Raw genomic sequence first — 144,179 nt, forward strand, 5'->3', positions numbered from 1 at the left:
TTAAATTGCTCCACTTGCCCCACTGAGGAAAGAACAGAAACACCAACTTCGCCCGTGTTTCTCTCCTTGTTTTGATTCATAAAAAACACTCAAAATTATTTAGCACTTATTGAAAGGAGGAAACTCGGAACCGATATACACATGCCGTGCTAAGCTTTGCTGACGTTTGCGTGTAGCCACTTGAAATGTAGTTTGTTTGACACAGCTATTCCTAAGTAGGTTGTAAAAATCGAAACAAGAGAGCGCAGGCACCGAACAAGTTCCTTAAAAGACATCAAGTTTCAACATTTGTTTGTCTTAACAGAAATATCACAATTTTCCTAGCTCTTCGAGTACTAACGTGCTAGCATCAAGGACAAAGGATAGAATTCTTCCTGTCATCGTCGCTGGGCCATTCAGATCTGAGGCACTGTTAAACCTACCGTAATATGAACACATGGGGCAATGAGCGCGTTGTGAGGACATACTGAGGGATTTTAAAAGTGCTTCCGATATTCCTAAGGTGTGGTACTAAAGTTCTGCTAATTTCAAAAGGCTCCTGAGCGCCTTTTCCTAGTCGGCAACTTCGGTACTGACCCTGTCAGAGGGGCACTTTCTATCCGGATTGAAGGGAAGCGCGTTTGAATTTACGAGCGCACTCGACGCAACGCCAAAGCTACACGGCACGTTTCAATCACGATAAAGTTGTACCAGCAGACTGAAAGTGGCGCAGCGCGCGCACCTGCTTTTATACAGCTGGAGGAGAGGAGAAGGGAGGAGAGACGCGCATGCGTAGAGGTGGTGTGGACGGCGCAGTAAGAAGAGAAGGACATCACTGTGATGTCTCTTTAAGGGCTTCCCCTTTAAGGGTTCCTGGAGCGATAGTGTTACCGGTGTCTTCCTGAGCCGGCACGAGACGAGCCGAGCGGCGAGGAGGAAAGCGGCTTTATCACAGCTGCTTAGGGCTCCTGGAGCGACAGTGTGGCCTGTGTCTTCTTGAGCTGGCACGGGACGGGCCGAGCGGCAAGGAGGACAGTGGCGTTATCACAGGTGGCATGGAGAGGGGGACGAGCAGGAGAGGTGTCGACGGACGACGGAGGGTCGAATAACGGATGCCTTGCAAAAATATCTCCAATTGCCCAACCGTAGCTTGTTCGGTGTAGGCTCTATTGTGTTGCCGTTATGTGGTTTCATTTATCAGAGCACGAATGGGAACATAGTGTAAAGCCCCATGTAGAGACAGAGAAATGTCTCTAAGCGAGGAGAAGACAGCGAAGAGACCGACACCTGCGTTACCTGATCGAACACCTACTGGTTCTTGTCTTTCTTTTAAATGCGAATGCATTTCTTAGTCGGGGGTTGTCGTGCTCCGTCGGCGTGCGCCTGCATTCCTCCAGCGCGAGCGCACGTGAGCGCGCGCCTCGTAGTTCTGCCTTCGTCGTCGTCGTCGTCGTAAATGCGAATGCATTTCTTAGTCGGGGGTTGTCGTACTCCGTCGGCGTGCGCCCACAGGTATTATCCCTCCGCGCTCCTTCTCGCCCCTAGCAACAGCTGTGGCGCGCCTAGCAACCGGAGCAGGTGGTAGCTCGGGCGGGAGTAGCGGAGGGCAAGGGCAGTGGAGGAGCGCTCTCGGGCGTGTGAGGGCGCTCGCATCGCGGAGCTCGGGCGGAGTAGCGGAGAGTGAGTGGAGAGGAGGAGCGCGCTCGGGCGTGTGAGGGCGCTCGCATCGCGGAGCTCGGCGGGGGAGAGAGCTCGCGCGCGGGGCGGGCGTGTTGCGCGGGTCTCTCTCTCCTCTCCGCGTACCCTCTCTCCGCTCGCTGCGCTCGGAAAATGTATATAAATGCAGTGGAGCGCACGCCTCTCTCCATTACTGCTTGCCGCAGCACACTCATGGGCGCACCCAATGCATTCGCATTTCCGCACGATCCCCTTCGGGGAGCAGGGGGAGTTTTTTTTATGACGCCTTCATTTCTGCTTTGTACAGGTTATAAACCTTGCGACAGAAATGGGGGACTTTACGGTGAAGGGGGAGGAGGGCCGCTGTCCACGCCTTCGAGGTGGGGTGGCCCCGACGTCGGCTCTGGATAGAAACGGCCGGATCCTCTCTCGTCCTTACAATATTGAAGAGAAGCACGCCTGAGCCGGAGTGCGTCCGATGGTGCAACGTGAGATGGTGGATCCATCCACTCCTTGAGGGTTCCAGGTTGACGCACGCCGAAAGACTGAAGGGCACGACTGAACATATTTCGTGGCTTTGCTCTCGTCTGTCTTTATGGGGTGCTCACGCTCCTACCCCGCTGCCCGCCCTCTTAATCCTCTTCTCTGGTTGAGCTGCAAGGCGCGTGGAACTTCGCGCCACAGCTTTGCCACGGTAAATTCAACATCCTCGTCTAAGGTTTTCAGTTCGTCGTTTCCGTTTCCCTTTACGTTTAGCTTCGCGTGCCTTCGTTGTATCAGTAGCATCTTGACGTAGTTTGAATGAGTCAAGGACATAAGGCGCGTTCGCAGCACTTGCTCCAGTCTCGGTTTTGTAGCGCAGTTGGAAGAGTGCCGCGCATGTCCCGTTGCGGCCAGAGAGTCGTGGGATCGAAACCGGGCACCGCTAACTATTTTATTTTTTTATAGTGTAGGGGGAGAGGTGCGGACGCCGGACATAGCCCGAGCAAGAGATGCTTTGCATCTAAAACTCCTGCCCAGAGTTAGCGCCCTAATATTTTGTCATCAAATATTAGGTCTTTCACTTTGTAAGAATAAGGAATGATGACACGTTTGTTGCTAAAAACGTATGAGTAAAGTGCTTGTACAAGGAATGTCACTGTGCGCGGGTGAGAATCTGCTTGTTCGCGTGGAGCCGACAGAAATCTCTTTCGTATATCAACCAACCGGTTAGCAACATGATTTTGTATGGGTAGGAATAATAATGCCATTTTAGCACAAGGTTTGTTCCAGGGGATGACAATGCGGCATGACGTACGTAACCACAGTTGGCTTTATTTTTACATGCAGGCCAGCATATACACATATACACAGTCAAGCACCGAACTACGCTCGTTTGGTACAGCCCTATTTCCGCTTAGCGTTCGAGAAGAAAGAGAAGAAAATATTTCGAGAAAATTCATTATGGCCTACGGGGACGGCAGAAGCGCCTGTTGCGCTTTATCAATTCAGTTGCGCTTGACCAGTTGTGCCCTCGTATCTTGGAAAGCAAGTGCATAGTCACGGGACTTCAGCCTGGATGATAAGTCCAGCCTCACTCCCGCGTGAACCTTTTGGTCCAAGAGCACGAAAGACCAGTAGAAGCGAGCGTCCAGGGTCCGCACGTCTTCTTCAATGACCTTCTCGCCTGTATCGACCAGCCAGTGCATGAAGATGCAATCGGTGACGAGAAGGCAGCTGGCGTTTGGTTCTTCAAAAAGGTACAAGTGGGTAATGTCGACGTGACCGATTCCCTGGAGGAGTGCGAGGTCGCCGGACACGTACGCGTCGTCCTGCGTTGGCCCGTAAAAAGAAACAAGTAATTGTTGAAACGTTAGCACGTTTCCGGAATTGCAGCTTCAACTCTTTGTATGGATGAAAATACGTTTATTAGGGTGCAAATGAAAGTGGGGAATGGAAAGCGGAGCAATAAGAAAGCAGTTCTACTAACGTGGAAGCTGCCGAAGTGCGGAGTAGTGGTTCGCCAGAGGGGCTGTGGCGCGATCTTGTGACTAGTTTCAGTATCAGCCTGGTGTTGATAGCGAAAGCCGTCAAGAGAGGGCGGCGGAGCCCCATTAAAAGTCCCATGAAGAGGCCGTCTAATTGACTTTTCATTAAGGGCAATAGTGCATTATTTCATGCTGGCTTTCGTGTTTTACATTACCTTGTACTTTTTGACGCAGAGCAACAGCAGCCTCCGTGGCAGTAACGCAGCGCAGAGTCCACCCCCCACACGTAGCATGTGAGTAACGTGAGGTTCGTCGGCCCGATGGGGCAGACAGAAGCTTTGTAACTCGAGACGCCGATTCTGTCCTGACTAGCGCAAACGGTTATCTTTTCGAAGCCCCTGTATTGGCACATGACGCCATCATCCTGGAGTAATTACGACGATAATCCGGACCCTTAAAGTGTTCTGCACTTAAAATAGAATGCCTAGGTCGAACCAGAGGACCAGGGCTAGAGATGCAACGACTACTGCCTTAGCCCTTTGGATCAGTGAGCGCTGATTATGAAGGGCTAAGCTGACCAGGTTGTCAGCTGTGCGTCGTTTTAACTTTTTATGTTTCCATACACACTCAACCGTGTCGTGACACAGTAAACTATAAAATAGTGGCTGGTATGGGCTGCCAGAGAGGGTCCTATTTACACCTCACATTCCTCCCTCCTCCATGAGGACCATGCCCCTTGGGCCAATATGAAGGAACGTTTAGTCCATGCAAAAGCAGGAAAACTGGGCCCACGACGGCTGCAGGCAGCTCCAGTCTTCACATCGACGATGTTCGTAAAGGGAAGAGGAGCTTAGTGCCCAAGCGGTGCCTGTTGCAGAAGCCGAATGCGCCCGGAGACTCTTTTTCGAAAGCGCGTCCTTCACTTTTCCTGCCATTTCGAAGCTCCCCCTTCTTTCTTATTTATGTTTTTTTGTGGCCTAAAGCCACGAAAGTGTCAGTCAGCTCGGCATCAGTTCGCGCCAACCGTTTTCGTAGAAGTCGTGCCATCAAGGCAGGGTCTTTTAAAGACGATACTCTTCGGGGAACTACCTAAACTATCCAATGTCGGTCTGTAAGACTGAGTGTCTAACCTTCAATTCAGCCACGCGGCCGAAACGGTAAAACAAATTTTGCAACGGGAAGTTTATACAACCAAAACCTTTCGAAATCGCAAACCTGGAAAACGCATTCGTACAGCAAAAAGAAAACATCCGGTACATTGAAGGCTAACCATCAATTCATAGATGGCCCTGGCAGTGTGCTTTTAACAGAGGCTCAAATGCGCTTTAGCTTTCCGGGATCAAATGAAAATACGTGTTAAACACAGTATTTGGGCCTAAAAATGCGAAAAAAGCGTGAAACCCAAGACTAGACCTCGAGGTGGTATTCCAAGCCCACCAAAATCGAATGGGCCCAATTGATGGGGCTTGAACAGTGGAAGCCCGGAAAACTGAACTGATTAAAACAAAGCCCCAGTGTATTTATCCTGGTAGGAACGACATGGGAAGGGATGAGTTGACAGGATAGCGGAGGAGAGTAGAGGCTTTACGGGGAAGTTTTGTGAAGACATGTGCATCGAAGTGAACAGAATATTTTCTTGCAAATGGAGAAATGTTTGCGTAAAATTGTCTGAGCGAATAGTTGTTTGTACTCGTGTTTTTCCGTAAGTAATGGCGTTTACGTACGTTTTAAATAGCATTACGTGATGTGCAAGCCATGATCGTCTTTCATTCATGCTTTGCGTACTGCAAGAAGATCATTTTTTTCTTTACTGTATAGGAAATATAAAGTAGCCGCAGTGTAAACTCCGCAGGCTGTATAACACAAACGATGGATGGCTCAACGCCGCCAGGCGCCCTCCCCCAATAATGTCTACCTAATAAATACATCGAAACGCTGAACAAAAAACCATTTTTCCCGTCAGTGCGGGTCTCGATCTGTGGTAAAACGTGGGTGCGACGACGAGTACTCCCATTTGAAGAGAAGGCTTCCCACAAATTAGACACACTCTACGTAGCTGTAATGGTAATAACTGACACTTGGTGGTTTTAAACAGGACTGTTGCTAGTGAGACGCGCTCCAATATTCCATAAATGATACGCTATGCACGGCCCTCCGCCACTCACAAACCGAACTTTGGCGCCCAGATATTAACGTAAACATATAGCTCCTTTCTTTCCACTATATTCATCAGGTAGTTGTAGCAGAAGAGGAATTTTTATGATGATTGGACTGTACTTATTAAAAGCTCAACGTGACAATTTGCCTGCCCTGATATGTACCAGCTTTGTCAGTAAAAATAGCCTTTCCTGCAGAAAAATCAGAGAGTGAAATTGATTCTTTTATCTAGCGGAATACCCACTGTCTGGTGGTGCTAGAAGCATGAAATTATTGCAGATCAGCGCAAGTAAGCACATCTACTTCGTGACAACTTATTCGAGCGTACATTTTCGAGCGTACACACAAAAAAAGGTGAATTTTGAGCACGTATTTTCGCGATAGAAGTGTCGCTTTTGCAGGAAGTGCACGCAAAGGGGACAAGAGGCCTTACCGTGGGGTGAGGATACACCTTGGGTGACGCTCTAAGGAGCGTTCGCATGACGTTGAAGGTCATTATGACGGCCCGGCCTTGACAGTAGGTGAAGTACTCCTCCATTGGGGCGTCTTCCGTTCTCACAAAATAGCGGATGCCCGGTTCCCTCTCCACTGGCTGGCCACCCAAAACGTAGCAGTGCAGGCGTGCGGGCTCCCGGGATAACTCCGTCTGCAGGTACTGGCTAAGCTGAGACGTAGGAATGAGAAAACGGAGTAAGTCGTCAGGCGTTAGCTGCACCAATACGCGGGTATGACACTGAGAACCCGGAAACAGCTCTTCGGTCATTAGCAGTACTGATATGTCGGTATAAAAAAAGAATAAAAAACCGTAGCCAAATTGTAAGGTGTTAGCATAGGCAGAATCTTAGCTTGTTCGATAATAATTGATTAAATACTGGGCAGCCTAAAATTAAATCAGGGCACAAAGACGAAAGACGAAGCGCAAACCTTGACACTACCTAATTATTTTTTTTCGCCTCGCCTTGTATATTTATACTCTCCTCTAGCTACCTGGTACGAGTACAATCGTGCGCAGAAATAGTTTATCCGTTAGCGCAACCGACACTGTGCTGACACAATCGTTGATGTTTCCTTCGATTTCCATTGCTTCGATGATTTCCCGTGCTAGCGTATCACTGTTTTTATGGATGGTAATGAAGCCATGGAAGTTCACTTCAAACTTCCATGGCGTCATTACTTGGGGCAATCTCGGCAGTGCTTGGCCAAGTGACCTGGCGGAACGTTCTTTGTTGCGACCTTGTGCTCTCGAATTCTATTGTTGATACAAAGGCAGGTTTGGCCAATGTAGCTTTTCCTGCACGATAACGGTAGCTTGTATACAACCCCCTGCACACATGCTCTCACGAAGTACGGTGGTTAGTTGTGCAATGGCCCTCTATAATTGGAAGATTGACATGGCGGCGCCTGGCATACCCTTTGTTTGGGGGTGAGCACACAACTGTCTCCCCCTCTCTGGCTGCTATCTTCTTAATGTTGTGTGTGATTCTGTGCAGCTAAGGCACAACCGTTATCTTGCTCCATTGAGTAGCCTCTCTAGGACCCCTGCCTACTTTTCCTTTTATTTTTTGAAGCAACGTCTCGCAGATAGACACAGATAGATAGGCAGATGAGATTTGGTCTGTGAAGCTCCTCTCCAACTCCCCGCGGTGGCTGAGGCGTTGCGCAGCTGAGCACGAGGACGGGGGCTCCATTCCCGACCGCGGCGGCCGCTTTTCCGATGGAGGTGAAAAGCACAAACATCCGTCTGTACGACATTGCGGCGACCGTTAAAGATACACAGGTGGTCAAAATTAACCTGGAACCCTCTACCACGGTGCGCCTCCTCACCCTTGTTGCGTCGGCGCGTTAAACCCTGCAATCAATCAATCGAAGCTTCGCTATATCTCAGGGTAACATTATCCTCTTTATGCCGAGTCCAGGGCAGTGTTCGCAATCTGCACTTGACATTCTCAGAATGCGCAGAGTCAAAGGGCAGAAAACCCTTCCCTACCTGCGGTGCATATCTCCAACACGTGGTATCAGGTCTGAAGTGCAGTTTTTGGTATACAAAACTTATTATTTGTGGGCTGCAATGTCGACCCCTAAATGGCAGTCGTAATATGAAATATTACAAAAGGCGTAATGAAAGCCTTAATATGAAATAAGAAACCAGAAGTGACTCATCAGGAATTAGCACGGCTAATATTTGGTTTGGGACATAGAAACCGGAAGTTACTCGATGCGTTAGCAGTACTGATATTTGGTGCACGTGCTTATAAGCACACTCAACTTTCGAAGGGGCTCTGCCCACGTGCGGGCATCGTTCAGCCTACCTTCCCATTTTTGGGTTTTGCAATGCGATTCACACTTTTTGAAACGCTCTGTAGTGACGTGTGTTTAGTGGATTGCCTGTGACTCCGACTCCATTTGCAGTTTTACGCATTCTGGACAAATTAATGCCTTCTCATTAAAATTTAAGCAAGAACTTGACACACGTACCACCCATGTCTGCCCACAACACGGCAACGGACGTATTTCTTGAGGTCACGCTTTGGCGTGACCTCAATGTTAAAGAGTTAAAGAAGGTTAAAGAGTATGCCTAAGCATATTCCCACGAGATGAGCAGGCGAAAGCGCTTCTCTTGGTTAAATAGTTGATACACAGTGGTTTCCCTGTTTGTACGCCCTGACTGGAGGCGAGTGCAGTGACGGAGTTTTGCGCACTGAGTTTAGGCCGATCTACAAAAGATGGAAGGCAGCGTTTGTTTGATTGGTACGTAACGAGGCAAACCCGGGTGGTGATAGCGGTTTCAAAATAATTGACTACGAATGTTATTTTCTGGGGAAGTTTCAGCTAGACGATCATTGCCTTCGGTAAAACATTAGAACACATGATGCGGCCCATTTGATGGACTGCCAAGAACACTGCGACACGAAGGCTTCTGATCAGAAAACGCTTCAAGTAAAAACGTTACCCAAACCTGTTTGCATACATATTTCATTTATGTATTTTAGGTTTTATTTGAATTGAACTAGCTCCTCATTTACCAGCTCCAAATAAACGCGTTCGTAGCCGAAATTTCATTAGCTTGGTACAGTGTGCCAGTCGTACAAACTCTTGACTAGACATCAACTACGGCCCCAGTAACTGAGCCCTTAACATTCGGTTAACAGCGTGGCTTTCATTGAAGGCTATAGCGTCGATGTTCGCAGGCATATTGCCATTCACCTTGAACGGGTGAACGGTGACATCGTCGTCCAGCTTGACGATCACCGGCACGTTGGGACAGCGGTCGGCCACCCATTGCATGCCGTTCACCCACTTGGGAGTCACGGTCCTGTAGCCGTCTTCGAACGGGAACACCACCAGGTCGCCAAGGGCGTCCGCCTCAAGGTTGAGCCATGCGTCGAGGAGTGGGTCCTTGGCACGGCGACCCACGAAGAACACGGCGGCCCAGTTGAAGCGTCTTGCGGCCGCCTCCTCGACGAGGGTGTCGCGCAGGACCGCCCGCCGTCTCCATTCTCGTGAGCAGGCGTGCACGAAGAACAGGACATCGATGCCCTCACGACAGCGCGCTTCCACGGCCCAGCCTCCGCGGTGCGGAAGCCGCGTCGCTTCATACTGCTCGCCCTCACGTAGAGCAGCCTGACCGACTTCGTGGCTCCAGTATTCGATGTGCTTCAGGTTCTCGTCCTGAAGCAAGTCCTTCAGCGCTGAAAAATTCCCTAACTGGGAGAATGCGAATACGCTCACTGTCGTGACGAGGATTAACACGGTATTCCGCATGCAGGACAAATTTGTGCCGGCTTTTTCCATGTTGAAGTCTCAAAATGCGCAAACCATGCGACTGAGCGCCGTTTGGGCGATGTTGACCACAATCATGATGATGACGACGACGACGACGACGACGATCATGATGATTATGATAACCTTCTTCGGCGAATAATCAATACCCTGCAACTGATAAGAAATCAAGGATATCTCAGAATTTCTCAGGACATAGGAGTGCGAACGCTTTATATGCAAACTACATGCCGCTGAGGGTAATTTTATTTTTTTTTGATGCATGATATTTTTTAAGTGTTCGTGCCGGGTGTGCTTCCAAGTTATTCGGTTAATTTCTCACGCGCCCTATGTTGCTGTTTGGTGTATACAGTAGGGAATTCGAATGTGTTGCTTGGAATCGCTTAATACTAGTGTAGTGTGATGATGGGTTTGGCGGCGTGCTATTTTGCCATGTTGCGCCTCTGTTGCGAGCGTTAGGAGTGCTGATTTTGTTTCGAAATACTCCTGATATTTTTTTCTTGGGTATTCTCTTTGCTCTGCTATATTTATTGCATTTGTAAACGAAGGTAATTTGATGCTTTTGGGTAAGATTAATGTGCGCCTAGCATACGAAGCGCCGGATTTCTGCCCATGCTGGAACAATATTGTTACGTGGCGGCAGGACAAAAATGAGACGAACCGTGTGATGGGGTGAAGAGATCCATTTACATTATGCAAATAGCGGCCATGCCAGAGCTCGCGCAAGGTTCGCGCCAGGCACTAAGTCGTCGTCGTCGTCATCGTACTCGGTTGAAGGAGCTGTCAGGCATTGCCCACCTTAGTCCCGTAACATCACCCCCGGGTCGAAGACGACGGTCCCGGTCGAGGCCGAGGCGACGTTAGTTGGGATGCGGATGAGAATTGCGATGAAAACCTTCATTGACGATGTGCCTGCCACCACAGATGATGACGATGATGTCCTTGATGATGCCTGGCCGCGTATTCCCTAACAAATATCGCGTAGGGGCCCAGGCCGACCACACCCCCTTCAAACAGCGACGTCACAGCGTTACGTCACTTTCTCCTTGTGCGCGACTTCATGTGACGTTTTTTTTTCTCTCGTTTTGGGCGGCGGCCGATGGTATCGCTCCGTGCGCGAGGCTGCGGCTGTAGCCCTGTGGAGCTGACGTACGTTTAGTAAAAGTTAAAGGCCCAACCACATGCAGCGTACTTTCGGCGTTTTCTCGCGTGGCGACGCGAGCTAACGCGCAAGCAACGCTGATGTCTACGCTCGCCAAATATCGGCATCGACGCAGCGCGAGAAAGCAGCGGAAAGCTGGCAGCAACGGTCGGGTTTCACATCCTTCTCGTGATTTGGGGTCATTCGTTTAAGCAGAAGAGAATCAATTTCTTCATTCCTTGCGGTTATCGGCTGCCTTCAGACAAATTGCAAGCTATTTCTGTTCAAAAGCGCTGATTCATTTGCGGCTTGTTTGTTTTTCATCAAGGAGATCGGGTATTTGCGATAGCTTTTTTCGAGTTAAATAGGGTAGCTCTGGCTACGTCGATTGTAGTATTAGCATGATTGGGCTTGGCTGCAAGATTGGTGCGTAACGACCAAGCTTTATCAACGCCAGAATGCTAGCGACGCATGCCATTATATTCGTTGCTACCACGGCTTATGCGATGCCTTATCTGCGATGCCTTATCTTGACTCAAATAAGGGGGCCGGGGCCACATCGCTTGTGGTAATAGCATAACTGCCCTCGGATCCAAGAGGGGGCCGTAAGAAACAAGCATTAGCACGGCTCAAAGCTCAAACATGACCAAAGCAAATCACTCGACAATATTCGTTGGAAGCCTCTGTTACGGTACCAAATTCTTGGGGCCCGCGTCTTCCCCTGGCGTGGTCGAGCGGTTGCGCGCTTGTGTGCTGGCGTTTTGTTTTGAGAGTCCGTGGTTCGAATCTCGGCGAAACCTCGTTTTTTCTGCTATGAGGGTTTCACCGGCTTTTCTTTTCTTTTTCATGCTAAACAAAGGGTTCCAGAGTGCCTTGCCGTTTCGACGTTCGACGGTACCCTCAGTATCAAGGCAGCCCCGAAATTTGGTCTGCTCACACTTTGAATACCTAGAAGCTGCAGTCGGTACATAACATCAAGGGTAAATAAAGTTGCAAGTAAGGTTGTGCTAAGTGCGTCTTCGTTCATCATCCTATCTTACTTTGTTCAGATTTGACGGTAATGACACAATTATAAAAACGGATCAATACGCTCGCTGATGTCAACCGCAGATGAGCGACCGACGTACGCGTGTGCTTTCGACCGATTGGAAGCAAACGTTCTGCGCTCCGGTACGGAATCCAAAAGACCACCCAAGAACAAAAAAACATTTTCGTCTTCACTGAAACGATCGAGAGTGTTCGCTTTCAGGAACGTAAACAATGACCACATGTCGGTAAAAAAGCGTCCGCCTGCGCGCGCACTTAAGGCACCACGCCCAGCGCTAGATTAACTAGGAACAGGATGGAAGACGAGCGTCTGCAGGCTCGCAAGAAAGTGCGGAGAGTGAGAAGTGAGAACAAGTATGCAAAGCTATACTTAGTCTTTGATGCACCCCTTCGGTACGTCATGCTCGCGCGCGGAGCGAAACCATCGACCGCCGGGACGCAGCGCGACCACAAAAGACCAAAACAAATTTTGTCTTTACTTTAATGAGAGTGCTTTCCGGGACGTATAGGTATGAAAAGGTTAAAGTATTAACCACATGGACGCGAAATCACGCGTCGCGCGAGTGTCAGCGTCGTTCGGCGGCAACGCGCAGACACGGGCACTTTCAATCGCGATTGAAGTGAATCGCGATCGAGGTTTCGAACGCGCTCGACGCACTGCCTCTGCTACACGGCACGTTTCAATTGCGATCGAAAAGTTGCACCGGTTGCTTTCGTGTACGCCAGATGGCGTCAGATGGCCCGCTTTCCGCTGCTTTCTCGCGCTACGTCGACGCCCATATCTGGCGAGCGTAGACATTCGGCGTTGCTCGTGTGTCAGCTCGAGTCGCCACACGAGAAAACAGAGAAAGTACGCTGCATGTGGTTGGGCGTTTAACTTCTACTAAATGTGCGTCAGCTCCCCAGCGCCGCAGCCCCTGCTTCGCGCACGGAGCGAAGCCATCGGCCGCCGCCCAAAACGAGAGAAAAAATTATGCCCACCTCCCCTCGCGGGAACCCTGGTGTGATGCGACGCTGAGGGGGGTTCAAGTGCAATCGGAGAGCAACCGTCGACCGAAAGGCCGTCGGAGAGCGCCACAACGGTTATATGCGCAGCGCGCCCGAAGGAGAGGAGACCGCGGAAGAGAGAGTACTGCACATGCGCCGGCGCCAGTGCGTCTGCCGCGGCTATGACCCAACACCATCCAACACAATCCACTTTAGTCCAATCCAATCCAATCCAAATCCAATCCAAATCCAATCCAAATCCAATCCAATCCAATCCAAGCCAGGCCAAGCCAAGCCCAAGCCAAGCCCAAGCCAATCCATTCGAATCCAATGCAAAGCCCCTCGCGAGAGAAGGCCATCGGAGAGGAGAGGGGGTGAGCGACGGAGTGGAGAGCGCAGCTCGCGCGGCGAGGAGAATTGGGGAGGGGCGGACGACAACGCCCACGACGCTGCATGGACAAGGCGAGTGAATGAGATGCAGTCGCATATAAAAAAAATCCAGGGCGCATGAAGTCGCGCTCGAAGAGAAAGTGACGTCACGCTGTGACGTCGCTGTTTGAAGGGGCTGTGGTCGGCCTGGGCCCCTACGGGATATGGTTTGGGTATACGCTTTCTGGCCCCACAACAGCGATGACTTGACGGCAGATGCGAACCGAAGGAGGAACTCGAACCCGACGGACGAGAGGGCTGACGACGCGGCATTTTCTGTTCGTCTCGTCTCGGCTTGTAACGGCAGGTCTTGATCGGCTGCTCACGGGCTGGGGACACGGGGTGGTGAACGTGGTCGAATGCTCGTCACAGTGGGTGAGGCGGCCCGACACGGCCCACATTCCCTCGATGATTTCACCCAGGCCGAGACGATGCGATGTGGAGGACAGGATGGGGATGATCCCTCACAATTCACCAAGATGTTACGTGGCAGCAGAACGAAGATGAGATGAACGATGAGATTGGGTGATGCGATCTATTTACATTATGTGCATAGCGGCCATGACAGAGCTCGCGCAAGGTTTGCGCCAGCCAGTAAGTCCTCGTCGTCATCGTGTTTGGTTGAAGGACCTGTGAGGCATTGCCCACCTTAGTCCCGTAACAATATATCACCCGAGGTGGTGTCCACCGACTGTGGTGATGGTTTAGACTTCCGAGGAATACGTGAGGCTATGGAGGCTCAATGATACCACCGTAAAATACGCATCGCCGTGCACAGAGGCTTGGCTTGCTGCAGAATATGGCCTAGTATGACGAACGGGATATGGAAAATGCCGCTGCCAATGCGCATGCCTAGGTTTCATCCTGTCAGTGCGCGGCTCCGCTGTGCACTAAGCACTTCTCATGAGTTGGGAATAAAATGCGATTCACGTCCAATGAACCGCGTCGCATCAAGTTTCAAATCCCAGTAAATCCACCTCAGTGGGTATATTTCAGGCTTATGTTCAGCCCTAATGTCTGCCTAACTTAACGTGAAACCTTACGACAAGTGAATTAACGTAATACTTGTTGCACGTCAAGTGTGTGTGCCTACTGCAAACGTCTTTTAAGTAGAAAGCCCCAAGGCCATCACTGTACGAGGGCAGCATCAAAAAAGAACGCCAAAAAACAGCACGTGAAAACTCAGCAAGGTATAACTTCACAGCGTCAAAACAGCCCGCGAAGGCACTGTAGTGGAAGGAAGAGGTGTGTCATTCTGGGGAAAAACCAATGGAGATTGCGGGTTCTTTTGCGATAAAAAAATGGTATGGAGCATAGGCGTTTGCCATGGAACTCCTTTTACAGCCATCGCCACCTATAGGTTTTATAATCAAACTAAACAATTATTTGACGGATTTGATAAAACTTTCTGCCATAAAATGAAGAAATAAGACTACTTATTGCGATCAATGGGGATTAATTTAACGAACAAAACTTCTCAAACCAACTGGTAAGCAGCGGCCGCAAGGGGGGCTGCTTACAAGAGGAGTTCCTCAGCAGAAATTTTCATCGTGATATTGAGCCCCTAATCGGCTCCTAACGTCACACTTGTCTTCTAGTACACTGTAACGCCGCAAAACCGCATCAACAAACAGTTAGCGAAGAAAGTGCCTAGCCACAAATCATCACGTGGTGCAGTGTTGTACCTATAAACATCCCTGTTATGCCGTAAGACAGTCTATCGCATTAAAAAATCATCACGCGACAACAAATAAAATATACAAAACGTATGTGCTAACAGTGATGAACAGTGGCTATGGCTAGAAGCGGTTTGACCGATTAGGTAAAATCAAATCAGACTGCACCTTGGCAAGGTAAGGCAGTTTGATGGTAACCAAGTGGCTAAATTGCAATAGCTCACTGTCAGGCCAGAGTAACTGTCAATTAATAATAGTGACTCTGCCTAGTCAGTGATCGCAGAGTGTTTCACCGGATCGTTAAAACCTAGCAGACTGGTCCCTTCCATGTGGAACGACGCCAGCGAGTACAGCCATCTTGCCGCAATACGAGCCTTGCACTTAGGGCATGCTGTTTTGTCTTTGCAGAGTTGTGGCGTTTCGCTATTTGCGCTCTGATGTTTTGACATTTCTGTTGTGTCGCAGTGCTGTTTTGTCCCATGTTATTGGATGCCTTGGTGTTTTGTTCATACAGCAGAAAGGGAAGGAAAGACGCGTGTTGTTTTGACCACACATGTTTTTTTTTGATAAACTTTTCACAAACCGCGCATCGATATACATTGAGATCCTTTGTAGATGCGTTTAACTAGTGCGCGAAAAATCAGCGCATGGTTTCGTTGTTTGTAATTCGGCTTTTAAAAAGTTTAACAATGGATTTACCACACTTTCGGCGAAGGTCGGGCTCACTTTACCGCAGGTTTTAGGTAAGAACTTTTTCACGCTTTTCTCAGTTCTCTTGAGTTGTTCAAGTTCGTTTTTCTCAAGTCAATTCATTTCTTGAAAATGTGCTTCGAGTACTTTCTACGCATTTTTTGTATACAGGGGTGATTGCGTATTTTGTAAATCGTTTTTCATAATTACTTCTCAATTATTGGGTAGTATCCCAAGAAAAAAAATGAACATTAACTTGTGATCAGGTACACCCAATTATAGTGCACATCGTCCTGTGGCCTGGCCCACAGAATATGCACAGTTCTCCCCAATACTGTCCCGCCATGGCAAGTGCCATACTGTCTGCGTATGTTTTAGTTTGCCAGGCTAATGGCAGCAACAGTTGGGTATGTTGCAGTTTAGGCCTAGTGCTTTGCTTTGAGGCTGACGTTTTTCACTGGTGCCCATCGCTTTACCTACAATTACGCCCTGAAAGATCCCGATTGGTGGCCAATCCTTTAAGTGGGTATGCTCTCCGTAAAAAGGAACAATAGCCGCAACAACCACTCCTGCTGCACTGATTGCAGCGTGGGGAGCAGTAGTGCATTCTGCGGCTATTCGGAAAACCGAGGTTCAAATTCCATCGTTTACATTCCCATTATGTGCCCATCACAGCGTTGGCCATTTCCTTGAATCGACAGCCGCAACGACGGTTTTTCGCAAATTAGGGCACTTAAGAAGGCTTTCGGCTTTACCTACTTTTTTAACCCACTGCGCCTAAGCAAATACGATGAGAGCAATAAAAAGTTTTTGCTCAGCAGCTAGCGGACGCGAACGCTAGGGTAGCAGGTTACCATGACACAAATGCGCATGTGGACGCGGAGATTGCGCGAAGGACGCCTCTCAGCAGAAACGAATGCTCGACGAGGCACAGGCGACCATCCTGCAGAACGAATGCCCACCCAACCCGCTGGGTCCGGGCACCCAGCTTTGTTTCTCTCTAGTTACGAAGGCGACGCCATATCCCTGGCACACGATATTTTCTGCGACAATATAATGCATGCCAAGAAAAGCGGTATAGAGCAGGATATTTAGCCCTGGTCAACATAATTTTTAAATGATATGTCTCTTAAGAAGACCTCCATCAGTGATGAACCCAAGCTTTCCTCATACGAAAGAACTTGCAACTACGAAATTGCAACTACGGAATTGCAACCAGCAAAATTGAACGGACTTTTGCATACTATCAGAGATGTGGCTGCGAAAGATGCCGGATGCCTTGCAAAAATGTTTGTTGAGAAATTTGTTTTTTATTCTTAGTTACTGTAAGCCTTAGTTATGAAACATTTGCTTGATTATAATTATCCCTTTTTTGAAATTGTGCGTCGACTCAATCAATTTTACCTGTGTGTAAATGTTAGCATGTGTACTAAAATAAGGCTCGAAACAAATTTTTGTGTTCCATGGTAGTGATTTGATGAGTTATTGTACCTGAGTAATCTATTGCACTACTCCTATTATTACTGCTAGAAGTGGTACTGCTACTACCACTACTACGACTATGTCTACTACCATGTTTTTAGGGGCAAAGCCCCTTAGGGGCTCGGCCTGTCGGCGTAGCGCGTTGTCGTAGTCTCATGTCGTCGTAGTATTATGTAGCCGCGGCACTAATACATCGGGTCATTCTTTTTCCTACGCTTCGCGCTAGAGGGTAACGCATAGTAAAAGAACACTCCGGGACACTCGTTTTCCAATGCCGCGCGTGAGAAGGATTCGCGCTTTCAAGACATGAGACTTACAGCAAAGCTGTATACTCCTACTCCCACGGCTCCTTCTCCGTGGACAAAAACGCCAAGGCCCCAAGAATACACTTGTACACTGCATGCTTCACCCGGAATAGAACCTGAACGTTCCGGGCACCAGATTAGTTGACACCGTCGAGTACGGCGACCGTCGGTGCTTCGCGGTGGTGGTGATAGACGGGAAGACGGTAGTCACGGGGTTCGCCGCCAGGCTCGTCACGAGAGACGCGCAGCGTGCGGAACAGCTGGCCATCGCCCTCGCCATCGCGCACCGAGAGACAACGACGGTGCTTAGCGAGGCAAAGAGTGCGGTGCACAATTTCGCCAAGGGTTGGCTGTGCTGGGAAGCAGTGCGTGTGCTCGAGCGGATGAGCATCCACGGACGCGAGGTGACAATCAAGTGGTTCCCCTCCCAAGCGGGGAACAAGGTATCAGAACTCGCCACCAACCAGAACGAGACGGAAACAGAGTCGCGCGAGGATTAGCTGGCCGCGCGGCAGCAGTGGAACCGTGTGCACAGTGGTGCACCGGGACGAAGTACAGGTACGATACCTTTCAGGGTATCACCAAATACTACAGAAACAGCATGAGGGTGCTGGTACCACCGCAGACCCAACCTAACAAGGGAGGAAGCGTCCTTGTTCAGACAGCTGCAGGTGGATCCCCTGATTATCCCGGTCGTCATGAAACGCATACAGCGAGAACTCTATACGGACGACACGTGCTTGTTGTGTGACAATGCTAGGGCCTCTTCCGCCCACTTGCTGAGGGACTGTGAAGTGCGACGTAACGATGCGGCAACTAGGACAGACGTACTACCCTGGATCCGAGAAGCAGTTCGCAGTTACGACAAGGACACCCAACTATCAGCCGCCGAGCAGGTCCTGGCGGCCCTAAAAAAAAAGCACCGGAGCGAAAGCTGCGGGGTGAGGCCCGCCCTTATGGGTCAGCGGCGTCCAACCCCATAGCGAGTAGCGAAGATGTGGTCCGAGTAGGGGTGACGTCGGGATCGACGAGTGTCTAGGTCCGGGCGCACTGTACACATTGTCTCTGTTACAAGTATTCAACAGTCTTCCTTCCTTCCTACCTCCCTAGGTTTCACGTTAGGGGAGATGGCCCGGGGTTTGTACTTAGTCACGTGTCATGTACAGGCTTAGAAAATAAAATCCCATTAGAAATACTACTAATGCTAATCCCATACGACTACAACTACTGCTACTACTACTATACTACTACGACTACTACTACAAATAATAATAACGTTTGGCCTATAGGCTGTCAGAGTTGTGTCCGAGTAAGAGATTGGCTCCATGAAGCCATTGGTACTCCAGCAGAAGAAAGATTGAATTGTTTTTTCACGCTGAATTTCCTCGAAAGCATTTTTAAAAGGGACAATGCAAAACCTGGGTTTCGTCGATTATTTAATGATGTCTGAATACCGACTGCGTTATTTTTCACATACGCTATTGTCGGCTTGTCGGCAAGAAAATACCGCGCAAACACAATATTCCGAGATTCATTTTTCCCCCTGCTCGTTTTCAAAGTGGGAGATGCTTTTGTAGCAGGCACACATACACAGAAGGTTTGCTTACTTAGATGCACCGAACTTTCTACGTGAAAAATCCCGCGCTCTTATCTTCAAGAAGTTCATTTATTGATTAAAAACCGTCGAAGCTTGCCACGAAGCTTGTCCAAGTCGCGAAAGGCTTGAGCGGTAGCAAAGCTGCAGGATTTCTTTATACGTTAGCTCTGAAGGACACATCCCAATGGAGTCGGACAGGTTTGAAATTCCCTATTTACATGTTTCGTCGTAGCTTAGCACTGCGCTTGCAAAAATGTTCTAAAAAATCAAATCTCCTTATTAGAAGATAGAAGTTTAAAATGCGAAGCTCTCTCTGAGAAAATTAAAACGAATCAAGGACCGAAATCCACGCTTGCAGGGTCCAAAATCTAAACTTTTCAAAATTGAAAATCAGCGCGGAAAAACAAAGCCCAAAAACGAAACGAGAAGTAGACAGGACTCCTCGTTCCTTTTTTGTGTTTTTTTTTTTTCGCGTTGATATTCAATTATGAATGTTCAACAACTCGCCCAAACAATAGTGCTCTTAAACTTCTCAAGTCCGCATCAACTTTCTCAAGTACGCACAATTACCCCAAAAGAAATGCTGTGCGATCTGAATGCGAGGACGGCGCAATCACATGGATGTCGCTTTCATAACGCGAGGGGTCCAGGATCGACTCCGACCACAAGAATGGCTTTTTCTCGTTTCATCATTATCATCATTAAATAAAGTTGTATTTCATGCAGCGCGTTTTCCTGATCAAACCGGCATCCGTGAGACCCGGAAATCTTTGCTTTTATGTACCTCTCTCCACCGGTTAATATGGTAAGACATTCTGACATGGCCAGGTACTACCACTCGTCCCAATAGAATCGCATCATTACCACAGTGTCGAACCATCAAATATTACCGATGGCATCGTCATTTTATTCTTCAAGCCCCATCACATCCCAAACACCTTACCAGTGTCAGGCCATCATTGCATCGCCCTATTGTAAAATAGTATGATGACAACGCTGTCGCAGTATCCGCCCAGCCACGCTCTTATTTCGAATTATTGTTAGAGATGTTTTTACCAGCATTGCAGGATACAGCACCGCGCGTGTGTACATGTCTGAAAAAGTTTATTACGTGTTCCGTCGTCCCTTTGCACTAGGCTAGTAGTAGTTATCGCCATATGCATCGGAATCATCGTGTTCCTCATTCCGAGCATTACACGCGCGGCAGAGCTCGAACGCTGCTAGGGCGCAGCGACGGGGCATACTTGCACGACGGATGTGCGCCGTTTCTGGAGTCGCGTCGAGGTTCCGTTGAGCAGGTGTTACGCTAGCTGTGGTGGTGTTTGTTTCTAAGCAACGCGAGGCACCCCTAGAAGTTTCCGCCAGTAATTTTGTTGTTTTCTAAAGCGATTGCGCCAGCCAGGGACGCTCGGCCATTGCCGTGAGAACCGCGCTCACGAGCGCTCGGTATTGTCTTGGTATTTTTAACGCGTTACGCGCACGAAATTAAGACCAGGTGCAACAGCTCCACTGTTAGAACGTTTATTCTACGAAAAAAAAATCCAGTGCCATTCCCTCTGAAGGATGGCCAGCGAACCCCATGGCAACCAAAGGAGTGGCCCGAACAAGATACGTTTGTTCGACATTTGCAATCTCTCACATGTGAAAGGTAATTGTTTGCTTGGTAGCTGTTTGTTTCGCTTTTGCGTCGTAGGCATCTCGTGGGTCGGTGAAACACACTAGCCTTAATCATTCCACCACGGAGAGCATCAGAAAGGTCTAATCGGATCCTGAGACGTGCTGTGTTTAAATCTCCCACAAGCACGACGATACGTCATCGGTGAACACGTGAAGCCTGCCTGCGCGTGCACGTATAACGATCGACAGGCGATGTGCACGTGCTTAGACGTGGAAGACACCGCGGGCCAAGTGTCGCTCCGGAAACCCTTCAAGCTGAAGGAAAAATTGTCACACCGGGAAAAATTTTATACTAAAAGCCCTTCAAGACGAGAACACAACACACTAGCTCTTCTTGAGTGTGAATGATTCCTCGTTTGCGCTGATTTATCCACGCAGGATATATGTAAAAAATGAAGGCATACAGAGCTCCGTAGTAAAATGCGCTCGCATTTTTAGACGCGTTTTTTTCGTACAGGATTACTTTCGAAGTCATTTAATTTCAAGAAATCATGTTCCCACCCCTTCCTGCGATGCCATGGTCAAATGCGAAGCTTTTTCGTGACGGATTCCTTGGTTGTCATCTGAGTGTTGACTTTGACACGCAGACATTTTTTACTTGACTCGTTGTGCTATACAACTGAACTCTCCAGGCCACGAAGTGACCACTTACTACGTAGACCGAGGAGTCCCTCAAGGCTCCATACTCGGACCATTGCTGTTCAATCTTGCTATGAACCTTGTCGCCCGACAGCTTGAAAAGGACACCTCAGCTCTATTCGCCCAGTACGCCGACGATGTCGTCGTCAGGACCGAAGCGGGAGACTACGATGGCAAGGAAGTCATGCAGTCAGAACTTCAGGCTGCCGTTCTTAGCCTAGAACGCTCTTTGTCTGCCTTCAACCTGGAACTCTCACTATACAAGACGGCAGTTGTCAGCATCAACGGCTAACGCAAAACTGATCTTTCTTGTATAATTACCCTTCATTTTGGCGGTACATCAATCTCATCCCAAAACGGAACCGTCCGACTTCTCGATCTCCAACTTTCTAGTTACAATAGCCCACAAGCATGGATTCGAAGCCTTCGTACCACTTGGCGTGCTACGATGCATCTTATTACTCACATCTCAAGCAAGTACGGTGGTTCACACCAAGCCTCATGCCAAACTCTCGCCAGAGCAGTGGCCCATGGATGGCTAACATACGGTTTTCCAATATACAACTGCATCCCTCGACTTGTGCGGGATTGGGAAATACTAAAACGTTCTTTGATCCGCACCATCACGGGTCTCCCTCGACACAACAGAAATGATATTCTAGAGTTGGCAGTTACTCTTCCCCCGCTACGACAACTCATGGAGGAAACTCGGCAACGTTTTTAAACGCGCTTGGAATGCTCACCGCAAGAACGAGCAATCTTAAAATGGGACACGTTGAGCAGCGTCTTTCAAGGGGCACCCTTTCAAGGTACCATACCCCCATGGGAACGTCCACCACTTGGACTCATCAGCCGACGGCCTATACGGCGCTCCAACCCGGCGGCTAGGGAGCATCTCGTTAGGCGTATACAACAAGACAAAGCCACTGACAAACTAGATGTTTTCAAATACGCAGCAGGGGCCAACAATGCCGTAGCCGTAGCTTGGACTTGCCCTGAATTTCCACCCCTGGATGGGTCCTCAATATGTCAAAAATCCATGGCCTAGTAGCAGAAGCCGGACTTTTTTAGAATTCTAGGTGCCCTTCAAAGCATCCAAGAGAACCGCCCGTCACTTCCTCAAACCAAACTACGCGTAATGACAGAATCTCACGTGGCACTTTGTGAATTAAATCGTTCTTTCACCATAAACGCAACTGCCACTACAATACTGAGAAAGATTCGCGAGCTACGACAAGAATTCGTATCCGTTCGTTCAGTTTGGACCCCGCTGCACACCGAGGAAGACACAGGGAACCAGTTGGCCCACATGGCTGCCCGGGAGAGTGTCTCAACCCTTCCATGGTTTCCTCGGACTCACACCCACAGGACGCGACCTGGCCTGAAAAATACCGCAAGTCAAAGATCCTCAGTCGCAAGCGCCTCCAGGAATCCTCCCCTGTGGGTTTCCTCACAGCTCTAAAACGTCTCCCCAGAAAAAGAGCAGTTATTGCAAAAAAACCTACGCAAACTCTGCATATACTCCTGACATTCTTTTAAATGGAACCATCCTCATACAGCATATAATCCAAAGTGCTTATTTTGTGGGGAATTAGCCGTCTCCAATCTTTATCATCTTGTCTGGACGTGGTATGCCTTTTCACAAGACCGATCGGAACTTTTAAGACTACGCTCCATCCCGTGTGATGAACAGTACCATATTCGTCAAATGCGCACTAATCCCTCTTTATTAGACACACTTGTAGAATTCTCCCTCAAGAATGGTCTAGATAAAGCACTTTGATTCGTGATTGACTAAGCCCTGTATGGGTCAGTGATTCTTTGACAAGACCGAACGATTTTTCTAATATGACAAGAACAAATGTGTATTTAAAGACTCTTATTTTGATAACTTTTCCCCTTTTCCCACTCTCCCCCATCCCCTTCAGGGTCTTATGAGCTCCTCCAATAAACAGCCAATCAATCAATCAATCAATTCCTGCGGCCCGATTTTCTGCGTCAAGATGCAGTGCCTAGTTCTTTTCTCTTGCTTCGAAGTAGTTCTGCTGTTGAGGCTTTCATTGCTCGTAATGCTATTTGTTACGGGTAAAGTAAATGTTTCGGCTAGTAGGGAAAATTTTAATGCATATGGTGCCCACGAACATTTTGTACTTATTGTATACGTACTGATTTTGTACAGTGTGGTAAAGTTGTTTGAATGTTTATGCTGGAATAAAATTCAAATGTCTTGATTGTAGCATGACTGTGCGTTATTTCGTCTCTTATAACTGAAGCACAAAAACCGAGCAAGCATTATATAACCTTGATCTATACTTTAGGCACGCACGCAACCTGCGTATGTGCGACGCAATTAAACAGCCCAGTAGTGGCGTTGATAGAAATTTGTGTCTGGGGGAGTACTGCGCACGCTTTTGATAAGAAGGTGGGGTCGGGGAGAGTGGTCGAGTGTCATTTTGTGCTCTGCATCCCATGGCACAAAACAAATTTCGGTCGGGGGGGGGGGGGGGGGAGTAAGTGCCCGGTTCCCAGTTTGCCACCCACTGCACTCAAAAGAAACTACTGATTGCTTTTGTACAGCAGTGGAAGGCATGAATGAAAATAAAGTTTCAGGGAAAATGAAATATGTTTTTCTAAACACCGAGTCGAATCATACGACAGTATGCTCAAACACGTTTCTGTAGTCACGAGTCTGTACTAGTTAGGCTGGCATTGGCTTAAAGAACACACGCCAAGGGCTCGCCAACTTGTGTCAGATGGCAATGACATGAGCGATCAGTGATCAGAGGTGTGTTGAAGATATTTTATGTCAAATTTTTGCGCTAATGCTACCAAAATGACGTCACTTTTTGACCGGGACTTGCGTCACATACGGTTTATTTTTTGTTCCGCCGGAAGTGTTCCCTCCTCACACAGATGGTGCTAAGCCCCATGAGCATCTTGAGAGCCGCTATTTTCTGAACCTATGGGCTTCTATAGAAGCTTCACTACCTGTTACATTTACCTTGATGGACTCTTCACCAACTGCCCACCGACCTAGCCTGCAACATTTTGCGAAACGTTATCGACAACATCCTGCAGCCTTGCACAACGAACTAGGAGCTCTGTGCAGCCTGTCATACCTAGACGAATAGGCTCACAGAATGCTTTCAAGTGGCCATAAAAACAAAATGCAAGTTTGGTTTATCAAAAAACTGCTTTGTCCCGATAACAGTGATACCAAATTTATCGCAATTTTCGGAAAAAGAATGGTGATATGAAAGAGAACACTTGAAGCAATGGTGACTCCCTATCCCCTTTCGGGCAACTTTTTTTATGACGTCACAAAATCTTATTTGTACGAATGGCGACCGTCACACCTGAACACTCAGTAAGACACATGACTGGGCGTAATTGGTGGGACCTCTAGTTCTATTTCATTGCATGACTTCAGTGCTACGTGCAGTTAACAAGCTAAGAATTATGTTTTTGTGCTGGCCAATTTGACATCCATCCTGCGCATATTACACCACGCCGTGCATTCTGAAAAAAATTTTAATTCTTTCGCGCTTTACTGTGAAGGAGTACACCGATTCGAGTGTGGGGTTTAACGCGCTGACGCAATGCAAGCAATGAGGGTAGCCGTAGTGGAGGGCTATGAATAATTTTCACCACCCCGGGATCTTTAATGTGCGCCGAAATCTCGTACACACAGGAGTTTTTGCTTTTCGCCTCCATCAGAAATGCGGCCGCCACGGCCGGGAGTCGAACATCCAACCAATCTTTGCAGCGCAATGCCTTAGCCACTGAGCCACCACGGCGGGTGCGAAGCAGTATACCTCTAACTAACCAAGGGGATTTTCGTGTCTGCGTGAGCAGATAACTACAAGGCTACCACTGGCTACCCAAACAATCATGCCAGGCGGTCACTGGCTTCTGGCTACACCCCTCGCTGCATAAACAAACTGCTGGCCCCACCAGGGTTCGAGCCTGGGTCCTCATAAAGAAGCGGAGCAAGAGCCCGCCGTCTTTCTGACCAAGCTACGCCCACATGTGGCGACCGAGGGGGTAGACGGTGGTTTGCGTTCAGCGTTTGGAGATCGCGAGGGCGCTCTTTTCCAGCTACGCATTCAATAAGAGTGAGGGGGGAGCGTTGGAAGAGTTTACACCGAAGACTCTCTTATCGCCATCCTCCTCACTCTTGCAAAGACGCTAAAAGTGGCCCCCAGAAAGAGCGCGTTCCACACTGCAGCGGTGTAGCTGCGTATGCAAAAATGCATCGAGCCATGAACGGATATCATATTTTTCTAGTGTTAACCCCAACAGCTTAAGGTGTCAAAGAAAAGGACCAATTACAGCAGACAACATTTAGAATACGAAATTCCCTTCCTTTAAATATGGTAGTGATGGAAGTTCATTCTAAAAAGAAGAAATCGAATCACACATTTAAAACTCTAATATTGGAAGGTAACTTTCAGTGTTCCTAATTTGTTTCTGTGCATTGTATTTACTTGACATTGGCAGACTAGGTTCTCTGCTCACAAGTACAACTGGTATTTTGTTGCCATTTTATCCTGTGCTTATCCTGATATGACTTAATTTAAATGATCTGTTAACTTTCAATGCACAGCGGTGTACTTTTATTTTGTTAAGACGGCTTGTATAAAATAGATTTCCTTTAAAACATTTTCTTGGCATGTTCTGCTTTGTGATTTAATAACCATGTTTTGTTTTTTGTATAAAAATGTACCCGTGTGTAAAGTGTGCTCCGAGGAGAGGCTTCTGTCAGGGTAGTCGCCTTTTGCCTTCTCTCCGTTTCTCTGCACACAGCAAACAAACTTCCATTACACTGAATTCAATTCAATTCAAAAAGCGCCTTCGCAGGAATAGCAAAGCTACGCTGTTATTTCGAATTATTGTTCGGGATGTTTTTAATATTCATAAAAAAATGTTGTGGAGTATACAGTTCTTTTAGCCTGTAGCTTCAGTGGCGCAAGCGCGATTATGAAGCGTGACTGTAGAAGTTTTTTTGCGTATAATTATATTAAACAAAACCAAAGGAAGGAGTACTGCCATGGATTACATTACGAACGTTTGGGCCCCGAACGAAGATTCAGTCTTAATGGGGAGAGAGAAAGGTGACAAACAAGATTTCCCTTCAAGTTTGAAGCAAGCAAACAAAGAAAAAAGGAGAAAGGGTGCGCATTGAATAAAATTGATTTGGAGATTTTTCGTTCTCCAGTGCTATGGGAAATAACACAGGCAACACAGGTTTGTTATTCCTACCGTAAAAAAGAAAGAGACTTGCACGTGCGACAGTTTTGCTTGCTACCAAGTTTACCAAATGAAAGGGAAGCGCAACCGTTACCTGCGAACTTGAGCGTGATTGGAATTGGCAGGTCTGGTCAGTGTTACCCGAGTCTGAACTATAGAGCATGTGTCGCGCGCTACTTTTAAAGCCTAATATTAGCATCCGAAAGAAAATCTTTATTTTTCGCCTTCTCATTCGATAACAAAGAGAACTTACGAATCAGAGAACTTAGAAAAAAAATCACACCAAAAACTCAGAAAAAAGAAGTAAATGCCGACTCACATTTAAGCAGACTGTTCACAATGATTGCTACACAGTACAGAGAGAGAAAAAAAACTTTCGTTTGTTTATTTGTTCCCGTTCCAAGTAGAAGCAAACTTGCGTCGTACACTTTGTTTCCCATCTACTTCAGTAATTAACATGAGGCTCCCTGATACCAAAATGGAGTTTTATTTTTCTTTAGGCTTCAAACCAGGTTCCGGCACCATCGACATTAGAGAACACTTCATTCTCTTTAAGTGCTAAGAACAAGAAACAGTGCCGAAATCATACGATGCCTAGAGAAACGACCAGTAGGGCACCGAGACCCGGATTTCAGCCTTCAGTCAAATTTGTTGTTCGATTAGTTGGTGCACTATGAATTACGAAAATTGCGCTAAATTGACCAACAGAGGAAGGAAGACAGACAACACGCATACTGTCGGTCTTTCTTCCTCTGTTTGTCTTCCTTCCTCTGTTTGTCAGTTTAGCGCAATTGTCATAATTCATAAATCAGCCTTCGCCTAATTTCTTCACTTCTTCCAGGCAACGGAGGGGAATGGGCGCTTTCTGTTAGCTTTCATCCTATCTCTTCTCCCCGCTTGAGTGAATGGCTTTGTCCGTCATTATGCCACTACCAAGATTTCAGTAGCATTTGTTCTTCTCGACATTCTCTTTTTTAAATTGCCCCACTTGCCCCAGTGAGATAAGAACAGAAACACCAACTGCACCCGTGTTTCTCTCCTTGTTTTGATTCATAAAAAACACTCAAAGTTATTTACCACTTATTAAAAGGAGGAAACTCGGAATCGATATACGCATGCGGTGCTAAGCTTTGCTGACGTTTGGATGTAGCCACTTGAAATTTAGTTTGTTTGACACAGCTATTCTTAAGTAGGTTGTAAAAACCGAAACAAGAGAGCGCAGGCACCGAAAAAATTCCTTAAAAGACATCAAGTTTCAACATTTGTTTGTCTTAACAGAAATATCACAATTTTCCTAGCTCTTCGAGTTCTAACGTTCTAGCATCAAGGACAAATTATATAATTCTTCCTGTCATCGCCGCTGGGCCATTCACACCGGACGCACTTTTAAACCTATGGTTAATCTCAACACATTGGGCAATGAGCGCGTTGTGAGGACATACTGAGGGATTTTAAAAATGCTTCTGATATTCCTAAGGTGTGGTACTAAAGTTCTGCTAATTTCAAAAGGCTCCTGAGCACCTTTTCCTAGTCGGCTACTTCGGTACTAACCCTGTCACAATGGCACTTTTTATCCGGATTTAAGGGAAGCGCGATTTAATTTTCGGGCGCGCTAGACGCACCGCCAATTATACTCAGCACATTTCAATCACGATGAAGTTTTACCAGTTAAACTCTCGTACTCCATGTGGCGCCGAATAATGGGCTTTGCATCCGGCGTCTAGGAGCTTTCCGTAGTCGTAGGCATACGTAACTATATAAATGTTGCCTCAAGGTTATTTGGATCAAGTTATTAGATACAATTTGTGGCATTAGTTTGAAGTTGTCAACTTCTGTGCCATTACTCAGCGGGAACAAGAGTATCCCCGCTTACGCCTGTTCGCGCTTGGAAACCTTAATCGCATTTTGGAAACCAGGATTTGGCTCGAGCGGGATCGGGCTCGATCGCGATTGAACCTGCCGTGTAGCAGCGCCCGACGCGGACCGACTCAATCGCTATTCCAAGTGCTCATATGACAGGGGTATTACTTATCAAGACAAAAAAAAGTGCCCCCGTCGCATGCCCCCGCGCGAGGGATACGAGCAATTGCAGAGCATTGGGGGTGGTCACGTGGCGTAGGTTGTGGTAATTGGCGGTGGTAGTTGTTGTTGTCGTACGGGTGCGTCGTCGGCGCTTGAAGGCCAAGTACGACGAAATGCACGAGGCGTTGGAGCACGGCGAGTTTGCGAGCTTGGACGAGTTCCTGCGCGCTTTTGACGTGCGGTCCGGGGATGAGTACTCGGAGATTCTGCGGGCTGGCGCGTCGCGTCCGTGCGTGCTTCACGCGAGGACCCCCGCCGAGAAGCGCGTGAACGCGTTCAACCCGCGGATCGGAAGGATTCTCGACTCCAACATGGACCTGCAGATCATCCTCGACCACTACGCGTGCGCGGCGTACGTCGTGGACTACGTCAACAAGGCCGACGGCGGCATCTCGTTCTCGTAACGCGGGGTCCGCCGCTAGCCACTGACGTTTCGAAGCCGTGTCTCGCTCTCGATTCGATGGATCCGCAGCGCGACGCTGACGACTGACGGCGGCCTCTCGTTCCCGACGCTCGGGATCAGCCGCTGGACGCTGATGCTTCGCCGCTGCCTTAGCGCGCGCAGTAGAGGGAGAGGAGGTAGCACCTGCTGCTGCAACGCCTCTTTCAGCGCCGGAGCACGCGCATGCGTGCCCGCACCTGTTGTTGAGAGCGGACAACGCCGAGGGACGACGGGTGACAGTGCGAGTTAAAGAAAAGCTCTGCATTTAAAAATTTCCCCATCTCCCCGAAGGGAACTATGTGGTGATGCAAAGCACGGGGGTTCCGTGTTGGTTCCACACCGGAGCAGAACCAGCGCAGGTGGTGTCTGGGAGCAGACTGAAAGTGGCGCAGCGCGCGCACCTGCGTTTAAACAGCTGGAGGAGAGGAGAAGGGAGGAGAGACGCTCATGCGTAGAGGGGGTCTGGACAGCGCAGTAAGAAGGGAGGGACATCACTGTGATGTTTATTTTAGGGCTTCCCCTTTAAGGGCTCCTGGAGCGACAGTGTTACCGGTGTCTTCCTGAGCCGGCACGAGACGAGCCGAGCGGCGAGGAGGAAAGCGGAGTTATCACAGCTGGGTAGGGCTCCTGGAGCGACAGTGTGGCCTGTGTCTTCCTGAGCCGGCACGGGACGGGCCGAGCGGCGAGGAGGACAGTGACGTTATCACAGCTTGCATGGAGAGGAGGACGAGCAGGAGAGGTGTCGACGGACGATGGAGGGTGGAATAAGGGAGGCCTTGCATCTAAAAAAATCTCCAATTTCCCGACGGTAGCTTGTTCCGTGTAGGTTCCATTGTGTTGCCGTTATGTTGTTTCATTCATCAGAGCACGAATGGGAATGTAGTGTGAACCCCCATGGGGTTCACACTACGTAGAGACACACTACATAGAAATGTAGACAGCACAGAGACCGACACCGGCGTTACCTGATCGAACACCTACTGGTTCTCGTCTTTCTTTTTTTTATGACGCCTTTATTTCTGCTTTGTACAGGTTATAAACCTTGCGACAGAAATGGGGGACTTTATGGTGAAGGGGGAGGAGGGCCGCTGTCCACGTCTTCGAGGTGGGGTGGCCCCGACGTCGGCTCTGGATAGAAACGACCGGATCCTCTCTCGTTCTTACAATATTGAAGAAAAGCACGCCAGAACTGGAGTGCGTCCGATGGTCCGAAGTGGGATGGTGGATCTATCCACTCCTTGAGGGTTCCAGGTCGGCGTACGCCGAGAGACTGAAGGGCGTAACTGAACATATTTTGTGGCTTTGCTCTCGTCTTTCTTGATGGCGTGCTCACGCTCCTACTCCGCTGCCCGCCCTCTTCGTCCTCTTCTCTGGTTGAGCTACAAGGCGCGTAGCACTTCCCGCCACAGCTTTCCCACGTGAATTTCAACATCCTGCTCTAAAGTTTTCAGTTCGTCGTTTCCGTTTCCGTTTCCGTTTCCGTTTAGCTTCGCGTGCCTTCGTTGTATCAGTAGCTTCTTGACGTAGTTTGAATGAGTCAAGGACATAAGGCGCGTTCGTAGCACTTGCTCCAGTCTCGGTTTTGTAGCGCAGTGGGGAGAGCGCCGCGCAAGTATCTTTACGGCCAGAGAGTCGTGGGATCGAAACCGGGCACGGCTAACTATTTCATTTTTATATAGTGTAGGGGGAGAGGTACGGACGCCGGACATACATTGAGCAAGAGATGCTTTGCATCTCAAACTCCTGCCCAGAGTTAGCGCCCTAATATTTTGCCATCAAATAGTAGGTCTCTCACTTTGTAAGAATAAGAAACGATGATACGTTTGTTGCTGAAAACGTATTAGTAAAGTGCTTGTACAAGGAATGTCACCGTGCGCGGGTGAGAATCTGCTTGTTCGCGTGGAGCAGACAGAAATCTCTTTCGTATATCAACCAACCGGTTAGCAACAGGAGTTTGTATGGGTGGGAATAATAATGCCATTTTCCCACAAGGTTTGCTCCAAGGGATGACAATGCGGCAGGACGTACGTAACCACAGTCGGATTTATTTTTACATGCAGGCCAGCATACTATACACATATGCACTGTCAAGCACCGAACTACGCTCGTTTGTTAGAGCACTATTTCCGCTTAGCGTTCGAGAAAAAAATCTTTCGAGAAAATTCAATGTGGTCTAGGGAGACGGCAGAAGCGCTTGTTGCGCTTTGTCAATTCCGTTGCGCTTGACCAGCAGTGCCCTCGTCTCTTGGAAAGCAAGTGCATAGTCGCGGGATTTCAGCCTGGATGATAAGTCCAGCCTCACTCCCGCGTGCACCTTTTGGTCCGAGAGTACGAAAGACCAGTAGAAGCGAGCGTCCAGGGTCCGCAAGTCTTCTTCAATTACCTTCTCGCTTGTATAGTCCGGCCAGTGCATGAAGATGCAATCGCCGACGAGAAGGCAGCTTGCGTTTGGTTCTTCAAAAATGTACAAGTGATTAATGTCGATGTGGCCGACTCCCTGGAGCAGCGCGAGGTCGCCGGTCACGTACGCGTCGTCCTGCGTTGGCCCATAAAAAGAAACAAGTAATTGTTGAAACGTTAGCACGTTTGCGGAATTGCAGCTTCAACTGTTTGTATGGATGGAAAGACGTTTCTTAGGGTGCAAATGAAAGTGGGGAATGGAAAGCGGAGCAATAAGAAACAGTTCTACTAACGTGGAAGCTGCCGAAGTGTGGTGTAGTCGTTCGCCAGAGGGGCTGTGGCACCATCTTGTGACTAGTTTCAGTATCAGCCTGGCATTGATAGCGAAAGCCGTCAAGAGAGGGCGGCGGAGCCCCAGAAAAAGGCCCATGAAGAGGCCGTCTCATTGACTTTTCATTAAGGGCAATATTGCAATATTTCATGGCGTTTTTCCTTTTTTATATTGCCGTGTACTTTTTGCCGCCAAGCAAACGCAGCCTCCGTGGCAGTGGCGCAGCGCAGACTCCACCCCCCACACGTAGCATGTAACATCAGGTTCGACGGCCCAATGGGGCAGACACGAGCTTTGTAACTCGACACGCCGGTTCTATCCCGACTAGCGCAAACGGTTATCTTTTCGAAGCCCCTGTATTAGCACGTGACGCCATCATCCTGGAGTAATTACGACGATAATCCGGACACTTAAAGTGTTCTGCACTTGAAATATAATGCCTAGGTCGAACCAGAGGACCAGGGCTAGAGATACAACGACTGCTGCCTTAGTCCTCTGGATCAGTGAGCGCAGATTATGAAGGGCTAAGCTGACCATGTTGTCAGCTGTGCGTCGTTTTAACTTTTTATGTCTCCACACACACTCAACCTTGTCGTGACACAGTAGAGTATAAAAAGGTGGTTGGTAAGAACGGCCAGAGAGGGTGCTATGTACACCTCACATTCCTCCCTCCTCCATGAGGACCAGGCCCCTTGGGCCAATATAAAGGAACGTTTCGTCCATGCCAAAGCAGGAAAACTGGGCCCACGACGACTGCAGCTCCAGTCTTTACATCGACGACGTTCGTACAGAGAGGAGATGCTTAGTGCCCAAGCGGTGCCTGTTGCAGAAGCCGAATGCGACCGGAGACTCTTTTTCGAAAGCGCGTCCTTCACTTTTCCTGACATTTTGAAGCTCCCCCTTCTTTCTTATTTATCTTTTTTTGTGGGTAAAACCACGAAAGTGGAAGTCAGCTCGGCATCAATTCGCGCCAACTGTTTTCATAGAAGTCGTACCATCAAGGCAGGGTCTTTTAAAGACTGGACTCTTCGAGAGGCAACCTAAGCCATCCAATGTCGGTCTATACGTCTGTGTGTCTAACCTTCACTTCAGCCACGCGGCCGAGACGGTAAAACTAAATTTTGGAACTGGAAGTTTACACATCCAAAACCTTTGGAAATCGCTAACATGGAAAACGCATTCGTACATCTAAAAGAAAACATCAGGTACATTGAAGGAAAACCATCAATTCATAGATGGCCCTGGCAGCGTGCTTTTAACAGAGACTCAAATGTGCTTTATCCTTGCGGGATCAAATGAAAATACGCGTTAAACACAATATTTGGGCCAAAAAAATGCTAAAAGAGCTTGAAACCCAAGACTAGAGTTCGAGGCGGTATTCCAAGCCTACCAAAATTGAATGGTTCCAATTGATCGCGCATGAACAGTGGAAGCCCGGAAAACTAAACTGAATAAAACAAAGCCCCATTGTATTTATCCTGGTCGGAACGACACGGGAGAGGATGAGTTGACAGGATAGCGGGGGAGAGTAGATGATTTACGGGGAAGTTCTGTGAAGACATGTACATCGAAGTGAAGAGAATACTTTCTTGCAAATGGAGAAATGTTTGCGTAAAATGGTCTGAGCGAATAGTTGTTTGTACTCGTGTTTTTCCGTAAGTAATGGCGTTTACGTACGTTTTAAATAGCGTTACGTGATGTGCAACCTATGATCGTCTTTCATTCATGCTTTGCGTACTCCAAGAAGTTCATTTTTTTCTGTACTGTATAGGAAATATAAAGTAGCCGCAGTGTAAACTCCGCAGGCTGTATAACACAAACGATGGATAGCTCAAACCACCAGGCGCCCTCCCCCAACAATGTCTACAGAATAAATACTTCGAAAGCTGAACAAAAAACCATTTTTCCCGTCAGTGCGGGTCTCGAAGTGTGCTAAAACGTGGGTGCGACGACGAGTACTCCCATTTGAAGAGAAGGCTTCCCACAAATTGGACACACTCTACGTAGCTGTAATGGTAATAACTGACACTTGGTGGTTTTTAAGAGGACTGTTGCTAGTGAGACGCGCTCCAATATTCCATAAATGATACGCTATGCATCGCCCTCTGCCACTCCCAAACCGAACTTTGGCGCCCAGATATTAACTCAAAGATATAGCTCCTTTCTTTCCACTATATTCATCAGGTAGTTGTAGCAGAAAAGAGGCCTTTTTTGATGATTGGACTGTACTTATTAAAAGCTCAACATGGCAATCTGCCTGCCCTGCCATGTACCAGCTCTGTCAGTAAAAATAGCCTTTCCTGCAGAAAAAGCAGAGTGAAATTAATTCTTTTATCTAGCGGAATACCCATTTCTGGTGCTGCTAGAAGCATGAAATAATTGCAGATCAGCGCAAGTAAGCACATCTACTTTTGACAACTTATTCGTGCGTACATATTCGAGCGTACACAGGAAAAAAAGCTGAATTTTGAGCGCGTATGTTCGCGATAGAAGTGTCGCTTTTGCAGGAAGTGCACGCAAAGGGGACAAGAGGCCTTACCGTGGGGTGGGGATACACCTTGGGTGACGCTCTAAGGAGCGTTCGCATGACGTTGAAGGTCATTATGACGGCCCGGCCTTGACAGTAGGTGAAGTACTCCTCCATTGGGGCGTCGTCCGTTCTCACAAAATAGCGGCTGCCCGGTTCCCTCTCCACTGGCTGGCCACCCAAAACGTAGCAGTGCAGGCGTGCGGGCTCCCTGGCGAACTCCTTCTGCAGGTACTGGCTAAGCTGAGACGCAGGAATGAGAAACCGGAGTAAGTCGTCAGGCGTTAGCTGCACCAATATGCGGGTATGACAATAAGAACGCGGAAACAGCTCTTCCGTCGTTAGCAGTACTGATATGTGGATATAAAAAAAAGAATAAAAAACCGTAGCCGAATTGTAAGGTGTTAGCATAGGCGTAATCTTAGCTTGTTCGATAATAATTGAATAAATACTGGGCAGCCTAAAATTAAATCAGGGCACAAAGACGAAAGACGAAGCACAAACCTTGAAACTACCTAATTAATTTTTTTTCTCCTTGCCTTGTATATTTATACTCCCCTCTAGCTACGAATGTTATTTTCTGGGTAAGTGTCAGCTAGACGACCATTGCCTTCGGTAAAACATTAGAACACATGATGAGGCCCATTTCATGGACTGCCAAGAACACTGCGACACGAAGGCTTCTGATCAGAAAACGTTTTAAGTAGAAACGTTAAACATACCTGTTTGCATACATATTTCATTTATGTATTTTAGGTTTTATTCTAATTGAACTAGCTCCTGATTTACCAGCTCCAAACAAACGCGTTCGTAACCGAAATTTTATTAGCTTGGTACAGTGTGCCAGTCGTTCAAACTCTTAACTAGACATCAACTACGGCCCCAGTAACTGAGCCCATAACTTTCGGTTAACAGCGTGGCTTTCATTGAAGGCTATAGCGTCGATGTTCGCAGGCATATTGCCATTCACCTTGAACGGGTGAACGATGACATCGTCGTCCAGCTTGACGATCACCGGCACGTTGGGACAGCGGTCGGCCACCCATTGCATACCGTTCACCCACTTGGGAGTTATGGTCCTGTAGCTGTCTTCTAACGGGAACACCACCAGGTCGCCAAGGGCGTCCGCCTCAAAGTTGAGCCAGGCGTCGAGGAGTGGGTCCTTGGCACGGCGACCCACAAAGAACACGGCGGCCCAGTTGAAGCGTCTCGCGGCCGCCTCCTCGACGAGGGTGTCGCGCAGGACCGCCCGCCGTCTCCATTCTCGTGAGCAGGCGTGCACGAAGAACAGGACATCGATGCCCTCACGACAGCGCGCTTCCACGGCCCAGCCTCCGCGGTGCGGAAGCCGCGTCGCTTCATACTGCTCGCCCTCACGTAAAGCAGCCTGACCGACTTCGTGGCTCCACTATTCGATGTGCTTCAGATTCTCGTCCTGAAGCAAGTCCTTCAGCGCTGTAAAATTCCCCAGCTGGAAGAACGCGAACACGCTCACGATCGTGACAAGGATGAAGACGGTATTTCGCCTGCGGGACAACTTTCTGCAGGCTTTTTTCATGGTGAAGTCTCGGAATGCGAAAACCAAGCAACCGACCGCCATTTGGGTGATGATGACCACAATGATGATGATGATGATGGCCTTCTTTGGCAAATAACCACTAATTGCTTGAGGAATGCCCAAAAACTTATAACAAATCCAAGGAAACCTCAGAATCGATAAGGAGAGAGGAATGCGAACTTTGTATATGCAAACTAAATGCCATTGAGGGTCATTTTAATTTTTTAGATGCATGGAATTTTTCGAGTATTGCTGCAGGGTATGTTTCCGTGTTGTTCGGGTAATTCCTCAGGGGCCCTCTATTGATCTTTGGTGCATACGGGCGCGATTTTGAATGTGTTGCTTGGAATCGCATTTATAATTGTGTAGTGCGACGGTGGTTTTGGCTGCGTCGGATTTTGCCATGTTCCGCCTGTGTTTGGAGTACCAGCAGTGCTGTGCTTGTGTCGAAATACTTCTAATATTTGTACATGGACTGTTCTTTTTCTTCATTATAAGCATTTTATTTGCAAGCAAAGGTATTCTCGTACTTTTAGATCCCTTTTACGTGCACGCAGCATAAAAACGCGCTTAGAGTTTGACATCACACCTGAAATGGCGGACTTGTGGCCATGTTTGAACGAAGTATCACCCAAGGAGGTGGCCGCGTACTATGTTGATGGTTTAGACTTCCGAGGTATACTTTACGCTATGGAGTCAAAAGAATACCACAGTACGATACACATCGCCGGGCACAGAGGCCTGGCTTGCTGAAGAATATTGCTGAATGTGACACACAGGCTATCGATAATGTCGCCGCCAATGCACATGCGCAGGGGTTGTCCTGCCATTTCGCGCCACGCTGTCTTAGGACCACTGAGCACTCCTCATGAGTTCAGAATTTAATGCGACTCACGCCCTATGAACCGCGTCGGTTTGAGTTGCAAATCCCAGTAAATGCCCTTCGTGGGTATTTTAACACGAGGGTTTTGTGTTCGGGTACACCGAGATCTCACTCTTATCATATTCGTCACGGAAGTGACGTCGCAAGGAGGAGGAGGAGGAATCAACGTTTCTTGAGCCCAAAACGAAATCGGTGGTGCACGCTGGCACCAGACGGGGTGGTTCCCTCCCATCGCTCAAGGGGTTGGGGATTGCGGGGGTTGTGGGGAAAGGGAGGAGGGGGGGTCTTAAGTTCTGTACACTCTGCCAAAATGTGCGGCTGGGTGCCCCTCTCTCTTTTGCAAAACGGACAGAGCGTATAGTGTTCCGCGGGGTACATGCGGTTCATCAGTACGGGATGCGCAAGCATCCCGTACAGATGAACCGCATGTACCCCGCGGTACACTATACGCTCTACCACAACATATGACTAGCACAACATATGAGCAAGCCGTAAAGACAGCACGCCGCAAAACAGCACCAACATAACATTTTGTAATGGAAGAGCGCAGGCAAAAAACATCACGCGACAACACAGAAAAGCGACAAAACGTGTGTGATAACAATGATGCAGATTGACTGTGTCCAGAAGCGGTTTGGCTGGTTAGGTTAAAATTAGTTTGTTTGGTTTTAACCAACCAGTAAATCTCTGTCGCTTACTGACAATTCACCGTCACTGTTAATCGATAATAGTAACTCTGGCTAGTTGGTGAGGGGAAACTGTGTCACCGGTTGGGTCAAATCTAGGGGTACTGCTCTTTCACACCGGAACAACGCCAGCGAGGGCAGCTATCCTGCATGGGCTGATTCTGTAATGTTCTTTGTCCAAACAGCCGAACCGCGTCTGCTCATTGTATTGTCTGAGAGACCCTAGCTAGTCACTGAGGGGAAACGGCTTGGCTGGTTGGGCGAAAACTAAGACTGACTAATAGCATGCAAGTTCTCGGCGACGAGTGGACTCCATTTTAACCGTCACACTTCCGGCGTGCTGTTTTGTGCTTGTGCAGTTTTGACACTTTACTATTCTGCCGGTTCTGTTTTGACGTTTTGCTTTTGGGTCGCAGTGCTGTTTTGTCACGCTTAACAGAACACCATGCTGTTTTGTCACATACAAAAGAAAGGTAAGGAAAGACGCGCTTTGCTTTGAACACACATGCCTTTATCTCATAAACCGCATATCGGAATACATTCAGATCGTTTGTAGATGCGTTTGCTTAGTGCGCAAAAAATCGTCGCATGGGTTGGTTGTTTGTTTGCGATTAGACTTTTGAATGTTCGACGATCTATTTGACGCACTTTCGGCAATCATGATGAAAATTTTTCCGAAGATGAAAGACTTCGTGCATGGTTGGCACATTTAGGTATTTTTGTCGCGTTAGGAACATTGCTTTTCGAACTATTTTTTGTGCGGTCTTCATATTTAGGGGGTGACGTATGACACGCATATTTTTTTATTTCGTCAGATCGTTTTTTTTAGTTTTTATTAACAGCAGAGCTGTTAGGGCCGACGTACATCTGTTTGCTGTACACAAAAACACCAAATCCCAACGAAAAATTGGGCCCATCTCCCCGCGAGGGGGACTCGAGTAAATGCGTCGCATAGGGGGTGGGTGTAGTGCGTTAACGTTTAGTGTTTGGGGAGTTGGTGGTAGTGAATGCGTTGTATCAGCAGCTTCTTGACGTAGTTTGAATGAGTCAAGGATATAAGGCGCGTTCGAAGCCTCCCACTCTGTGTCGGCTTTGTGGCGCAGTGTGTAGAGCACCATGTACATTGCGTTCCTCCCGCAGGGTCGAGGGATCGAAATCAGGCGCCGGATAGTATTTTTTTTTATACAGTGTAGGGGCAGGGGTGCGGACTACAACTACGGACGTAAAGGCGGGTGACATCGTGAGTTACTGAAATGCCCCGCGTTTAAAACAACGAGCCCACGCCTTGCACAAGAAGTATAAAAAACATCCCCCTCGCGAGGGGCACGATCGAATGCATAGCATTTCCGAGGGGGTGCGCCGGCAAGTCGTGTCTCTTGATCGCGGGACCCGTGTCGCCATCTTTCGGAGGCGCGGCACAACTTGTGGCGCTTTCGAAACAAACCAGAAATGAGTGAAGGATATAACGCGCGTTCGGTGCATCGAAATCTGGGTCGGTGATGTAGACGCGCGGCCGACGCGACAATATTTCCGCGAAACTGTTTCCAAGTTCATTGAAATTCAGAGAGCGAAGTTTTCGGTTCCTGAGTGGTTGCCAAGGGTGGAACCCCTCGCCATGCTTAGGGAATTTTAAATGACAACGCCAATCCATCATGGCATGGCGGCCTTTTTGTAGATTGTGTGTTTTCTGTAGTACCTTTATGTTGTGTTGCACTGTCGAAGACCGGCAATAAAGAAAGAAAAAAAAGGTTTCGTGGCTCAGTCGGTAGTGCGCCGGGCACCTTGCGCTCCGCCCGCGGCGTCATGGGTTCGAAACCGGGCGCCGGAAACTGTTATTTCTTTTATAGTGTAGTGGCCTGGCTGCGGACTACGACAAGGCGCGCCTGCGGACTAAGACAAGGCACGCCAACGCCGCGTGACATTGTGAGTTACTAAAATGCTATGCATTTAAAACAACCAGCGCAAGAACGACGAGCACGAGGAAGGCTACAAACACAGCGCTGCACTCACAAATTGAATTTTTTAATTAAAAAGTAAACATACCTACACAAAACAGCGCGAATTTTAAAACAGTTCAATTGAGAAGGGATCATTACGCAAGCCTGCATTTCGTCAAGTCACAAGTTCTGCAAGATAACAGACTTCGCTTTTGTACAAGGTCACAGAAGGTTGGCTTAGACAAGTTTCAAACTTTTTAGACATATAAAAAGCAATAGCCGCCAGGTTGAGCAATATCAGCCCAGCAAATGTAAATGTAAAAGCAATTTTACATATCTAAAAATTCTGAAGCTTGTATAAGCCAACCATCTGCGACATTGCACAAAAGCGAAGTCTGAAATCTTGAAGAACGCGTTGGTTGACGAGTTGTAAGCTTGCATTCTGATCCCTTCTTGAATTGAACTATTTTGACATGCGTGGTGTTTTTTGTATATACGTTTACTGTTTTCAATAAAACATTCAGTTGTGAGCGCTGCACTGTGTTTGTAGCGTTCCTCGTCCTCGTCTTTCTTGCGCTGGTTTTTTTTTCATGAACCCGCACCAAATCGGAAAAGTCGCCATCAAGGTACTTTCGGCGAAGTTTGGCTTCACTTTAACGCAGTTTTGAGGCCCGAAAGCTTCCACGCTTCGCTCAGGGGCCTTTAGTAAGATATGTAGAAGTTCATTTTTCTTAAGTCATATTGTTTACTGCAAAATGTTCTTCGGGTCCATTCTCCGCATTATGTTTGTAAACAAGGGTGACTTCGTATTTTTTTAGGTGATTACGTTTCAATTTTCCAAGGTATGAAGGTAAATCCAAGGTATAAAGGTAAACATAATCCAAGGTAAAGGTAAACATATTCCAAGTAGATCCAAGGTATAAAGGTAAACATATCCCTGTGGTCTGGTCCTCCGAATTATGGTAGGCATTGTCCTGGCGTCTGGCCCACAAAATATGCACTGTTCTTCCCAATAATCCCCGATAGCATGTGCTATACTGTCTCCGTATATTGCAGTTTACCTGGTAAAGGCAGCGACAGTTGGGTATGGGGCAGTTTTGGCTTAATATTTCACTTTGAGGCTTGCATCTTTAGCTGGTGCCGACTGCTTTACGCGCAATTACACCTCAAAACTACTGATTCCTGGCGCATCCTTGAAGTAGGCATGTGCTACGTAAAAAATAACAGCCGCCACAACAACCGCTCGTGCTCCAGTGCTTGCAGTGTGCGGAGGCACTAGTGAATTCCGCAGCTATTCTGAAAACCAAGGTTTAAATCGCATCGTTTACCTTCTCATTATGCACCCTTCACAGCGGCGGCGATTTCCTTGACCTGAGAACCGCAGCAACGATGGTTTTTCGCAAAATGGGGCCCTTAAGAAGGCTTTCCAGTTAACCTACTTTTTTAAAGCAAAGTTGTCTACCTTCACCAGCCGACGGCTCTTTCGCGGCGTGCGGGACAATAAACCTCCAACGCGGCGGAGGCGGTTGTGGAGGTGGAGCGGGGGGGATGTTTCACTTAAAGAGCACGCTCTGATGACACGGCGAATTTACCCAGCGTTCCCGGCGCGGAGGTGCCAGCTCGCTGGCGGGCGCGCCGGCATGCAGCTTTTTCGTCTGCTTTAGCGACGGTTGTTTTGGGCCTGTTTTGTCGCAGCGTCGTATCCATCGCGCGCTTGATTCGCACGGCTTGAATAACTTCTTTGGCAGCACCTGCAGGGTTATCCGGACCCGACGGATTTAAGTGATAGTACGGCAGAGATACGTGAAGGATTGGTTTGCAGTGCGGGAATACAAAATGTAGAGGCAACATAAAGAGATCTGACCGATAGAGGAAAGCTGCTTTTGAGCACTGCTTGCCACGATGGGACTCCGTTTTCTAAATTGATGAAAATCAATTCGGTTGTGCTTTAAGAGGTAATACAAAAGGCGGGAGGAGCAATTGGTCCTGAAAAATAGCGATTATAAAAGTTCTCTCTGCTTTCTCCCAATTCTCAAACTTACTAAACCAACTAGTTTAGATAGGTATAAATGCGAATCATTAAGCTCACATGTCGAATTATTTCCGTGGCTGCGCTTGTGTCCGGTGGTGGTGTATCCCCGAGCTAGCACATCAGGATGGCTAGGTTCTACTGTCCGACCATTAAAAGAACGCTCCTCTCCGTTTTCTCTCACTTCCGACTCATGACATGGCTACGGCGGCGGCTTCCACCGTTCCAGCCCGGCCGTGTCCGACTCTGCTGCTTTCGGGACGCCGCCCCAGCAAATTCCAAGTAACGGCTGGCAGAGTCTCTCGTTTCACACTTTGTAGAGCCACGTGTGTGAATTCAAGTGACCTTGCTTATGCAATTGTTGTGGGTGTCGTTTAAAGCTTCGCTTTCCAACAACCTTCACAGCGTGCGTTGGAGACAATTTTTTACGCACTCCGCATCAGCAAAGATGATGAGCAGAGAGAGAGAATAAACGTTTAATAGAACAAACGGCGGTGGTGGAGTCATCGCCCGGTGGGTTGAGTTCGCCTCGTCCAGGTACCCTTGGGCTTTGGCTACAGCCCTCGCACAGGTGACCACAGAGATCTGGTGCGGGGGGCCATCCAAGAGAGAGTTTTAGCAAAGCGTCGAGCGGACGCTAACCCTGCCGCGGCAGATTACGGGAACACGAATGCGGATGTGCGGGCGGTGAATGCTATGAGGTTGCCTCTCAGCAGGAGCAAATGCGAGGGCTCTGCGAGGCATAGGCGACCGTCCCGCCGAACAAATGCGCATTCGCCTCGGTGGGTCGCGTCACCCGCCACCATTGCGTTAGCGCCCGCTATTTGCTATGCTAAAACTCGCTAATGGCTAAGGTGACGCCCCATCACAGTCACACCATACGTACTTTTACATAATTAGGCAGGGCACAAAAAGCGGCATACTGCGGGATCTATATGATTTACATGTAGCCGTGGTCTACATGATTGGTAAAGAGATGGCCTCTTCAGATGGCCTCCATTAGGGCTGAGCCCAAGTTTTCAGCCTTCCCGCTGTTTTGCCGTAGGTTAAACGCTTCCCCTTCCATTAAAGCTTGCAACAACCGCTTTACCTTCATGGCTAGCGACATGCCGGCAAAGGTAAGCAAATACACAGGAGGACAAGTATATGGCCCCATGGTGCCTTGTAAGAAGATCTGTTTGGCTCCCTAATAGGTTTTTCCTCTTTTTCGTCCTTGAATAATGCAATATAAATTTGATCATGGACATACCCAACATTTCAATCGTAGATTTGCCCATTACAAAAGAAAAACGAGAGGAAGGCGAGAAAGAAGGACTAGCCCGTCGGCGACATTGATACCACAAGACGCCAGCTGCTAAGACAGCCGAAGTCACATCTTCTGCCAGAGAAGCAACCACTTGCGAATACCTACCTAGTCACGCACGTAAGTCTGCTCATGGTGCTTTTGTACGTGACGCAGGCAGCACGTCGAGTGCCGGTGCTCGCCCCAATGGCTCGCCAGGCGAGAGTCATCCAAGAGTACTCCGCGCCGAGGAGTAATACTACGACCCCAGGGAAGAAACGATGGAACCAGACTTCGGCAAAGAGGTCACCATTGGGGAGACCGCAGACGCCGGGGAGAAGAGGGAGCCCAAGCAACAGCGCGGAGCCATCGCGGCCGGACAGGGTTGAGTTCCCGCACACGTCACCAAGCAGGAACTGCGCCTTCTCCAGAATGAACGGGCAGAACGAACGAAAGCTGCGTCCACGACAAGCTGCGAGGCGTCGGAGGTAACCAGGACTACCAATTTATGCAGCTGCAGCCTCGAGAACGCGAAAGGCGATGGATGGTTTCTCAACGACATCGCCGCGCGCAGCTCCAACCTCGGATGGCAGCTCGTCTACAGGCTGTTGAGCAAGTGCGCCTTTTGCATCTCCCAAATGCTGTCCCACTGCCGCGACATCAGGGACAGCCTCAGGCGTGCAGTCACCGTCAACGCGGGAGCTGAAGCGCTGGGCGTCTACCTCAACACCAGAGGCGACGGTAGCGCTGGGTCCATTCAACTCTTCGAGAACGCCCGGCTAATACGAGGGGTGGCGGCACCGTGGTTCGGGTGCTCGAGTCTCGCCCTAGTGCAATCTGGACAGGCGGTGTGTGATGAGTCCTTCCCTGACCTTTCGCGAAAACGGCATGATAGTGCCGCAGAACTACGGTTATTGCTTCAAACTTGAAGAATCATACATATAGCCGGAGAGGAACATTGCAATACGAAAGATTACGCTATCTTAAAAAAATTTAATCTGTCTGGGTAACAACGCATTATTTTGGAGTGTATTCTCAAGCCAGAAAAAATAACTTCAGCACCAAATGTCTCACCCGAGTCTGATGAGCGCTAACAATTAAATCTTTGTGTTAATCTTCGGGTTTCTTTCAAAGCCGCTCGCGACGTAATGAATATAAGCGTACAGCCAAGTTGAAGTAGCACCTCAGATTTGAACCACACAGACAACAGCTGGTACTGAAAGAATGGTCCAAAAATGAAATCATTAAAGCATCAACTGCCGGAGTGAAGAAACCTGTACGGAATTTCAAAATCGGAAGAACGGCTCTCATTAAGTTGTTGTCACCGCAGTAGGGAACACATCCAGAGAACACGGTGTAGAGCGTCAATGTACATAATGAACTTGGAACAGTTATATAAGTAACGTACAAGACGATAGACGAGTGTCCATAGGAAGAATGGGAAGTCTATATTACGAAGGGTGTCGACAAGGGAAACAATCTCCCTGTAGGTATTGCACATTTTTAGACAAAATGTAACGACAGGTAATTCGACAGAAGTGGGGCGAGAGCAAATGAGAATGATTCAACAACTTGAGATTTGTGGGTAGCATCGTCTTGGTGAGTGATTGTCGAAACGAACTGCAAAAATAGTTGAGGACATCTGCTCAGGAAGAGTTCAGGAATTAAAGGGAAACAGTATCAAGTCGATAGTACGCAGAGAGCATCTCCTTCAGCCGTAGCAATTAATGACAATAAAACGGGAGGAAATATGCCTTGTCCAAGTTCGGTGCTCCTATCGAAACCACGGAAAAAATATTAGCTGTAGAACTTCTAAAGTATGGGGAGCAGGTTACGAAAATTTTGAAGTAGAAACAGTGCGCTACTTTTATAACTGAAACGAAAAAGCATACCGCCGGCTCGTACTACCGGGGAAGATTTGCGGGGAGGTTGTGAGTATGGGCCAAGCCCCTCGAAAGGGCTCTGATATTTTCTTAGAGAGCCATGGAAGCACGAATGATGTCTATTACGCTTAACGATATGCATCGAGGTATGCGTTTTGCTTTTATGTCTTCATCAAGGACATTGGCGGTTCAGAGGTGGCGGTGCTTGGCGCGTCATTGGTACTTTTACAAGGCCTTGCTGTCAAGAGATCGATGAGCTGTCTAAGCAGGCACTATGGCGACTTTCGACAGTGCCCTGTAGGCCATCGCAAAACCTTAATTTTGATTGGCGTCGGAGAGCGGCGTACTCCGCCGCATGCTTGTGGATTGCGCTTGGTGCGTACTGAGTCGAACATTAGGCTTGCCTTTATTTTCAATCCTATGCCTAGCTATGCCTAGCTGTGTGGGATAACATTTGGTGCCTGGTGTGCCATGGCGACCGCTTTTTTGTCGGAGTTAATTCTCGTAGACAGGTTCCACCCAGTAATGGTATTGCTTGACCTGCGAGGAGTCACCATCCTTTATTGGGCCTGTTCAGTGGATACTGCCGCGCCAAGTTGGGACCTTGATTCCGATTTGTGTGATGCCATGAACATATCCCAAATCCTACGTGATACTGGCCCACGTGATGTCGAGTGACACTCAGAGAAAGGACAAACCTTGAAATGCGGCCCTGTGCTGTCACCGGTGCGAGTTGGGATGGCTGGGTCATTTAGGAGTGCGAGGTTTGCATTGGTTTATGATGTTGCGTGAGTCTTAGCATCTGCTGCTGTTGTGCGTGCACGGACAGATTTGGTGGGTCATATTAGGTTTCACCAGCACAAGGAGTTGGAAATTCTAGCTTCATGGAAAGCTCCCTGTAGGTTTTTCTCTATGCTGAATACACTGATTCACAAATATGCGGAGAAAAATAGAAACATGAAGGATGTCTACAAACTTTCTTCTTATTTTGAGAGAGGAAATATAAAAGGAAAACATAAAACGTTGTACAATTGGCGTCATGAAACAGGAAATAAACGCAAAAAGCAAAACAAGAAATTATGCTTTCGTCGCGAAAAAACACCAGCCCTTTGAACTAGCTACTAAGGCTATTGTCTGTGAGGAAAATGTATCTGATTACCATGAACGGCCCCAGGTCTATTTTAAGGGTGAAACCCCTTAGGGGTCGTCGGCGTCGCATGTCGTCGTCGTAAGCGTCGTCTCATGTAGTCACAGCAGTGAAACACCGGGAAACTCGCTTACGCCTCGCCCTAGAACGTAACGCGGACTAACAGAACGCCATGACCCTTGTTTACGCCTCGTGCAGGAGCGCTTCTTACGCGTACTAATGAAACACCGAGAGCCTCGTTTACGCCTCGTGCTAGGGAGCTTCGTGCTTCAAAGAAAAAAGACTTTGGCACCAAAGCTCTGTACCTCTACACCGAACGGTATTATCTCCATTGGCAAAAACGCCAAGGCGCCAAGAATACACTTGTGCACTGCATGCATCGCCCCAGGTTTCACGTTAGTGGAGATTCCGGAACTTCTCTTATCGCAATAATGGGGAAGTCGAGTGCATTGTTGGGAAGTCAACCAGGGCAGTGCTTTGTGTCAGAACACCTGCTGTGTCAAGAGAATGAATCAGCAAGCCACCAAACGAAGTTACGCATTCCTTTCAACGAAATAAAAACACGAGAAAGGCTTATAACGAATACAGATAGCGCCACATTTCTCCTTTCTCTAACCTTAATTTCCGGTAGTACCGGTCGATGCCCGGGTGGGTCCCTTCACTACAGGCACCATTAGGTATAACACCTGCTCAGGTATTTTTTACTCTCCATCAATAGCTAGTTCACCATGAAATTGTACACAAACAGAAACTTCTGCCGGCTGTCAATACATTGGCTCCTTCCGAAAGCATGTGGTAATGAGAAACGGTTGGAACTCGTGTTTTATTGATATGATACCAGTAGGAATTGTGCCAAGCTGGTGCGTTCAAACGAGTGGACATTTGTATAGGTAACATTCATCCAGTCGCATTTGTCAATCAGTAATGCAGATATCGACTATTCCCTAGGTTCACCAAATACACATATCTGCAGAATGCAGTTGAATATCTGCACCGTTCAGCGAGATAACCAGAAATTACGGAAACACAATTTACTAGTTTACGTCTGTCACGGTTCGAGCTTCGGGTAATTCCGCCTTATCGTGTGCTCCCGACGTTGCAAGTCCCCAGAGATAGCAGTTTTTGCTGGGCTTACGAGTCAGTCGACGAGTGTATCGCTCACTTGAGTTTACAGGTGCAGATAATATGGAATCCCACGACAGGCGCGTGGGCCAGATATTCCCAACAGATGCCCAGTGCAGGAATATTCAAGGAAATTCCACGTCCGTAGGTGTGTCAGTAAAACTCCCACTCGCCTTTTGATGCGCGTGTGAGGACAGTATCGTTAAATTGGTTTTTGGAGAACTGTACGGGCGGCATTTGGACATTTAAAAAAATGGATATATCAAAGGGCAATATAAGAGGAATCTGTAAAATCACGAAATTTTCCCGAAATTCTGATCCTCCCCATTTGGTAGTTATTACAGAAAAATATTTTAAAACACTGTTTAGGTACGTGCATAAGTTACATGTAACAAGAAAACCAAATTAAATATCTCAGCTGGCCTGCGGTAAACAAGAAATATTTGAAAGAAATTTGAGTGTTTTTACTCTCTCCCAGGTATAATTAAAAAATAATCAGCACGTTCGAGTTCCAAGACATCAAAATTTGCTCACAAAATATGAAGTAGTTTGAACCATCAGTTTGGCGAGGCGTTGCCATCCGCTGTTAGGCCTTTTCGGCTCGTCAGACGTGTCATTAAAAAAAATAATTTTGTGGAGTAACATCCGTAAATTTAGCTTTTCGGATTTATATTTGTAACCATTGTCAACAAAAACCAGCGAGATATCTATATCTCTAACGCGGATATTGAGGAATATCCCAAAACACAAAATATGCTCCAAAATGCCGATTTGCACCATTGGTGGTGGTTAGGAGAAAACCAAAAAAGCACTTTTTAGAGATTCGTAAGACCTACATATATCCACAAAAGCACTGGGAACTTTACCAGGTTGAGTGGGGTTATCACAAATTTCTGTGCACTACCACTTTTCGCTGTTACTTCTGGAATTTTCAAAAAATTGTCCTTATGTAGTTCCTATGCGATGACTTAAATGTGCTCACAATGCTGCTTCGCTGCTTCTACGAGGGGCAGCAACGTACTTTGCTGCTTCTACGACTGGCATGCTAATTTTACTAAAGAAGTCCTCAGTGTGCGTCTTTAACGCAGGTTTTTAAGCCGAAAATTGCAACGCGTTTACTAGCCCACATACATTCCCTTCCGAGTCAGCAAAACAGCTCCTGGTGCAAATGAAAATACTTACAAATGTAATATCTGATTGTAACACGGCCATTCAAAAGTTTCCGTAGGCCAATTATCGCGGGCAGGGAACAAAAATTATGATTGATTGATTGTAGCGTTTAACCCGCCGATGCAACGTAGGCCTTTAGGCGCGGCCTAGTGGAGCGCTGCGGATTAATTGTGACCTCCTGGAAATTTTACGCGCGCTGAAATCTCGTACACGCGGGCAATTTTTCTCTTTTCGCCTCCATCAGAAAAGTGTCCACTGTGGGCGCGTATCGAACCCGCGACCTTGTGCTCAGTAGCCCAACACCTTAGCCAATGGGCTACCGTGGCGGGTAACCTAAATTGTCCACCTGCACACACCAAAATCCCCGGTAGAACCCGCATGGAATTCGGCGCACGCTGCCCGGGAGGGTAACGAGGCCGTCCTCATATGTCGAGGGTTTATATCCGAGCCGGGGCAACCGCGTTCCCCTACCATAGTACCAAATCCGCGAGAGACGGAATGGTCTCACATCGAGAAATAAGCATGCTCTAGCGCCTCTTCCACAGAAAACTCCCGTCAGCAAACGTGCTGATCACAATCGCACAAGAGCACTTGTGACGACTCCTCCAAACCCAACTGCTTTGCACACCGAGCCACACTCAACCTCATTAACCATCGCTCTTACCCTTCACCGAACAGCAAAGCCTGCGGAGCCCTTGCGACTGTTCACGACATTATATGGGGATGCTTCGAAGACCCTTTCCCACATTTCCTCCAATGAGCACTGGCAAAAGGCACTGGCGAGCTCAGAGCAGGAGATCCAAGTCTGCCGAAACACTAGATCCGCCAACGTCCCCGCCGGTAGAAACTGGCAGCCACGACAGCCTTCTAACTGCGCAAAGCTCACATAAAGTGATTTACGTCTCTTTTAAGGGCGCAGACCTTTGTCTCGCGTTCGTAGACTGAGCCGCGTGGCCTTCGTCGTACCCGAGCGAACGATGATTGGACCAAAGAGTGTAACAAAAAGCGAACGATGAAGGAGAGTAAAGGAGGAGAGTGCCACGAAATCGAATGTGAAAGGCGGTTCTCCGTAGGGGCGCGAGCCAACGGTCTCCGATTGTGTGCGGTCGGGGAGAAGAGGGGACAGAATGCTGTCCGCGCACGAGGCGCTCGACCGTGCTACACTTCGCGAAAACGATGAATGGGGCGTGCGCGTGACTATTATGTGCGTTCGCTTAAGACACATTTCGCGGTCCCTTCCCGAGACGAGACACTCTTCGCGCCGCCGACAGAGAGGCTCATCATCACTGCCGTATACAGAACCTTGGAGTGAGTGCTGCCTCAGCGCACTGCTGCTGCGCCGAAATATCGCTTTAGGGAGTATCTTAATTGCCAGCCATTTTTTAATCGTCAGCAGGAATTATGCATCAATCAGATGCGCACAATGCCGGGTATTCTCTATAAGATATATACAGTTAAGTATGGGTATAACGAACTTGCAAGAAATTGCCGAATTTAACGAAGTTTTTCACTTCCCAATTCCTACCGCCATAAAATCCCATTCGTGTGCGACCTCTATGTAACGAAGGCGTTGCGGCGGTTAACCTCGATATAACGAACTCGCTAAGCTGCTCATAATTGTTTTTGCAATTTATTGAAAAATAGGCCGGAGGAATGCACTAATTTACTGAATACTAGCACTACTTTAGAGAGCCAGCAGCTATGAAAACGTCCAGAATTGCCAAGAACAATATTCGTCCATTCGATGACGATGAAAGGAGCGGCTAGTGCCATCTCAAGTCACTTGTTTGAATGGGAAATGAGGGGTTAATCGAATTAGGATGGAACTAAAGGTAGGCCGTCAAGAAAGCCAGGGAAAGCAAAGGGAAGAACGTGGTAGGTCATTTATTATCCTTGAAACAAATCGTTTTTTGAAAGAAAGGAAGTGGAGAAAAACATGGCCGTGGCTCGAGTCGAGAGTGGTCGAAAGTGGTCGACACATGTCGAGAGTGGTCGACCAGTGTTGAACCCTCTTAAGCTCCCCATGGCACCAAGACTGCCAGAACAGAAGCCCTCGCTATGCATGTAGCGAATCAGAGTAGGAAAATAGGGGCTCGTTGAATTGAGACAGAAATAAGGGTTGGCAGTAAAGAATACCTCGGAAAGCAAAGGGGAGTATGCGGTAGGTCATAGAAACGGATGGAGAATTTTTTTAGACCAAAAGAAGGTGGAAAAAAAATGCCCGCCGGGTGGGATCGGAACCCGCGACCTCCAGACTACCGTTCTGGTGCTATGACCACTAGGCTACCGGCTGGGCTGTTTCTCCACCACTTTCTCGGGTATTTATGTGAAGGTATTTTTTTGTTTCCTGCAATTGGGGGTGGTCATCATCGGCGTCATACCGTTTGTCTCAATCAGGGAGGCACAATGTGATATATATATGTGATATATAAATATACATATATATATATATATATATATATATATATATATATATATATATATATATATATATATATATATATATATATATATATATATATATATATATATATATAGGCATTCGACATGTAATCGAAAGGCGTGGGTTCGGTCCCCACTCTGGGCGCGTGTTTTTCTTTCTTTCTTCTGTATATTAAAAAAAAATGTTCACTTCATTAACCGTAGTAAAAAAGAAAAGAGCCTAACCACACCCCTATGCCTCCTTTCGCATCGTAGACTGCTGATTTATCTTTCTGTATTTCCTCAACGAGCCCCTCATTTCCTTACTATATATATATATATATATATATATATATATATATATATATATATACAAGTTTGATGTCCTAAGAGTCATTATACATAGACAAATAGTAACAGTCTAACGGGGGACTGAAAACGTACCGCCCAGGCGGGGACACCGCAGAGCACCTAAAGGAGGCGAGGCGAAGGAAATCGAAAGGTACTGTCCGAGACAAATTCATTTAGCCTTTTGTGCATGAAACCCAGGGTGAAACGGTCTCCTGGTAGGAAAGGGGGACATCAAAGAAAAATACTGCAATGTTCATAGCGGCAGATTGCTTTTTACAACTCCAGACCGTGTATTGTTTGAGATTCATCGATTGCTTGTCCTCTAGCTTGGGAAGCTCGTTTGAGACCGATCCCCTTCTGACATGAACGCAAGGCTCTTGTTGTGTAAGTACAATAATCTTGAAAGAGGGTAATGGCCTGAAAGAGGGTAATGGTCGAAAACCCGGAGAGGGGAAAAGGTATCCACATGTCCATGTAAAGAGACCAGCAGGGGAGCTGTGGCATACCAAATACAAAAGAAATCTTTCTAAAAAACTAAGGTAATGTAGGTTTATTTTATTATTCCAGACGTTCTTGCTGTGGGCGGCCCATGATTATTACACATCTACTTGGACCACTCAAAACAGACTTTTTATAATAATTAGGGGTGGAACGAGGAAGGTTGAGATCAACATCACCTGCTGCTGCCACATACGTGATATGATCGCTGTGATTGGTTCGTTTGTAGCACGAAAATTAACTGGCGGCGCTACCACGTAAGATAATTTTAAGACAGTTGGATAAAGTTGAGGTGCTCTTGTGATAATTCACCTGCGCACGCTCGAGCATGTGCTCCACCCAGTGCAATCTTGGTAGACACAAAGAGCGCAATTCAGGTGTTTACTCCGGGTGATATTTCTGCATGGAGGAGAAGGAGCAAGATTTTATTGTGGCAGGAGGGCTCTACGCCAAGTGAGGGAATTGGAAGCAGAAGGTGGGGTGTTTGTAGATTTGGATATCTTAAATGCAGACAGTTCGACCCAAAACAGCTGGGCTCCTTGAGAAGGCTGGAGTGGCCGCGTGGGGTGCAGGGTGTTTACATGTTGAGCACGGATGGCGTGGGCCAAGAGAAGCTTAGCTAAAGGTGATGTATTATCCGTGTTACGATACAGCCATCCTGTGCAACAGCTCGAAGTACAGCCGCAGCTATCGGAGTCTGGTAACCCCACATTGAATCATACGGTCGCGGGCCCTAGTCCTTTCGCTGTACACTGCGCGAGTACACTTGGTGGAAGAACGCAGTCCTGTGAGAGGCACAGGCAATTTCTTCGCGTTTGTGGTGCTTTTTACTGTTTTTTTCATTTCGGCTACTCTTCAGATGACCTCGTCGCGTACAGCTACCCAGTCTCAGGCCACCCGTGCCCCCGCCTGTTATAAAGCTATTTCGGTAATTGTGCGCGACAGACTATCCGTCCGGTCAGTGCTGGCTTCGCCATCATAGCTGTTACAGGGCAAAAGGGGGAGGGGGTCACTAGCGGGAGGTCACCGAGGGCGCTGACGACCAGACTTCCTGCGGCATTGCCTTCCTCTCGGCCAACCGGTCGCCGCCGCATCGATGAGGTGCAGCCTGGTCCATAAACAGTCAGGGCGAGGACTGGGGAGGAAGAGACAGCGATGAAGAGACGGTCGCTGTGTTGCAGTTACACTCAATCACTCAATAATTATTTCTGCGCTCCAGTTGTGTGGATGCAACGTGAATACGGGCAAGGTATAGCAATCAAGCTGGTGGGGTTGCTCTTACATCGTCTTTTTTTTGTGACGTACTCTATGGCTAATAACATGGGGTTCAGTGGGTTCAGTCACCCTCGCTCCTCGTATTGCAAACTTTTCTTCCTGGTTCCTAAACCTACAAGTTCCATTGAATGTTTGTTTCATAATACCAAAACACATAAAAGCTACAGTGGTGAGTGGCGCCACAACGCCCAAAGCATGACAAAAAAATTAGCTGCTGTTGTAGCAGATATCATCAGAGTGTTTTACCCACGTCAATTTACATGGTATTGTAGCAGTGAGAGCCGCTGATTAGGTGGCTTGTTTTGTCAATCGACACGTTGCCCCTTTTTGAAAGATGAGGGCACAAAAAAAACCGCCCGAGGATTGTAAGACAACGTACGTGTAACGTATTCAGGGAATCGCACAGATGACTACTGTTGGGACAGGTGCATCCCACCGCAGCCACCACTGTTGTGACGACTGGCCATCGGAGCGCAGTCACCGGTGTAGCGACGTTGCCTCGCTCCGTCCGCTATCGACGTGGCGCAGAGAAGAGCAAGGCAGTTCTTGAGCCGACGAAAAGTTGCAGACACAACATTTATATACTGTAGATACAAGGCTAACAACAGCGTTACATGGCTCGCATTAGGGCGACAGCACGTCTTAACTCGGCGCCTCCAAAAAGGGCGAACATCGCTGTTCTTCCGGGAGGGCTTTATACCCCCAGAAGTCCGTTGTAGCCGCGAGCAGTTTGAATCGCTCCAATCAGGGCTCTCGAGAGCCGAAGTTTGAATCCGTCGAATGGAGACGAAGTGGTGGCGTTCGCTGAGCCGCCACGACGGGGAAAGGGAAGGCGATACAGCGGCACCCTCTCTAGGCATGTCGCTGCGCGTTTGCCGCTGGCAGTTTCTCCGAGTCATGATTTCGGCTAGCCGTTGAGAAGTTAAAAGTAGAGGCGATTCTGCGGCGCCAGCAAGTTGTGGCCCGTCTGCCGTGGGCGGTCTGACAGAGCCGCGAATCGGCCCCGCCGTCGTGCGTCGCCAGATGAAGCGAATTTGCTCTGAGCCCTCTTGCACAACACTACTTGTTGTAGTTCAAGATTAATATTTCATGGCTTGCCGACCCCTCACCACCTGGTTTTCTTGCTCCTCTGCAGTCCCTGCCAAGAACAGGAGAAATTTTAGCTAATAAAGTCTACGCTGACTCGGCCTACACTCCGGACGTCATCTCCAAATGGACAACGCATAGGCACCTTGCTAGTCCTCGGTGCCCCTACTGTGGCAGCAACAATACACCGAATCTTTTCCACCTCATCTGGGCTTGTTCAGCTTACTCGATTGACCGCGATCAGTTCCTTACGACGCACGTACGCCCGACGACTTCTGAAGAACATGTCCAACACGTCAGAAACAACCCCCAAATTGTACAGAAGATTACAGAATTCGGTCTCAAAACAGGTCTCTAAAGTAGTATGATGGCGGATCGGTCACCCTCTCTCTAGATGTACCCCCAAACACACCCCTTGTGGCTCCTGAACGGGTCTATTTGGATACCCCAATCATGGTCGTAGTAGAGTGCCCTCGTCACAACTTCACCTGTGCATATCGTGCTTAGTGAACGCTCACAGTGCAGTGCAGACTTTATATGAACAATCTTCCCCTCCCCTTTTCCCCGTGCCCCACACCAGGGCCTATTGTCCTCCTCCTGTAATAAAGTCATCCATTCCATATCCATGATGGCAACTGTCCTCCTCTTCTTCCTCGAGAATTCACCATTGCCAGTAGTCCTGAAAAATTATATCCACATTACGTGAGATCCAAACTAAAACTGTTCATTTAGAACCGTTTTTATGAATGGCCCCTGCAATGTGCAAATTCTGGACAGAACCAGCCACATTGGCGCGGACCATCTGGACGTGCAGAAAAGCCCCGTATTTTTTTTTAATTGCGCCATTTGACCACAGGGCATAGGTAGCAGGAGAGCAATATACAAAACAGAACAGGGGTACGACACAGAAGGCAAGGAAACAAAAGAAAAAGAAGAACACACAATGTGAGGCGGGCACACTACAGGAAACTATAGAGTCAAGTTTCGGAAACAAATTCCAAGAGTCTCTTGTAAAGTGGGCCGTGCGTCCACCGATGAATATCGGGAGGTCGGCCTGGACGATGCCCTGTGGGCCCCATGTGTCGAGCTCGGGTTGATTAAAGCCCTGCGCACGTCTTTAGCAAGTGTTCCAATGTCACCGCAGCAATAGGAGCAGGGCAGTAGGGGAGGTTGAGCAGAGATCTGCAAGACTAGAAGTCTACGTTGCTCGCACAGCAGACGTCAGAGCGACGCCCAGGCGGATTTTTCGAAGCACGACCTTTTCACGGCGGGTTAAGCCGCCTGGAAGGGCAGACCCACGCGGAGGGAGAAGGGCACGCGTGGAGCGTCGAAGATCTTTCTTGATGAGTAGGGTGTCTTCCAGCGAGAGCTGCAGCAGTTATTCTTACTCCGAATTCCTTCCGCGAGCAGTGGCCAGGACACGAGCCAGGCCCTCGACCTGTAAACCACCCGGGGCCTGTAGACCGGGCTCGAGGTCCTTCCCAAACCCGCGGACACCAAAACACGACGAATGAGGCCCGCCAGGTCGTCATCCCTAACACAAAGTGTGCGGAACAACGACATACCTGTCCGACAATTCAACACTGGGACTCCTACATTATGAGTCCCGGGAGGCCCATGGACTGCCTGTGGTGCTATCCCGCACTCGATTTTCTTGTGTATTTAAATGGGGCCCCTAGACCGAGGGCAGTCCTTGGACTGCGCACAGACTATCTAGGTCTAGTTAATGAAAAACGCCTACTAATGCTGTTGATTTTCTCTGGTGTATTTAAATGGGGCCCCTAGACCGAGGGCAGTCCTTTTACTGTGCAAACACTATCTAGGGCTAGTTAATGAAAAACGCCTACTAATGCTGTTGAATTTCACTGCATCCTTAGGAATGATGTGATGCTATAGAAATTTTTCCGCAAGTTAGGTCCGTTTATTTACTAGAGATTTCTTAAGAAATTCGGGGCTATTGCAATCATTCATTGCCTTCTTTAAGCATACATCCTTTTTTTGGATCATGTTTAGCCTATTTTTCTGTACCTTTAGCGAAATATTTTCTGATTTATAAGGTACATGTTGGGGTTAAACTTTTTTTCTGAAAGCGTTTGGGTGCCCCAACAGCTGTGGCCATTTCGCCAGAAAAAGACGACGCAAAGTAGCGCAATGGGAAAGCTGGGGCCTGTATTTATCTTCCATTCCAATATCGAGGCATAAATGTGCTTCGTAAGCAGAGTGTGGAGTGGGCATATTGCCGCGAGCCGTGCATTGGGTTTGTTTATTTGTGTTTTGCTTTTACCGCCCGGCTGCGCTGGTCTGTGTTATCTCTGTGCCAAGGGAAGCACGTGTTCCATTCTTTATTTCTGTGCCGCATGTGTTATCTGTTCTGATAGGAGAGCATTCCGATCTAACGTGAACAGCCCGGAATAATCTTCTTGGATCTACAATGTTCTCGATGCGAATCGACGGTTCGAGAACCACGCGCGCCGAAAGATAAAAAGCCGGCAGAGCAGACGCCGGGGTATTCGATTCTGCGACGCTCGCCGACGCAAGTCACTTTGTTGACCGCTTCTTCGCCACCTCTGTATTTATTGGAGTTGTTAGGGGAGCACAAGTTCACTCCAATAAACTTGTTTATCCTTCAAGACAACTGCGTCGTCCTTGGCTTCGTGACATCTGGTGGAGGTGCCGGGTACTCACCCTTTATGCTCTCTACGACATCTGGAAGCCGCCAAGCCAGCCCAACCAAAGAAAGCCGCCGACTGCAAGGATTGCTACCCGAGTTCGGTCTCATGCCAGAAGGGCCCAAGAGAAGGAACGCTGCAACCAACACCATGGTGCAAGAAACAACGTCGCCAATCGTCCTGCAGCATCCCCGGGAACCGCCATCGTTCCGGGGAGCCCCAGCTGAAGACCCCGAAGAATGGTTGGAGAAGCTGGAGCGCTTCCGCATCTTCAACAGGTGGGACGACGAAGAAACTTTCCGGCATGTCTTTTTTTACTTAGAAGATGCTGCTCGAACTTGGTTCGAGAACCATGAGAGTTCTTTGACCGACTGCACTCAATTCAAAAGGGAGTTCCTTAAGACCTTCACTACCGTTGTGAGACAAGAGCGAGCTGCACTTTTGCTTGAAACTCGAACGCAGCACCCCAACGAAGGTGTCGTGATCTTCTTTGAGGAGATGAAGCGACTTTTTCGCCATGCGGAACCAGGAATGACGGAAGAAAAGAAACTACGGTTTCTGATGCGAGGTGTGAAGCAAGAGCTCTTCGCGTGCCTTGTTCGCAACCCCCCGCAAGACCATGTCCGAATTCGCGTCTGAGGCCGCCGCGATGGAGAAGACGCTCGAAATCCGAACGAGGCAGTACCAACGCCCTATCAATTCGCTGGTTTCAGAGATGATTGGTGCCGGCGCTATTAACTCCGACTCACTACGCGACACCATCCGGGCAGTGGTGAGGGAGGAGCTGCGGAAACTTTTCCCGACGACAACGCCACACCCTCAAGTCGCTTCCCTGACTGACGTAATCCGGGAAGAAGTACAACAGGCTTTCGGAACTTCTATGCCGTCCGAAGCACCCCGCGAGCCAGAGGCTATGACGTACTCCGCGGCTGTTCGTCGACACCGCCCTGTTCCAACACGTCGTCAAGAGGCCCCGCCCTGCCGCCGCCCACTGTCACCCGCCCGACCCCCTGTAGTACGAAACCAGCCGCCGAGGAAGACTGACGTATGGCGAACACCTGATAATCATCCTCTGCGCTACCACTGCGGAGTGGCCGACCACGTCTACCGTCGCTGCCCATACAAGAGACTCGGACTTCGTGGTTTCTCCGTCGACGCACCACGCCCCCAACCCGGCCAGCGCCAATCTAACATTGAAGAATACCTGTCCAACACCAGCCGTGGACCAGCCCGTTTCAACCGTTCGCCATCGCCCTACCCGTACCAGTCGCCGGACCGCCGTAGCAGGGCTGACTTCGCCCGTGGAAGGTCCCCCAGCCCACGCGGGGGAAACTAAAGGCGGCAACTTCTGGAGGTGAAGTTGCACAACAGCGGAAAACCGAAAACCCTCCAACGACGCAACGATTCGCCGAATACTGTGACTTACGACATGCCCTCATCCCGACGACCCGACCTAACTTTGACGTGACTCCTGAACACGACGACAACCACACGGGGCGACGCGCACTTGACATGACCAAACCTGCCGCTGAGACCACGACAACGACGACGCACAGCACCCGACCGTCAACACGCACAAGCCGAGATGCGACGCCCCGACGCACCAATAACTCGAGGAAGGCAGCGTCCGACGTCCAGTTGTCCATCGACGGCTTTGACGTAGTCGCCCTCATCGACACGGGAGCCGACTACTCTGTGATGAGCGGGTCATTCGCGTCTAAGCTGAAGAAAGTTACGACAAGATGGGACGGTCCGCATATACGCTAAGCAGGAGGCCATCTCGTAACTCCAAGTGGAACGTGCACATCCCGCGTCACCATAGACAGCATCACGTACCCTGCTGCGTTCGTAATTTTACCTAACTGCTCACGCGACGTAATACTCGGAATGGACTTTTTGACGGACAACGGTGCAATAATTGATCTCCAGACCAAGTCGATAACTTTTTCCTGTGATCACTCTACGACGCCGCCACTGAACCCCGATCACCGTGCTGCTGTAAGGATCGCCGACAATCAGGTCACCCTGCCACCCCGCGCAAGCTTGATGATCGCCGTCTACTGTGAGGATGCTGCTCCTAACATCGACGCTATCGTAGAGGGTGACCAAAGGTTGCTTCTCAACCGCGGTGTCTCCGTCGCAAGAGGCATTGCGCGCTTTAAGCAATGCAAATCCCATGTTTTTGTCACCAATTTCACCGAGGAGTACGAGCATCTAAACAGGGCGCTGCAATTGCGTTCCTCCAAGAAACGCAAGAAGCAAGTCAAGTGATCGCGGTCGTTAACTTTGAATGCGCACGCGCAGGTGCTTCCAAGACGCCGCAACCTTTCGACGTGAACCCGGCGCTGCCGCAAGAAAATCGGGACAGATTACTGAATTTGCTCCGTCGCTACAGCGAGTGTTTTTCGGCAAACTCAAAATTACGTCAGAAACCCCTAGCGAAGCACCGAATTACAACCGAAGATGGAGCCCGACCTACCCGACAGTCACCGTACCGCGTCTCTTCACACGAGCGGGAAGCCATCCGGACTCAAGTCGACGACATGCTCAGCGACGACATAATACAGCCATCGAAAAGTCCGTGGGCTGCGCTGGTCGTACTCGTGAAGAAAAAAGACGGCACATTAAGGTTCTGCATTGACTACCGGCGACAGAACAAAATCACCAAAAATGATGTGTACCCCCTGCCACGAATCGACGACGCCCTCGACCACATCTGCCCTGTGAAGTACTTCTCATCTATGGATCTGAAGACCGGCTACTAGCAAATTGAAGTGGACGAGAGAGACCGAGAGAAGACTGCATTTATAACCCCGGATGTCCTATACGAGTTCAAGGTGATGCCTTTCGGTCTGTGCACGGCGCCAGCAACGTTTCAACGAGTCATGGACACGGTGCAAGCTGGCCTGAAGTGGCACACCTGCCTCGTATACCTCGACGACGTTTTCGTATTCGCCCGGACTTTCGACGAACACCTCGCAAGGTTGGAGTGTGTACTCGAGACAGTTCGTACGTCGGGGCTAACGCTGAAGCCTGAAAAGTGCCGATTTGCGTACGAGGAACTTAAGTTCTTGGGCACGTCGTACATGCCGCGGGAGTCCTACCTGACCCAGCAAAAACTTCAGCCGTTGCGAACTTCCCAAAACCGAAAGACAACAAGGGCGTGTTAAGATTTCTAGGACTGTGCGCATACTACCGGCGCTTTGTCGCAAACTTCGCACGCATTGCAGAGCCGCTCTCGCGCTTGACGAAAGATAGCACCCATTTCAGCTGGGACAACGACCAAGAAAAAGCATTCGGCGAGCTGAAAAGCGGCTGCAAAGCCCGCCCGTGCTCGCTCATTTCGACGAAAACGCCGAAACGGAAATACACACGGACGCCAGTAATATAGGCTTGGGTGCCGTCCTCATCCAAAAACAAAGCGGGTGCTAAAAGGTAATCGCCTATGCAAGCCGTGGTCTGTCGAAGGAGGAGAAAAACTACTCTGCCTCAGAGAAAGAGTGCCTGGCAATTATATGGGCGATTTTAAAATTTCGCCCATACGTGTATGGAAGACCATTCAAGGTTGTGACAGACCACCACGCGCTGTGTTGGCTCGCCAATTTGAAGGACCCCTCTGGCCGTCTTGGGCGGTGGAATTTGCGCCTGCAGGAGTTCGACGTTACAGTCGTTTATAAATCTGGCAAAAAACACTCCGACGCCGACTGCCTGTCCCGCGCCCCCGTCGACCCACCAGCACAAGACTCAGATGAAGACAGCACGTTCTTCGGAATCGTGATGGAGAGCGACCTAGCCGCCCAGCAGCGTGCCGACCCTGACTTACGCGTTATAATCGACTACCTCGAGGGATGCAACGTCACCGTACCTAGAACATTCAAACGCAGCTTACCAGCATTCAGCCTGAGAAACTCCGTCCTCGTGATGAAGAATTTCACCCCGGAACGAGAACGAATTACCTTCTTGTCATCCCCGCAGACCGTCGTGACGAAATTTTGGAAGCATATAACGACGACCCGTCTTCAAGACATCTCGGCACAGCCCGCACAATTGGAAAAATCAAGGCGACGTACTACTGGCCCCGCCTTACATCCGACGTCACCCACTACGTCCGGAGCTGCCGTGACTGTCAGCGACGAAAAACGCCACCAACGAGACCCGCCGGACTTCTGCAGCCGATCGCCGTCCCATCAAGGCCATTCCAACAGACTGGAATGGACCTTCTGGGCCCGTTCCCTACGTCAGGATCCGAGAACAAGTGGATTGTCGTAGCAACAGACTACATGACGCGCTACGCGGAGACCGCCGCTCTTCCAAGGAGGACTGCACAAGAAGTCGCCAAGTTTCTCATAAGACAAGTTGTGCTGCGACATGGAGCCCCTGAAGTCCTCATCACGGACCGCGGAACAGCCTTTACTGCGGAGCTCATGCAAGGAAGCTTACGCTACAGCAACACGGATCACCGAAGAACGACGGCATACCACCCCCAAACGAACGGACTAACGAAACGTTTGAACAAGACGATTACGGATATGCTGTCCATGTACGTCGATGTTGAACATAAGACTTGGACGAAGTGCTCCCGTATGTCACGTTTGCGTTCAACACGGCTATCCTAGAAACCACGCAGATGACACCGTTCGAGCTCGTCTACGGAAGACTGCCGACTACAATGCTTGACGCCACGCTGCCTCACGTAGAAGACGACGACCTGAACGCCGACGTCCACGGATGCATTCAGAGTGCGGAGGAGGCCCGCCAGCTCGCTCGAGTTCGTATAACGGACCAGCAGCTGGTGGATGCCGGCCGCTACAACCTCCGACGCCGATCCGCCGAGTACGAACCAGGGGATCGTGTGTGGGTTTGGACTCCCATTCGACGACGCGGACTCAGTGAAAAACTTCTGCGACGGTATTTCGGACCCTACCAGATTCTACGACGTGTTGGCCAATTAACCTACGAGGTGATCCCCAGTGGTGACTCCGGCACATCACGACGACACACGCGGCCCGAAGTCGTCCACGTGGTTCGCTTAAAACCTTTGTACAGACGATGACGAACTTTTATTTTTATTTGTCCGGACTGTCGCTTATGTTAGCATCGGGTCGATGCACTCTTAGAGGGGGGGGGGGGTAATGCTGCGAACCGTGCATTGGGTTTGTTTATTTGTGTTTTGCTTTTACCACCCGGCTGCGCCGGTCTGTGTTATCTCTGTGCCAAGAGAAGCGCGCGTTCCATTCTTTCTTTCTTTGCCCCATGTGTTATCTGTTTTGATAGGAGAGAATTCCGATCTAACGTGAACAGCCCGGAATAATCTTCTTTGATCTACAATGTTCTCGATGTGAATCGACGGTTCGAGAACCACGCGCACCGAAAGACAAAAAGCCGGCAGAGCAGACGCCGGGGTATTCGATTCTGCGACGCTCGCCGACGCAAGTCACTTTGTTGACCGCTGCTTCGCCGCCTCTGTATTCTTTTGGGTTGTTAGGGGAGCACAAATTCGCTCCAATAAACTTGTTTATCCTTCAACACAACTGCGTCGTCCTTCGCTTCGTGACAATCTCATGGTGGCCACAAGCGAAGAGAGATCATGTATTTAGCAACATTTCATAATGTAGCTGTTAGGTGGGAGTGCGTGCTTCTGTTGTAAGTCCAGTACACCAATTCGTGCTAGCGGGACATCTATAAAAGATTATCAGCGACGGAATGTTTCACATGCACCTCAATGCAAACGAACGGGTACAAAGGAAAGCTATTCAACTTCCTCAAACACTTCGCAGTTGAAAAAAAAATGGCAGCATCTCCACTACGAAGATAATGGCGGTAGTGTTTAGTGCGGGGACTCGAGATGACATCCAAGTTGCGTCCCGAGTGAAACTGATTTGCGCCTCGACCGCCAATCGAGTTAAGTCGTGAATTGAACCTTTATTATTCCGTAAATGAAGCTGCAACTCACGGCTCAAATGGTGTTTCACTTGACTTTCACTTGGTGTTGGTGTGCGCAGGCATGAACGCGTCGCTGTCCAGTGCTCTTGGAAATAACGCAGACAACACAAATCTGTTACTGCTGCCGTAAAAAAGAAAAGGACTTGCACATGCGACAGTTTTGCTTGCTTCCAAGTTTAACAAATGAAAGGGAAGCGGAACCGTTATCTGCGAACTTGAGCGTGATTGGAATTGAGAGGTGTCGTCAGTGTTATCGGAGTCTCAACTATAGAGCATGTGTCGAAAGCCACTTCTAAAGCTTAATGTTAGCATCGGAAAGCAAATGTTTATTTTTCATCCCTCTTATTCGACAACAACGACAATTTATAAATCAGACAAGTTGCGACAAAAATCACACCAGAAACTCCGAAAAAAGAAGTGAATCCAGACCCATATGTTAGCAGACTGTTCGGAAAGATTGCTACTCAGTACAGAGGGAAAAAAAAACTTTCGTTTGTGCATTTGTTCGCGTTCCACGTATAAGCAAAATTGCTGCGTACATTTTGTTCCCCATATTCTTCAGTAATTTCCTAGAGGCTTCCTGATACTAAAATGGTGTTTTATTTTTGCATGAGGCTTCCAACCAGGTTCCGGCGCCATCGAAATTGGAGAACCATTCATTCTCTATATGGGCCCAGTACGAGAAACATTGCAGAAATGAACTGAGGCCTGGAGAAACGACCAGTAGGGCACCGAGTCTCGGAATTCAGCCTTCAGTAAAATGTGCCGTTCGGTTCGTTGGTCCATTATGAATTACGACAATTGCGCTAAATTGACAAACAGAGGAAGGAAGACAGACAATGCGCATACTGTGTTCCTTCCTCTGTTTGTCAATTTAGGGCAATTGTCCTAATTCATGATTCAGCCACCGCCTCACTTCTTTACTTTTTCCTTGCAACGGAGCGAAATGGGCGCTTTCTGTTACCTTTCGTCCTACCTCTTCTCCTCGCTTGAGTGAATGGCTTTGTCCGTCATTACGTCGAGACCAAGTTTTCCAGGAGCATTTTCCTCTTCTCGAAATTCTCTTTTTTAAATTGTCCCCCTCGCCCCACTGAGAAAAGAACAGAAACGCCAACTGCGGCCTTGTTTTTCTCCTTTTTGTTGGTTCATCCAAAAACACACAGAAAATTACTTTACACTTAATAAAAGGAGGAGACTCGGAACCGAAATGCACATGCGGAGATTAGCTTCCGAAGACGACTGGACGTAGCCACTTCAGATATATTCTGTTTTACACAGCTATCGTTAAGTAGGTTGTAAAAACCCAAAAAAGAGACCGCAGGCACCGAACAAGTTCCTAAAAAAACATGAAGTTTCAACATTTGTTTCTCTTAACAGGCGAACACAATTTTTCTAGCTCTTCGAGTTCTACCGTTCTAGCATCAAGGACAAAGGGTAGAATTGTTCCTGCCATCCGCTGGGCCATTCATATCTGACGCACTGTTAAACCTACGGTTAACCTCAACACATGGGGCAATGAGCGCGTTGTGAGGACATACTCGGGGATTCTAAAAGTGCTTCCGATATTCCTAAGGTGTGGTACTAAAGTTTTACTAATTTCAAAAGGCCCCTGAGAGCCTTTTCCTAGTGGGCTACTTCAGTACTACCCCTGTCACAAGGGCACTTTCTATCCGGATTGAAGGGAAGCGCGATTGAATTTACGAGCGCGCTCGACGCACCGCCAATGCTACTAAGCACGTTTCAATCACGATGAAGTTGTACCAGTTAAACTCTCGTACTCCATGTGGCGCCAAATAATTGGCTTTCCGTCCGGCGTCTGGTAGCTTTCGGTAGTCGTAGGCATACATAACTATATAAATGTTGCCTCACAATTATTTGGATCAAGTTTTTAGATACAATTTTGGGCATTAGTTGATGTTGTCCACTTCTGTGCGATTACTTAGCGGGAACAAGTGTATCACAGATTTCGCCTGGTCGCGCTTGGAAACCTTAATTGCAATTTGGAAACCCGGATTTAGTTCTAGCGGGATCGGGCTCCATCGCGATTGAAACGTCCGTGTATCAGCGCCCTATGCGGACCGAGTCAATCGGGAGTCAAAGTGCCCTTATGATAGGGGTATTACTTACCAACATAAAAAACTCCGGCCCAGCGTTAGCGCCCTACTATTTTGACGTCAAATGTTGGGTATGTCACTTTATAAGAATAAAGAACGTGATACGATTGTTACTGAAACCATATGAGTAAATTGCTTATACAAGGAATGTCACTGTACACGGGGAGAATCTGCTCTTTCGTATGGAGCAGACAGAAATCGCTTTCGTATATCAACCCACCTGTTAGCAACAAGAGATTGTATGGGTAGCAATCATAATGCCATTTCCCACAGGGTATGCTCCAGGGGAGGACAATGCGGCATGACGTACACGTAATCACAGTCGGGTTTATTTTTACATGATGGCGAGCATATACACATATGCACTCTCGAGCATCGGACTACGCCCGTCTGGTAAAGCCCTATTTCCGCTTAGCGTCCAAGAAAATCTTTCGAGAAAATTCAACGTCCTCTATGGTGACGGAGAGGCGCTTGTTGCATTTTATCAATTCCGTTGCGTTTGACCAGCGGTGCCCTCGTCTCTTGGAAAGCAAGTGCATATTCGCGGGACTTCAGCCTGGATGATAAGTCCAGCCACACTCCAGCGTGCACCTTTCGGTCCAAGAGCAGGACAGACCAGTAGAAGCGAGCGTTTATGGTCCGGACGGCTTCTTCAATGACCTTCCCACCTCTAAGGACCGGCCAGTGCATGAAGATGCAATCGGCGACGAAAAGGCAGCTTCCGTCTGGTTCTCCAAAGGAATCATAGATGTACAAGTGACTAATGTCGACGTGGCCGACTCCCTGAAGTAGAGCGAGGTCGCCGGTCACGTACGCGTCGTCCTGCGTTGGCCGGAGAAAGAAATAAGGAATTGTTGAAACGTTAGCACGTTTGCGTAATTTCAGCTTCAACTGTTTTTATGGATGGAAAAACGTTTATGAAGGGGCAAATGAAAGTGGGAAATCGAGAGCAGAGCAAAAAGAAAGCGGTTCCACTCAACGTGGAAGCTGCCGAAGTGCGGAGTAGTGGTTCGCCAAAGGGGCTGTAGCACCATCTTGTGAGTAGTTTCAGTATCAGCCTGGCGTTGATACCGAAAGCCGTCCAGAGAGGGCGGCGGAGCCCCAGATAAAGGCCCATGAAGAGGCCGTCTCATTGACTTCTCATTAAGGGCAATATTGAAATATTTTATGGCGTTTTATAGCAGCCTCCGTGGCGGTGGCGCAGCGCAGAGACTACCCCCAACACTTACCATGTGAGTAACGTGAGGTTCGGCGGCCCGATGGTTCAGACATGAGCTTAGTTACGGGAGAGACGCAGGTTCTATCCCGACTAGCGGAAACGGTTATCTTTTCGAAGCCCCTGTTTTGGCGCGTGACGCCATGATCCCGCAGTAGTTATGACGGTAAGCGGGGCCCTTAAAGTGCCGTGCAGCTAAAATAGAATGCCTAGGTCGAACCAGACGACCAAGGCTAGAGATGCAACGACTGCTGCCTTAGCCCTCAGGATCAGTGAGCGCTGAATATGAAGGGAGAAGCTGACCAGGACCGCCAGCCATGTCGCTGTTGTTGTCACGTGTGCGACACTCCACCGTGCTGTGACACAGTAAACTATAAAAAAGTGGTTGGTTTGGGTTGCCAGAGGGGGTGCTATGTGCACCTCACATTTCTCTCAACTCCATAAGACGAGACCCCTTGGGCCAATATGGAGGAACGTTTCGTCTACGCAAAAGCAGGGAAACTGGGCCCAAGACGGCTTCAGCTACAGTCTTCACATCGACGATGTTCATAAAGAGAGGAGGAGCTTAGTGCCCAAGCGGTGCCTCTTGCAGAAGCCGAATGCTACCGGAGTCTCTGTTTCGAAAGCGCATCCGTCAATTCTGCTGCCATTTTGCAACTCCGCCTCCTATCTCATTTATCTTTTTTTTTCTGGCCTCAAACCACGAAAGTGCTAGGTAACTTCCATCAACGCAGTGCCATCAAATCATGGTCTTTTAGAGACGATACTCTTCGGTGTGCTACCTAAACCATCCAATGTCGGTCTGTAAACTCAGTGTCTAACCTTCGATTCAACCACGCAGCCGAAACCGTAAAACCAAATTCTGGAACGGGAAGTTTATATATCCAAAACCTTTAGAAATGGCTGAATCTGGAAAACGCGTTCGTATATCAAAAAGAAAACATCAGGCGCATTGAATGCGAACCGTCAATTCATAGATGGCCCTTGCAGCGTGCTTTTAACTGCGACTACAAGTGTGCTTTATCTTTGCTGCATCAAATGAAAATCCGCATGAAAAACCATATGTGGACCAAAAAATACGAAAAGAGCTTGAAACCCAAGACTAGACCTCGAGGCGGTATTCCAAGTCCACAAAAATTGATTGGTTTCAATTGATCGCGCGCGAACAGTGGAAGCCCGAAAAACTAAATTGAATAGAACAAACCCCCATTGTATTTCTCCTGGTAGGAACGACACGGGATGGAATGAGTTGAGAGGATAGCGGATGAGAGAGGAAAATTCGGTGAAGACATGTGCATCGAAGTGAAGAGACAATTTTCTTGCAAATCGAGAAATGTTTGCGGAAAATTGTCTGAATGAATAGTTGTTTATACTGGTGTTTTTTTGGTATGAAACGGTGTTTACGTACGTTTTAAATAGCGTTACGCAATGTGCAACCCATCATCATCTTTCATTAATGCTTTGCGTACTGCAAGAAGTTCATTTTTTCTGTACTGTATAGGAAATATAAAGTAGCCGCAGTGTAAACTCCGCAGGCTGTATATGACAAACGATGGATGGCTCAACGCCGCCAGGATCCTTTCCCCAACAATGCTCACAAAATAAACACTTCGAAATGCTGAAAAAAAAAACATTTTTCCCGTTAGTGCGGGTGTCGACGTGTGGTAAAACTTGGTTGCGACGATGAGTACTGCCAGTTGAAGAGAAGGCTTCCCGCAAATGGGACACCCTCTTAGTGGCTGGAATGGTAATAACGGACACTTGGTGGCTTGAAAGAGAACTGCATCTAGTGAGCAACATTCCAATATTCAATAAATGACTCTCTATGCACGCCCCTCCCCCTCCCAAACCGAACATCTCGCGCCCAAGTATTAACTCAAACGTTAAGCTCCTTTCTTTCCACTATAGTCATCTGGCAGGTGTAGCATATTTATGATGATATGACTATACTTATAGAAAGCTCAACGTGACATTCTGCCTGCCCAGAAATGTACGAGCTCTGTCAGTAAAAATAGCGTTTCCTGCAGAATAGGCTGACCATGAAATTGATTCTTTTATCTAGTGGAATACCCATTGTCTGGCGGTGTTGGCGGTTTGCGGCGTTCGCAGGAATAACTTCACCGCCAGCCAATAACTTCGCAAGTTGCAGCAGCTGCGAAGAAAGGTGGCTACCCCGCAGGATCGCGTCGCGTCGCCGAATCTGGACGTAAATTACTGCAACATGGGCTTTAGCCAGCTTCTACCCACTGTTCCTTTCGCGAAGACCTGAGTGTGAAGTCTTGCAAATGTGGACCGAGCACAGGGAGTGGCGTTGGGAAGGCCAAATAGCGGAGTGAATCATTTTAAGGTCATCAAGGCGGAGTAAACCTTCGTTTACTTTTAAAGAACCAGGCGTCAGTCAGTACCTTACTCAGCCTCATGGCAGGCAAAAATTATGTTTTATCCGAAAAAAGCAAGAAACATAGAACATCTTTCAAATTTCGCGCTGCAGTGGCGTGTTATGGGCAGGGGTGAAGTCGTATGGGCCAAAGATAGAACCATCCTGTTTAGTGTGTAAACAGCACGTGTGCACTCAAGTGATGTGATCGAACGGAACTGCGGAACACGCTATAATCGCCCTGCCATTCGTCTCAGACATGGCTTAGTTCTTCGCCCAAAAATAGCACAAACACGATTACGTGACGTCCCAGAAAAGTGGCTAAGGCGCCACCACTTGACATGCTTTTTTATATCTACTCTATTTTTTCGAAGTTTACGATAAAATTAGGATTAGTGTTGTCGGGATAAAGCAGTCTTTTTAATTAACCAAGCTTGCACTTAGTTTTGACTGCCTTTATTCGACACAAACCTGAGGCACACTTAAGAATACGTGCGCAAAATTTAACGCACCGCTAGGAGCGATTGACGATTCGTGTCTTCCTCCTGCCTCGTAGCTAAGTGCAAAGCATCTTGGGATGTATAGGTCACCCGAGTGAGTGCATACGTAACATCATATAGAGGCATGGAATTATATCGGATCAGCGCAGGTAAGCACGTATACTTTGCCGCAACTGAAATATTGGAGCGTACATACGAAAAAAACCTGAATTTCGAGCCTGTATTTTCGCGAGTGGAAGTGTCGCTTTTCGGGGAAGTGCCCGCAAAGGCGACAAGAGGCCGTACCGTAGGGTGGGGATGCACCTTGGATGACCCTCTAAGGAGCGTTCGCATGACGTTGAAGGTCATTATGACGGCCTGGCCGGAACAGTAGGTGAAGTACTCCTCCATTGGGGCGTCGTCCGTTCTCACAAAAAAACGGCTGCCTGGTTCCCTGAACACTTTCTGGCCAACGTTAACGTAGCAGTGCAGGCGTGCGGGCTCCCGGGGGAACTCCGTCTGCAGGTACTGGCTAAGCTGAGACGTAGGAATGAGAAACCGGAGCCAGTCATAAGGCGTTAGCAGCACCGATATGTGGGTATGGCAATAAGAACCCGGAATCAGCTCTACAGGCGTTAGCAGTACTGATATGTGGGTACCGGAACAAAAAAAAACTGTAGCTATATAATAAGGTGTTAGCATAGGCAGAATCTGAGCTTGTTCGATAATAATTGATTAATTACTGGTCAGCCTAAAGTTCACTCAGGACACACACAAAGACGAAAGACGAAGCACAAGCGCCGACATTACCAAATTAATTTTATTACGCCTCGCCTCGTGCATTTATATCTCCCTCTAACCCCGTTCTCCATGTATAACAGTGCGCAGAAAGTTTTTACGTTAGCGCTACCGACGCTGTGCTGACACAATCGTCGACGTTTTCTTCAATTTCTATAGCTTCGATGATTTCGAGCGCAAGCCTATTACGGTTTTTATACATGGTCATGACGCTATGGAAGTCCACTTCACACTTGGGGCAACCTCGGAAGTGTGTGGCCAAGTGTCCTGGCGGAACATTCTTTGTTGCGGCCTTGTGCTTTCGAACTCGATCATTGATACAACGGGTGGTCTGGCCAATGTAGGTTTTCCCGCACGATAACGGTAGCTTGTATACAACCCACTGCACACATGCTGCGCACTTGGTACGGCGGTTAGTTGTGCAATGTCTCTCTATCATTGGATGATTGACATGGAGGCATATGGCATACCCATTTTATGGGGCTGAGCACACAACTGTCGCCCCCTCTCTGGCTGCATCTTAATGTTATGTGTGATTCTATGCAGATAATGCACAACCGTAAGCTTGCTCCTGTCAATAGCCTCGCTCGGACCCCGGTGGACTTTTCCTTTTATCTTTTGAAGCAACGACTCGTAGATCGACAGCAGGACCGCATTCGGATAGCCTGCATTGGGCAGTGTGGAGATTTTGTGTGTGAAGCTCCTCTCCAACTCGCCGCAGTGGCTCAATGGCTAAGGCGTTTCACTGCCCAGCACGAGGACGCGGGATCGATTCCCGACCGCAACGGCCGCTTTTCTGATGGAGGCGTAAAGCAAAAACATCCGTGTGTATGAAATTCCGGCGCACGTTAAAGATTCACATGTGGTCAAAATACGGCAGCCACCAACATGGCAGGTGTTAAAAATCATCATCATCAAAATCACCAGAATATCTACGCCCACTGCAGGGCAAAGGCCTCTCCCATTATTCTCCAATAACCCCGGTCCTGTGCTAACTGCGACCAATTTATCCCTGCAAACTTCTTGATCTCCTCTGCCCAACTAACTTTCTGCCGTCCCTTGCAACGCTTGCCTTCTTTAGGGATTCACTCTGTTACCCTAAATGACCAACGGTTATCTTGCCTTCACGAGATTGCAGCGCACGTTAAAGATCCACAGATGGCCATAATTAACCTGGATGACTCCACTAGGGCGCCCCTCCTCTCCAGCGTTGCGTCGGCGCGTTAAACCCTGCAATCAATCAATCCAAGCTCCTATGCATCTCAGGGTAGCATTATCGGCCTAAAGCCGAGTTTAGGGCAGTGTTTGCCAATCTGCACTTGACATTCTTCGAATGCGAGGAGTCAAAGGCCACAAAACCCTTCTTTACCTGCGGTGCGTATCTCCAGAACGTCACATCGGGTCTGAAGTGCAGTTTCTTTCTAGAAACCTTATTATTTGTTCGACTGCTATGTCGGCCCCTAGATGGCAGTCGTTATAAGAAATAATACAAAAGTCGTAAAGAAAGTCCTTATATCAAATAAGAAACAAGAAGGGACTCATCAGGCGTTAGCAGTACCGATGTATGGGCATGAGAACAAGATACCGGAAGTGACTCATCAAGCGTTAGCAGGGGGATAGTAGGCATGGGACTTAGAAACCGGAAGTTACTCTATGCGTTAGCATTACTGATATGTGGGGCACGTGATATGGGGCACGTGTTATGTGGGGCACACTCTCCGCTTTCGAAGGGGCTCTGCCCATGCTCTGGCATCGTTTAGCATAATTTCGCAATTTTGGGTTTTGCAAAGCGTCGCACACTTTTTGAAACGCTCAGCAGTGACGTGTGTTTAGACGCTGGCCTGATACGCCGACTCAATTTGCGGTTTTACGCATTCTGGACAAATTAATGCCTTCCCATTAAAATTTAAGCAAGACCTTCACACACCCAACACTCATGTCTGCACAAAACAAGGCAACGGACGTATTTCTTGAGGTCACGCTTTGGCGGGAGTTTTCCAAAGAAGGTTGCATAGTATGCCTTAGCATATTCCCACGAGGTGCGGAGGCGAAAGGGTTTCCCTTGGTTAAGGAGTTGCTACAGAGTGGTTTCCCCGTTTATACGCCCCGCTTGGAGGGGATTGAAGTGGCGGAGCTTTGCGCACTGAGTTTTGGCAGATCTACAAATGATGGAAGGCAGCGTTTGTTTGATTGGTACGTAACCAGGCAAATGCGGATGGTGATAGCGGGTTTAAAATATTTGTCTAGCAATGTGATTTTCAGTAGACGTCTCTGCTCAACGACCAATCGATTCGGTAAAACGTTAGAAGTAATTATGTGGCCGATTTGATGTACTGCCCAGACCACTAGGCCACAAAGCTCCTGATCACAAAACGCTGAATTCAAGTAAGAACGTTTGCCATAACTGTTTGCGTACATATTTCATTTTATGTATTTTAGGTTTGATTTGAACTGAACTAGTTCCTAATTTGCCAGCTCCAAACAAAGGCGTTCGTAACCAAAATTTATTTAGCTTCGTACTGTGCCCCAATCGTTGAACCTCTCGACTAGACATCAACTACAGCCCCAGAAACGGAGGCCTATACTTTCGGTGAACAGCGTGGCTTTCATTGAAGGCTATAGAGTCGATGTTCGCCGGCATATTGCCATTCACCTTGAACGGGTGAAAGGTGACATCGTCGTCCAGCTTGACGATCACCGGCACGTTGGGACAGCGGTGAGCCACCCATTTCATGCCGGCCACCCACTTGGGAGTCATGGTGCTGTAGCCGTCTTCTAACGGGAACACCACCAGGTCGCCAAGGGCGTCCGCCTCAAGGTTGAGCCAGGCGTCGAGGAGTGGGTCGTTGGCACGGCGACCCACGAAGAACACGGCGGCCCAGTTGAAGCGTCTTGCGGCCGCCTCCTCCACGAGGGTGTCGCGGACGGCCACCCGCCGTCTCCATTTTCGTGAGCAGGCGTGCACGAAGAACAGAACATCCATGCGTTTACGACAGCGCGCTTCCACGGCCCAGCCTCCGCGGTGCGGAAGCCGCCTCGCTTCATACTGCTCGCCCTCGCGTAGAGCAGCCTGGCCGACTTCGTTGCTCCAGTATTCGATGTGCTTCAGATTCTCGTCCTGGAGCAAGTACTTCAACGCTGTATATTTCCCTAGCTGGGAGAATGCGAACACGCTCACTGTCATGACGAGGATTAAGACGGTATTCCGCATGCAGGACAAATTTGTGCCGGCTTTTTTCATGGTGAAGTCAATGAATGCGCAGACCATGCGAGTGAGCGCCGTTTGGGCGATGTTGACCACAATCATGATGATGATAACGAAGACGACGACGACGACGACGATTATGATGATTATGATGACCTTCCTCGGCGAATAACCAATACCCAACAACTGATAAGAAATCAAAGGACACCTCAGAATTTCTAAGGACATAGGAGTGCGAACGCTCTATATGCAAACTAAATGCCGCTGAGGGTTATTTTTTTTTATGCATGACATTTTTCAAGTGTTGGTGTCGGGTGTGCTTCCAAGTTATTTGGTTAATTTCTCACACGCCCTCTGTTGATGTTTGTTGTATACAGTAGGGATTTCGAATGTGTTGCTTGGAATCGCCTAATACTTGTGTAGTGTGATGGTGGGTTTGGCGGCGTGCGATTTTGCCATGTTGCGCCTCTGTTTCGAGCGTTGGAGTGCAGGTTTTGTTTCGAAATACTCCTGATATTTTTTTCTTGGGTGTTCTCTTTGCTCCGCCATACACATTGCATTTGTAAACGAAGGTAGTTTGATGCTTTTAGGTAAAATTATTGTGCGCCTAGCATACGAACATGCTTAGGGTTCAACATCGCACCTGAAGTGCCGGATTTCTGCCCCTGCTGGAACAATATTATTACGTGGCGGCAGGACGAAGATGAGACAACCATGTGATGGGGTGAAGTGATCCATTTACATTATGCAAATAGCGGCCATGCCAGAGCTCGCGCAAGGTTCGCGCCAGGCACTAAGTCGTCGTCGTCGTCATCGTACTTGGTTGAAGGAGCTGTGAGGCATTGCCCACCTTAGTCCCGTAACATCACCCCCCGGGTCGAAGACGACGGTCCCGGTCGAGGCCGAGGCGACGTGAGTTGCGATGCGGATGAGAAATTCAATGAAAACCTACAGTGACGATGTGCCTGCCATCACAGATGACAATGATGTCCTTGATGATGCCTGGCCGCGTATTCCCAAACCATATCCCGTAGGGGCCCCGGCTGACCACACCCCCTTCAAACGGCGACGTCACAGCATGACGTCACTTTCTCCTTGTCCGCGACTTCACGCGACGTGGTTTTTTTCCTCTCGTTTTGGGCGGCGGCCGATGGTTCCGCTCCGTGCGCGAGGCTGCAGCTAAGGCGTTGGGGAGCGGACGTACATTTAGTAAAAGTTAAAGGCCCAACCACATGCAGCGTACTTTCGGCGTTTTCTCGCGTGGCGACGCGAGCTGACGCGCGAGCAACGCTGATGTCTACGCTCGCCAGATATCGGCGTCAACGCAGCGCGAGAAAGCAGCGGAAAGCTGGCAGCAATGGTCGGGTTTCACATCCTTCTCGTGATTTGGGGTCATTCCTTTCAGTAAAAGAGAATCAATTTACTGCAACACAGATTGTAGGCGGGCCAGTTGGTACACAACTGAGTCACAAAAAGCGCAGCAATGAGACGATAGGAAGATCACACAGACACGGCGCTGACTAACAACTGAATTTTATTGTCGCGTACAGGCAATAAATAGGAAAAGACAGAAAACACGTGATATACAAATCTTGAATGACAAATACCAAAAACAAAAAAACAAAAGAAACAAAAAACAAGAGATACAAAAAATATACAAAGACTACAATATCTGCTATGGTGCAGTGATCTGTACTACTGCTATACTTGCACCAACCAGCAAAATTTATATCGCAGCTTCCACACAATCTCTCCTAGCTACCAAGAAATTCGATTTGTTTTCCAGTAAGGGCCACGGAGGGTGTGCTGATGCAATCCTGCTTACGGTTGTATATTTCCCATGCTTCTCTGATCTCTCGCCGTAGCCTGCCCTGATACCTGGCCACCACGTAGCACTGCTCAAACGAAGGCGCGCAACCTGACCAGTTCGCAATGTGCACAGCGAGCGTGCTCCCTGTTGCATCTTTTGCTTTTTTTTTCATTTTTTACATCGCCGCGTGCTCTCGAAGCCGATCATTTAGGCAGCGCCCCGTTTGACCCACGTACGACCTTTTACATGACAATGGTATCTCATAGATAACTTCTTGCCGGCACTGAACGAAGTGCTTTGCATTTATTGCCTTATTTATTGCCTCTACGCGACAATAAACTTCAGTTGTTAGTCAGTGCCGTATTAGTGTGATCTTCCTATCGTCTCGTTCCTGCGCTGTTTGTTACTCAGAATCATTTTCTTCTTAACTTGCGGTTATCGGCTGCCTTGAGACAAATTGCAAGCTATTTCTGTTCGAGAGCGCTTATTCATTTGTGGCTTGTTTGTTTTAAGTGCGAATGCACTTCTTAAGCGACCCTGAATCACGCGTCCACCGCCGTCCGTCCATCCGCACCACATACCCACTTAGGGCGATTGGCCAAGAAGAGTTCCTAATTTCTTTAGCACATACCCACTTAGGGCGATTGGCCAAGAAGAATTCTTTCGCATCACCCGTGCATTCCCACTTACTTGGCACATACCCACGTGGGGGATTGGCCAGGAATCGGGCGTGAGAAGGGCTAATGCACCCGCTTAAAGGAGTACTGACACGAAAGTTCAAAGCTGAGATCCGCTCTAGCAATCAAGTACAACGACAACACAAATAGGTGTCTGTGCATGGCACATACCCACGTGGGGGATTGGCCAGGAATCGGGCGTGAGAAGGGCTAATGCACCCGCTTAAAGGAGTACTGACACGAAATTTCAAAGCTGAGATCCGCTCTAGCAATCAAGTACAAGGACAACACAAATAGGTGTCTGTGAATAAATGCACCTTTCTTTGCAGTTGTGTGTGTGTGTGTGATCTCTCTTTCGCGAACATTACCGACCCGCGCAAATTCAACTCGTGCATTCGCACTTACACACTCTCCCCCTCGGGGAAGTGCGAGGGAATTTTTCATCAAGGAGGTCGGGTATTTGCGATAGCTTTTTTCGAGTTAAATAAGGTATCTCTGGCTACGTCGCTTGTAATATTAGCATGATGGGGCTTGGCTGCAAGATTCGTGCATGACGACCATGCCTTATCAACGCCAGAATGCTAGCGGCGCATGCCATTTTATTCGTTGCTACCGTGGCTTGCGTAGGGAAGACGGAGGTTTTGCGATGGCTTATGTTGATTGAAATAAGGGGGCCGTGGCTACATCGCTTGTGGTAATAGCATAACTGCCCTAGGATCCAAGATGGGTGCGTAAGAAACAAGCATTACCACGGCTCAAATCTCAAACATGACCAAAGCAAATCACTCGACAATATTCGTTGGCAGCCTCTGTTACGGTACCAAATTCTTGGGACCCGCGTCTTCTCCTGGCGTGGTCGAGCGGTTGCGCGCTTGTGTGCTGGCGTTTTGTTTTGACAGTCCGTGGTTCAAATCTTGGCGAAACCTCGTTTTTTTGCAATAAGGGTTGCACCGGATTTTCTTTTCTTTTTCATGCTAAACAAAGGGGGCCAGAGTGCCTTGCCGTTTAACCTACAAGCGACGTTCGACGGTACCCTCAGTATCAAGGCAGCCCCGAAATTTGATTTGCTCACACTTTGAATACCTGTGAAGCTGCAGTCGGTACATAACATCAAGGTTAAATTAGGTAGCAAGTAAAGTTGTGCTAAGTGCGTCTTCGTTCCTCATCCTATCTTACTTTGTTCAGATTTGACGGTAATGCCATAATTATAAAAACGGATCAACACGCTCGCTGATGTTAAGAGCAGATGAGTGACCGACGTACGCGTGTGCTTTCGACCGATTGGAAGCAAACGTTCTGCGCTTAGTACGGAATCCAAAAGACCACCCAAGATCAAAAGAACATTTTTCTTCACTGTAATTATCGAGAGTGTTCGCTTTCAGGAACGTAAACAATGACCACATTTACGTGAAACAGCGTCCGCCTGCGCGCGCACTTAGAGCACCGCGCCCAGCGCTATATTAACTAGGAATAGGATGGAAGACGAGCGTCTGCACGCTCGCAAGAGAGTGCGGAGAGTGAGAAGCGAGAACAGGTATGCAAAGGTATACTTCGTGCTTGAAGCTTCCCAGCGCATACGTCATGCTCGCGCACGGAGCGAAACCATCGACCGCCGCGAAGCGGCGCGACCACAAAAGACCAAAACAAATTTTTTCTTTACTTTAATGAGAGTGCTTTCCGGAACGTATAGGTACGAAAAGGTTAAACTCCTAACCACATGGACGCGAAATCACGCGTCGCACGAGCGTCGGCGTCGTACGACGGCAACGCGCAGACACGGGCACTTTCAATCGCGATTGAAGTGAATCGCGATCGAGGTTTCAAACGCGCTCGACGCACTGCCTCTGCTACACGGCACGTTTCAATCGCGATCGAGAAGTTGCACCGGTTGCATTCGTGTACGCCAGATGGCGCCAGATTGCCCGCTTTCCGCTGCTTTCTTGCGCTGCGTCGACGCCGATATCTGGCGAGCGTAGACATTCGGCGTTGCTCACGTGTCAGCTCTCGTCGCCACACGAGAAAACACCTAAAGTACACTGCATGTGGTTGGACCTTTAACTTCTATTAAATGTGCGTCAGCTCTCCAGCGCCGCAGCCCCAGCTTCGTGCATGGAGCGAAACCATCGGCCGCCACCCAAAACGAGAGGGAAAAAAAATCCAGGGCGCATGAAGTCGCGCTCGAAGAGAAAGTGACGTCACGCTGTGACATCGCTGATTGAAGGGTGTGTGGTCGGCCGGGGCCCCTACGGTATATGGTTTGGGAATACGCTGCCTGGCCCCACAACAGCGATGACTTGAAGGCAGATGCGAACCATCGGAGGAACTCGAACCCGTCGGACGAGAGGGCTGACGACACAGCATTTTCTGTTCGTCTCGTCTCGGCTTTTAACGGCAGGTATTGATTGAGTGCTCACGGGCTGGGGAAACAGAGTGGAGGACGTGGTCGAATGCTCGTCGCAGTGGGCTGGGGCTGCCCGACACGGCCCACATTCTCTCGACGATTTCGCCTAGGCCGAGACGATGCGATGTGGAGGCCAGGATGGGGATGATCCCGCACAATCCACCAAAATGCTACGTGGCAGCAGGACGAAGATGAGACGAACGATGTGATGGGGTGAAGCGATCTATTTACATTATATACATAGCGGCCATGACACAGCTCGCGCAAGGTTCGCGCCAGCCAGTAAGCCCTCGTCGTCATCGTTCTTGGTTGAAGGACCTGTGAGGCATTGCCCACCTTAGTCCCGTAACAATATCACCCTAGGTGGTGTCCACCGACTGTGGTGATGGTTTAGACTTCCGAGGAATATGTTAGGCTATGGAGTCTCAAAGATACCACCGTAAAATACCCATCACCGTGCACAGAGGCTTCACTTGCTGCAGAATATGGCCTAGTATGACGTACGGGATATTGAAAATGCCGCTGCCAATGCGCATGCCTATGTTTCATACTGCCAGTGCGCGGCCCGCTGTCCACTAAGCACTTCTCATGATTTGGGAATATTTGCGATTCATGGTCAATGAACCGCGTCGCATCGAGTTGCAAATACCAGTAAATCAACCTCAGTGGGTATATTTTAGGCTTATGTTCAGCTCTAACGTGTGCCTAACTTAACCTGAAACCTAACGACAAGTGAAGTAACGTCATACTCGTTCACGTCAAGTGTGTGTGCCAACTGCAAACGTCTCATAAGTAGAAAGCCCGAAGGCAGTCACCATAGGGGAGCAGCCTAAAAAAAGGAAGAAAAAAAACAGCACATGAAAACTCAGCAAGGTATAACTTCACAGCGTCAAAACAGCCCGCGAAGGCACTGTAGTGGAAGGAAGAGGTGTGGTATTCTGGGGAAAAACCAATGGAGAGTGCGGGTCCCTTTCGCGATAAAAAAATGGTATGGAGCATAGGCGTTTGTCATGGAACTCCTGTTACAGCCATTGCCACCTAAAAGTTTTATAATCAAACTAAACAATTATTTGACGGCTTTGATAAAACTTTCTGCCATAAAATGAAGAAATAAGACTATTTAAGGCGATGAATGGGGATTAATTTAACGAACAAAACTTCTCAAGTCAACTGGTGCGCAGCGGCCGCCGGGGGCGCTACTTACAAGAGGAGTTCCTCAGCAGAAATTTTCATCCTGAAATTGAGCCCCTAATCGGCTCCTAACGGCACACTTGTCTTCTAGTACACTGTAACGCTGCAAAACGGCATCAACAAACAGTTAGCGAAGAAAGAGCCTAACCACAAATGATCACGTGACAACAAATAAAATATACAAAACGTATGTGCTAACAGTGATGAACAGTGGCTATGGCTAGAAGCGGTTTGACTGATTAGGTAAAATCAAATCAGACTGCACCCTGGTAAGGTGAGGCAGTCTGATGGTAACCAACTGGCTAAATCGCAGTAGCTAAATGACAGGCCAGAGTAACTGTTAATCAATAACAGTGACAATGCCTAGTCAGTGACCGAAATCTGCTTCACCGGATCGTTAAGACCTAGCAGCCTGCTCCCTCCCATGCGGAACGACGCCAGCGAGGACAGCCATCTTGTTTCATTACGAGCCTTGCACTTACGGCATGCTGTTTTGTCTTTGCACTGTTTTGGCGTTTCACTGTTTTGTCGCTCTGATGTTTTGACATTTCTGATGTGTTGCAGTGCTGTTTTGTTCCATGCTATTGGATGCTTTGCTGTTTTGTTCATACAGCAGAAAGGGAATGAAAGACGCGCGTTGCTTTGACCACAGATGTTTTTTTTGTAAATTGTTCACAAACCGCGCATCGATATACATTCAGACCCTTTGTAGATGCGTTTAACTAGTGCGCGAAAAATCAGCGCATGGGTCCGTTGTTTCTTTGCAATCGGGCTTTAAAACCACAGGAAATCAACAAGCTGGATGCTCTAATAAGGAAAACGTACAAAGCTTCCCTTGGACTCCCAACTTATACTTCCAATGCGCGTCTGCTTCACCTCGGCCTGCACAACACGCTCAGCGAACTGCTAGAAGCACAGCGGACGTCCCACCTCCATCGCCTCGCCCTCACTCCCTCAGGTAGACGCGTTCTCCAAAACATTGGCCGGCCCTCCCCTTCCCCTCAACACGAACTCCAACGCATCCCCCTTTCCATTCGTCAACGCCTGAAGGTTAGCCCAGTACCCAAACACATGCACTCATCTTTCAATCGAGGACGTCGCGAAGCCTGGGTGAAGATGCTTGATAAACGGTACGGCGCCGACTCTCAAACCCGATATACGGATATTGCTACAACTCCCGACCGCACGTGCACCACCCTAGTTACTGTGGACTCGAACGGACATCTGGCCGCAGCCTTCACCTATCAATCTGCCGGTCACCTCAGCCGAAGCGCTTGCCATCGCCCATGCAACTACCACACACCATCATCAACCATACTTGACCATCATTACGGACTCCCAACAAGCCTGTCGGCTGTATCAAGCTGGCCTTGCACCACCCCAGGCCCTCCCTGTGCTCTAACACCTTCCCGAAGACATTGAAAGTTCTATCGTCTGGACCCCAGGCCATGCTGGCCTTGCCGGGAATGAGGCGGCTCATGCCGCAGCCCGCGATCTCCTTATCGGGCACTCCCAACCGCAAGGACCGACACCGCCGGGCGCCTCATCCCTGACCATGAAATCCTAACTCCGCTGGACGCTACCTACAGCTCCCCCCTCGCGCACTACACACACATCAGAAGAACATACCCTCCTCCACACCACAGTCTCTCCAACCACCAAGCTCGCATATATCGGCGTCTACAAACAGAAACCTTCTACAACCACACTATCCTCTACCACATATCTCCGTCCATTTTCCCCCACAACTGCCCACAATGTGACATCCCTCTCACAACCTACCACCTTGTGTATTCATGTCCCCACCACCCCCACCCCATTCACTTTCCCTCCCTTGAGCAGTGGGAGTCTGCGCTGACCAGCTCGGCGCCGGAGCATCAAATCGCCCTGGTGCAACGATCCCTGGATTCGGCGCAGGCTCGCGGCCTCCTGGACGTAGGAGGCTGACCACGTCCCTTTCCAGCTCCCTTGGCTGTTTAATAAAAAATGTTTTTTACCACCACCACCACCGGGCTTTAAAAGATTTAGCAATTGATTTGACACACTTTCGGGGAAGGTTGGGCTCGCTTTAACAGAGGTTTTAGGTAAAAAAGTGTTTACGGTTTTTTCAGTTCTCTTCAGTTGTTAAAGTTCGTTTTTCTGAAGTCAATTTATTTCCTGTAAAATGTGCTTCGAGTACATTCTACGCATTTTTTTGTAAACAGGGGTGATTCCGTATTTTGTAAATTGGTTTTTATAGTTACGTCTCAATTATATGGTACTGTCCCAAGAAAAATTTCCCCGCATTTCCCCGAGGGGAAGAATGTGAAAGTGCGAATGCACGAGTTGAATTTGCGCGGTTCGGTAATGTTCACGAAAGCGATATGACACACACACACACACAACTACAAAGAAAGAAAGATGCATTTATTCACAGACACCTATTTGTGTTGTCGTTGTACTTGATTGCTAGAGCGGATCTCAGCTTTGAAATTTCGTGTCAGTACTCCATTAAGCGGGTGCATTAGCCCTTCTCACGCCCGATTCCTGGCCAATCCCCCACGTGGGTATGTGCCATGCACAGACACCTATTTGTGTTGTCGTTGTACTTGATTGCTAGAGCGGATCACAGCTTTGAAATTTCGTGTCAGTACTCCTTTCAGCGGGTGCATTAGCCCTTCTCACGCCCGATTCCTGGCCAATCCCCCACGTGGGTATGTGCCATGTTAGCGGCCAGGCAGCGCGCGCCCATCTCCCCCCGTTGCCAAGGAAGACGAGGAGATTCCTGGCCAATCCCCCCCGTGGGTATGTGCCATCTCCCCCCGTTGCCAAGGAAGACGAGGAGCGCCCGCACCCGCAGCTGTTGCTATGTGGACGGACGGCGGTCAACGGAATTCAGGGTCGCTTATAAAGTGCATTCGCACTTAAAAAAGGTGAACATTACCTTGTGGTCTGGTATACCCAATTATAGTGCACATTGTCCTGTGGCCTGTCCCACAGAATAGGCACTCTTCTCCCCAATGATGTTCCGCCATGGCAAGTGCCATACTGTCTGCGTATGTTGTAGTTTGCCAGGATAATGGGAGCAACAATTGAGTATGTGGCAGTTTAGACCTAATGCTTTGCTTTGAGCCGGACGGCTTTAGCTGGGGCCCCCAGCTTTACGTACAATTACACCCTGGAAGATCCTGATTGCTGGCCAATCCTTTATGTGGGTATGCTCCCCGTAAAAAGAACAATAGCGAACACAACCACTCCTGCCCCACTGACTGCATTGTGTGGTGACAGTGATGCATTCGGCTGCTATTGGGAAAACCCAGGTTCAAATCCAATCGTTTACCTTCCCAGTATGTGCCCTTCACAGCGATGGTCATTTCCTTGAAGCGACAGCTACAACGACGGTTGTTTGCAGAGTACAGCTTAAGAAGACTTTCGAGTTAACCTACTTTTTACCCACTGCGCTTAAGCAAATACGATGAGGACAATAGAAAGTTTTGGCTCGGCGGCTAGCGGACGCGAACGCCAGGGCAGCAGGTTACCGTAACACAAATGCGCATGCGGGAGCGGAGATTGCGCGGAGGACGCATCTCAGCACCAACGAATGCTCGGCGAGGAACAGGCGACCATCCCGCAGAAAAAATGCCCACCCATCCCGTTGGGTCCCGGCGCCCACCATTGTTTCTCTCCAGTTACGAAGGCAACGCCATATCCCTGGCACACGATATTTTCTGCGACAATATAATGCGTGCCAAGAAAAGTGGTATAGAGCGGGATACTTAGCATTGGTCGACATCATTTTAAATATGTCTCTAAAGACGATCTCCATCAGGGATGAATCCAAGCTTTCCTTATACGAAAGAAATTGCTACTGCGAAATTGCAACTACGGAATTGCAACAAGAAAAATTGAACTGACTTTTGCATAGTAATAAAATTATGGCTGGGAAAGATGCCGGATGCCTTGCAAAACTTTTTGTTGAGAAATTTGGTCTTTATTCTTAGTTACTGTAAGGCTTAGTTATGAAATATTTGCTTGATTATAATTGTCCAGTTTTTGAAATTATGCTTCAACTCAATCGATTTTACCAGTGTGTAAATCTTAGCATTTGTACTAAAACAAGGCTCACAACAAATTGTTGTCGTCTATGGTGGGGATTTGATGAGTTATTGTACCTGAGAAATCTATTGCACTACTCCTATTATTACTGCTAGTAGTGCTACTGCTACTACCACTACTATGACTATGTCTGCTACAATGTTTTTAGGGGAAAAGCCCCTTAAGGGCTCGGCCTGTCGGCGTATCGCGTTGTCCTAGTCTCATGTCGTCGTAGTATTATGTAGCCGCGGCACCAATACATCGGGGCATTCTTTTTCCTACACTTCGCGCTAGAAGGTAACGCATAGTAAAAGAAGACCTTGGGACACTAGTATTCCGACGCCTCGCGTGAGAAGGATTCGCGCTTCCAAGACTTACAGTAAAGCTGTATACTCCTATCCCCACAGCTCCTTTTCCGTGAGGAAAAACGGCGAGGCCCCAAAAATACACTTGTACACTGCATGCTTCACCCGGAATAGAACCTGAACGTTCCGGGCACCAGATTCGTTGACATCGTCGAGTACGGCGGCCGTCGGTGCTTCGCGGCGGTGGTGATAGACGGGAAGACGGTAGTCACGGGATACGCCACGAGGTTCGTCACGAGAGACACGCAGCGTGCGGAAAAGCTGGCCATCGCCCTCGCCATCACGGACCGAGAGACAACGACGGTGCTTAGCGAGTCAAAGAGTGCGGTGCCCAATTTCGCCAAGGTTTGGCTGTGCTGTGAAGCAGTGCGTGTGCTCGAGCGTGTGAACATCCACGGACGCAAGGTGACAATCAAGTGGTTCCCCTCCCCAGCGGGGAAATAGGTATCAGAACTCGCCACCAACCAGAACGAGACGGCGAGCGCAGTCGCTCGAAGATTAGCTGGCCGCGCGGCAGCAGTGGAACCGTGTCCACAGTGGCGGACCGAGACGAAGGACAGGTACGATACCTTTCAGGGTGTCACCAAATATTACAGAAACAGCATGCGGGTGCTGGTACCGCCGCAGACCCAAGCTAACAACGGAGGAAGCGTCCATGTTCCGACAGCTGCAGATGGATTCCCTGATGATCCCGGTCGTCATGAAACGCATACAGCCAGAACTCAATACGGACGACACGTGCTTTTTGTGTGACAGTGCTAGGGCCTCTTCCGCCCACTTGCTGTGGGACAGTGAAGTGCGACCTAACGAGGCGGCAACCAGGACAGACGTACCGCCCTGGATCCGAGAAGCAGTTCGCAGTTACGACAAGGACACCCAACTATCAGCCGTCCAGCAGGTCCTGCCGGCCCTCAAAAAGCAGCAACGGAGCGAAAGCTCCGGGGCCATGCCCTCCCTTATGGGTCAGCGGCGTCCAACCCTGTAGCGAGTAGCACAGATGTGGTCTGAGTAGGGGTGACGTCGGGATCGATGAGTGTCTACGTCCGGGCGCAGTGTACACACTGTCTGTTGCAGGCATTAAACAAAGTCTTTCTTCCTTCCTTCCTTCCTCCCTAGGTTCCACGTTAGTGGAGATGGCCCGAGGTTTGTACTTAGTCACGTGTCATGTACAGGCTTAGAAAATAAAATCCCATTACAAATACTACTAATGCTAATCCCATACGACTACAACTAAGGCTACTACTACTATACTACTACGACTACTACAAATAATAATGATAACGTTTGGCCTATAAGCTGTGAGAGTTGTGTCCGAGTGAGAGATTGGCTCTATGAAGCCATTGGTACTCGAGCTGAAGAAAGATTGAATTGTTTTGTCATGTTGAATTTCCTCGAAAGCATTTTTTTAAAAGAGTTAATGCGAAACCTGGGTTTCGTAGATTATTTAAGGGTGTCCGAATACCGACTGTGTTATTTTTATCATGCGCAATTGTCGGCTTAAAGGCAAGAAAATACCGCGCAAACAAAATATTCCGAGATTCATTTCCCCCCGCCTCGATTTCAAAGTGGAAAATTCTTTTGTAGTAGGGACACATACACAGAAGGTTTGCTTACTTAGATGCACTGAACTTTCTACGTGAAAAATCCCGCGCTCTTACCTTCAAGAAGTTCATTTATTGATTAAAAAACCGTCGAAGCTTGCCGCGAAGCTTGTCGAAGTCGTGAAAGGCTTGAGCCATAGCAAAGCTGCAGGATTTCTTTATACGTTAGCACTGAAGGACACATCCCAATAGAGTTGGACAAGTTTGAAATTCCCTATTTACATGTTTCGTCGTCGCTTTGCACTGTGCTTGCAAAAATTTTCTAAAAAAATCAAATCTCCTTCTCAGGAGACTTGATTTTTAAAGTTTAAAATGCGAAGCTCTCTCTGGGAGAATTAAGTCGAATCAAAAACCGAAATCCACGCTTGCAGGGTCCAAAATCTAAACTCTTAAAATTAAAAATCAGCGCGGAAAAACAAAGCCCAAAAAGAAACGAGAAGTAGACAGGGCAGCCGTGTCGTGTCAACTTCTCGTTTCTTTTTTGTGCTTTGTTTTTTCCGCGTTGATTTTCAATTATGAATGTGCAACAAACTCGCCCAAACAATAGTGCTCTTAAACTTCCCAAGTCCGCATCAACTTTGTGAAGTCCGCACAATTACCCCAAAAGAGATGCTGTGCGACCCGAATGCGAGGATGGCGAAATCGCATAAATGTCGGTTTCATAACGCGAGTGGCCAGGTTCGAATCCGACCACAGGAATGGCTTTTTCTCGATTCATCATTATCATCATTAAATAAAGTTGTATTTCATGCAGCGCGTTTTCCTTATCAAACCGGCATCCATGAGTCCCGCAAATATTTGATTTTATGTACCTCTCTCCGCCGGTTAATATGGTAAGACATTCTGACACGGCCAGGTACTACCACTCGTCTCATTATCGCATCATTACCACATTGTCGAACCATCAATTATTACCGATGGCATCGTCATTTTATTTTCCAAGCCCCATCGCATCCCAAACACCCTTACCAGTGTCAGGCGATCATTGCATCGCCCTATGGTAAAAGAGTACGATGACAACGCTGTCGCAGTAGCGGCCCAGAAACGCTCCTATTTTGAAATATTATTAGGGATGTTTTTATGAGCATTTCAGGACACAGCACCGCGCATGTGTACATGTTTGAAAAAGTTTATTACGTGTTCCGTCGTCACTTTGCACTAGGCTAGTAGTACTTATCGCCATATGCATCGGAATCATCGTGTTCCCCATTCCGAGCATAAAACGCGAGGTAGAGCTCCAACGCTGCTAGGGCCCAGCGACGGTGCATACTTGCACGACGCATGTGCGCCGTTCCTGGTTTGGCGTCGAGTTTCCGTTGAGCGGGTGTTACGCTAGCTGTGGCGTTGTTTGTTTCTAGCAACGCAAGGCACCCCTAGGAGTTTCCGCCTGTATTTTGTTTTCTAAAACCATTGCGCCAGCCAGGGACGCTCAGCCATTGCCGTGAACCACGCGCTCACGAGCTCTCGGCATTGTCTTGGTATTTTTAACGCGTCACGCGACCCAAATTACGGCCAGCTACAACAGCTCCGCTGTTAGAACGTTTATTCTACGCAAAAAAGATCCAGTGCCATTCCCTCAGAAGGACGGCCAGCGAACCCCAACGCAACCAAAGGAGTGGCCCGAACAAGATACGTTTGTTCGGCATTTGCAATCTCTCATATGTCAAAGGTAATTCTTTGTTTGGTAACTGTTTGTTTCGCTTTTGCGTCGTAGGCATCTCGTGTTCGGTGAAACACACCAGCCTTAATCATTCCACCACGGAGGGCATCAGTGAGGTATCATCAAATCCTGAGACGTGCTGTTTTGAATCTCCCACCAGCACGACGAGACGTCATCGGTGAACACGTGAAGCCTGCCTGCGCGTGCACGTATAACGATCGACAGGCGATGTGCGCGTGCTTAGACGTGGAAGACCCCGCGGGCCAAGTGTCGCTCCGGAAACCCTTCAAGCTGAAGGAAAAATTGTCACACCGGGAAAAATTTTATTCTAGAAGGTCTTCAAGACGAAATCACAACACACTAGCTCTTCTTGAGTGCGAATGATTTCTCGTTTGCGCTGATTTGTCCACGCACGATATATGTAAAAATGAAGGCATACACAGCTCTGTTGTAAAATGCGCTCGCATTTTTTGATGTGTTTTTTTTCGTATAGGATTACTTTCGAAGTGATTTAATTTCACAAAATCATATCCCCACCCCTTCCTGCGATGCCATGGTCAAACGCGAAGCTTTTTCGTGACGGAGTCCTCGGTTGTCATCTGAGTGTGGACTTTGACACGCAGACATTTTGGACTTGACTCATTGTGCTATACAACTGACCTCTCCAGGCCATGAAGTGACCACTTACTAAGTAGACCGAGGAGTCCCTCAAGGCTCCATACTCGGACCATTGCTGTTCAACCTTGCTATGAACCGTGTCGCCCGACAGCTTGAAAAGGACACCTCAGCTCGATTCGCCCTGTATGCCGACGATGTCGTCGTCTGAACCGAAGCGGGAGACTACGATGGCAAGGAAGCCATGCAGTCAGAACTTCAGACTGCCGTTTTTAGCCTAGAACGCTCTTTGTCTGCCTTCAACCTGGAACTCTCACCACACAAGACGGAATTTGTGAGCATCAACGGCAAACGCAAAACTGATCTTTCTCGTATATTTACCCTTCATTTTGGCGCTACATACATCAATCTCATCCCAAAACGGAACCGTCCGACTTCTCGGTCTCCAACTGTGTAGTTGCAATAGCCCTCAAGCATGGATTCGGAGCCTTTGTACCACTTGGCGTGCTACGATGCATCTTATTACTCGCATCTGAAGCAAGTACGGTGGTTCACACCAAGCCTCATGCCAAACTCTCGCCATTGGAGTGGCCCATGGCCGGCTAACATACGGTTTTCCTATATACAACTATATACCTCGTCTTCTGCGCGATTTGGAAATACTAAATCGTTCTTTGATCCCTACCATCACGGGTCTCCCTCGACACACCAGAAATGATATTCTAGAGTAGGCAGTTTCTCTTCCCCCGCTATGACAACTCATGGAGGAAACTCGGCAACGTTTTCAAACGCGCCTGGAATGCTCACCGCAAGGACGAGCAATCTTAAAATGCGACACGTTGAACAGCGTCTTTGAGGGGGCACCCTTTTAAGAAACCATCACCACATGGGAACGCCCACCACTTGGACTAATCAGACGACGGCCTATGCGGCACTCCAACCCGGCGGCTAGGGAGCATCTCGTTAGGCGTATACAACAAGACAAAGCCACAGACGAAATAGATCTTTCCACAGACGCAGCAGGGGCCAACAATGCCGCAGCCGTAGCTTGCACGTGCCCTGAATTTCGACCCCTGGATTGGTCCTGCAGTATTTCACAAATCCATGGCCTAGTAGCAGAAGCCGAACTTTTTAGGGAATTCTAGGTGCCCTTCAAAGCAATCAAGAGAACAGCCCGTCACTTCCTCAAAGCAAACTACTCGTAATTACAGACTCTCACGTGGCACTTCGTGAATTAAATTGTTCTTTCACCTCAAACGCAACGGCCACTACTATACTGAGAAAGATTCGGGAGCTACGACAAGAAATCGTATCCGCTCGTTCGGTTTGGACCCCGCCGCACTAAGAGGAAGACACAGGGAACCAGTTAGCCCAAATGGCTGCCCGGGAGAGTCTCTCACATCCTCCCATGGTTTCCTTGGACCCACACCCACAGGACGCGACCTGGCCTGAAAACTACCGCAAGTCAAAGATCCTCAGTTGTCAGCACCTCCAGGAATCCTCCCCTGTGGGTTTCCTCACAGCTCTAAAACGTCTCCCCAGAAAAAGAGCAGTTATTGCAAAAAAGATCTACGCAAACTCTGCATATACTGTTGACATTCTTTTAAATGGACCCATCCTGATACAGCATATAATCCAAAGTGCATATTTTGTGGGGAATTAGCCGTCTCCAATCTTTATCACCTTATCCGGACGTGCTATGCCTTTTCACAAGACCGATCGGAACTTTTAAGACTACGCTCCATCCCGTGTGATGAACAGGACCATACACGTCAAATGCGCGCTAGTCCCTCTTTATTAGAGACACTTGTAGAATTCTCCCTAAGGAATGGTCTCGATAAAGCACTTTGATTCGTGATTGACTAAGCCCTGTATGGGTCAGTGATTCTGTGACAAGTCCGAACGGACCTTTCTATTGTGACAAGAACAAATGTGTATTTGAAGACTCTTATTTTAATAATTTTCCCCTTTTCCCACTCTCCCCCATCCCCTTCAGGGTCTTATGATCTCCTCCAATAAACAGCCAATCAATCAATCAATTCCTGAAGCCCGATTTTCTGCGTCTAGATGCAGTGCCTAGTTCTTTTCTCTTGCTTCGAAGTAGCTCTGCTGTTGAGGCTTTTATTGCTCGTAATGCTATGTGATACGGCTAAAGTAAATTTTTCGGCTCGTAAGGAAAATCATAATGCATATAGTGCCCAGGAACACTTTGTACTTTTTGTATACTTTCGGATTTTGTGCAGTGTGGAAAAGTTGTCGTATTGTTTATGCTGGAATAAAATTCAAAAGTCTTGATTATAGCATGACTGTGCGTTATTTCTTCTGTTATAACTGAAGCACAAAAACCGAGCAAGCATAATATAACATTGATCTATACTTAAGACACGCACGCAACCTGCGTATGTGCGACGCAATTAAACAGCCCAGTGGAGGCGTTGATAGAAATTTATGTCGGGGTGAGGAGTGCGCACGTTTTTGATGAAAAGGTGGGGTCGGGGAGGGTGTTCGAGTGTCATTTTGGGCTCTGCAGCCCATGGCACAAACATATTCTTTTCGGGGGGGGGGGGGGGGGGGGCTGGGTACGTGCCCGGTTCCCGGTTTACCACCCACTGCAATCAAAATAAACTACTGATTTCTTTTGTACAGCAGTGGAAGGCATGAATAAAAAAAAAGTTTCAGAGAAAATGAAAGATGTTTTTATAAACACCCAGTCGAGTCATACGACTGTATGCTCAAACCCGTTTCTGTAGTCACGAGTCTGTACTAGTTAGGCTGGCATTGGCTGGAAGCACACACACCAAGGGCTCGCCAACTTGCGTCAGATGGCAATGACATGAGCGATGAGCGATGAGAGGCGTGTTGAAGATATTTTCTGTAAAATTTTTGCGCTAATGCTACCAAAATGACATCAGTTTTTGACCGGGACTTGCGTCACATACGGTTTATTTTTTGTTCCGCCGGAAGGGTTCCCTCCTCACACAGATGGTGCTAAGCCCCTAGAGCAGCTTGAGAGACGCTATTTTCTGAACCTATGGGCTTCTATAGAAGCTTCACTACCTGTTACCTTTACCTTGATGGCACTCTACACCAACTGCCCACCGACCGAGCCCGCAACATTTTGCCTAAAGTTATCGACAACATCCTGCAGCCTTGCACAACGAACTAGGAGCTCTCTGCAGCCTATCATACCCAGACGAATAGGCTCACAGAATGCTTTCAAGGGGCCATACAGACAGAATGCAAGTTTGATTTATCAAAAAAACTGCTTTGTCCCGATAGCAGTGATACCAATTTTATCGCAAACTTCGAAAAACGAATCGCGATATGAAAGAGAACACTTGAAGCAATGGTGACTCCTTAGCCCCTTTCGGGCAACTTATTTTATGACGTCACAAAATCTTATTTGTACGAATGGCGACCGCCGACCAGAACACTCAGTAAGACACATGACTGGGCGTAATTGGTGGGACCTCTGGTTCCAATTCATTGCATCACTTCCGTGCTACGTTGAGTTAACACGCTAAGAATTATGTTTTCGTGCTGGCCAATTTGAGATCCATCCTGCGCATATTACACCACGCCGTGCATTCTGAAACAAATTTTAATTCTTTCGCGCTTTACTGTGAAGGAGTACACCGATTCGAGTGTGGGGTTTAACGCGCCGACGCAATGCAGGCAACGAGGGTAGCCGTAGTGGAGGGCTATGAATAATTTTCACCACCCCGGGATCTTTATAGTGCGCCGAATTCTCGTACACACGGGCGTTTTCGCTTTTCACCTCGATCAGAAATGCGGCCGCCACGGCCGGGAGTCGAACATGCAACCAATCTTTGCAGCGCAATGCCTTAGCCACTGAGCCACCACGGCGGGTGCGAAGGAGTACACCTCTAACCAACCAAGGGAATTTTCGTGTCTGCGTGAGCAGACAATTACAAGGCTACCACTGGTTACCCAAACAATCATCCCACGTGGTCACTGGCTTCTGGCTACACGCCTCGCTACTTAAACAAACTGCTGGCCCAACCAGGGTTCGAGCCTGGGTCCTCATAAAGAAGCGGAGCAAGAGCCCGCCGTCTTTCTGACCAAGCTACGCCCACATGTGGCGACCGAGGGGGTAGACGATGGTTTGCGTTCAGCGTTTGGTGAGTGCGAGGGCGCTCTTTTCCGGCTACGCATTGAATAAGAGTGAGGGGGAGCATTGGAAGAGTGTACACCGAAGACCCTCGTATCGCCATCCTCCTCACTCTTGCAAAGGCGCTAAAAGTGGCCCCCAGAAACAGCGCGTTCCCAACTGCACCGGTGTAACTGCGTATGCACAAAAGCATCGAGCCATGAACTGATATCAGATTTTTCTAGTGTTAACGCCAACAGCTTAAGGTGTCACAGAAAAGAACCCATTACAGCAAACAACATTTAGAATACGAAATTCCCTTCCTTTAAATATGGTAGTGATGCAAGGTCATTCTAAAAAGAAGATATCGAATCACACATTTAAAACTCTAATAATGAAAGGTAACGTTCAGTGTTCCTAATTTGTTTCTGTGCATTGTATTTACTTGACATTGGCCGACTAGGTTCTTTGCTCACAAGTACAACTGGTATTTTGTTGCCATTTTATCCTGTGCTTATCCTGATATGACTTAATTTAAATGATGTGCTATGTGCTTTTATTTTCAATACACAGCGGTGTACTTGTATTTTGTTAAGACGGTTTGTGTAAAAATAGAGTTCCTTTAAAACATTTTCTTGGTATATTCTGCTTTGTGATTTAATAGCCATGTTTTGTTTTTTGTATAAAAATGTACCCGTGTGTAAAGTGTGCTCCGAGGAGAGGCTTCTGTCAGGGTAGTCGTCTTTTGCCTTATCTCCGTTTTTCTGCACACAGCAAACATAGTTCCATTACACTGAATTCCATTCAATTCAAAAAGCGCCTTCGCAGGATTAGCAAAGCTACGCTGTTATTTCGAATTATTGTTCGGGATGTTTTTAATGTTCTTCAAAAAAATGTTGTGGAGTATACAGTTCTTTTAGCCTGTAGCTTCAGTGGCGCAAGCGCGATTATGAAGCGTGACTGTAGAAGTGTTTTGGGTATAATTATATTAAACAAAACCAAAGGAAGGAGTACTGCCATGGATTACATTACGAACGTTTGGGCCCCGAACGAAGATTCAGTCTTAATGGGGAGAGAGAAAGGTGAGAAACAAGATTTCCCTTCAAGTTTGAAGCAAGCAAACAAAGAAAAAAAGAGAAAGGGTTCGCATTGAATAAAATTGATTTGTTAATTTGTCATTCTCCAGTGCTACGGGAAATAACACAGGCAACACAGGTTTGTTATTCCTACCGTAAAAAAAAAAGAGACTTGCACGTGCGACAGTTTTGCTTGCTACCAAGTTTAAGAAATGAAAGGGAAGCGGGACCGTTATCTGCGAACTTGAGCGTGATTGGAATTGGGAGGTGTGGTCAGTGTTATCGGATTCTGAACTATAGAGCATGTGTCGCATGCCACTTTTAAAGCTTAATGTTAGCATGCCAAAGAAAATGCTTAATTTTTCGCCTTCCCATTCGATAACAAAGAGAATTTACGAATCAGAGAACTTCAAAAAAAATCACACCAAAAATTCAGAAAAAAAGAAGTAAATGCCGACTCAAATTTTAGCAGACTGTTCACAATGATTGCTACACAGTACAGAGCAAAAAAACTGTCGTTTGTTCATTTGTTCCCGTTCCAAGTAGAAGCAAAATTGCGTCGTACACTTTGTTTCCCATCTACTTCAGTAACTAACTTGAGGCTCCGTGATACCAAAATGGACTTTTATTTTTCTTTAGGCTTCCAACCAGGTTCCGGCACCATCGACATTAGAGAACACTTCATTCTCTTTAAGTGCTAAGAGCGAGAAACATTGCCGAAATGATACGACGCCTAGAGAAACGACCAGTAGGGCACCGAGACCCGGAATTCAGCCTGCAGTCAAATTTGTTGTTCGAGTAGTTGGTGCACTATGAATTACGAAAATAGCGCTAAATTGACCAACAGAGGAAGGAAGACAGTCAATACACATACTGTCGGTCTTCCTTCCTCTGTCTGTCTTCCTTCCTCCGTTTGTCAGTTTACCGCAATTGTCATAATTCATAAATCAGCCTTCGCCTAATTTCTTTACTTCTTCCAGGCAACGGAGGGGAATGGGCGCTTTCTGTTACCTTTCACCCTATCTCTTTTCCCCGCTTGAGTGAATGGCTTTGTCCGTCATTATGCCACTACCAAGTTTTCAGTAGCATTTGTTCTTCTCGACATTCTCTTTTTTAAATTGCTCCACTTGCCCTACTGAGAAAAGAACAGAAACACCAACTGCGCCCGTGTTTCTCTCCTTGTTTTGATTCATAAAAAAACACTCAAAGTTATTTAGCACTTATTAAAAGGAGGAAACTCGGAACCGATATACACATGCCGTGCTAAGCTTTGCTGACGTTTGGATGTAGCCACTTGAAATGTAGTTTCTTTGACACAGCTATTCTTAAGTAGGTTGTAAAAACCTAAACAAGAGATCGCAGGCACCGAAAAAGTTCCTTAAAAGACATCATGTTTCAACATTTGTTTGTCTTAACAGAAATATCACAATTTTCCTAGCTCTTCGAGTACTAACGTTCCAGCATCAAGGACAAAGGATAGAATTCTTCCTGTCATCGTCGCTGGGCCATTCAGATCTGAGGCACTGTTAAACCTACGGTTAACCTGAACACATGGGGCAATGAGCGCGTTGTGAGGACATACTGAGGGATTTTAAAAGTGCTTCCGATATTCCTAATGTGTGGTAATAAAGTTCTGCAAATTTCAAAAGGCTTCTGAGCACCTTTTCCTAGTCGGCTACTTCGGTACTAACCCTGGGAGTGGGGCGCTTTCTATCCGGATTGAAGGGAAGCGCGATTGAATTTACGAGCGCGCTCGACGCACCGCCAATGCTACTAAGCACATTTCAATCCCGATGAAGTTGTACGAGTTAAACCAGGGGTCTCAAACTCACATCAGTGAGCGGGCCGCAGTCACGAATTTTAGTCCCGCAAGGGCCGGGAGAGCGAAGAAGGTGGGGGTTGGGCAGGGGATGATTAACAAAATGTCAGATATCGCTGCCTTTCCAGAATGGAACTGGGCGTCAGGATTCGCGACACGTATCGATACCAATCTCCAGAATGACTAAAATGTGGATGCCTATTCTGAAATATCAAATATTTGTTCCACGATGATGCTTCAACATGTGGTGACTGTATTGGGTGCCTTACAAAAAGAGGATTCAGGGCAGCTGCGTCTCCATACCGTACTATAATAAACGTTATTGATAGTAATTGACGAGAAAATATTGCCAGTTTCATTTATGAAAGTCACAAAACTTTATTCCTTGAGAACCTCAATGTAGCTGTTATTGTTCTAAACACGCTGGCTTGATGCCTGGCAACGCTTGGCTGGGACTAGAAAAGAAATGTCCGCATGAATTTCTTGCGCGGAAACGACCCTCATGGTCGACCGCAGGTGTTCATCAGTCATCCACACGGAGAGCTGACTTGTTGACCTTCAGCAATGAAAACAGATGTTCGCACAAGTAGGTGCTTCCAAACATGGCAATGATTCTTGCAGCCTGTTGACGAAGAGCCGGGAAACTTGCATCGTCAAGAAACTTGTAGAAGTCTGGTACAGCCACGTCCTGAAACGTCTGCTTCAACGGAGTATTAGCTTGCAGCTCAAGAAGTTCCATCTGTAACTCGGGCGTTGCGTCATCCACCGGCACCGAAAACGGCAACGAAAAAATCCGGTATTCATCGGCGAGGCTGGTGATTTCTTGGAAGCGTCCTTCGAATTCTCTTTGGAGATCATGGAGGAGGTCAGCGAAGTTATCACAGGATTGTTTATCCACGTTCTCCAGCGACTTCAGGGTTAGAAAATGATCAAACTTCTGAATTCTCATCTGTCTCTCCCAAAGCTGCAATTTGGATTGAAAGGCTTGAATGTCGTCATGCATTTTCGTGATCAGTTTGTTTTTTCAATGAAGTTTAACGTTAAGGCAGCTGAAATGATCAGTGATATCACTGAGGAAGGCAAGGGAGTGAAGCCACTTTTCGTCTGACAGCTCAACAATGGCCCTGTTCTTGCTCTTCATGAAGGCGTAAATTTCCTCTCGGAGATCAAAAAATCGTTTCAGCACTCTTCCACGACTCAGCCATCGCACCTCTGTATGGTACAAAATTTCACCATATTCGCTGCCAACCCCTTCTAAAAGAGATACAAATTGGCGGTGGTTAAGATCTCTTGAACGGATGAAGTTCACTGCGCTGAGCACGATTTCCATTACGCTCTTCATTTGCAGAGACTTCGCACAGAGTGTTTCTAGGCGCAAAATGCAGTGAACCGCGGCAAATTGATTGGTGATTCCGAATGCAGCGAGTTTCGTCCGCAATCGACCAACAAGCCCGCTCTTGCATCTCACCATTGATGATGATGAAAAAACTTTATTATAGTCGTCTGTGTTAAGACGGAATCACTGCTTCGGAGTGGCAGTGTCCTCGTCCCTTCAGACGGCGGTCAGGAACCCATGGGCCCTGGCGGCGTCTTCCGCCAGCTGGACGACTGCTGTTTGGACGTCGGGTTGGGAGCTAAGCAGCGCGGCCTCCCATTGCTCGTGCCTCGTAATGCGTACATGTGGTGTCTCCGGTTTACTGGGACACGCCAAAACCATGTGTTGGAGCGTGGCGGCTGCGGCACCGCACCACTTGCACTTATCTGTGTATATTTCTGGAAAGTTTCGGTGCCACAGGGCGGGGTGTGGGAAGGTGTTCGATTGTACCCTGCGCCATGCAACCGATTGCCTTCTGCTAAGTGTACGATGAGCGGCTGGAAGTGTACGTCGGCCTAATCTATAATGCTGGGTAATTTCTTGATATGTAGCCAGCCTGTCCCTCCCCCCCGTCGATGACGGCACGTTATCTTCGAAGTCGGCCTGGTAGCTGAATCCTCGGGCCGCTTCGTGTGCCATCTAGTTTCCCGGGAGAGGCGAGTGTGCTGGTGTCCATATCAAACGGATATGTCGTGAGGGCAGGATTGGTTTGCTTTGAATTATCTTGGCTGCAGCTTTGGATATTCTCCCTCGTAAATAATTTCGCACTGCGGTCTTGGAGTCGGAGATAATGGCCGTGCCCGACGTGCCCGCAACGGCCAGAGCGATGGCTACTTCTTCCCCAATTTCGGGATTAGCCTCTGTGACGGAGCGTGATGCGACTGTATTGCCCTGCTGGTTTACTACAACAGCCACTGCCGCTCTTCGTCTGGGGTAGTCCGCCGCGTCAACGTAGCAGACTTCTGAGTTGGAGTGGTACTGCTTGTGAAGTGCCGTGGCTCGAGCCAGGCGCCTCTCTTGATGATGCTCTGGATGCATATTTTTAGGTAAAGGGGCCACACTGAGGTGCGCGCGTAACTCGTCCCCAAGCAAAATTTTTGTTCCGTGTTGGTCTGCATAGGAGATGCGGAGAAGATCCAAGATGGCTCTTCCGGTGGCGCTTGCGGCTAGTCGGTTGTACTGTGCTGTGCGCTGGGCTTCGACGAGTTCGTCTAGGGTGTTGTGTATGCCCATCTCCATCAGTCGTTCGTTAGAGGCTGAGAATGGGATGCCCACTGCTAACTTGATGGTTTTGCGTATAATACGCTCAACTTTTTCTTTCTCTGTTCGAGTGAGCTTGAGGTACGGGGTGACATAGGTAATTCTGCTTATAATGAAAGCATGCACGAGACGTAGGATGTTGCCCTCTTTGAGCCCATGGTGTCTGTTGGCTATTCTTGCAATTAGCCTACTAATTTGAGTAGCCGTGTTTTGCAGGGCCCGTATTGTGACCGTATTGGTTCCCGTTTCCTGTATGCGGAGACCGAGAATACGCATACACTCGGTTCGAGGAATGCATCTTCCCTGTAACTGAACCTGTATATCCGGATCATTTCTCGGCCTTCGGCCGGCTGCGGTGGGTCTGAAGAAGAGGATCTCCGACTTCTGAGGCGAACACGCGAGTCCGCGTGAGGAGACGTAGTTTTCAACAATCGTGGCAGCGTCTTGAAGTCTTTCCTGAATGTCTCCGTCCCTGCCTCCTGGGGTCCAGATTGTTATATCATCAGCGTAGAGGCTGTGATGCACGTCAGGAATTCGCTGTAGTAGGGGAGGTAACTTAATCATGGCCACATTAAATAGAAATTGTGATAAGACCGACCCCTGTGGGGTGCCACGGCTACCCAGATTTATAAGGTCAGATTTGAGGTCCTGTACCGTTATTCGGGCGGTCCTTTGGGTCAGAAAGTCGGCTATGTAGTTGTACACCTTGTTTCCCACGTTTAAGTCACTGAGATTATGAAGGATGGCACTGTGGGCCACACAGTCAAAGGCTTCAGTCAAGTCAAGCCCCATTATTACTCGAGAATCAAGTGGGGACACACCCGGGTTGTCAATTATTTGATGTTGAAGTTGTAACATCACGTCTTGGGTCGATAGGGAAGCCCGGAAACCCACCATGGTGTGCGGGAAAAGGTGATGCGTGTCCATGTGGTGGTTGAGACGGGTCAAAACCACGTGCTCCATCAGCTTCCCGAGGCAAGAGGTCAATGAAATAGGCCTCAAGTTCTCTAACTTTAGAGCCTTTCCAGGTTTGGGAATGAGCTTAATCAGGGCGCTTTTCCACGTGGGGGGAAGGTCTCCCGTGTTCCACACCTTGTTCATGTAGGCGGTAAGAGCCTGTAAGGACGAGTCATCAAGGTTGGTGATTACACGATTGGTAATACCATCAGGGCCTGGTGCAGATCGCGTGTTGAGATGAGAGATAGCCTCATACACTTCTGCTTTGGTGATAGGTCTGTCCATCTCGAGGTTGGGTTTACCGGCATATGGCCTAGCTGGTTCTGAGGGGGCAGTCTGAATGTAGACGTCCCGCAGCTTTTGCAGTAATGCGGTTTCATCTCGTTGATGCTCGTGTAGAATACTCAGTAGGTTGTTACGCTGAGTGACGCGTCTTCCCTCTGGGTTTAATAGGCAGCGGATGGTGTGCCATGTTTTGGGGGTATTCATCTGCACCTCCATTCGATCACACAAAGTGTTCCATTGTTGGTTGCTGAGGTACGCGGCGTGTTTTTCGATTTCCTTGTTTAGTCTAGCGAGCCTTCTGCGCAAGGAGCGGTTATGCCGCTGCGTACGGAGCCTCTTCTGTATACTGTCTTTGGCCTCCCACTTGTGCAGAAGTCGTGAGTCTATATTTTCAAGACTAGCCTCTTCCGGTAATACGTGTGTGGACAGGTCAACGTCATTTTGTAAACTTTGCACCCATGTGTCCAAGTCCTCGATGGTAGGGTCCTCTTCTGTGTCCGGCACCCGCCTTAGTTTACGGAACGAGTCCCAGTTTACTATCTTGTGCTTCCGGCCGGTGGGTTTAGACGGTCCTGCTGCAAGCGTAGTCTCCAAGATGAAGTGGTCACTACCCAAGTCTTTAAAGGTGTTTGTCCACGTAGCGCTTGGAGCATTATATAAATTCTTCTGCCCCACCATTGATGGCGCACCGTCTGTAGCCAAACAAACCAACTTTTCCCACGGCCGTCCAGCGTGTTCGACCACTCTTTCGAGAACAGAAAGAATATCCGCCCCTGTGGTCGTTCTTTTCATTGGGATTAAGTCCAAGAGTTCCTCAGTGACATTCAGGTTTTTGTCTACACCCCTTACAAACATAGCACATTGTGCCTTGTCTGTAATGTTCTACTGTAATTCTACTCATTGTTTCCTGAAATCCGAGAGCTGATGTGTATGTTTTTTCCTAGTGGAATTGTCATTGTAATTATTGTCTTTCTGTAAACTGAAAGCTGATTTGCTATGTGTTAGTTGTGTGCATTATTTTGTTAATTTTTATTGCCACAAAGTACGTGCCATTTCCCGCAGAGTCGCGCCAACACGGGGGGGGGGGGAGGGGGACGTCACCTTGTCAGGCTTTTTTTTTTTTTTCCTGTAGCCTTTTTGACCGTCCCCCTCGACAACTGTATAGCCAGTCTTGTACATGTTGTCGCAATAAACTTTCAACTTTCAACTTTCAACTAATGTCGGTGCTTTCGTCAACTGCAATAGAGAATGCTTCAAACTCGTGGCATCGGTTGATTAATCCTTTTTCAATGTCTCCACTGATCTCGTTAATTCTGTCGGCGACTGTGTTTGGAGAGACGCTTATTTTCTCGAATGTCTTTTTCATGCTGGGACAGGTAGCATCAGCAACTCCGAGCAGGCACTGCTTAACGAACAGGCCTTCAGTGAAGGGCTTGGAAGATTTGGCAATAAGCTCAGAAATTATGAAGCTGGCCCTTACCGTTTCGTCGCTTTCTTTGGCCGACTTTTTGAACAGGTTTTGCTGCTTTCCCAACGCCGCCTTCAGTTGAGTCACGGTGTGCTCGCGAACGTTGCCAGTAAGAGCCCCATACTTCTCGTGATGACAAGTCATGAAGTGGCGTCGAACATTGTACTCCTTCGGCACAGCCACAGTCTGATGGCAGACTAAGCACAACACCTTGTCTCTTGATTCCGTGAAGAAATAAGAAAGTTCCCATTGCTCCTGAAAGCATCTCTTCTCGTCTTCCACTTTGCGTTTTGCAGACTGCTTGGACAACGACATTGTGGCTCCCTAGACTTCCACAGCAGAAAGCTTCGTTTGCAGATCGTCCAAAAGGTCAAAAAGACACCTGTCACATTTACGAAGACGACAGGCAAGTAGGAGCACAATTATGTAGTGCCCTCTATCATGATCGACTTGGGGCGCCGCTACCATCCACAGTGCTGTCAACAGCTTGCGAGTCGGAGGATCGGCGCTTGGTTTGGCGTCTAAATTTAGCGCACGCGAACAGATATGTGGCGTTTGATGTCTGGAAGTGCACAGTTTCGAAGGGAAATGTGCAATCTTTTCCACAGCAGCGAGATGTCACTCTCTCCCAGGCCATAAATAACGCTGCGACACGCCCCTAAACGCACGTGGGTGCATTTTAGAGCCCGAACCTAGAGTCCGACGTGCGGCCGCGTCCTTTTCTCCACAGCTGCAGCGCAGTAAAAGTGTTTGACACAAAGACGAACAGGAAAGCAAATATCCACAAACACCATACAGCGCCCGGAAACCGTCGAGCTTTCGAAGAAGCCTCAAAAACTCCGCACAAGCCGCCGTTTTCTTATTAGTGACGTGCAGCCAGCCCCGTTCGCGGGGTCGTAAAACGCCGCGGGCAGTTTCTCCGCGGCCTGCGCTCGCCCAGCCCTGTGCGCACTGCAGAGTGCTCGATCCACAAGTCGCTGTTGCTTGTGACCATTGTGCACCCGACTTAACGGCGCCCGAATCGAGGGGCCTTCGGAAAAGAGGGGTGTCCGCTCTGGTAACAAGAAGCCGTGAAAGACGATATCCACTGGTTTTCGAGCAGTCTCTGGCCACCTGAGTCCTTGGCTACGCAAGCAGGGCGCGCACTGCTCACTCATTCGCTTAAAAAACAAAAATAAACCAAGACCCTCATGAGAGGGCCGCGGGCCGCAATAGAAGGGTCCGCGGGCCGCATGCGGCCCGCGGGCCGCGTGTTTCAGACCCCTGAGTTAAACTCTCGTATTCCATGTGGCGCCGAATAATGGGCTTTGCTTCCGGCGTCTGGGAGCTTTCCTTAGTCGTACGCATACGTAACTATATAAATGTTGCCTCAAGGTTATTTGGATCAAGTTATTAGATACAATTTGGGGCATTAGTTTGAAGTTATCAACTTCTGTGCGATTACTCAGCGGGAACAAGAATATCACCGCTTACGCCTGTTCGCGCTTGGAAACCTTAATCGCATTTTGGAAACCAGGATTTGGTTCGAGCGGGATTGGGCTCGATCGCGATTGAAACTGCCGTGTAGCAGCGCCCGACGCGGACCGACTCAATCGCGATTCAAAGTGCCCATCTGACAGGGGTATTACTTACCAAGACAAACAAAAGTGCTTCCGTCGCATGCCCCCGCGCGAGGGATACGAGTAAATGCAGAGCATTGGGGGTTGTCACGTGGCGTAGGTTGTGGTAACTGGCGGTGGTAGTTGTAGTTGTTGTTGTCGTACGGGTGCGTCGTCGGCGCTTGAAGGCCAAGTACGACGAAATGCACGAGGCGTTGGAGCACGGGGAGTTTGCGAGCATGGACGAGTTCCTGCGCGCTTTCGACGTGCGGTCCGGGGAGGAGTACTCGGAGATTCTGTGGGCTGCCGCTTCGCGTCCGTGCGTGCTTCACGCGAGGACGCCCGCCGAGAAGCGCGTGAACGCGTTCAACCCGTGGATCAGAAGGATTCTCGACTCCAACATGGACCTGCAGATCATCCTCGACCACAACGCGTGCGCGGCATACGTCGTGGACTACGTCAACAAGGCCGACGGCGGCATCTCGTTCTCGTAACGCGGGGTCCGCCGCTAGCCGCTGACATTTCGAAGCCGTGTCTCGCTCTCGATTCGGTGGATCCGCAGCGCGACGCTGACGACCAGCGGCGGAATCTCGTTCTCGACGCTCGGGATCCGCCGCTCGACGCTGACGCTTCGCCGCTGCCTTAGCGCGCGCAGTAGAAGGAGAGGAGGTAGCACCTGCTGCTGCAACGCCTCTTTCAGCGCCGGAGCACGCGCATGCGCGCCCGCACCTGTTGTTGAGAGCGGACAACGCCGAGGGACGACGTGTGACAGTGCGAGTTAAAGAAATGCTCTGCATTTAATAATTTCCCCATCTCCCCGAAGGGAACTACGTGGTGATGCAAAGCACGGGGGTTCCGTGTAGGTTCCACACCGGAGCAGAACCACCGCATGTGGTGTCTGGGAGCAGACTGAAAGTGGCGCAGCGCGCGCACCTGCTTTTATACAGCTGGAGGAGAGGAGAAGGGAGGAGAGACTCGCATGCGTAGAGGGGGTGCGGATGGCACAGTAACAAGGGAGGGACATCACTGTGATGTCTCTTTAAGGGCTTCCCCTTTAAGGGCTCCTGGAGCGACAGTGTTACCGGTGTCTTCCTGAGCCGGCACGAGACGAGCCGAGCGGCTAGGAGGAAAGCGGCGTTATCACAGCTGGGTAGGGCTCCTGGAGTGACAGTGTGGCCTGTGTCTTCCTGAGCTGGCACGGGACGGGCCGAGCGGCGAGGGGGACAGTGACGTTATCACAGCTGGCATGGAGAGGGGGACGAGTAGGAGAGGTGTCGACGGACGACGGAGGGTGGAATAAGGGATGCCTTGCATCTAAAAAAATCTACAATTTCCCAACCGTAGCTTGTTCCGTGTAGGCTCCATTGTGTTGCCGTTATGTTGTTTCATTAATCAGAGCACAAATGGGAACGTAGTGTGAACCCCCATGTAGAGACAGAGAAATGTAGACGGCACAGAGACCGACACCGGCGTTACCTGATCGAACACCTACTGGTTCTCGTCTTCCTTTTTTTATGACGCCTTTATTTCTGCTTTGTACAGGTTATAAACCTTGCGACAGTAATGGGGGACTTTATGGTGAAGGGGGAGGAGGGCCGCTGTCCACGTCTTCGAGGTGGGGTGGCCCCGACGTCGGCTCTGCATAGAAACGGCCGGATCCTCTCTCGTCCTTGCAATATTGAAGAAAAGCACGCCAGAGCCAGAGTGCGTCCGATGGTCGAAAGTGGGATGGTGGATCTATCCACTCCTTGAGGGTTCCAGGTCGGAGTACGCCGAGAGACTGAAGGGCGCGACTGAACATATTTTGTGGCTTTGCTCTCGTCTTTCTTTATGGCGTGCTCACGCTCCTACGCCGCTGCCCGCCCTATTCGTCCTCTTCTCTGGTTGAGCTGCAAGGCGCGTGGCACTTCCCGCCACAGCTTTCCCACGGGAAATTCAACATCCTACTCTAAAGTTTTCAGTTCGTCGTTTCCGTTTCCGTTTAGCTTCGCGTGCCTTCGTTGTACCAGTACCTTCTTGACGTAGTTTGAATGAGTCAAGGACATAAGGCGCGTTCGTAGCACTTGCTCCTCTCTCGGTTTTGTAGCGCAGTGGGAAGAGCGCCGCGTATGTCCCGTTGCGGCCAGAGAGTCGTAGGATCGAAACCGGGCACCGCTAACGATTTCATTTTTATATAGTGTAGGGGGAGAGGTGTGGACGCCGCACATAGCTTGAGCAAGAGATGCTTTGCATCTCAATCTCCTGCCCAGAGTTAGCGCCCTAATATTTTGCCATCAAATAGTAGGTCTCTCAATTTGTAAGAATAAGGAACGATGATACGTTTGTTGCTGAAACCGTATTAGTATGGTGCTTGTACAAGGAATGTCACCGTGCGCGGGTGAGAATCTGCTTGTTCGCGTGAAGCAGACAGAAATCTCTTTCGTATATCAACCAACTGGGGTTAGCAACAGGAGTTTGTATGGGTGGGAATAATAATGCCATTTTCCCACAAGGTTTGCTCCAAGGGATGACAATGCGGCATGACGTACGTAACCACAGTCGGATTTATTTTTACATGCAGGCCAGCATATACACATATGCACTGTCATGAACCGAACTACGCTCGTTTGGTAGAGCACTATTTCCGCTTAGCGTTCGAGAAAAAAATCTTTCGAGTAAATTTAGGGAGACGGCAGAAGCGCTTGTTGCGCTTTATCAATTCCGTTGCGCTTGACCAGCAGTGCCCTCGTCTCTTGGAAAGCAAGTGCATAGTCATGGGACTTCAGCCTGGATGATAAGTCCAGCGTCACTCCCGCGTGCACCTTTTGGTCCGAGAGCACGAAAGACCAGTAGAAGCGAGCGTCCAGGGTCCGCAAGTCTTCTTCAATGACCTTCTCGCCTGTATCGACCGGCCTGTGCATGAAGATGCAATCGGCAACGAGAAGGCAGCTTGCGTTTGGTTCTTCAAAAATGTACAAGTGATTAATGTCGACGTGGCCGACTCCCTGGAGCAGCGCGAGGTCGCCGGTCACATACACGTCGTCCTGCGTTGGCCCGTAAAAAGAAACAAGTAATTGTTGAAACGTTAGCACGTTTGCGGAATTGCAGCTTCAACCGTTTGTATGGATGGAAAGACGTTTATTAGGGTGCAAATGAAAGTGGGGAATGGAAAGCGGAGCAATAAGAAAGCAGTTCTACTAACGTGGCAGCTGCCGAAGCGTGGTGTAGTGGTTCGCCAGAGGGGCTGTCGCACCATCTTGTGACTAGTTTCACTATAAGCCTGGTGTTGATAGCGAAAGCCGTCAAAAGAGTGCGGCGGAGCCCCAGTAAAAGTCCCATGAAGAGGCCGCATAACTGACTTTTCATTAGGGCAATAGTGCAATATTTCATGCTGGTTTTCGTGTTTTATATTACCTTGTACTTTTTGACGCCAAGCAACAGCAGCCTCCTTGGCAGTAACGCAGCGCAGAGTGCACCCCCCCACGTAGCATGTGAGTAACATGAAGTTCGACGGCCCGATGGGGCAGACACGAGCTTTGTAACTCGAGACGCCGATTCTCTCCCGACTAGCGCAAACGGTTATCTTTTCGAAGCTCCTGTATTGGCACGTGACGCCATCATCCTGGAGTAATTACGACGATAATCCGGACCCTTAAAGTGTTCTGCACTTCAAATAGAATGCCTAGGTCGAACCAGAGGACCAGGGCTAGAGATGCAACGACTGCTGCCTTAGTCCTCTGGATCAGTGAGCGCTGATTATGAAGGGCAAAGCTGACCAGGTTGTCAGCTGTGCGTCGTTTTAAATTTTATGTCTCCACACACACTCAACCGTGTCGTGACACAGTAAACTATAAAAAAGTGGTTGGTATGAACTGCCAGAGAGGGTGGTATGTACACCTCAGATTCCTCCCTCCTCCATGAGGACCAGGCCCCTTGGGCCAATATGAAGGAACATTTCGTCCATGCAAAAGCAGGAAAACTGGGCCCACGACGGCTGCAGCTCCAGTCTTCACATCGACGATGTTCGTAAAGGGAAGAGGAGCTTAGTGCCCAAACGGTGCCTGTTGCAGAAGCCGAATGCGACCGGAGACTTTTTTTCGAAAGCGCGTCCTTCACTTTTCCTGCCATTTTTAAACCCCCTACTTTCTTATTTATCTTTTTTTTGTGGCCTAAAGCCACGAAAGTGTCAGGCAGCTCGGCATCAGTTCGCGCCAACCGTTTTCGTAGAAGTCGTGCCATCAAGGCAGGGTCTTTTAAAGACGGTACTTTTCGGGGAACTACCTAAACCATCCAATGTCGGTCTGTAAGTCTGAGTGTCTAACCTTCAATTCAGCCACGCGGCCGAAACGGTAAAACAAATTTTGGAACGGGAAGTTTATACATCCAAAACCTTTCGAAATCGCTAACCTTGAAAACGCATTCGTACATCAAAAAGAAAACATCAGGTACATTGAAGGCAAACCATCAATTCATAGATGGCCCTGGCAGCGTGCTTTTAACAGAGACTCAAATGCGCTTTAACTTTGCGGGATCACATAAAAATACGCGTTAAACACAATATTTGGGCCAAAAATGCTTAAAGAGCTTGAAACCCAAGACTAGACCTCGAGGCGGTATTCCAAGCCTACTAAAATCGAATGGTTCCAACTGATCACGCATGAACAGTGGAAGCCCGGAAAACTGAACTGATTAAAAGAAAGCCCCATTGTATTTATCCTGGTCGGAACGACACGGGAGAGGATGAGTTGACAGGATAGCGGGGGAGAGTAGAGGATTTACGGGTAAGTTCTGTGAAGACATGTGCATCGAAGTGAAGAGAATACTTTCTTGCAAGTGGAGAAATGTTTGCGTAAAATTGTCTGAGCGAATAGTTGTTTCTACTCATGTTTTTCCGTAAGTAATGGCGTTTACGTACGTTTTAAATAGCGTTACGTGATGTGCAACCCATGATCGTCTTTTATTCATGCTTTGCGTACTCCAAGAAGTTCATTTTTTTCTGTACTGTATAGGAAATATAAAGTAGCCGCAGTGTAAACTCCGCAGGCTGTATAACACAAACGATGGATGGCTCAACGCCGCCAGGCGCCCTCCCCCAACAATGTCTACAGAATAAATACTTCGAAAGGCTGAACAAAAAACCATTTTTCCCGTCAGTGCGGGTCTCGACGTGTGGTAAAACGTGGGTGCGATGACGAGTACTTCCACCTGAAGAGAAGGCTTCCCGCAAATTGGACACACTCTACGTGGCTGTAATGATAATAACTGAAACTTGGTGGTTTTAAGGAGGACTGTTGCTTGTGAGACGCGCTCCAATATTCCATAAATGATACGGTATGCATGGCCCTCCGACACTCCCAAACCGAACTTTGGCGCCCAAATATTAACTCAAACATATAGCTCCTTTCTTTCAACTATATTCATCTGGTAGTTGTAGCAGAAAAGAGGCATTTTTATGATGATTGGACTGTACTTATTAAAAGCTCAACCTGACAATCTGCCTGCCCTGATATGTACCAGCTCTGTCAGTAAAAATAGCCTTTCCTGCAGAAAAAGCAGAGAGTGAAATTAATTCTTTTATCTAGCGCAATACCCATTGTCTGGTGGTGCTAGAAGCATGAAATTATTGCAGATCAGCGCAAGTAAGCACATCTACTTTGTGACAACTTATTCGAGCGTACATATTCGAGCGTACACGCGAAAAAAAGCTGAATTTTGAGCGCGTATTTTCGCGATAGAAGTGTCGCTTTTGCAGGAAGTGCAAGCAAAGGGGACAAGAGGCCTTATCGTGGGGTGGGGATACACCTTGGGTGACGCTCTAAGGAGCGTTCGCATGACGTTGAAGGTCATTATGACGGCCCGGCCGGAACAGTAGGTGAAGTACTCCTCCATTGGGATGTCGTCCGTTCTCACAAAAAAGCGGCTGCCCGGTTTCCTCTCCACTGGCAGGCCACCAAAAACGTAGCAATGCAGGCGTGCGGGCTCCCGGGCGAACTCCTTCTGCAGGTACTGGCTAAGCTGAGACGTAGGAATGAGAAACCGGAGTAAGTCGTCAGGCGTTAGCTGCACCAATATGCGGGTATGACAATAAGAACCCGGAAACAGGTCTTCGGTCGTTAGCAGTACTGATATGTGGGTATAAAAAAAGAATAAAAAACCGTAGCCAAATTGTAAGGCGTTAGCATAGGCAGAATCTTAGCTTGTTCGATAATAATTGATTAATTACTGGGCAGCCTAAACGTTAAATCAGGGCACAAAGACGAAAGACGAAGCACAAACCTTGACACTACCTAAATAATTTTTTTCACCTCGCCTTGTATATTTATACTCTCCTCTAGCTACCTGGTACGAGTACAATAGTGCGCAGAAATTGTTTATCCGTTAGCGCAACCGACACTGTGCTGACAGGCGTCTCAACGTTTGCTAATGCAAGTGCTGCTCCTCGGAGAAACAAGTGCTGGCTTAGCATTACTGCGGCATCTACGATTAAGGGTAGAGTCTCGTGCTTATGCAACACTAAACACTCTTGGAGTGCTGTGTCCCAAATGGCCTGGGAAAAGGGCTACTTTGGACCCGCCTTGGTCCCACGAGAGTGTGGATTGTGCATTGACCATCCCTCATATGCGCTCGAAGCGTTGTACACCTATTGCTGAAGCACGATCGCTGGTGCTGGAGCATTTGGAACGGGAATACGGGGACTCTCTGCACATATACACTGATGGATCGGTTGACGCAAAAAGTGGGGTGTGCGCGGCGGCTTTTTTCATACCCAGTTTGAATATTTCGTGGGCTGCCAGGGTGACGCCTTTGGTTTCATCTACAGCGAGTGAGTGTGTTGCTATAGAAGCTGCGTTGCGCCAACTGTCATCCTTTGAAAGGCAAAAAGTCACAATATTCAGCGATTCAAAGTCAGCCCTTCACCTATTGCAGCGGGGTATACCTGTTGAAAAGACCTGTCAGCGATCCCTACTTCTACTAAAGCGGCTTAAGCATGAAGGCTTCACCGTGCAATTCCAGTGGATCCCGTCGCACGTCGGTGTAGCGGGAAACGAACATGCTGACAGCTTAGCCAAGGACGCCTTATCTTCTACAAGGACGGTGCAAACGCGGTGCGATTTCCAACGCATACAGAAACAGACCGTTCGCGAGCACTTTAGGCAGCTGTGGCGACCAGTACATCAACCAGTCGTGACGAAGGGCCTGAAAAGAGCCGAAGCCTGTCTGCTCCACCGCGTAAGAACAGACTCAGCCCGTACACCAGCTTGGCTACATAAAATCAACATTGTTTCATCCCCTTTGTGCCCCTCGTGCAGTGTGACTGGTGACATTGATCCCTTCATTATGAACTGCTCCAAAACCAACCCTGAGCGGACGAACTTTTTTCGTGATCTCCAGAAGTTAGGAGTGCCCCATGCTACATCGGAGGTCATTATTTTTCCTAGGGACCACTGGATTGTGCGAAGAGATGTGTCTCATCTCCTACTCGGATTCTTGCAGTCCACAGGACTAAGTGAGGTGTGGTGACATTGCGTGTCTGTTATTTTAGAACTAAGTGATGTGTTATGACTTTGAGAGATTTGATATGGTATTGGGGACGATTAGGCGGAGCAATTGCCGGCAGCTATGCAAGGCTAAGTCCGCCTTATTCAACAATACTTACTACTACTACTACTACAATCGTCGATGTTTCCCTCGATTTCCATTGCCTCGATGATTTCGCGCGCTAGCCTATTACTTTTTTTATGGATGGAATGAAGCCATGGAAGTCCGCTTCAAACATCCATGGCGATATTACTTAGGGCAAACTCGGCAGAGCGTTGCCAAGTGACCTGGCGGAACATTCTTTGTTGCGACCTTGTGCTCTCGAACTGTATTGTTGATACAAAGGCAGGTCTGGCCAATGTAGCTTTTCCTGCACGATAACGGTAGCTTGTATACAACCCCCTGCACGCATGCTGCGCACGAAGTACGGTGGTTAGTTGTGCAATGGCTCTCTATAATTGGAAGATTGACATGGCGGCGCCTGGCATACCCTTTGTTTGGGGATGAGTACACAACTGTCTCCCCCTCTCTGGCTGCTATCTTCTTAATGTTGTGTGTGATTCCGTGCGGCTAAGGCACAACCGTTATCTTGCTCCTGTCAGTAGCCTCTCAAGGACGCCTGCGGACTTTTCCTTTTATATTTTGAAGCATCGACTCGCAGATCGACACCAGGACCGCATTCGTATAGCCTGCATTGGGCAGTTTTGAGATTTGATGTGTGAAGCTCCTCTCCAACTCGTCGCGGTGGCTCAATGGCTAAGGCGTTTCGCTGCTCAGCACGAGGTGGCGGGTTCGATTACCGACCGCGGCGGCCGCTTTTCTGATGGAGGCGAAAAGCGAAAACATCCGTTTGTACGAGATTGCGGCGACCGTTAAAGATACACAGTTGGTCAAAATTAACCTGGAACCCTCTACCACAGTGCGCCTCCTCACCCTTGTTGCGTCAGCGCAATCAATCAATCGAAGCTTCTCTACATCTCAGGTTAACATTATCGGCTTAATGCCGAGTTCAGGGCCCTGTTCGCAATCTTCGCTTAATATTCTCGGAATGCGCAGAGTCAAAGGGCAGAAAACCCTTCCCGACCTGCGGTGTGTATCTCCAGCACGAGGCATCAGGTCTGAAGTGCAGTTTTTGGTATACAAACCTTATTATTTGGGTGACTGCAATGTCGGCCCCTAGATGGCAGTCGTAATATCAAATATTGCAAAAGGCGTAATGAAAGCCTTAATATGAAATGAGAAACCAGAAGTGACTCATCAGGCGTTAGCACTGCTAATATAGGGTATGGGACATAGAAACCGGAAGTTACTCGATGCGTTAGCAGTACTGATATTTGGGGCACGTGCTCGAAACACACTCCACTTTCGAAGGGGCTCTGCCCATGTGCGGGCAACGTTCAGTATACCTTCCCATTTTTTGGGTTTTGAAGTGCGATTCACACTTTTGAAACGCTCTGTAGTGACGTGTGTTTAGAGGCTTGCCTCTGACGCCGAATCCATTTAAGGTTTTACGCATTCTGGACAAATTAATGCCTTCCCATTAAAATTTAAGCAAGAACTTGACAAACGTACCACTCATGTCTGCCCACAACACGGCAACGGACGTATTTCTTGAGGTCACGCTTTGGCGGGAGTTTTACAAAGAAGGTGTAAGAGAATGCCTAAGCATATTCCCACGAGATGAGAAGGTGAAAGCGCTTCTCTTGGTTAAATAGTTGATACACAGTGGTTTCCCCGTTTGTACGCCCTGACTGAAGGCGAGTGCAGTGACGGAGTTTTGCGCACTGAGTTTTGGCCGATCTACAAAAGATGGAAGGCAGCGTTTGTTTGATTGGTACGTAACGAGGCAAACCCGGATGGTGATAGCAGTTTTAAAATAATTGACTACGAATGTTATTTTCTCGGTAAGTGTCAGCTAGACGACCATTCCCTTCGGTAAAACATTAGAACACATGATGTGGCCCATTTCATGGACTGCCAAGAACACTGCGACACGAAGGCTTCTGATCAGAAAACGCTTCAAGTAAAAACGTTAAGCATACCTGTTTGCATACATATTTCATTTACGCATTTTAGGTTTTATTTGAATTGAACTAGCTCCTGATTTACCAGCTCCGAACAAACGCGTTCGTAACCAAAATTTCATTAGCTTGGTACAGTGTGCCAGTCGTTCAAACTCTTGACTAGACATCAACTACGGCCCCAGTAACTGAGACCTTAACTTTCGGTTAACAGCGTGGCTTTCATTGAAGGCTATAGCGTCGATGTTCGCAGGCATATTGCCATTCACCTTGAACGGGTGAACGGTGAGATCGTCGTCCAGCTTGACAATCACCGGCACGTTGGGACAGCGGTCGGCCACCCATTTCATACCATTCACCCACTTGGGAGTTATGGTCCTGTAGCGTTCTTCTAACGGGAACACCACTAGGTCGCCAAGGGCATCCGCCTCAAGGTTGAGCCATGCGTCGAGGAGTGGGTCCTTGGCACGGCGACCCACAAAGAACACGGCGGCCCAGTTGAAGCGTCTCGCGGCCGCCTCCTCGACGAGGGTGTCGCGCAGGACCGCCCGCCGTCTCCATTCTCGTGAGCAGGCGTGCACGAAGAACAGGACATCGATGCCCTCACGACAGCGCGCTTCTACGGCCCAGCCTCCACGGTGCGGAAGCCGCGTCGCTTCATACTGCTCGCCCTCGCGTAGAGCAGCCTGACCGACTTCGTGGCTCCAGTATTCGATGTGCTTCAGATTCTCGTCCTGAAGCAAGTCCTTCAGCGCTGTGAAATTCCCCAGCTGGAAGAACGCGAACACGCTCACGATCGTGATGAGGATGAAGACGGTATTTCGCCTTCGGGACAACTTTCTGCAGGCTTTTTTCATGGTGAAGTCTCGGAATGCGAAAACCAAGCGACCGACCGCCATTTGGGTGATGATGACCACAATGATGATGATGATGATGGCCTTCTTTGTCAAATAACCACTACTTGTGTAGTGCGATAGTGGTTTAGGCTGCGTCGGATTTTGCCATGTTCCGCCTGTGTTTGGAGTACCAGCAGTGCTGTGCTTGTGTCGAAATACTTCTAATATTTGTACTTGGACTGTTCTTTTTCTTCATTATATGCATTTTATTTGGAAGCAAAGGTATTTTGGTATTTTTAGATCACTTTTACGTGCACGCACCATAAAAACGCGCTTAGAGTTTGACATCACACCTAAAATGGCGGACTTGTGGCCATGTTTGAACGAAGTATCACCCAAGAAGGTGGCCGCGTACTATGTTGATGGTTTAGACTTGCGAGGTATACTTTACGCTATGGAGTCAAAAGAATACCACAGTACGATACGCATCGCCGAGCACAGAGGCCTGGCTTGCTGAAGAATATTGCTGAATGTGACACACAGGCTATCGATAATGTCGCCGCCAATGCACATGCGCAGGGGTTGTCCTGCCAGTGCGCGCCACGCTGTCTGAGGACCACTGAGCACTCCTCATGAGTTCAGAATTTAATGCGACTCACGCCCTATGAACCGCGTCGGTTTGAGTTGCAAATCCCAGTAAATTCCCTTCGTGGGTATTTTAACACGAGAGTTTTGTGCCCAGGTACACCGAGATCTCACTCTCGTCATATTCGTCAAGGGAAGTGATGTCGAAAGAAGGAGGAGGAGGAATCAACGTTTATTGAGCCCAAAAAGAAATCGGTGGTGCACGCTGGCACCAGACGGGGTGGTTCCCTCCCATCGCTCAAGGGGTTGGGGATTGCGGGTGTTGTGGGGAAAGGGAGGAGGGGGGGGTCTTGAGTTCTGCACACTCTGCCAAGATGTGCGGCTGGGTGCCCCTCTCTCTTTTGCAAAACGGACAGAGCGTATCGTGTTCTGCGGGGTACATGCGGTTCATCAGTACGGGATGCGCAAGCGATCCCTCCTGCGCTCGACGCAGGATCGTCTGTTGTTGCCTAGTCAGTTTTGGGTGTGGTGGTTCTGGCAGTCTGCACCTCTCCTCTCGGTACAACCGAGTAATGTCCCGAAAGCTGGTAACCGGGTGCGGTAGCTCTTCCTGCTCGTGCTCGGCCCGGATTGACATTTCTCGGGCATGGTAGTCGGCGATGGTGTTGCCTGCTACCCGCAAGTGCGCCGGGACCCTCACGAGCTCTATGGCTCTTCCCGGTGGCTTGCACTTGGATAGAATGGCTTGGGCCGCGGAGGAGATTACCCCCCTGCGGAAGCTTCCGTGCGCTGTCATTGAGTCGGTGACCACGGTGTCCACGCACGGCTGTGCGAGTGCCAGGGCCACGGCCACTTCCTCTGCAACTGCGGGGTCTTTTGTCTTCAGGGACGCGCTGACGATCAGCCGGTCTCTGGACGTAACTACCGCCGCAGCACGGTCGCGGTGTGTTCGGAGCGAGGCGTCTGCGTAGAGGACCCTGGGGTTGTCTTCCAGTTTCCGGGCCATTGCCTTGCCCGAGCGGTGCGCCTCTCGTCGTCCTTGCCCGGCGTCATGTTCCGGGGAAGGGGTTTCATCTGAATGCTCATCTTCCAGTCTTCCGGAAGGGCTGCCTTTATGGGTACTGGCTCGATCTGCCAACCTATCTTGCGTAGGACGGCTCGTCCGTGCTCCGTGTGACTGAGCCGGATTCTCTGATTTGAAAGGTGGGCTTCGATGAGCTCCTCCATCGTGTTCTGCGCGTCCATGTCTAGCAGCCTTTGCGTGGACGAGTATATGGGAATTCCGAGTGCTTGCTTCCTTGCCTTGCGAAGCATCGTGTTTAGGGTATCCCTATTTGCCTTCCTCAGCTGGAGATACGGAGCGGAGTAGGTAACCCGCGACAAGACGAACGCGCGTACGAGGTGCATGGCATCGTCCTCATTCAGGACTCAGTTTCTGTTAGATACCCTCCGAATCATACTGAGTATTTGTTCGGATGTAGTCGTGATCTTTTTGACGGCGGCGTGTGCCTTGCCGTCGCTCTGAAGTAGTAGGCGGAGAATCCGAATCTGCTGAGTTGGCTTAATCGCCGTTCCGTCGATGGTGATGGTCATGTTCGGCAGCGGCTCCTTCTTAGGTTTCCCCGGTTGGATCATGAGCAGCTCAGATTTCTGGGAGCACAGTTCAGTCAGCGTGACTTAGCGTACTCGTGCCCGGTCGTTGCCGCCCGCTGCAAGGCTTCCTCCATCCAGGCATCGGACGCGGCTCGGGCCGTCCACACCGTAATGTCGTCGACGTAGAACGCGTGTTCCATGCCTTCGATTTGCTTGCGTAGATCGGGCAGGGGCAGCAGGGCCAGATTGAAGAGCAGGGGCGACAAGACCGACCCCTGAGTGGTTCCCCTATCGCCGAGCTCGACAGGGTCCGACTTCTCGTCCCCTATCCTGATGGTCGCCATTCGATTTGACAGAAAATCTTTTATGTAGCCGAATGTCTTACGGCCGCACCTGGTGTTGTTCAGATTCTGCAACACGCTTGCGTGGGACACGTTGTCAAACGCTCCTTACAGGTCGAGGGCGAGTATCCCGCGCGGCGCGTGCCTCGTTGCCTACTTGACAACAAGCTCACGGAGTTGGACCACGACGTCTTGGGTGCTGAGATGGTGTCTGAAGCCGTACATCGTCTTTGGCATCTGATCTGTTTCTGCGAGGTGCTTCTGCAGACGGCGAAGAACCATGCGCTCGATTCCCTTCCCCGCGCAGGACGTAAGGGAGATGGGCCGCATGTTGTCTATAGGGAGGGCTTTGCCGTGCTTTGGAATGAAGTGGACCTCGGCTTCCTTCCATTCCTTCGGCAACGGCGAGCTCTCCCAGGTTTCATTGATGTGCTCTTGGAGGCCGCGGGCCGCTGCACCACTCATTTTACCGAGCAGTTTGTATGTTATGGCGTCCATGCCGGGGGCACTTCTCTTAATGCTTTCGTCTATCACTGTCCACAATTACGTCATGGTAAACGGCCTGTCCAGCTCATCGTTGTCGGGTCCTTCGTACATCTCGGGCACCGGGTACTGGTCCTGCTCTTCCTTTAGGTACCTCGCCTTCATGTCTTCCAGGAGCCTGCAGCCGTCTCCCTTGTACGTGTTCAACACTTTGGTGAGGTTGCGATTGGTCGCAGTTTTGGTACTCAGCGGGTCGATCAAATGCCTCAAGAGACACCACGTCTTCCGCGCCGAGAGCTTGCCCTACAGGCTGTCGCTAGTCTTCAGCGAATTTTCCCTCCATAGCTTGGCTTTGTGCTCGGCGATCTGTATGTTCAAGACCGCAATGCGTTTGACCAGCTTTCTGTTGTGTCTGTGACGCTTCCACCGCCGCGTTAACGAGTGCCGTGCCGCCCACATTTGGTTCAGTCTGGCGTCCACGTACGGTACCTGCGGCGTCTTTGCGAATTCCTGGGTGAATTTTTGGAGGACCATCTTCTGGTCCCTCGCCCATTCAGTGTAGGTTTGTTTTCTTTCGGCTTGTGCCGACTCTTCCTCGGACGCCGCGTCTGGTTCTTGGGTATACTTCCTCATCTTGTCCCAATCCGTGATCCGCGCCGTCCCCAGCACAGCACCATATCGGGAGCCTCGGATCGTGATGCGGATCACGGTGTGGTCAGACTCCAGGTCCGCTTCTTCGCTCCTCCAGGTCACGTCTAGAGTGCCCGATAACCACGACAGGTCTGGCGTAGTGTCCCTTGCGGCACTGTTTCCTCTTCTGGTGGGTACGTCCGGCTCGTTCAGGAGGGCCATCTCGTGATCCTCCATTGCCTTGGCCAACGATTTTCCTCTCTTCGACTGAAACTTATTGCCCCACGTTTTGTGAGTGGCGTTAAAGTCGCCGAGGATCAGGAGCGGCCTCGTCTCCGCCAACCCTTTCGCCTGGCTCACGATGCGGTCAAACTCGTACTGCCGTTGTTACGGCAGGCAGTACGCGCTCATGACGAATAGATTGCCTGGGTTGCCAATTTCTCTTGCATGAATTTCGGCCAGCGTGTGCTCGCACCCGCCCTGCTCCGTGACGTGTTGTGTTGCCGCCACGTTGCTGCGGTCGAGCATTGCCTTTCCGTTCTCCGTGGGGCATGTGTAAGTGACGTACCCCGGTAGTCTTGGTTTCCCGTTTGTTTCATGTAGGGCTATTATATCTGGCTTATTTTCTTGCCCGTCGATGTGTAACAGCAGTTCCGCTTCTTTGTTGCGAATTCCGCGGCAGTTCCATTGGGAAATTACGGTGGTGTCTCCCCTGCTCTTCTTCCTGTGCTTCTTACTTGGCCTCTGCGTCATCCTCCTCGGACGTCTCGAGTCGACCGCGCCTTTTCGCGATCGCATCTTTGATTCTCTCGGACCGCTCCTTTTTCAGGGACGCAAAACGGTTTGTGGCTTCTTTTATTCCTTCAGCCCGCTCCTTTTTCAGGGACGCGAAACGGTTGCTCACCGACGTTGTGGCTACTTTTAGTGCTAAGCGCTCGTGCTTCACCGAGGGCGTGTGAAGCTGACTCTCGGCAGCTTCGAGTCGGGCGTCCATTTTTCCTAGCCTTTCCTTAATTTGGGTAATTGCGGACAAAATTGCCGTAAGCTCTCCTCCTCGTGGGATCTGTATCGTTGCCGTGGTCACGGCCTCTGCGGCCGCCGCTTCCTCTCCGCTCGCGGGACCCTCTTCGGCGTCCATCGCCTCTTGATTGTTGGATGTATGTTGCGTGGATCCAGCCGCTCCCGCCGTCCGCCCTAGTCGGGCAGAGGGGGGATCCATCCGCGCCACCTTGCGCAAGCCTCCGGCGTTGTTTGTCGCCGTGGTGTTGTTTTGCGGTCTTGCATTTCCCGAGCTGCCGTTACTCGCCAGCATTTCAATCTTGCTCATAAGCGCCCGTATTTAGGCATTTTTCTCCAGGATCTGAGCGTTTTGGCGCTCTATGATCCTCTTAAGCTCTGCCACGTCGCTACTGTCCTTTTGCGGACTCGCTTGTGAGTTAAGGTGTTGGGAGGCGAGGAGGGGTGGGAATGCGGTATCGCTGGTTCGAGCGACAAGAGACCTGTTGGTCCAGCCCACCTTTTTCTCGGCGATCCCTCGGCGTCCGGTTGACTCGTTCCGGAACTTCTAACTAGCCCGGTAGCTCGAACTCGTCCGAAGTCTCGAACTGACCCGGGACCCCGAGGCGGCCTTGGTTTTCAAACGGGACGTGGTCCGCGATCCGGATCTCCCGCTCTGCAGGGGTTTACCGTCTCCCAGCGGCGCTTGCCGCGGTCGTTGCCACCCCCGGGTCGTGACTTCGATCGGGAGTGACTCTGGCGGTCGTTTTCGCCGCTACTGTTGTTGCTGCTGCGGACCGGCGTTTGCCACCGGCCCCGTTGTTTGGAGGCGCTACGGCGGGGTCCGCCTGCAGGACCTCTTTTTTCCCGGTTCCTTCTCCCAGCGTCTTCTTCCTCCGCTCGGCGCCGTTCCCAGCGCCGCCGGCGGATGGCGTAGGACGTCTTGAAGTGGGCTTTGCAGGCCTTGTCCGCGGTCAGGTGTTTGCCTCCGCACAGGCCACACTTCGGGACACATGCGTGGTCTTTGGCGGGGTTGGAGATTCCACACCCTCGGCAGATCTTGTTCGAAGGATCCGGGCACAAGTCCATTCTGTGGCCTACTCTTCTGCAGGCATAGCATACGTCAATTTGTTTTTTGTGCAACGTGAACTCTATGAGCAGGTTGCCGTATCTAACGTAATTGGGTACTTTGTGCCCTTCGAAAGCGATGACGACCGATCGGGTCTTACCGATTCAGTTTGCCTGTAGGGCTGTTGGGTTACGCTTGTGCACAACATTGTCCTGAATCTCCTGGGACGTATCCTCGAGCAGGATGCCCCTTATGACGCCCTTCACCGTGCCGTGAGGGGCCGCTTCGTATGCACTTACTTCGTGCGCCGTGCCGCGTCCCATGAAACGCAAAAAGGGCTATTGTAAATCTAAAAGATATCTACACAAGACGATTCGAACTGCTTAGAGACATCTCGGACAAGAAGTTATTTATAAAAGCAGTCCTGAAGAAGTCTTGTAGCTGTGCTAACACGACGCTTATAGCCGTCTATCTGGGTGCTTGTAAGACATTACAGGACTTCTTGTAGGATGTCTCAGCGCCTTCTTGTAGACGTCTATATAACTTCTTTTAATGGAGTTTTAAAACCTTTTCAAGAGGTTTTAAGAATTACGTTATCTACGTTTACTCAGGGGTTCCTTCGTGGCACCCGCTAAATTCTTTCTCTGTACACACTGGCTAGCCTGAAATATCGCTATGAGCTGTCCCCACAATTGACGCACCCAGCAGCTGCTTTTGGAACACTGACTCGACTGCCCGCTGTTCTCCGAATAAATATCTTTGCTTAAACTGGCACGCAGTTTAAAAGATACTTAATCGGAGAAGGGCTGGTCATTGTTGAGTGTTCTGGAAGCAACCACTGGGCATGTTAATTGTTGACAGCTGGCAGCAACATTCACAACCGGCCAATTTGAACAGAGAAAGCATCAAGCGGGCAGCACAACTGAAGGTGATGTTAGCACTACATAAATTGGGGGTATTCGCATAAACTCACAAAAATAGAGTTGCTTCATATCAGATGTTTTGTGTCCTGTGTACAACAAAATGATAAAATCAACCTGTGAACTTTTGAAAACCAAGCTTTGTTTGTAGTGCAACATTAGGTATATGCGTTAAAGCAGAACGAATTACAGGAGAAAGCTCTCACAAAAAAATGTAACCGTCAACCCGCTATATACTTATAAGCAGGGATGATAGCTTCATGTGGCAGTCATCAGCAGTCTGGCTTGTTCCCATGAATCCGACTGTCCTTGCTTCTTGCCTCCAGCCATGTTGCCCCGTGCCAGCAGGATGCCTGTGTAGAACACAAGGCACGGTGTCACTTACAATGTGTACCAGCAGTGAAAGGTATCAGACCGACAGCTACTTATTAAATTTCGTTGCTGTGAAAGCAAGCCAGACAAATGGTTCGTTGGGGCGAGGACGGTGTTGCACTGACTTTTCTGGCTAACTGATGGGGCATTAGAAATTTTTCGACGAAATGGAAATTTCGTTGAAGCAGGGTTCGTTGTAGTGTGGTTCGACTGTGTTATCCATGGGTATAGGTGCCAGAAAGCAAGTATAAGAATTATGGCTGCAGTAATTTTTATCGTTTACCAAAATGAATGAATTTCCAGGAAGGCAGAAAGGAATGTGCACCAGCAGCTGTAAATTGTCACACTTAGGCATGGACACCAGTATGTCCACTCGTGTGGGGAGTGGGGGAGAGCATGACAAGCAGATATAGAGGAGAGACAAAGGCACAAGGGGGTATTGATTATGTTTTACGCACCGACGATACACAGGCGATGAGGTGCGCCATAGTGGAGGGCCCCAGATTAACATTTTGACCACCTGCACGGGATCTCGAGCACAAGGGCGTTTTTGCTTTCGACCTCGATCAGAAAAGCGGCCACCACAATTGAGAACCGAACCTGCGACCTCAGGCTCAGCTGAACAACGCCTTAGCCATTGAGCCACAGTGGCGGGTTGTGGGTTATTAAAAGGACACCGAATTTTTTGCAAAGCTCCTATCTTTTTTGTTTGAACTGCATATAATGGCTCAAATAAACACACCTTTCATTGTTTATCCTGTAGATAAGGCGGTATTTATTTATAGAGGCCTGCAAGGGGACAAACTGCCATGCGCTGTCTGAGGCAGCCACAGCAACTAAAGCAGTGACATTCATACAAGTTACTACGTAACTGGACGATGTCCAAGATTAGAATTCAAACCAGTTTGTTTTGGTTCTGTAAAATACTGCATTTACATCTTTTTTGTTTGAACTGCATATAATGGCTCAAATAAACACACCTTTCATCGTTTATCCTGTAGATAAGGCGGTGTTTATTTATAGAGGCCTGAAAGGGGACAAACTGCCATGCGCTGTCTGAGGCAGCCACAGCAACTAAAGCAGTGACATTCATACAAGTTACTACGTAATTGGACTATGTCCAAGATTAGAATTCAAACCAGTTTGTTTTGGTTCTGCAAAATACTGCATTTACTTGCATAATTTCCACACCCTTAAACTTTGCCAGGTTTACAGAAACAAAATTTACCTACATATTTTGCACTCCCTGTCTCGCCCAAGACAACCGATCAGTGCGCCCACCAAACAAGCACGCTTTGGATGGCGGCATGGCGCATGGGAGCGCAGTGATACACGCATGATACACGATACTGTGTGTGCATAGTCTTCTTTCACTTTTTTCTGTGTCCGCGCCTGGATATTCCTCCCCATCGCCCCTCTGTGATGGAGCGTAGGCGAGAAGGAACATTCAGGTGTCCTACCTGGCTACCCGCCCTTCGCAACACATGCACACCACTTCTACCTGCCGCGGTGGCACAGTGGATAAGGCGTTGTGCTGCTGAGCACAAGGATGCGGGTACAATTACCACCGCGGCGGCCGATTTTTTGATGAAGGTAAAAAGCAAAAACGCCCATGTTTGAGATTTAGGCGCACATGGAAGATCCCCAGGTCGTTAAAATTATTCTGGAACCCTCTACTACGGCCGCCCCAAAACAAATAAACCACTTAAAAATAAAAAGTGCTCGTGGGATTTGAGCTTGCGAATTGCATAACAATATACCTAGTGCTCCAGATCACTCCACCATAAGCCAGTGTTGGTAAGGGCAAATGTATACCCAGTTCACATTTTTATCTAGGCCTGGCATTCCAAGCAGATCAGACGACTATTTCTTGAATAGCACTTGTGCAGGAAGCGTCCCTCAAATTTTCACAAATACCTCACCTTTAGTGACTGCATTCCTTTAGCAGAAAAGCGTTCACAGATGTGTGATCATGCTGCTGACTGCTGTGCTAGTTTACCCAGAACAAAAAAGCGCTTCATGCATCCTGATTTTTTCCCTGTATGGTAAAAGTTTCAGTTGACCTTCTTCCCTTAGCACCTATATTAAGGGGGCAAGTGGGGATCGGAGCAAACTTTTTTACTTTTTTGACATAGAGTAATGAAATTTGGTAGGTGCATTGAAAAAATTCCCCCGCATTTCCCCGAGGGGGAGAATGTGAAAGTGCGAATGCACGGTTGTCGGCCCGCTTGCGGCGCTTGCGCTCGGCCCCCGCAGCCCACCGCCTCGCCGCCTTCTCTTCCATCTCTTCCATCGGGTTTGTAGTATCACGTGTACACCACGCAGTTATCAAGCCGCTATAACACCGCTGAGTCGCCAACGCACGCAGCTGACGACGTAGTTTGAATGCGTTAAAGATATAAGGCGCGTCACTAACACTGATATCAGCGTCGCGTCCGTGGCTTGGTCGGTAGAGCGTCGCGCTGCGGCCGCAAAGTCCTCGGATCGAAACCTGGCGCCGGATGCTGTTTCTTTTTTAAATATAGAGGAGCACTGCGGACGCCGCCGCCGCCGCCGACGCCGCCGCCGCCGCCGGCGGTGGATGGTTTGGGGTCGCTTATAAAGTACATTCGCACTTAAAACGCTCTAAGAAAACTGCGCATAAAACGAGGACACAAGAGAAGACGAATAGACACATAGGGTGCAGACTAGCAAGTGATTTTTTATTTGAGTGAAAAACACATCATGAAGGAAACTGCCATAACCTAGTGCACAGAACAAAGATAAACAACCAAAACCAAAGCCAAAAGACTGAGCGCAACACGGGAGGCAAGGAATCCTACTCTAGGCATGTGCAATCGCTTCGCACATAAACAAACAAGGTGAGGGCCGGGTTGTCCAAGGGCACTAAAAATCACCCCCAAGTGTCCAGTCACGACACGCAATCTCGGTGCTTAGTAGAGACACCGACGGTGAACTGACGCAATCATTGCTTTTTTTTCAGAATCGCGTACTCTTCAACACTCTCCCTCCTGCGGGCACCCCTGTAACGCTTTGTCACTGCGCATGCTTGGAGGCCTTTGCAGTCTTTAGAGTGGGTGGCCAGGTTGCTGCCAGTAAAACTGCGGATGCCGCCGGCGTGTACCCTCAGTCGATCATTAATGCGTCGGCCCGTTTGGCCAATGTACGATCACCCACAGGACAAGGGGGTTTCGTAGACAACGCATGCTTGACAGTTACCAAAGCGCTTCTCGTGTCTTTTCCGGCACCCCGCATGTCTATTTTCTTCGGAGATTACACGCTTACACAACTTGTGTAGCTTGTTAGGTGCCAGAAAAACAACACGAACCCCCGCCTTTTCACTAGCTTTCTTAATACTGTGTCCAACATTGTGGTCGTAATGTTCGGGCCTCCGCATGAAAGATTCAGCCCAATTAGCCGAGCCAATTCAAGGAGTGTGTGGTTGTTCCTATACCCAGGTAGCACAAAAGAGCTTAAGGACGTCTACTATCCGGGTTTTTCAGGACGAAAGAAACGGCTTTTAAACATCCCAGACAATCCGATAACGCTTTCGCGGCGTTTTAGAGAGGTCTTAAATCACGTCTAATGTCCAGCGGGTATTACTATTTCTAGACAACTTATTTACCCGCTTTAAAACGTCTTTGGAAATCGGTCTAAAAGTGGGATTTTGCAAGAGCTGTAGAAGTCCGTCAATGTGGCTTTGCAATGGGCATTTTAGATGGTTTAAAGACCTCTTAAAAATTACTGTCTAGAAAAGGGCTTTGGAAAGGCGGTAAGAATCCGTTTCTTGGGATATTTAGAGCCGCATTTTATGCAGATAAAATACGGCTGCATAAACCCGCTCCCCTACTACCCCCCCTCCCCCGGAGGGGGGGCTAGGCGTGAATGCCGCCATTTTGCTGCACGCATTCGCAATAAAAATGCCTTTGGTTTTAGAAAACATTTTATTTGAGACCAAGCAACGGGGGAAAGTACTGAGCACAAAAACACCATTACCATTCAAAACACACAATTCAGTGGAAAAATCTTCCTTGCACGTGCCAGAAGCATCATTATACGAAAACACTACATTGGTTATTTTAAAGGGAGAATTCAGTGCAAATAAAACATTGAACAAAAAAGATCAATTCAAGAAACTTGTACCAGCATGTCCACAAATTTCCCAACTTTCTTATTTTTAGAGCAAGAATGAAGCGCACACAAAACATTGAAAACAAAACGAAAAGAATCAACTTGTACAATCAGGTCCACAACTCTGCGCATTTTCTTATGAATATTTGGAGGCAAGAATGCAGCACAAATAAAACATTGTACAAAAAAGGGTACATGCAAGAAACTTGCACTATAACGTCCACAACTTTGTACATTTGCGTATGGTTATTTGAAAGCAAGAATGCAACACAAATAAAGCACTGACAAAAAACGGTCAATCCCAAAAAATTTTACCATCAAGTTCACAACTTTATACATTTGCTTTTCACGCTTAAACAATAAAATGCAAGGACAACTGGTTCTGCAAAAAATGACAATCACTTAGGAAAGTGAAACAATTAAACTGAGTTTATTTAAAAGATCACATTGTAAAGATCGTGTACAAGAAAATAGGCAGAATTCCAATTCTCACCTGGCGCCAGCAACGTTAAAAACTTTTAAACAAATAAAAAGCCATGTGTAGCCTTTTTCTCCTTGGAATAAGCACTATAAGCACTGGTTAAAACCCCTTCTAAAAAATGACTACTGCAAATAGCACTTGCTAACACAGCATAAAACGAACATTTACTGGTCTGGATAACACAAACTGAAACAGTGCCGAAAAGCGCACGCAATGAAAAGGTAAAAAAGTAACTGGACAAATCGAATACGGATGACAGCCACTGCAGCTAAACAAATGAGCTTTATTCATGTGCACTGGCTACCACCTTGGGTTACCCCGAATAATAAGGGCAGGAAAAAAGACTGCCCACTTGCGTTAGAGCAAACAGCAGTGTAGTCAGTTTTCCCTGCCCCGTCATTTAACGTTACACTGTCCACGAGGTTGGTACAATTCACTTACTTGCTGTGCCAAATACCCGTACGTCGTGCTTTTTGAATGAAGGGTCCAGTCGGTCAAGTTGAGTAATTGCTTTTTTTAGCCGTGTTGTACTATAGGCGACCGGCCAAAAGCAAATCTTGTCCCATACCCATGAAGAATGTACCGCCTCCACTTCATCAGTCTTCAGGAACCGCAGAACTGTAAAAGCTGCAAACAGGCACGTTGCATTAGTGCACTTCCAACACGGAAGACTTAAAGCTTTGCACATTTAAGTAAACTGGCGTTTATTGAAATTTGAGCAGGAAGTAACCTCCAGTGGTGAAATTAAAGAAATCAAAAGCGCACACATGAGAACAATGATGAAAGCTTTTTAGCAGCTGTAAATAGACAGAACGAAAATGAAAAATTCAACGCTCGCATGCATAGAAGAAATAATGTTTCGAGCTGATATATTTTATAAATCGCTTAAAATATTCAAGAATAACAATCCCAAGAAATGTTCGCACTATTTTAATTTAATGCTGCCCAACGATCGAGCCTTGTCGCGAACCGGGTTTTGACGTAATTACAACGCTTACCACGTCAATCATCGGGCTGGGACGGCATGTCGCCATGTCGACGTCGGGTTCTCAGTTCTGAGACAAAGCAAGTCGTGGTTGGAACCGCCGTACGCAACACCCGGCAATGCATGGATTTGAATTGTTGCAAAAAAAAAAGAATAAACAGGCGCAAATAAAAGCGCAGTTCCGCTTAGAGCAGAGAGACACGCACGTTGTAGACGGTTTGCTGAGCTTTATCGGCATCAAAACACGGACACCTGAAGCGCTACGGGGCACTAAAGGCCGCGTGCGTTCACCCACGATGCCCACGACGCCTTGCCGTGCAGGCACTACGTCACGTGGTGCGACATAATTCTCTCATAAGGAGTGAAACGAACCCCGACCAATGATTCCAAGATAGAGCACAAGTTGTCGCTCAAGTAAACCAAAACACTTAACAAATGTTACAATGCTAACAGTATATTCGAGGTGCATGCAGTTGCTTACCCAAACGCTTCCTGCTTATAACTAGCCACGGCATTTCAATTTCAATACTTCACAACAGCGCGAAACTGCACACGTCAAAACAACGTAACGGCGCTTGTGGATGGAAATAAAATAAAGCTCTCCTTCGCAATCGCTATCACAAATATATCAGAAACATTTACGGTTCATAGCACGGCGGTCACATCGGGCGGAACAGATACTGAAGTACGGACCCGGCACAAACTGCAAATACTTACAAAAATCCTCCCGGTTCTCTGCGCGTACTATGAAAGCGATGCACAAAGAGGCTCCACCACAGCGTCGGCGTCGCAGAACTGGCAGTACAGCGCTCCCGCCAACTCTGGCCTTTGGCGCCAAAACTGATTTCTCTCTAACCAGAGCGCGCCCAGACCATAGCCTCTTCCTCCATGATAGTATAATTCTAGCACACTATAATGACAGCCTACATACGCATGCGGACGGCGGATGAGGCAGAGGCGGAGAGCAAAGCTTTTACGTGAATTCTCTCCCACCGCCTTCTCAGTCACACGAGGCTATGAAAAATGGCGCGTTAAGGCACTATACCCTCGACAAAAGTATTGGCATGGGATTTTACGGACCGCTACAAGAAAGCCAGAGGAACAACTGCTTAAAGCAGTTGTAAAAATACGTTTTAAAGACACAGTTTTCGGAGAGATCTTATCCTTGTAATTATTGACTTCTAGAAGCCGTCTTCTCCTGTCTAAAATCCCTTTCTCACGTTTAATCCATGAATACGACGTTTTCTAGACATTCTGTGCTACCTGGGTAGGGACCGGGCGGCCGTTGTATGGCACCACCGTCGCTTCAGCGAACAGCGCCGCCCGTGGCGAACCGCTCATCAGTGGAATGCCGGTGGCGGTCAGCGCAGTGTTGTTGTGCATGGCTTTCTGTCGTTCTGCTGTGGTGCGGCTTGCAAAGCGTAGATAACCACAAGGTCTTTTTTCAGTCCGGTAAATCTTGAGCGTGGAGGTGATCTCTACGAGGCATGTCATGTGTGTGATTTGCCCCATACTCAGTAATTACAAATAGCAGACGACGGTCAATGCGCCGAGCTGGAAGTCAAGCTGGAGGTTCAAGACCGCTCATTCGAGCAAATTTTTTATGCCTGCATGCAGTTTGGCGTATCGAGGATTATATTGCAGCTAAATGCTCCTACAAAGCCGGTGAATGCAGCCGATCCGGGAATGGTGCGGCGCTGGCCTTTGGCAGTTGTTGACGAATGGCGTCGTGCACCAGAGAAAGACAAAATTGAGGGGTGCCGTCTAAGAATTATCTCGAAACAGAAATTGTGATGGACGACGCTTCCGTAACTTCATTAACTACGGTAGAAACGTGTTTAATTTCGCAGAAACACGTTTACTCCAGTAATCGGGAATCGTTTACAGAATAAATACCGCGTGATAGTAGAATGTTATTGCTTGTCGTGGAAAAGCATTGATTTACAAGAATTGCAATGATTGCAGGCTAGTTAGTTAACGGTTTTTCAAAAAACAATTCCTACGTGGCTGAACGACGAGGAGACTGAGGGTAACGAAAACCTGTACACAGTTTCGCAACTGAATGCTGCGGTCGGTTTACAAGCTGCCACCTATGCTTGAATAATCATGCACTTCTCCGTCTAACGACGGTGATGGTTTATCGCAAAGCTTTCTCGTGTGGGTTTCCTTGGTTGCCTTCTGGATTTAAACTTTGACTGTTTGAGCTTTGAATTTGACCAGCACGCCGTTTGGTCTTTTGATCGGGGCGTCTTTGTCTTAGGTCATTGACCATTTCCCATTCGATTTCGCACGAAGAAAGCTTCGCGTTCAACCATCCGCGTCGTTAAACGGAGCGCTGGCTGATTTTGCTGTTTAATTTTGCCCTTCCACGCACCCCTCTCCAAATTCTAAGTGCTTAAAGCTTGTCGGAAATGAGTCTATGCTGGACGACCCGGGCTGGTGCACCCCTATTTGAGGCGACTAGTCGCACGTTTTTTGGTTTCTTCACTAAGCATTAGAAGATTTTTTTAGGTCCTCGGTAAAGGATACTTGAACATTAAAAGACACAGGCTCACGTTAACACTGCCACGTTTTTTAACTATCAGTGCTAGCCTTTATTCTACGCAGGTGGTAAAATGGGAAGGGGAGGGGGGATGGTTTGCAGCTTGGGCTGTTTGGTGGTTGAATAACGTTAGCTCTTGATAAAATCACCACTACAAAACGTGAGAGCTCCTCTTCGGCTTTCAGGCTCCCATGCTGTCCCAGTGTCGCTCACCAAAACCGAAGGTGCAAGGCCCGTGGCGTAGACTTCTTATTTTTCCGGGGGGGCAGACCTGGAGTGCGCCTCGAAGCGGCGAAGGGAGGGGGGGATGAAGCGGTGGGGGGGTCCCTATGAGATGACACGTCATCACCCCGCTACAAAGAGGCTACCACTAATCACCATCATCATCATCATAAGGGGCACCTGCAGCAGCGAGGGCCTTTTACATTGTGTCGGCTAACTACGAGGTGTCCCCAAATAAGACGTCCCGCAAATCTATGAGCCGTGAACTTCAGTGGTTTGACGCATCCAGTAGAAATTTCTTTGAATATGTGTTTTACTGGTCACATTTATTCAAAAATATTGCATGACTGAACCATCAGCACAAAAAAAACGAGTTGATTTGTTTTTCTTTAATGGGCAGGTCTGGGGTAAAAAGAAAGGGACACGAGAAAGGGTCACGACAGGGGCGCTACGCGCTGCTATGTTCATTTCCGTTAAGAGCCCCCGAAACGGGTCTGACTTTGACCACTTATTTTTGTATCCGTGTGTGTGTTGTGCCAGCGCGCCCGACACAAATTCGCTGCACCTGGTGACGTGCCGATGGCGGGGTTGATTCGTGCCTAGGCCAAACCACCCGCGTCAGACGAGCCGCGATTTGGCGGGAAAGGAGCCGCCGAGTCTGCTCTCCCTTTCCCATCGCGACGGCTAGACCAAATCATGCCTGGGACGAACTAATCCCCGCAGACACGCAGCAAGTAGCGCCTGGAGACGCTGCCGCAGAGTCGCCTTCCCTTTCCCGGTCGTGGCGGCTCGGCTGACGCAATCGCTTCGCCTCCATTCGCCAGATTCATAATGCGGCCAGTGATAGCTCCGACTGGAGACTTTGGAACTGCACGCGGCTGCAACGGAACCCTGAGGGTATAAAACCAGCCCGGAAGCAGCGGTAGTGCGGCGGCATCTCATCGAAGGCCCTGACTTGAGAAGTGCTATCGCTCTTGTCTTAACCATGTAACGCTCTCGCTACCTTTGTATATATTGTATATAAATGTTCCTTCAAATAACCGTCAGCTCGGCTACTTCGTTGCTATGGTCTGCGCCACGTCGATAGCGGACTGGGCAGGGCAACGTCGCAACAGTAGTGACTGAGCTGGGATGGCCCAGTCCCAACAGTGTATGAGTATGTGTTTCGGAGGCTTGGAGCGGGTATCGCTCGCAGTCGACGGCCGCAGTGCACCCAGTTGCTGCCGGTGCTTGGCAGCCGTTACAGCACTGGCCAACTGCGCTCGCGTGCTTTGTTTCCTCGAAAACAAAGTTTGCAGACAGGCTTTTCGGAGGCGTGATAGCTTGCACTGACGTCACTGTATTCCCGTGTTGGTGCGTTGGTTGCACTGTGGAAATCTGAAGCTCTTGGTTCGAGAAGCGCTGATAGCTGAGAGCTATCGATAAAAAAGTGCGGTGACGTCGTTATGGGCAAGCAACATGTTTTACGAGACGTTCCAAGACGCGAGCTAAAGGTAAAACCCCAACGTCTGGCGTTGGCATTCATCATATAAAACGGCCCTTTCACGAGGCCTTCCACAGTGCGAGCTTAAACTCGGCACAAGTTGCTAGCGAGGAGTGGTCGCCCCGCCAGTAAACAGCAGATGAAGGTAGGGGAAGAACAACCAACGAAATTCACCGTCGTCGTCAGCTTCATCATTACACGGTGGCATAAACAAGAAGCAGCGCATAGGGTTTGCATTCGAAAGCAAGACGCTCCTCCAGCAGCAAGATGCCAGCGCTGTTCGAAAAAATATGCGAGGCGAAACAAGGCGTCACACGCGTTCGACTGCACATTATGATGTCCGATTAACAACCCACAACCTGCACGCTGGGGCTATATGCTCACTTGTAAATGGACAGCACCAGGACTTAGTCCTACCAAACCTGAGCAAAAAGTTTCAAAACAGGAGCCTAATAAAACGATGTGGTTGACGCAAACCATGCAGTCAATTTGACGCGAATCACGTAAACTAACTGTGACTGTTTAAATGGGCGGTTCCGCTCACGAAACGACTATGGAAACGAGCATCTATGGAAACTGCTTAAGACTGAAAAAGGGCGACTTCGGTGCGCGTAGTGCATGCATTGTGAGCAGCCCCCATCGCTTCCCCTAAAACAATTTGAATGAAGCAAGCGGAACGAAGCAGCTACGCATTCCCAGGCCGCGCATTTGTAAACAAAAATAACTGCTCCAATCAACAGGTGCCGTAGAAACAGCAACTGTGGCCGCGCTTCCCACCGGGACCTAACCCCCTACTTTTTCTCTTTTCACCACGACCCCTTAGCGAGCGACCGCCGAAAAACGCTAACACGCCAAACAAGGACAGGCAAAGGAGGGAGGTGCAGTTTTCGTTGCCTGATTTTACCATCCTTGAGAGTTAAGCAGCACAGCACCACCGCTAAATGTCTGAAACTCGTACACGTGCGTCCAGACTTGAGTTTGTGATGAACTTGTTTGCACTGCTGTACTCACGAGTGCAAGCACTCGAAAATACAGTATTCATGAGTATTGTAATCATGAGTACTGTGTACTCATGAGTACCAAACTCACCAGTACTCATACTCATGAGTACTCATGCTCATGAGTATTGTACTCATGAGCACTCATACTCATGAGTAGTGTACTCATGAGATCTGTACTCACGAGTAGTGGACTTACCCCTGTATACCCACTTTTTTAATCTGTGTGTGTACTCACTCATCATTGTACTCACTCGTGAGTTTGAGTACAAATCAGTACAAATGAGTGTACTCACGAGTGAGTGCGCCGACCTACGCTCCCGTAAAATGTCGCTTTGCTGCCGTGCTGCTGAAGCCAAGCTATGGTGGCTAGAAGGGCCACCCTTCTAGCCACCATAGCCAAGCGCCGCGCTACATTGTTGTCAACAATCCGCACACTGAGCACATCTAACTCACCGTGAAGAAAAGCGACACGGCCCTGCGTTTTCCCCTGCCCATCGGGAGGACGGAACTGTCTTTCAAGATCCCAACCCCTATTGTAAACAATAGTTGCCAGACAGGACGGCCAACAGTCCGATGTCGACGGGCGCAGAGCCGAGCCAAGCCCTTAAAAAAATGCTCAGCCGGGGCCGGAGGGGGCTCTGCCCCCCCGTAAAGCCGTCCGGGGGGGGCACGAGCCCCACTGCCCCCCCGTAGTTGGCGCTTCTGTGCAAGGCTCACGGTTTCAGAAAGTGTAAACTACCGCAACGTTTCTACGGCTACACGGTAATCCATATCGTACGCAAGTGCCTTTCTCTTCAAAGCACACGTATCGAGGTATTCCAGCGCTAAGGCTGGCGCGGAAACCGTAGCCATTGAAACCAGTGAAGATAATTTACAGTGGTAGAAATGAATACTAATAATAATAGTTTAATCCTATTCAGATCGCGCGGAGCCAGGCGCAGAGCGCTGCAAAAGCGCTCATGTTAATGTATTCCATTCCCAAACTTAGAAGCGTCAAATAGGTTTACGGAGCACGAGGTCGCGGGTTCGATTCCCGGCCACGGCGGCCGCTTTTCTGATGGAGGCGAAAAGCAAAAACTCCCGTGTGTACGAGATTTCGGCGCACGTTAAAGATCCCCAGGTGGTCAAAATAATCCGGAGCCCTCCACTACGGCGCGCCTCATCGCCTGCGTTGCATCGGCGCGTTAAGCCCTACAATCACTCATCACTCAAATAGGTTAACGTTGCCGTTAGGGCATTTTAGAAGAAATTAACACTAACAATATTAGTTTTATTCGTACTCCAGAAGGGTGGAGCCAAGCGTGAGCGCTGCAAAAAGCGCTCATGTCATTGTAGCCCATAGCCAACTTTAGAAGCGTCCGACAAGTTTACGTAGCCGTTATTGCATCTAACAACCTAACACATCTGTACAGACTTCATTTCGACGCACATATCCACTCACAACACCGTCAAAACATTCAAAGCCCCGAAGGAAACACGGCAAAAACAACGAGAGGCTGCGTAGTCCAATGCACCGGCTCATTCCACTAACGAAGGGAGCGCCGCGTGGTGGCGCCACCCGTCCAGCTGCCCGGTCCCTATGTTGTTAAGGACGGCGTATGTATAGGGTCATGTCTTGCCCCAATATTCAGTGAACTCCTACTCGCACGTTTCGACAGAAAACTTCGTAAGTTGCTTCTGTTGCTCTGCAATAACGTCACTAAGATTTTCCGCTTCGTTGACGACTTCCTAGTGCTGTATCCTCCTCCGACCGGTGCTTCCATTGTTTGCGAAAAGACATTGAGGGTGGAATAAAAGAGTTCAAAACACTTCTTCAACTTGATGTGTAGTGCCCTCTGAATTGAGCTGATACAGCACTAGGAAGTCGTCAACGAAGCGGAAAATCTTAGTGACGTTAGTGCGGAGCAACGGAAGCAACTGACGAAGTTTTCTGTCGAAACGTGCGAGTAGGAGGTCACTGAATATAGGGGCAAGACACGACCCTATACATACGCCGTCCTTAGGAACATAGGAACAACCACACACTCATTGAATTGGCTCAGCTAGTTGGGCCGCTGGCACCGTCGCAGAGTCACAACCGCCAGTTGGGCTGAATCTTTCATGCGGAGGCCCGAACATTACGACCACAATGTGAGCACAGGATCAAGAAAGCTAGTGAAAAGGGGGGGGTTCGTGTTGTTTTTCTGGCACATAATAAGATACACAAGTTGTGTACACGTGTAAACTCCGAAGAAAATAGACATGCGGGGTGCCGGAAAAGACACGAGAAGCGCTTTGGTAACTGTCAAGCATGCGTCGTCTACGAAACCCCCTTGTCCTGTGGGTGATCGCACACTGGCCAAACGGGCCGATGCATTAATGATCGACTGAGGGTACACGCCGACGGCATCCGCAGTTTTACTGGCAGCAACCTGGCCACCCACTTTAAAGACTGCAAAGGCCTCCGAGCATGCACAGTGACAAAGCGTTACAGGGGTGCCCGCAGGAGGGAGATTGTTGAAGAGTACGCGATTCTGAAAAAAAAGCAATGATTGCGTCAGTTCACCGTCGGTGTCTCTACTAAGCACCGAGATTGCGTGTCGTGACTGGACACTTGGGGGTGATTTTTAGTGCCCTTGGACAACCCGGCCCTCACCTTGTTTGTTTATGTGCGAAGCGATTGCACATGCCTAGAGTAGGATTCCTTGCCCCCCGTGTTGCGCTCAGTCTTTTGGCTTTGGTTTTGGTTGTTTATCTTTGTTCTGTGCACTAGGTTATGGCAGTTTCCTTCATGATGTGTTTTTCACTCAAATAAAAAATCACTTGCTAGTCTGCACCCTATGTGTCTATTCGTCTTCTCTTGTGTCCTCGTTTTATGCGCAGTTTTCTTTTTTGTACCTTTATTAACTTTGATTAGGCTTCTCCCGTCTTCAAATGGCCTTTGAATTTTTCTACTAGCGTACCATTCAGCGGAGCGTAGCATGTGTGGAGCGAGTTAAAGCTGAATACAGTCTACAACTAACAAACTAAAGGCAGATATTTCCAGGCATAAATGGGTCATGGCTTAGTTTCAACTAAGGAAACAAATTAAGACGACTCGCTGGTGGCGAGAAGACTATACGCTGGACCGACTGACTGTGTCGGAGGGTCGGCGAGCCGCCCAGTAGTGCAGCCAAAGCCAAACCATCTTGTTTTGATGTCACACAAAATGGCATAGGAAATCAGCAAGAAGGATGCAGAGGAAGGCAGCATTTTTTAATTTATTTTTTCTACCGAATAAAATCACGTAAATGCTGCGAGTGGTGGAAATATGGCCTAGAGACTCCAGACTACAATTCGCACTAGTATTCCTGCAATATTTACAAATCACTTCAGTGTCCCTTAAAAAGGGGTATTAAAAAAAGACACACACACACATGCACAAGAGAAGATAACAAACAAACAAACAAACCCTAAGTTCCTCAATGTTGATCCAAATCACCGGGTGGGAGGCGAAGCGTGGGGATGACTCCTGAGGCTTCCAGGTAGGAGCCCAGGGCCTTGTGGACTCTGTCCCGCTTCCTGGGGCAGCCCGGGAGCAACAGCAGCTGGTTCAGCAGCCGAAGATTCCGCCATGCGGCCAGCAGCTCACTTCCTGTTGTTAAATCTGGCCACTCTCCATGGCCAGCAGGCAGGGCTGTCAGCCACCTTTAGGTGGTGTTTTTCTGCTCGGGCACCCACATGGGGCATAGGACGGCCGAGGGCTGCTGCCGGGACTGCCATGCAGCCCACACAGCTACGGCGGCCTCTCCACAGCCTCGGGTCCGGGTGCTGGGTGCTCGCGTGCCGCTGGATATGCAAGTAGGCATCATCCTCTGCCGCCTTGGCTGCCTTGGTCGAGAGGGCAGCTCATCTTCCCTCTCGCAGTAATGTGATTGGGTAGAGAAATTTTGGAGCAGCCAAAAGTAGGTTTTGGAGCAGCCAGAACAAGCATTAGGATTTGAGAAATACTGCTGGAAGGGGAGGAAAACAACTAAGAGGAGCCCCAAAAGCATCATCCTGGGCACACAGAAATGTTCAAACAAATAAAATGCCTACGTGCAGAAGAGTTTCTGCCGGACGGATGTCTGTAAACAGAGATTATGAAATGGCTCAGGACAAGCACCAAAAGAGTTCGTGCGATGTGTACATCAGCACACGAGCTAACAGATCATGAAGGAACTTGCCTTTCATTTACAAAACGAGTATCGGGGTAGCATTCAATTCGGTAGGCTATAGAACTTTTCATAAAACCAGAATGAATGAAACACAGTCACTTAATGTGGACAGTTTGATGTACATGAAAACAAAATCCTGAAGCTGAAACGACTACATGGCAATAAAACACAATATGACTAGATCCCCTGAGAACACCTTTGAACTTGTTTAAGTAAGCACATAATGAAACGAAACAAAACAGACACTTGTGCTAAACCCACGTTTCTCTAGTTAAATATGCATGAAAGTAGAACTATCCTGACAGGTCCAAAGTTGTTTTGTGTGCCATTTTGTCCAGTGCTGCCACCATTCTAGCTTTACCCTCAGTTAGAAGAGACTGCCCACTCTCGACATACCTGAAGCTCTTGGACTTTATGCCGAGGCTAAATAGATGCTCCGCATTCTCCACGATGATATTTTTGTGGTCTCCACTTCTTGCTGGAGCCTGTCTCGGCCATTGTAACAGGACCAGCCTTGGCTGGGTCAAGACACTGCTGCTTAGCTGCCTGAGCTTTTCAGCTCCAATGCGCTCTTATCAGTCTTTGCTAGATGTTTGTACTGCTCTAAAAACCTCTGGTGTCACATTGAAGCGACTTGCATCTCCTTCAAAGCGCTTGGAAAATGAAACAATGTGCCTGATGCCATTAACAGTTTGTATCGCACACTGAGCCCTGTCATTAGGGTGCCGAAAGTTCTTATTAAAGCCCATTTCCCCAACCGCTTTTCTATGTGGAATGCACAGCAATGTTTTCACTAGCCTAGCCAAGAGAGGAAATTTGGTTTTGTTGTAAGCCTCCTTCTGCTCAAAACTCTGCTGCCAATACTCGTTAATTCGTGTAGACGGATCTCATCAACATGTTTAAGCTGGACGAGCGTGTATTCATCCATCAAAGTCAATTTATCGCAGGTTTAGATCACTTGCAGCACCCTAAAATGAGCTCTAGAGGACTTTTCTTTCCTCAGCTGTCGGCTTAAGAAGCGCAGGCTCTGCAAAATGACATCGTTGAAGGGCAGTCGCGCAGAAGGCACTCAGCTCATTTTATGTAAACACTTCCACTTCATTTTATGTAACAGATTCCTTCAACGCCAGTGGAGTAAAGGATTCCTCCCACCAGAGCGCAACACATCGTGGAAGCCCGGCGAAACGAAGCTTCGGCACAAGATTGGCGCAGATTGCTTGAAATGAAGAAGGATGTAGCAGGATTTACCTTTGGGCACAGTTAGGCGCAGATATCACATCACTGGTTCGTTGCCCTTGAGCTCGCTGTGTCTGGGCTCCCACTGCAGCCGCAGCCAGGCGCCCCGATATTGCACTCCCCGCACCGGGAGTGAGCACAAAGCCGCGCTCCGGATGCGCAGCAGGGCTACCCGGGAGTAGCATAGCAGGGCACAGCGCTGGGGTCAGGCCCAGGCTGACACCCACCAGCTCGGCTGTGGCTGAGGATAAAGCGCACTACAGCAGCGCCTGCCGGGTGACCTCCCCTAGCACAGCGCCTGCTGAAGCCGAGCCCTGTTGCTGCCGCACAGAGCAGCCCAAATAGGCCAGGGTGTGGCCCTTCAGGTCGTCTCGGACGATGGCCCAGGCCAGCTGAGCTGCCCAGAGTGGGGCGTCCGTTGTTTGCTGCGCTTTCCCAGGATTCCCAGTTGCACCTCGGCCACCAGAGCAGGGGACCAACCAGGGTCGTCCCATCCACAGGGACCACCACCTGGGCCATTTTATGATTACTGGACCAATAGGTACAAATAGCAGTTCAGAAGGGGAAAACACGCATTTACCTTAGGAAATATGATATAACGGTGTGGTAAACATTGCTAAGCCACAAGTGACAAAGCTCTGAGGTTTGCAAGCCTGTCGATTTGCCCTGCAGCTGGCTAAACAGCAACCACTTGATCTCCCAGGTACGACGCTGAAATTGAAGCCTTTGCCATCTCCTGCCCTAACATCATTTTTTAAGCCACTTTAAGCCACTCTCGAGTACATATATCAGCCTAGGACAACCCAATGAACGTAGTTATAAATATTCCTAGGTGAAACCTGAAGACAAGAAAACTAGACACAAGGGCAGCTATATGCAAAGCGGTAACACGAAGGGCAGCGAGCACAAATTGCACAGCTTCTCTCTCATTTAGTGCACACAAATCGCATACCACATCGTCCCAAAACCTGATGCACCCTACATAACCGGTGAATTGCACTGTAAGCACATCATGAGTGTGCAAGGAAAATTCCAATTGCAACATCAGCTATACACAAAACATGGTTACCTTCTGTAAATGAGAAACGTCCTAATTGACCCTGTGCAAGCGCGGCTTGGCCTACTCACAAATGGACAGGTTGATCAGCGACACCTCCTTGGCAGCTTTGTTGACATCGAGGGCTTGAAAAGGCGCCCTGAACGCACCGACCAGATGCCGGAAAAAATGCGAGATAATAAAGTGTACACAACCAAAGCACTGAGCACTAAAGCAAGTTAAGTTTGAAACTTAATTTGAAACTTAAGTTTGAAATCTGAAATTTGAAACTTAAGTTTGAAACTTAAGGTAAGCAAAACTTGTTATCTCGAGGTAAACAAGGATGCAGAGGGGTTTTACTACTGAAAAACATGAAAATATCCTACTGCACAAGGACAAAAAAAAGTCAAAAGCTCATTTACCGGCCTTTGCCTGTGAATGAGCTTTTCTTATTCCAGAATCTCAAACCTGCTACAGTGAAAGGTTTGGAATGAATAAAACTCTAGGGCAGTGAATTGAACATGCACACAATATTTTGGGAAGGTCTGGTACTATTCATAACTCAAATGTGAGTTAGTAGAAGAAAACTAAATTATGTCAGACACTAGCAATACCATTGCAAACTTTCTTTATAAACACGTTTGCAGCTAGCTAATATGCCATTCTCCTTTTGTCATACTGTTTTATGTGACAGGAGACAACTAAAATGAAACAAGCAGTAAGGCAAATCTATTAGCTTCATTTTTAGCTCAGACAGAAATTCACTAAATATGCCCATCACGAATATCTCAAGAAAACTGATCACATCAACAATAAATGCAGCATGGAGATATGGTAACGGTCAGTGCAATGCAAATTGTCTTAAATTGGCCCCTTTCCAGCTTTATTTTTGGTCCAGATTACAAAATCGCACGACATGCATTTTATACGGGTTTTTGGAAACAGATGGAAACACACGAGACGCCGACCAGTCAAAAAATCGTTCTTGACGTTTCGGCTTCCAGCACGGAAGCCTTGTTCACAATGAAAACATCACCAGAAATGGATCGTTTAAATGGGTTTGAGTAATCGATGTAAGGAGCACGCGTAATTTGGATTTAGATTTCCGTCGTTATGATTAACCGTGTTAGATGTGCTCTGAATGATTAGTGAATCCAGATGCAGGCGTGAAGTTGCCGATTTTTTTGTTGCGACGATTCTTGCACGATTCTCTACAAGCATAGCGGTAGCCATTTTAGGGCAATGCTCACATGCGTAATCACCGATGGTTCGGTTTTTCGCTGGCGGGTTCGCCGAGGCCTGGGCTAGGCCTACCAGTCCCCCGGCCGAGGCCGAAGTCGACGTTAGGCCTAGCGGCGGGCGCTACTCGCGGGCACAAAAATGTCCTCTAAATTGGAAAGAAGTGGTTCCCTACCTCGGAATTTGGGTTTCCGGTGGACCACACAACTTCATACATCCGGTCGATGCACTTTTAAATAGCTGCGGTTCAATTAACCGGCGCAATTTGGGGTGGTGGTGGTGGTGGTTCCAAAGAAATGGCGCGTACGCACTCAGGGGGATTGGACAGGAAATGGGCGCCTTACCGAAAGAAATTATGTAATTTTTGAAGGGAAAGAAAAATTCTTAATTATTAGGATGGATTAGCAGTATATGAGTACACAAATAAAAGTAAGGAGATTAGAGAAAGAAAGAAAAAAGGTAAAAACGAACACCATTTAATGAAAATTGGAAGTAAGAAACACGAAGAAAGTGGTACAGACGAAGCAGTGAGCTTGGCGCGCATATTCTTGACAAGAAAATTCAGTTAAGCTAAATGCTGTCTAGCACGGCAGACGGCCTGATTCCAGGATGAATGAGTGGAACGTACTGCAAAGATCGCCGTGGCAGAATCCCAGTTCCTTCGCTCCGAATGACACAATAACTGTAGCAGACAGCGGGAGGTTTTGCCGGCTGCATGCACTTTCTAAGTATCTTCGGCGTATCGAGGAGAACCGTCGGCAGGAGAAGAAGAAATGGTCGATTGTTTGTGGTTCTTTGCGGAGCCGATGTGAACGCAGCGCGATTGCGATCTTCGTCTTCCTCTCCCTCCTGACGTCGAAAGAAAAACTGACATTGGTTCTGCGGCGCCCGGATTCGAGCCCATGCCCTTTCGAACCCTGTCGCCGTAACGGGAGGTACGTGGCGCTCTACCGACTGCGCTATAAGGAGCGGCGCGAGTACCTATACGGACGCGCCTTATGTCTTTCCCTATATGACTGATTCAAGTGGTGCTGCAGTCTTGGAGTGGCGAAGCGAAGTAGCGCATCATGACGCTAATAAGCGCCGTCAGTTTGCGTCTTGATGCCAGGGCCTTTGTGTTAGGCGGAGGCGTGAGAATTGAGGCACCCTCCATGCTGGCGTTGTTCCCATGACCGTTGTGTTTCAAGCTGTTGTTCCTGTGCATGCCTTTTTTGGTTTTGGTGTGCCTGAAAAAACCGGTAATTTTCTTGTTTCTTGTGTGTCGGCGTCACTTCGTGTGACAGTGTCAGGCTGGCGAATCCTTCGCATATGAAGGAGCTTCATTTAACATTCAACTTCTCCAGTGAAGGCCCCTTTCACTTTCGTGCTTTGCCAAATCCTATGATAGAGGGATCAACCACAATTTTTTCCAGCCTATGCTCAGCCCTAACGTATGGTTGGCTTGACCTGAAACCCAAGGACAAGTGAAGTAACGTCAAAATCGTTGCACGCCAAGTGCGTGTACAAACTGTAAACGTCTCATAAGTAGAAAGCCCCAAGGCATTCTTATATGTATGCAGCGTCAAAACAGGATGTGAACATTGTACGGGACGGACTAGCACAACATATGAGCAAGCCGTAAAGACAGCACACCGCAAAAACAGCACCAACATAACATTTTGTAATGGAAGAGCGCAAGCAAAAAACATCAAGCGACAACACAGAAAAGCGACAAAACGTATGTGCTAACAATGACGCAAATTGACTCTGGCCAGAAGCGGTTTGGCTGGTTAGGTTAAAATTAGTCTGTTTGGTTTTAACCAACCAGTAAATCTCTGTCACTCACTGACAATTCACTGTCACTGTTAATCGATAATAGGAACTCTGGCTAGTTAGTGAGGGGAAACTGTGTCACCGGTGTGGTCAAATCTAGGGGTACTGCTCTCTCACACCGGAACAACGCCAGCGAGGGCAGCTATCCTGCATGGGCTCATTCTGTAATGTTCTTTGTCCAAACAGCCGAACCGCGTCTGCTCATTGTATTGTCTGAGAGACCCTAGCTAGTCACTGAGGGGAAACGGCTTGGCTGGTTGGGCGAAAACTAAGACTGACTAATAGCATGCAAGTTCTCGGTGACGACGGGACTCCATTTTAACCGTCACACTTCCGGCATGCTGTTTTGTGCTTGTGCAGTTTTGACATTTTACTATTCTGCCACTTCTGTTTTGACGTTTTGCTTTTGGGTCGCAGTGCTGTTTTGTCACGCTTAACAGAACACCATGATGTTTTGTCACATACAAAAGAAAGGTAAGGAAAGACGCGCTTTGCTTTGAACACAGATGTCTTTATCTCATAAACCGCATATCGGAATACATTCAAATCGTTTGTAGATGCGTTTGCTTAGTGGGCAAGAAATCGTCGCATGGGTTGGTTGTTTGTTTGCGATTAGACTTTTGAATGTTCGACGATCTATTTGACGCACTTTCGGCGATCATGATAAAAAAACAACCAGCGCAAGAACGACGAGCACGAGGAAGGCTACAAACAATGCGCTGCACTCACAAATTGAATTTTTTATTTAGGAAAGTAAACATACCTACACAAAACAGCGCGAATTTTAAAACAGTTCGATTGAGAAGGGATCATTACGCAAGCCTGCATTTCGTCAAGCCACACGTTCTGCAAGATAACAGACTTCGCTTTTGTACAAGGTCACAGAAGGTTGGCTTAGACAAGTTTCAAACTTTTTAGACATATAAAAAGCAATCACCGGTTGAGCAATATCAGCCCGGCAAATGTAAATGTAAAAGCAATTTTACATATCTAAAAATTGTGAAGCTTGTATAAGCCAACCATCTGTGACATTGCACAAAAGCGAGGTCTGTTATCTTGAAGAACGCGTCGGTTGACGAGTTGTAAGCTTGCATTCTGATCCCTTCTTGAATTGAATTATTTTGACATGCGTGGTGTTTTTTGTATATACGTTTACTGTTTTCAATAAAACATTCAGTTGTGAGCGCAGCACTGTGTTTGAGCTTTCCTCGTCCTCGTCTTTCTTGCGCTGGTTTTTTTTTTTCATGAACCCGCACCAAATCGGCCAACTCGCCATCAAGGTACTTTCGGTAAAGTTTGGCTTCACTTTAGCGCAGTTTTGAGGCCCGAAAGCTTCCACGCTTCGCTCAGATGCCTTTAGTAAGATATGTAGAAGTTCCTTTTTCTTAAGTCATATTGTTTACTGCAAAATGTTCTTCGGGTCTATTGTCCGCATTATGTTTGTAAACAAGGGTGCGTGTTTTTCAATGGTTTAGGTGATTACGTATCAATTATCCAAGGTATAAAGGTAAATATCCAAGGTATAAAGGTAAACATAATCCAAGGTAAAGGTAAACATATTCCAAGTAGATCCAAGGTATAAAGGTAAACATATCCCTGTGGTCTGGTCCTCCGAATTATGGTGGGCATTGTCCTGGCGTCTGGCCCACAAAATATTTACTGTTCTTCCCAATAATCCCCCGATAGCATGTGCTATACTGTCTGCGTATGTTGCAGTTTACCTGGTAAAGGCAGCGACAGTTGGGTATGGGACAGGTTAGGCTTAATATTTTACTTTGAGGCTTGCATCTTTAGCTGGTGCCGACTGCTTTACGCGCAATTACACCTCAAAACTACTGATTCCTGGCGCATCCTTGAAGTAGGTATGTTCTACGTCAAAAATAACAGCCGCCACAACAACCGCTCGTGCTCCAGTGCTTGCAGTGTGCGGAGGCACTTGTGAATTCCGCTGCTATTCTGAAAACCAAGGTTTGAATCGCATCGTTTACCTTCTCATTATGCACCCTTCACAGCGGCGGCGATTTCCTTGACCTGAGAACCGCAGCAACGATGGTTTTTCGCAAAATGGGGCCCTTAAGAAGGCTTTCCAGTTAACCTACTTTTTTAAAGCAAAGTTGTCTACCTTCACCAGCCGACGGCTCTTTCGCGGCGTGCGGGACAATAAACCTCCAACGCGGGGGAGGCGGCGGTAGAGGCGGATCGGGGGGGATGTTTCACTTAAAGAGCGCGCTCTGATGACACGGCGAATTTACCCAGCGTTCCCGGCGCGGAGGTGCCAGCTGGCTGGCGGGCGCGCCGGCATACAGCTTTTTCGTCTGCTTTAGCGACGGTTGTTTTGGGCCTGTTTTGTCGCAGCGTCGTATCCATTGGGCGCTTCCTTCGTACGGCTTGATTAACTTCTTTGGCAGCACCTGCAGGGTTACCGGGACCCGACGGATTTAAGTGATAGTACGGCAGAGATATGTGAAGGATTGGTTTGCAGTGCGGGAATACAAAATGTAGAGGCAACATAAAGACATCTGGCCAATAGAGGAAAGCTACTTTTGAGCACTGCTTGCCACGATGGGACTCCGTTTTCTAAATTGATGAAACTCAATTCGGTTGTGCTTTAAGAGGTAATACAAAAAACGGGAGGAGCAATTGGTCCTGATAAATAGCGATTATAAAAGTTCTCTCTGCTTTCTCTCGATTCTCAAACTTACTAAACTAACTAGTTTAAATAGGTATAAATGCGAAGCATTAAGCTCACATGTCGAATTATTTCCGTGGCTGCGCTTGTGTCCGGTGGTGGTGTATCCCCGAGCTAGCACATCAGGATGGCTAGGTGCCACTGTGCGAACATTAAAAGAACGCTCCTCTCCGTTTTCTCTCACTTCCGACTCATGACAGGGCTACGGCGGCGGCTTCCACCGTTCCAGCCCGGCCGTGTCCGACTCTGCTGCTTTCGGGACGCCGCCCCAGCAAATTCCAAGTAACGGCTGGCAGAATCTCTCGTTTCACACTTTGTAGAGCCACGTGAGTGAATTCAAGTTACCTTGCTTAGGCAATTGTTGTGGGTGTCGTTTAAAGCTTCGCTTTCCAACCACGTTCACAGCGTGCGTTGGAGACAATTTTTTACGCACTCCGCATCAGCAAAGATGATGAGCAGAGAGAGAGAATAAACGTTTAATAGAACAAACGGTGGTGGTGGAGTCGTCGCCCGGTGGGTTGAGTTCGCCTCGTCCAGGTACCCTTGTGCTTTGGCTACAGCCCTCGCACAGGTGACCACAGAGATCTGGTGCGGGGGGCCGTCCAAGAGAGAGTTTTAGCAAAGCATCGTGCGGACGCTAACCCTGCCGCGGCAGGTTACGGGAACACGAATGCGGATGTGCGAGCGGTGAATGCTATGAGGTCGCCTCTCAGCAGGAGCAAATGCGAGGGCTCTGCGAGGCATAGGCGGCCGTCCCGCCGAACAAATGCGCATTCGCCCCGGTTGGTCGCGTCACCCGCCACCATTGCGTTAGCGTCCGCTTTTTGCTATGCTAAAACTCGCTAATGGCTAAGGTGACGCCCCATCACAGTCAAATCATACCTACTTTGACATAATAAGGCAGGGCACAAAAAGCGGCATAGTGCGGGATCTATATGATTTACATGTAGCCGTGGTCTACATGATTGGTAAATGATATGCCTCTTAAGATGCCCTCCATCAGGGCTGAGCCAAGTTTACAGCCTTCCCTCTGTTTTGCCGTAGGTTAAACGCTTTCCCTTCTATTATAGCTTGCAGCAACAGCTTTACCTTCCTGGCTAGCGACATGCCGGCAAAGGTTAGCAAATACACAGGAGGACAAGTATATGGCTCCATGGGGCATCGTAAGATGGAGATCTGTTTGGCTCCCTAATAGTTTTTTCCTCTTTTTCGTCCTTAAATAATGCAATATAAATTTGATCATGGACATACCCAACATTTCAATAGTAGATTTGCCCATTACAAAAAAAACGAGAGGAAGGCGAGAAAGAAGGACTAGCCCGTCGGCGACATTGATACCACAAGGCGCCAGCTGCTAAGACAGCCGAAGTCACATCTTCTGCCAGAGAAGCAATGACTTGCGGATACCTACCTAGTCACGCACGTAAGTCTGCTCATGGTGCTTTTGTACGTGACGCAGGCAGCACGTCGAGTGCCGGTGCTCGCCCCAATGGCTCGCCAGGCGAGAGTCATCCAAGAGTACTCTGCGCCGAGGAGTAATACTATGACGCCAAGGAAGAAACGATGGAACCAGACTTCGGCAAAGGCCCGCAGGGGCGCCTTGCGTTTCAAGGTGACGGTAGTGGCGACACCGCGGACCCCGAGCCCATGTGGGTTGGACCCACCCACGCCCTCGGCTGTGCGTTGCTTTGCCGTGTCCGGGGAAAAGGGCATCCTGGTGGTTGAGCCAAAGCCAGGGTTGTTTTGGACCTTCATGGCCCCCTGGCAGAGGCAACACACCACTTCGGCCCCCGCTTCCCGTTGACGGTGCCCCCAGTCTGACCCGACCTGGGGGGAATCAGCCAGTCGCCTTTTCCTGTCCTCTTCATTCTTTTGCTTTCCTATCATCTTTCCTAACCCTGTCCTGTCATCTCCTTCCTTGTTTGCTTCCATGCTTCTCCAGGCGGCGAGGGTTAACCCTGTGCAAAGACATCACTCTTGATTTCAAGCATAGGGTTATAGTGGGAAGGTACGGTTAGCGTGTGCTTTTCATGAAGAAGCCACGTTCCCTTGTTGGGCTCCGTGGTGGGCGACCGGCCTTGCCACCGAACACATACTTGTTGTATGGCATTTTCAAATCCCTTTTCCATGAATCGCTCTCTTAAAAGGGGGCGCACCGAGGCAACCACCTTTGAGTTTTTTCTTTCAAAGAGGCAAGAAGGCAAGAGTGTTTTCCACGCTTCCACGTGATGCACTCCGAAAATGAGAACACAACAATGAGAAAGATGTCACCATTTCTTGTGTCCAAATGTATGTCGAACCTCATTGGGGCTGGCTACAAGGCACAAAAAATGTCCAATGGCGACCTGCTGATTGAAGTTAAAGATAAGACTCAATGTGACAAGCTCCTCAAAGTTGACAAAATTGGTGACACCGCTGTTACTGTCAGTCCTCACCGCTCCATGAACACCGTGCGTGGTGTTATAAGTGAAGCAGACCTCCTAGACCTTACTGAAAATGAACTCCTTGAAGGCTTCCATGAGCAAAATGTCATCAAAGTTCAGCGGATAGTCATCCGCCGCGAAAACAAAGAAATTCCCACCAAGCACATTGTTCTCACCTTTGGCACAACGGTTCTCCCGGAGACCGTAGAAGCTGGCTACGTGAAAATCCGAGTCAGACCTTACATCCCCAACCCGCGCCGGTGCTATACATGTCAGAAATTCGGCCACGGATCACAGAGTTGCAGGGGTAAGCAGACATGTGCAAAATGCAGCAAAACCGACCATGTGTCGGAAAGCTGCACTGCCCCACCACACTGTGTCAACTGCAGCGGTGACCATGCTGCATACTCACGCTCATGCCAGCAATGGAAGAAAGAAAAAGAAATCATTGCGTTGAAAGTAACAGAAAACATCTCTTACCCCGAAGCACGCAGGCGTCTTGCTATCACGCATAAGATAGCATACGCCGACGTGGCGCGTCAGGGGGCGGCGCCACGTGCGGCAACTGTCCAATCAGGGACCTCGTTGAGAGGGCCTGAGGAGACATCTTCAGCCCCCCAGGTGCA

General features: G+C 48.6%; 1 protein-coding gene across 1 annotated transcript; it reads right to left on the reverse strand.

Annotated features, from left to right (window-relative positions):
- Nucleotides 1–31,177: 31,177 nt before the first annotated feature.
- On the reverse strand, nucleotides 31,178–72,370 carry LOC144161682 (uncharacterized). Its single transcript, XM_077692307.1, has 6 exons — nucleotides 71,840–72,370; nucleotides 68,695–68,925; nucleotides 64,908–65,138; nucleotides 35,233–35,649; nucleotides 34,275–34,505; nucleotides 31,178–31,540 (listed from the first exon to the last, which is right to left on the reverse strand). The coding sequence occupies exons 1-6, from the start codon at nucleotides 72,368–72,370 to the stop codon at nucleotides 31,178–31,180; spliced, it is 2,004 nt and encodes a 667-aa protein (XP_077548433.1).
- Nucleotides 72,371–144,179: the final 71,809 nt, after the last annotated feature.

The sequence above is a fragment of the Haemaphysalis longicornis genome, unplaced genomic scaffold (assembly GCF_048455015.1).
Source record: "Haemaphysalis longicornis isolate Haplotype H1 unplaced genomic scaffold, Haemaphysalis longicornis Haplotype H1 scaffold_12, whole genome shotgun sequence".
In the NCBI taxonomy this organism is placed as follows: Eukaryota; Metazoa; Arthropoda; class Arachnida; order Ixodida; family Ixodidae; genus Haemaphysalis; species Haemaphysalis longicornis.

What these genes read in the sequence shown, in the direction of transcription:
- LOC144161682 (XM_077692307.1), bottom strand. Translation starts at nt 72,370, where the DNA reads ATGACAGTGAGCGTGTTCGCATTCTCCCAGCTAGGGAAATATACAGCG. An exon ending in TCACCTTTCACCCGTTCAAG is followed by an intron (nt 68,926 to 71,839) that starts GTGAATGGCAAT and finishes CCTACGTCTCAG; the next exon opens with CTTAGCCAGTACCTGCAGAC. An exon ending in AGGTGTATCCCCACCCCACG is followed by an intron (nt 31,541 to 34,274) that starts GTAAGGCCTCTT and finishes GGGCCAACGCAG; the next exon opens with GACGACGCGTACGTGACCGG.